Source organism: Neovison vison, chromosome 13, assembly GCF_020171115.1.
Source record: "Neovison vison isolate M4711 chromosome 13, ASM_NN_V1, whole genome shotgun sequence".
NCBI lineage: Eukaryota > Metazoa > Chordata > Mammalia > Carnivora > Mustelidae > Neogale > Neogale vison.
The window spans coordinates 11,893,746-12,014,919 of record NC_058103.1 but is presented as its reverse complement, the minus strand read 5'-3'; the positions used below and the strand labels follow the sequence as shown (position 1 = coordinate 12,014,919).

General features: G+C 49.4%; 1 protein-coding gene across 3 annotated transcripts; it reads left to right on the top strand.

Moving 5' to 3' along the window:
* Nucleotides 1-9,816: 9,816 nt before the first annotated feature.
* On the top strand, nt 9,817-83,210 carry MAP3K9 (mitogen-activated protein kinase kinase kinase 9). Of its 3 annotated transcripts, XM_044232021.1 has the most exons (12): nt 9,817-10,432; nt 17,445-17,858; nt 51,823-52,003; nt 61,837-61,985; nt 62,892-63,067; nt 66,431-66,671; nt 68,072-68,194; nt 69,574-69,727; nt 72,240-72,308; nt 73,721-73,833; nt 74,769-75,572; nt 76,906-83,210. In XM_044232021.1, exons 1-12 carry the CDS (start codon nt 10,030-10,032, stop codon nt 77,388-77,390), a joined length of 3,312 nt encoding a protein of 1,103 aa, XP_044087956.1. In that variant the 5' UTR covers nt 9,817-10,029; the 3' UTR covers nt 77,391-83,210. The 3 variants fall into 3 exon arrangements, with proteins under 3 accessions (XP_044087956.1, XP_044087958.1, XP_044087959.1); XM_044232023.1 differs by lacking the exon at nt 72,240-72,308; XM_044232024.1 differs by lacking the exon at nt 9,817-10,432 and having other exon boundaries at nt 17,637-17,858; nt 69,547-69,727; nt 76,906-83,209.
* The last annotated feature ends 37,964 nt before the right edge of the window (nt 83,211-121,174 follow it).

Sequence of the window (121,174 nt, the reverse complement as noted above, 5' to 3'; positions counted from 1 at the left end):
GACTCAAACCCAGGCAGTCTGGCTTCAGAATCTCCCCGTTTAATCAGTGCACCAGGTCAGAGGCACTGTCTTTGTGTAGCGAGTGAGGGCATGTGGATCGGTTCCTAAACTACTGCCCGGTACTCAGTAAGCGCTCAGACCCTCTGCCATCCCTTGTTCTTGTCCCCCAGAGAGGACATGATGCAAAAGAAGGAATGTCAATTCCACCAGGGACAGAGATATTGTGAGGCGTGTCGAGTGCAGGAAATAAAATAATCAAGAGATCACACAGCTGCAAGCAATTGCACCTGTCCCGGGCATCAACAAAATCCAAGGAAGCGAAGAAGGGAAGTCCTCAGACGGGGGTCTCCTCTACCCCTGGTAAGACAGGAAGCCCAGGGCAGTTTCCCTGATGTTCCACAGGCCTGGCGGGCCGCCCTCTGGGGCTCCCACCGACCTCACGCGGGCTCCATCCCATAATCCAGGAAACACGCAGTCGTCCTCCTGAACGCCTCACCAGTGCCGGGGGGACTCATGTCTCATGTCTGTGAGCAAAAGGTTAACAGCTTTCCACTGTGTAAGGCAGAGCCGCTTTAAAAGGGCTCTTTGGGTAGAGAAATTGGGAAAGCCCAAGGCTAAAACAGGAAGTATTTTATCACTGGGGCCTGGCTGTTTTCTAGTCATTAGGGTGTTCTTAGTCACTTGACGGAGGCGATGTTTTCACTGAGTGTTCCTATTTAATGGGCCTTGGCTGAACTCCAGACCTACACGGTCAACCGCGGGCCCGACCTCTCCACTGTGGTGAGGACTAGTGAGCTCACACTTCAACAGGTCTAACGGAGACGCCCCCTAGTCTCCAGGAATGGTAACACTCATGCCCCAAACCTTGGCGTCCGCCTCCTCTCCTCTCTTTCATACTCCTGGTCCCTGAGCAAATCTCGTTGCTCTACCCATGAAATAGATTTTTTTCTAAAACTAGGGCCACATTGTGCCATACCCAGGGTCACCTCCCTTGTCCAACCTGCTGTTATCTCTTGCTGGGGTCACCGAAGAGACTTCCGGGTTAACACGTGGAACTGGAAGCAGCTTTGTGGCAAGCGAGGGTCGGAAGAGTGCCTGAATATTTGGGTTCAAGGCCCCGGGTTGACAACACTTGTCTGGGTCTCTTTCCACAGCAAATAGAAAGAGCTCCACCCAGTGGCCACTAAGGGTACTCTCGGCACTTCGAGCGTAAAATTTGCCTCCATACCCTTCACCACCACAGGGCGGCGCAGTTGTCTACCACCGTCTCTAAGAGGGCGTTGCCATGCCCATCCCGACGGGAACAGCCCGCCTGCTGGGCGCTGTATTTCTCCTGCACACCTGTGAGAGCTGCTCATTCATCACCTCTCTCTGGTTTGTTTCAATAATAAATAACGAAAACCATTAAGTTGATTTTCTTTTTCAGAGAAGAAGAAATTTCAGCGAAATCTTTGTCACCAGCGTTATTTAAAGACCAAGCTGAAAAGCTGGAAAACGAAGTCAATGCCAGTGTCAGGTGAGGCCCAGCTCTATACTACATTAGTTCTTTTTCTTTCTTTCTTTTCTTTTTTTTAAGATTTATTTATTTATTTATCTGACAGACTGAGATACTGAGATCACAAGTAGGCAGAGAGGCAGGCAGGGGTGGGGCGGGGGGGGGGTGGGGGAGGAAGCAGGCTCCCTGATGAGCAGAGAGCCTGACTCGGGGCTCGATCCCAGGACCCTGAGACCATGACCTGAGCCGAAGGCAGAGCCACCATGCGCCCCACTACATTAGTTCTAAAAGTAAGTAGCTGCGTATTTGCTTGCATATAACCAAGAACGTCCCCTCTAGGAGGTAGGGAGGCTGGGGAGAAACTGGATTATTTATCTCAGAACCTTTTTGTTTGCTGAAACAGCCATTAAAGACTCCTCCTTATAAATAATAAATAATATAATAAAACAGACTGTGAACTGTTCGTGGCACACAATAAGCCCTAAATTTATAGCAGTCATTAATATCATTGCGTTCGAGTTCTGCCACCTCTCCCATGAACAATAACGCTTTGGCTTGAAAATTACTTTCCATTACAACAAATAAAAATGACTTTGTGATTCTTTATTCTGGTTACAAACTGCCCATGTTCCACCACTCAGTGCAGAAGTAACGGAAAAGGCTTTGATATGCCCCAAATGTACCCGCACACACACGTTTGTGGTCACATTGTATTGGTGAAAAACAAAATTCAACTGAGTAAATTTTGATGATCTATTGCCTTTACCAGCGATTCACGAATTGGGCCACATCCCAGTTAGCAGACAGAAAGAAGCTCTGGGGAGCTATACAAAATGAAGGACTCTTGCAGGCAGAAGAGCAGGAACAGGGAAGTTAATTGGGCAAGGAGTGAACTGGTTACGGCAAGATCACTCTCCTTTAGGGCATGGCCGGGGTCTATCCGGCAGGTGACCTCACTAGCCCTGACGAGGTGATTCCTGAGTGACCCGGTTAAGACTCCATTTCTGCGAGAGTCTGAAACTGTAAATAAATCTCAATTTGGTGACATGGGGTTTAGCATAAGTGCCTCCATTTGGGGCCTGTTGTGTTGTTTTTAACAGTATAAAGGCTTTTTTCCCATTAATTTTTCATTTATCATTATACTAAGCACATTACCACATCATCATTAATCATCGTTGATCATAATGCACTTCTTTGATTACAAATGAGTACATTCTAGTGGTAGAAAATACTGAAGCATACAGGACAAAGATAAAGAAGAAATCATTCCTAATCCCATCATCCAGACTGAGATAATTGTTCACATTTTGATATCTTTCTTTCAATAATATTCATGCAAATATATTTTCCATAAAATCAGGAATATATTACATATAAGATTCTTTCTCTTGATTAACTTATTTTAAAATTATTTTTAGATTACAATAATTTTCCTGTCTTTTTTTAATTTTATGTGATCATTTTTTCCTGTCATTATATGTTCTTCAAAACCCCAGTCACAGGGATGATTTTGCTCATTAATTTCTTTCTTGTTTTGATTGTTTGGGGCCCTTGACTAAAATACTTAAGTGGCGGGCACCTGGATGGCTCAGTTGGCTCAGGTCATGATCTCCAGGTCCTGGGATCTAGCACCATGTTGGGCTCCCCACCCAGCTCACTCAGGGAGAAGTCTGCTTCTCCCTCGGCACCCCCCCAATAAATAAACAAATATTTTTAAAAAATGCTTAAGTGGAATCCTTGCAGAGCCATGGCATGGTCATAAGAGGTGTAATTTCACGAGGGCTGTCCCATGGGCTAGGCCTGCACTAGGCTGAATGGAGCAGAATTCTGCTTGACCTTCATTCCTTGAGTCAAGGCTCTGCTCATTGTTAACACGCAACTTGCTCTCCAGACACATGACATCCTATTTTTTAATTTTTTTAAAGATTTTATGTATTTATTTGACAGAGATCACAAGTAGGCAGAGAGGCAGGCAGAGAGAAGTGGGGCAGGGGGGAAGCAGGCTCCTTGCTGAGCAGAGAGCCCAATGCAGGGCTCCATCCCAGGACCCTGGGATCATGACCTGAACCAAAGGCCGAGGCTTTAAACCACTGAGCCACGCAGGCACCCCCACACGACATTCTAAACAGCTGCCTTACTTAGTAGAGTTGGCTTCTGCTTCGAGGTTTCATAGCAGAAAGGAGGAAAATTTCTTACCATGTTTCAATGTTTCAAGCCCCATTAACTCTCAGAAGATAGGAATTTAAATACTATAGGTTAAGATAAGAACATTCACTATTGAGTATGCATGAGGTCCTGCTGGGAATTGTCCTTACTTCATTTGATCTCACATCCAACTCCTTTTACACAACAAGGGATGAAACAGAGGCTCAGAGAAATGAAACCCTTTGTCTACAGTCCCCGGTTGATCCAGGATGGGAACCCAAGTGTTTGGCTCTGAAACTTCTGTTCCAGCAGCCCCATCACACACCTTCCCAAAGCATTTCCTGAAGATCATATTTAGTGCAGATGGAGTTTATGAGGCAGGAACGAGTCTCCTCAGATGGTGAGAGGTGAGGGGGGTAGCTTGGTTCAGAAAACCTCCATGTCTGCCTGCGGGATTTTTGGGCCAAAGTACTAATCTATAACTCAAGAGTCCCCCTGGGGTGCCTGGGTGCCTCAGTCAGTTGAGTATCTGCCTTCAGGTCATGATCTCGGGGTCCTGGGATGGAGCCTCCAATCAGGCTCCCTGCTCAGTGGGGAGTCTGCTTCCTCCTCTGCCTCTGGTCCTGGCTTGTGCTCTCTTGCTCATCCTCTATTTCTCTCTCTCAAAAAAAAAAAAAAAAGTTCCCTTTATCTGCAGGGGATATGTTTCAGGACCCCCATGGAGGCCTGAAACCACAGATAGTACTGAATCCTCTGTATATTGTGTTTTTCCTACACATGCATACCTGTGATAACGTTTACTTTATACATTAGGCAGTAAGATGAACAGTAATAATGTAACAATTATAACAAGATACTGTAATAAAAGTCACATGAACGAGCACTCTCACTTTCTCTTTCAACGTACGTGACTTAAGGGAACTCGCCCTTCTGCCGCGAGTTGAGACGACAGCCAGCCTCTGCGGGAGACAGGCTGCGCGGGACGGAGAATGAGACGCGCGCTGACCTCCCCAGGGCACGTCATCCGGAGGACCGCCTGCATCTCTTGGCCATGGGCAGCCAACGCTGCAGAAAGCAGCACCGGACATGGGGGCGGTTACTCCTGTATTTCCCAGAAGAACCGAGGGGAGCACGACGTTCACTTACCAAGGCCTATGTTAGGCTCAAGCAGAAATGACGGAAACCACTCTTTGGTAGACTCTGTGCTGAGCACATACTAGACATCGGATCCTGTAATCATTCCAGGAGGCCAGGAGGACACGTATTAGTATCCCCAGCTTCCTAAAGAGGGTCTGGGACACCAGGGGTTTGCCCTGCGTAAAGGCCATCAGCGAGTAAGGATTTTGTCCAGGGTTCAGAGTTCCAGGGTTCCAGACCTAACCAACGGTCTGCTTCTTTTCCCTTCTCCTTGCTTCATTAAGTCAATGTAATGATTTTCGTTATTTGTTATTGAAACAAACCAGAGAGAGGTGATGAATGAGCAGCTCTCACAGGTGTGCAGGAGAAATACAGCGCCCAGCAGGCGGGATGGGCATGGCAACGCCCTCTTAGAGACGGTGGTAGACAACTGCGCCGCCGTGTGGTGGTGAGGGGTATGGAAGCGAATTTTACGCTCGAAGTGCCGAGAGTACCCTTAGTGGCCACTGGGTGGAGCTCTTTCTATTTGCTGTGGAAACAGAAGCAGACAAGTGTCGTCAACCCTAGGTCTCCATCCTAACTCCCTTCTTGTCTGCCTTGCCTCCTCCTTTTTCTCTTCTTCTTTCTCCCTCCCTTCTGTCTTCTAGAGAGAAAGACCACAGTGGACCTCCCGGTCCTCCCGGTCAAGAAGCCTCTGCAGCTTTCTAGGGTGTGATGAAGGCTGTTTCTGACACTGACGAGCCCCGGAAAGAAGCAAGTGAATGCGTTGACTATGTAGCGGGTGCTAAGCTGCACGCGGGGAGCTTCTGGATGACTTGCGTCATGGAACCCTACAAACCTCTAGGAAAAGGAGTTTCGACTGCTGTGCCTATTTAAGCAATGAGGAAACAGGCTTAAACAGGCACCTTGCCAAAGTTGCACACTTTCTTTTTTTTAAAGATTTATTTATTTTAGAGAGAGAGCGTGAACAAGAGGGGCAGAGGGAGAGAGAGAGAGTCTCAGGCAAACTCTGCACTGAGCAGGGAGCCCCCACACACAGGGCTCGATCTTATGACCCTGAGATCATGACCCGAGCTGGACCCAGGAATTGGACACTCAGCCAACAATGCCAGCCAGACACCCCCAAAGTCTGTCTTAATGAACAGAGCCAGGATAAATCATGATCTGGTATAAAAGTGTAGTGTGCAGCTGTACCGCTGATGCCAGACTTTACAGTGTGGTAGACAAAAGGGCCTTTTTTGGGTGATATTTGTCAACCACTGGCCAAGAACTCAACCGTGGTAAAATCTTGGTAATTCCCTCTGACTTTCAAAGTCTTTTGCTACTGGCCCTTCTTTTATTTAGTCTATAAATGACTCCCTTCCTACACTCTCTCCTCTTTGCAGGCTGGTACTCCTGTCACCGCTATCACATTAATTTCCATGTGCACGCTTTCTAGTCTCCACTCCGTGAGTGACATCCGTCCTTCAATGCCCAGTGTAAGCACCTCTCTATGCATCTCTCATCTCCTCTGGTCCTAGGTGACAGAGATACTTCATTACCCCACAGCCCTGTGCAAAAGTTTTCAGTGATGACCTTTTATCTGCTAAACAAAAGCCAGGCGTCTTAGCTTGGTATTCAAGTTTACCTCTCCGTCACAAACGTGTACCAAGAGCAAGTCATGTGCTAGGCACTCTCTGGGTGCTGGGAGAATTGTAGAGAACCAGACAGACAGGTTTCTACCCTTATGGTGAACAAACTGGGCATTAAATAATTACAAATAATCAACTCAACAATTATTAGCATGATTCAAGCAATTACGAGGCCCTCTAGAATCTGGTCTCAACCTACGTTCAGTTCCTCCTCGTCCTTTCTTCCATTCAGACGAGCCTACTCATTCCCACCCACCTCTATGGCTGTGCACACGCTCTCCCTTTTTCCCTTCAGGCAGATTCTTCCCTCCTCCACCCCCTAAGCCCTTAAGGGCCAGCTTTGGTTCTGCCTCTTCCATGAAACCCTGTTAGACAACTTTTGCCCAAAGGATCTTCCCTCATTTGAATCCCTAGTGCTTATCCATCAGACAAACATTTACTGAATGACTTCTTGAAATGTTTAATGACTCTCCAGGAAGTCCTAAACACATGCTATGGTCTTAAAGATTTATGTTGTATGAGGAGTTAGACTTTCCCTACTGAGAGGGATCGAGGATTTTTTCCCTCTTCTTCTCTGGGTGGGAAAGGAGTGGAGATCAGAAAAGCTACAGTGAGGGGCGCTTGGGTGGTTCAATCAGTTAAGTGTCTGCTTTTGGCTCAGGTCATGATTCCAGGATAGTAGGATTGAGTCCCACTCTGGCTCCCGGCTCAGCAGAGAGCCTGCTTCTCCCTCTCCCTCTGCCTGCCTCTCTCCCTACTTGTGCTCTTTCCCATTCTCTCTCTGTCAAATAAATAAATAAAATCTTAAAAAAAAAAAAAAAGAAGAGAAAAGCTACAGTGAACCATAGGAAATTACTAATAAGCAAAGTGACAATAAAAATGGCCTAATTACTCATAATCCTATTACTTTAAAGAGATCTACCACTGACAACTTTCTACCTTCCTACTTTTTTGTTTCTGTTTCTATTTCTGTGTGTGTGTTTAGGAGAAGTTCCTTTTTCTTCCTAATTAAAATTTTATCAAGAAAATCTTTTTTCACGGGGTGCTTGGATGGCTCAGTAGGTGAAGCGTCTGCCTTTGGCTCAGATCATGATTTCAGGGGCCTGGGATTGAGCCCTGTGTTGAGCTCCCTGCTCAGTGGGGGATGGGTCTGCTTCTCCCTTTCCTCCCTCTGCCCCTCCTGCTGGTAGTGCTCTCTCTTTCTCAAAAAACAAAACAAAACAAAACCAAACCAACCAACCAAACAAACAAACAAAAAAACCACCAAAACCAAAAAACCTTAAAAAGAAAAGAAAATCTTATTATTTTTTTATGGTCTCTTTTAAAATGGAGTAACTCTACCCCCACCTACCTGCTCTTCTGCTTAGGGGCGGATTGGATGAAACCTAGAGAATTTACTTAAAGACTCATCCATAACTTTTCCAGCTCACTGATCCTGTGTACAATAAGAATCTGACCATTAGTTTTAGGGCATTTACTCAGAAGTCTTCTCGAAACCTACATTGGATGTTCTCCAGAGCAGTACTCTTACCTACTCCAAAGGTGTGGGATGCCTCGGGACACCAGACTTTTATGCAAACCACGCAAGGTGGAGCCTACAAGAACTCGGATCCTCCAGTCTGCACCCCTCACATAAAGGGGGAGCAGAATGAACTACAGGGCTAAAGTCATGCCCAAGATCAGGCAGCTGGTGGGGGCAGGGCCGAAGATGCCAGCCCCGATTATTTTTACAAATTGACGGTCCCCAGTTTGTCTAACGATCGACCTCAAACTAAAATTAAACAGAAAATACTCAGGGAAGCCCTAACTCTTGCTAACCAAATCGTGTTTGTTCCTACCACTGAAGGGGAAAAGGCAACACAGTTTGGTAGAGACTGGGTTAGATCCCCCAGCCCTGACCTGCTGTGAATAGGTCAGAAAACTTTCTCCTTGGAAATTTACATTACTATGACAGGATTAAAACAAAGAAGAAATATTAGGGCCCACTTATCTCATTCTTTTTTTAAAAAAAATATTTCGTTTATACTTGAGAGAGAGAGAGAGAGAGAGAGAGCAGACCGCCGGGAGCAGGGAGCCCAAAGTGGGGCTCCATTCCAGGACCAGGGGATCAGGCCGTGAGTCTGAGGCAGACACTTGGCCGACTGAGCCACCCAGGCGCCCCGTCATTCGTTCTTAATGTTTGAGAAACGAGGATAACAAAAGGATGTAGAAAAGATTGGCGCTTCATCATGAACTGTAGCGTTGGCTTGTAAGTACACGGCATCTTGGTTCTTATCTGATTTCTGGAGGTCACCACGGTCCGAGCAGCAATTCACCCAAGCAAAAGAAACTCACAGTTGTAGGAAAACTGGGTCTGTTCTGGGAGACCAAGCCCTCTTCACGGACAGCTTTTAAGCTGAGCTTTCCGGCCTCAGTTTGAAGTCCCAGTAACGCGGTCTCGGGTTCTCTCCGAGTTCTGGAAAGGGACGGTATTGGATCTCCTTTCACAGGAAGCCAGCAACGAGGGAGCTGTGTGAAAGGGCGAGTGCTTCTGAAGAACAGTCCCATGGGCCCAAGGAGGGCCTTACGGAGATGAAAAGTTTCCTGGGTGGGAGTGGGGCCGGGAGTGGAAGCGGATCCACCTGGTTGTACGGGGGCAGAGGGCCACCCAAGAGCGGGAAGAAGCCAACTGTAAGAGGGAGCCGCAGAAGAGAGGGCGCAGCTCCCTTCTCCTCCGCTCACTCTCAGAGGCTCACCTCGGGATCAAGAGCACAGGTGCTGCCCAACGGGCCCCTGCGCTACCAGAGCAAACAAAGGGCGCGGCCTCCCCCAGCCTTTTCGGTCCGAAAGGAGGCTCGGCCTTACCTTCGAGGACCCACCCATCCCCTCTCGGGCGCCCATCCAATGGGGCCGCAGCCTCCTCCTGCCAGGAGGTGCTGAACTCTCGCAGGAAATGGACAGGTACCACCGACCAATGGTTGGAGCTGCCGCGGGCCAATGGGAGAGGGAAATGGGTCGACCTGGGGTTGAGAGGGGGAGCCCGCAAGAGGGGGCGGGGCCCGGGGGCCAGACACGTAGGCGCAGGGGGTGGAGAGGGGCGGGTCGGTGGCTGGCGGGGCAGCCCCAGCCGCGGAGATAGGAACCTGCGGACGGCCGGCAGCGGCCAATGGGAGGGCGGGTTGGCGTTGGGGGGGGTGGGCCAGGCGCCGGGAGGCCCCGCCCCTTCGGGTCCGCAGGGCTGGGGCGGAGCCAGGCCCGCGTCAGGTGGTCCCGGGCGTGCCGGCGGCGCTGGGGGCGGGGCGCGGCGCGGAGAGGGGAGCGGCGGCCGGCGGGCGGCGGCGGGCTCGGGCTGCGCGAGCAGGTACCCGCGGCGGAGGTGGCCAGGCAGCCCCCGGGGGGCGAGCACGAAGGCGGGGGCCCCGGCCCGCCGCGCCCCCATGCCGCGGTGAGCGCTCCCGCTCGGCGCACTTGTCGCCGCGCCAGCCCCAGCGAGCCGGCTCTCCCCGCCCCGCCAGCCCGGGCCCTACCTGCGGCCGCCGTCGGGGGAGGGGGGTCCCCCAGCTCTGCGGAGCCGCATGAACAATAGGCGGCGGCGGCTCCTGCGGGCGGCGGCAGCCCCGCACCCTATGGATCGGCCGCTCCATGGAGCCCTCCAGAGCGCTTCTCGGCTGCCTGGCGAGCGCCGCCGCTGCCGCCCCGCCGGGGGAGGATGGAGCGGGGGCCGGGGCCGAGGAGGAGGAGGAAGAGGAGGAGGAGGCGGCGGCGGTGGCCCCGGGGGAGCTGGGTTCCGATGCACCGCTGCCCTACTGGACGGCGGTGTTCGAGTACGAGGCGGCCGGCGAGGACGAGCTGACCCTGCGGCTGGGCGACGTGGTGGAGGTGCTGTCCAAGGACTCGCAGGTGTCCGGCGACGAGGGCTGGTGGACCGGGCAGCTGAACCAGCGGGTGGGCATCTTCCCCAGCAACTACGTGACCCCGCGCAGCGCCTTCTCCAGTCGTTGCCAGCACGGCGGCGAGGACCCCAGTTGCTACCCGCCCATTCAGTGTAAGGCGAAGGCGGGGCCGCCGAGCCGGGCGGGGAAGGGGGAGCTGGAGGACTGGGGGGGGGGGTCGCAGAGCGGGTGGGGAACGATTGCCCGGGGGGTGGGTGTGTGCGCGCGCGCTCGGGCTGCAGGGGCTGCTTTGGTGGGTGCTATGGGTGCGATAGAGACGCCGCAGGCCTTGCCAGGAACCTCAGGCGCTTGGGCTTCTTAACCTTCATCTGACCACCTCAGCTGCTTTCCACATCCTGGAGCCCCAGCACGAGAGTCTCCCCATGTCGCACTCCCGGTTTCCCCAAATCTGGAAGGGTTTCAGGCCAGCTGGTAGTTTCTGTCATAACCTTAGTCCCCAAATCAGGGACCTTCCCGACCTCTTCTACGGCCTGTCCCCGCCCCTTCAAGGCATTTGCTTTGAAGCGGATGGGGGTGTCTCCCGCAGGGCTGGCTGGGCTGGCTCTCAAGTCCCGGAAGCCCGTGCGAACTCAAGGCTGAAGTGTCTTTGAAATGTCGTGTTGATTTCTCGGATCGCAGTCTTGTATCTCAGAAGTTGTACCTTTAGGAGTCTCAGTGAATGATGTGCTGAGCAGGGTGGAGTGTGTGAAGAAGCCGGTGGTGATGGGTGGAGAAATGATTGGAGAGGGAAAAGTATGTCCTTCCCCCGGGAGAGCTCAGGAGCGCAAGGTACAGTGGCTAAATCCCAGTCCCTTGACACCCAAGCTGTTCAGATACAACATTTTCTCCTTTCTTCTCACCCTAGATCCTTGCCTATATTTGGTATTTGCCAAATCTCAAGGGGACCATGCCCACGGGTCCCTCCCAGGGCCTTTCTTCCAGTGTCCTGGTTTTCACCAATTTCCCAGGAGCCCCCTGCTCCACACCCTGCAATGATATTTCCTTTGTTTTTTTTCAAAGCAGTCAAATTGCCATTGGAATCCCTGAATCAGTTCTGCTAGGTGGTTTTAGGAGATGTAAATATCTTCTCGTGCAGTTGTCACTTATATTTGATTATTCCCACAATTTCTTCCCTGCTAAAAAGTATTGTTAATACGTATTTATTATTGTTTACTCAATATTTTGTCTACTTTGCATTTTAGTTAATTAAAGAAAATCGTTACCAAGCACCAACTTTTAGGCATTTAGTTTTTAAATTTCATCTGTAACATTTATCTTTCGGTCCTGTAACTTACTTTCACCTGGACAGTTGTGTTACTTTATTTAAGATGTTTTCTTTAAATACCATCACTTAATAAGAAAAGCATAACCTCTTTCCTTATATTTCTATTCTCCTTCTTTATTGGTGTTTTGACCATCAAATTGGTGTTCAAATCCTTAGTTCCCTTTGTTTCTGTCTCCCTCACATTCAGTGTAAAACTTCCTGTTTCTACATCTTGACCTTTACAATGCCTGGAGGGAACAAATGATTTTAAATGGTTTCTGGGTGTTAATTCTTTTTGGCTCTAGTACTGGGAAGATGAAAACCAAGGGTCCTAGTGTATGATATGGTGCTGAACTTGGTTACATACTGAAAGAAATACTGGAAGAATGGTATGGCATATTAGACACAGTGCAGTTTTTTTATGCATAAGTCAAAGGTTTGAGGTTCTTTATGGGTTACATTTTGTGATTTTTTTTTTTTTTTTGTGCAGCTAATGTCAGAGTGGGAGAGGTGTGTGAGGCTTATGAGCAGGAACTCTGTTTCTTCCATCTCTGTGCCCCCAGCTATCAGAGCAGTCGGTGTGAATATGACTTGGGCTGGAAAAACTCACCTGCAGAATACCAGCCGTGGCCAGGGTGTGCTACGTTAGCAACTCCTTCTCCCTTGGGTACCCAGGACTTAATCTTTATTGTCACAAAAGTTACCTTCGATAGGCTAGATTCCTGATTCTAGAACTCAGATAAGAAAGTAGGAAGTACTTTGTGCTTGTGAAAAGAATTGACTTGCACATGACAGGCGAAGGCCCTGGTAAGTTATTTTATGTAGTCTCATCAGAAGTTCGGAACTTGACTGGAATTAATTCTTGATAATTCAGAAAATTTAATTCCATTCAAAAATCAATTCGAGTGCCTGGCAAAAGATAGATACTGGATTAAATTCCAGGAGATAGGGGAGCCTAGGTGGTTGAGTTGATGGAACATGCAACTCTTGAGCTCAGGATCATGAGTTTGAGCCCTGCCATGGGGTACAGAGATTATTTAAATAAATAAAACTTAAAAAAAAACCCAGGAGATAAAGAAATGATAAGATAAGGGGGTGCTTATAAGTCACACCTGAGGGGGATTGGTGATATAAATACACCATGTTGGCACAATGCTTTGATAAAGATGAACTCGGGAAATTGCTAACAGATGCTCTGATGGGTGTCCTATGTCCACCATTTCAGTTAGTGTCACTCGGAAAATAAAGTGATTGACAACCTTGTCTCCAGAGACTTGGAATGAAATTGAGCCACTGACAGCTTTTCCCCAGTTACCCTTTTGAACTTCTCTTCTGGGGCATGAATTGTGACATTAGATTATGAATAGCAGACTGTCAGTTAAGTAAGAATGTTTTAGTTTTAAATAATGCTTTTCAAATTGAAAATTTTGTTTCAAACTTTACTCAAAATAGAAGAGGGGGAAATTACTAAATTTTGTGACAAATTGGAAATATAATAGGTATTTAGAAATCATCTGATATTTATATAGTGCCTTTATGCCCTCTCGCGTGGATAATGAAAGCTTAGCTCTCCATGGGGCTGACAAATATAAATAACGTAGGAGCTCACTCATCTTCTTTTTTTAGTGAAAGAGGGAAAATGTACAGTTCCAAATTTATCATCTTGGGACATATACAGTCCTGGGTATTAAAAAAAAAGTTTCTGTTACAGGAGAATTGTGTCTGTTTTCAAGCAGGGCATAAATTAAGATTATTACTAATTAACTTTTTTTTTCTTGCATCCACTGCAAATCTAAGGATATATTTTCAGGTGTACTTGGGATTTTAAAAAAATTTATTTATTTGACAGAGGTCATAAGTAGGCAGAAAGGCAGGCAGAGAGAGAGAGTGGAGGAAGCAGGCTCCCTGTTGAGCAGAGAGCCCAGTGTAGGGCTCAATCCCAGGACCCGGGGATCCTAACCTGAGCAGAAGGCAGAGGCTTTAACCCACTGAGCCATCCAGGTGCCCCTGTACTTGGGATTTTTAAATGAGTGAGGTATGTGCCATTCACTTATCCAAAACCTACCGGGATGTGCCTATGTGTCTAGTTTTCAAGAATACAGCTGAGAGAGAATAACATCTTGACTGCCAAAATGAAAGAAGTAAGGTTTCGTTCCTGATATTCCTGGAAATATCCATCCACAGAAACTGAAACATGTGCTGAATGTGACTTGACCTGATTCTTACTTAAAACCAGGTCTTGACTGCAGTGGGAAAGGAGAGCCCCACATTCTCTTAGCTGCAGCTCAAGGTCTAGTTCCTACCCAAAGGGACTTCTTCACAAGGAAGGGAAAATAAAGTACCTTCCCCCAGGCCCTGCTCATCTGTCTTCTATCCACTTGCAAGCTGTGTTCTATGCCTTTCTTGAAGGCCGGTCATAATATTTCCTTAACTAGTTAGCAAGAACCTGAGAGGTTGATTTCTACCTCGAGAGAGTTTATTGCTGTCCCTTCCCCGCAGAGGTTTTCTGTCTTCTCTGAAATGCCATCAAAGGAGCTGTCCCTTCAGCACCCAAGTTCCCAATCACTTCTTTTAAATCCTTATACATTTAAAAATTTTAACAAGTCTTGTGTGTTCACAACTATGCTTCAGACCAGAGGAAAAGAGGAAAGGTAGAAGAGAAAATACAACAGTTAATTCCGTTAAAGAAAAATCGGATATTCAGTTGAGGAAATGAGATGTGTGAATGGAAACTTGTTAAAGAGACAGATATCTTTTCATCAGTGTAAAAGCTGTTAGAAAAAATGAATGTTCCTTCCCTTCATGACCAAGGAGATGCCTAACATAGTTTACATATTTCTCCAAGAGGGTTTCTTATCACTCCTTAGTATACACATTGTTTTTTAAATTCATATAGACAAGATAAGAATTAGTAATCAGGATTCATTTTAGAACCCAGATGCACTGAAGCTATTTTAAGCAGAGGAAATTTTAAGCACAGGAAATTGGGTGCTTACAGAATTGTTGGAAGGGCAGGGAGAAGGGGCTTTTAGCTGGACCTGTGAGAACGACTCCCAGAACACTGCAGACCTAGCCCACCCAGGAAGCTACTACTTCTCTAATTGGAAACATACAGGATCAGGAGTTGACGTTGAAACTGTCGATTTGAAGAGCACCCTGTTGTAGTTGCTGTCCAGCTTAGGCAACCACTTGGCCTTGCAGGTTTCCTTTCTACATCTGCCCAGAGCTAGTGATTGGACACTGACATGCAGGAAAACCCCACTTCTCCAAAGTCATGCTTGGCTGGAGAAGCGGCAAGAAGATGGTGTCCATCTCACTTCTGCCTTCCCTCTCTTGAGCATCTAATTGGCAGAAGCAGACCTGTAGCAGTCAGAGAGTCTGGGAAATGTAGTTCCTAGCTTTCTGGCCTTTGTGCTGCATGATACTAGAGGATTTTAGAGTGGATTTGATGGTGAGTCTGCAGGACCAGCTGTAACATTTATTTTTTAAGAGGAGTGGCAGATGAGGTAAAAGCTTGAACAATTAGAACTTTGGGGGTCAAGATGGGCTAGACTTTTTGTATTCTTTTGTGCATACTGCCACTTGCATTGTAAAAGACTAATGAATATTAGTCCTGGACAGGATGGACATACTCTAATTAAGAAAGAATAGAGTTTTGAGCACCGCCAGCATGTGAGTGGTAGTTGGAGATATCCTGGAGCTGGCTGCGGAAGGAAGAGAACAGCCAGCAGTGGGCACGTCCTCTTTTGGTTTTGCCAAAAGTTCAGAAATATATCTTTGTTTTCTTTTTTTTTTTTTTTTTTTTTTAGCAAGCTGACTATATTCTTTCTGTTTCAGGAGGTCCAGTGCATTTAAAAAAAAAAAGTTCAGATCTGAGTTTGGTTTATTTCCTACTGAGATAGATCCCCCCCCCCCCCGCCTTTTACTTGACTGCCGCTTACCTGCTGAATGTTCAGCAGGGTGAGTACAATGACGAGTAAAGCAGGCAGAGTCTACCCTTGTGGATCACGCAATCTCGCAGGACAGCAGGCACTGAACAGGTTATTAAACCTTGTTGGGTCTTGCCAAACAGACTGTTATGGACATGTTTGATGGGGGCCTGACCTCATTTAGGCGGGGGTTAGGAAAAGTTCCTCTAGGAGATTTTGTTTCAGCTGAGACCTGAGGGTTGGGTATGAGTCAGCCAGGTAAAGACAAAGAGACTGAGAAGACAGAGCACAGGGTTTTCACAAGAGAAACCTAACATAGCACTTTATTCCTATAGCAACGCCTTATCTAGCCTGAGTTTTCTAATCACTGGTGGCCATTGTGATCTGGCCATGGATCCCTTTCCAAATGGTGCTGAAGATGTAATCAGGTTCGTCCTCTTAGGTTCATCCTCTGCATTGGAAAGGAGATGAGTGGTTGGGTGTGGTACTTGGGGACATCAGGGATGGAGCTATGACGCAGGTGACTTCTGCAGTGAGATGTCCCCTGGGAGGCTCCTCTCTGCACGTCTTAGTCACCAGCTCCTGGTAGAACCATGTTTGGAAAATATCCTCCCAATTTATTTCCCACCCTCCGTCTTTCCTGCTGCTCGTGTTTGCACCCTGTGCCTGCATGCCTGCCTTATTTCAGTGGCTCCTTAGTGGTTCCTCTTGCAGAAGGCTCCCTTGCCTCCAGATTAGATGCCCTATGGCTGCCACAATTAATGTCCTCTCTAAGTCACAGTCTACTAGCGCTCCCCTACTTAAAAATGCACGAGTTCTGGGGAGGCTGGGTGGCTCATTGGGTTAAGCCTCTGCCTTCGGCTCAGGTCATGGTCTCAGGGTCCTGGGATCGAGCCCCACATTGGGCTCCCTGCTCAGCAGGGAACATGCTTCCTTCCCCCTCTCTCTCCCTGCTTGCTGCTCTGCCTGCTTGTGATCTCTCTCTCTCTCTCTGTCAAATAAATAAATAAAATCTTAAAAAGAATACATGAGTCCTGTCATTCACAGTGTGAAGTTTAAGCCACTCAGAATGACTCTAAACCATTTCACAACCTAGCTGACCCCAACAAGACCTTGAGCCTCATCTCCTATCCCGGTACATATAATCCAGCCACACTGCGCTCCTTGAACTTCTTAATATGTGATATATTCTCATACCTCTTGTTCTTGCTCATGACCTTCCCTTTGCCTGGATTGTCTTTCTCCATCCTGATCTTTGCTTCCTGATGAGAGCCCTCCCACTCATTTGTCTTTTTTTTAAGATTTTATTTTTAAGTAATCTCTACACCCAACATGGCGCTGAAACTCACAACCCCGAAATCCAAAGTTGCACGCTCTACCAACGAGCCAGCCAGGCACCCTCCCTCCCACTCATTCTTTAGGACACATTCCCTGTGTTGACTTCCCTGAGAATCCCTTCCCACTCACCCTCTTAATCCTGTCCTGCAGTGGGAGTTGGTGGTTTCCTAATCTGGTCATACGGCTCTGAAGGCTCTTTTCACACTGTGGTTTTGTTGTTGTGTGTCTGGCTTGTCACTGGACTGTGTGCTTTTCACCATCGAGTACACAGAAAAACGAAGAAGTCTCCCAAAAATGATCTCCCTCTATGTTACCTTGTATTAAAATGGTTTGTCATGGTATGACATTCTGCATGATGTCCCAAGTAGAAATTATCACATGAATAGTTATTGAATGCCCACTATGTGCTAGTCATTAAGATTAATGTAACAGAAAGTAGGTTAGCCACATTTCTTGCCTTGATGGAGCTTACCTTATAGAGGGGAGACAAAAAAGCCAAGGGAGTATAACTTGCTATGTTTACCCGTAGGTAAATGGGTGATTCTGTGGTGTTTTCAGAATGTTTTTGACTTCTTTTTTTCTTCTCTTTCTCAGTGTTAGAGATTGATTTTGCGGAGCTAACCCTGGAAGAGATTATTGGCATCGGGGGCTTTGGGAAGGTCTATCGTGCTTTCTGGATAGGGGATGAGGTTGCCGTGAAAGCAGCTCGCCATGACCCCGATGAGGACATCAGCCAGACTATAGAGAATGTTCGCCAAGAGGCCAAGCTCTTCGCCATGCTGAAGCATCCCAACATCATTGCCCTTAGGGGGGTGTGTCTGAAGGAACCCAACCTCTGCTTGGTCATGGAGTTTGCACGTGGAGGGCCTTTGAATAGAGTGTTATCTGGGAAAAGGATTCCCCCAGACATCCTGGTGAACTGGGCTGTGCAGATTGCCAGAGGGATGAACTACTTACATGATGAGGCAATTGTCCCCATCATCCACCGCGACCTTAAGTCCAGTAACAGTGAGTATGAAGTGATGGGACCGGAGGGCTCACGAGTACTTCTCTACTCAGTCAGTGGCTTCGGTGGGAGTGGATTCCGAAGGAATCTCAGTGGGCAGTGAAACAGGGAAACTCCTTACGTAAAACCATTCCATCCTTGAGCTGAGATGTAGGGATGAAATGAGTGCCAGGGAAAATTGGTTTAGAAAGAGAAGAATGAGGCAGCTGAGGGGTTTGGAATAATCCTAAGCTCATATTCGCAGGCAGGGGTGGCAGTGTGTAATTCTGATGCACTGTGCAGTGTATATCCACACATATGTAGATAGATAGATACGTAGATTTTTCCACTTTAGGGAAGCATGCCTGTCATCACAGAAGGGCTTTCCGTCTTTGGTGGAACACCAGGTAACTACAACGCCTCTTTGCATTCTGCCTGACCACCCCAGCTTGAGGTACCCCCAGAGAAGGGTCTATAAGGAAGAAAGGGGCGTGTCGTCTAAGCTGTGGGGCCGATTCGGGTGACAAAGTGCCCTGGGAGAGTATGACCTGGCTGGTAGTATTGTGGACTCCTGATAGCCTACGGGTCTTATTAATTAATAGTTGTAACTACTTAGTTTTTAATAGCAGGGAACTGAGAAGTAACTGTTTATTAAACATCCAAGATCCATAAACTGGATTGTAAAGCAAGTGTCAGACATAATAACATGGTGAGTTGGTAGAAACCAGTCTCTTTCCTTGGAGGAATCTGCAGGCGCTGGGACTCCGCTGCTTTTGTGTTGCAATTTGTGTCCTCTGTCGCCTGAACTGTGTGATCGAAAGGATGACATTTGTTAAATAGCAAATGCTTAAAATCGTTTCAAGCACGATTTTAAGAGAGAGGAGGGCGTTCAGGTTTGGCGGGGTGGGTGGTGTGGGTCCCGGAACTTCACTGTCTGTCTCCTTCCGCATTGAGCCCAGAATTCCTTCAGATTTTATTTTGTTCTGAGAGGTTCCAGATGTGGTTTATTTTCTGTTGATACTGCTATGAACATTTACTTTTAAAAATACATTGTTGTTCTTGTTTTGCTGTTGGTTTTTTCTTGGACAGTTGTAATTATTTTTATTTTATTATTCCTTAAGATTTTATTTTTTTTATTATTAGTATATAATGTAGTGTTTGTTTCAGGGGAAAAATACATTTTAAAATTATTTAAGTAGATGTTTGTACAAAAATTGGGCAGTGTAGATAAAAAAGAGAAGGGTAACCAGTAATGTTTTCCTTCAGGGAGTATAACTATTACATTTGGCATATCCGCCCGTGTGTTCTGTGTGCGTGACTTAAAAAATCGTTTTGGAAATGTTATGCTCGTTTTTACCCACCCGTTGGGAGAGTCACAACTTCACTGTGTTTCGGAGACCCGGGGATGCTGGCCTGTTTCCCTTGGGTTTTTTTGTTTGTTTGTTCAAGATTTTATTTATTTGAGAGAGAGAGAGAGAGAGAGAGAGAGCAGGTGGGCACGTGTGGGGAGGGGAGGAAGAAGACGGCTCCGCAACGAGCAGAGAGCGCGATGGGAGGCTCCATCCCAGGATCCTGGGATCAGGACCTGAGCCGAAGGCAGACGCCCAACTGACTGAGCCACCCAGGCGCCCCCTCTTGGTTTTTATTAGGGTTCGGGTGAGTTGGATTTGGTCGCTGTCATGTGAGGACAGAATTCTAGGAATCATATGTGTTCACTGATCCACTAGCGAAAAGAGTATGTTTACAGGCGGGTTGTCTTTGTGGAAAAAAGAAAGTAGTTGGTGACGAACATCTAACTGTTACAAAAGGCTCCGTGGAAAGGTGACTAAAGAGCTCTACTATCCTGGTCGCCTGCTTTAAAAACTCACGTGCTGTCACTGGCCGTGGGACACGTACAGCATCCTGTGTTGACATACAATCCTCAGGAAGGTCAGATTTGACTGCACATAACCTAAAGACCAAAATTATAGTGGCTAAAACAAGGTGTATGTTCAGTTGTCTTTGAAAAGTCGTCTGCAGGGCTTCGGGCTTCCCAGTGTCATCAGGGATCTGGGCTCCTCTTGTTCAGTCCAGTCCCAGTGCGTGGCTCGTGTCCTCAGGCTTGCCTTGTGGTCTTCGATGGCAGCGGAAATGCCAGTTATTTGGTCCAAGTAACAAGACCTGAAGGAGGAGGAAAAGCAGAAGCACAGAAAAAGGTATTCGTGGAGCTGAGTTGGCTCCTGTTGTCCTCCCAAAAGTCCACCAAAATACATCTGCTTGCAGTCATTGGCCAGAACGTAATCACAGAGTCGCGGCTGGCGCAGGGGAGGCTGGGAGGTGCAGGACTCTAATCTGGGTGGCGTGAGCCCAGCTGATCATCAGGGGCTATTACCGAGGAAGAGGAAGAGCAGGGCGGGTGGGGGCAGCAACTGGCAGTCTTCCCATGGGATCTTCATGTGGGACGTGCATTGGGAAGAACTGTTCATTTCAGATGTTTAGCATCATTTGGCCAAGCAAGGTTAGCCAGGCCTTGGGGCATGTGGCTCAGACCCCTGATTTAACTAATGGCTTCTACTCCTTTGCCACATTGCATTCATTAGCCCAAACATCACTTCTTAAAACTACTTGCAGAAAGCCCTGGAATAATGGATTAGTGTCTCTGCTCTGTTAACTGGGAAAAGCCAGCTACTTGATATTGTTAGCAAAGGTGTCCACAAAAGATGGTCTTAGTGGAAACATTGTCCTTTTGGGGCTTAGATGGGTGGATTTCAGGATTTTGGCTTAAAGGCATTTGGCAGAATAAGAGTTCAATCGCAGTCATTAGAAGCTAAATTAGTGTAAAAACAAGGTCGTATGAAAAAGCTTTGGAAAAGGAAAAGCCTTGCCCAAGGTGGAGGTTGTGTTATTACTTTTATTTTATTATTAAATAACTTCTTTCCTCCTCTTAGAGAACATAGAAGAACAGAGAGGTAAAAGCAGTGTGTTTCTGCAGTTTTTGTGTTTATGGATACTTCTTTTTACCCAGAATATTGCACGGGAAGTCCTAGTAACTGTGCTGCTTGTAGCGTGCCTTCGAGCCCCCAGACCCGTCCACATGTTGTGACTTGTTACGTAAATAAATCGTCTTCGACCGCAAGATATTTGAAGGTCGCACAGATTCCACTGCTTAGATATACTCTGTTAACGAAACCAAACCCCATATGATAATAATAATAATAATAGTAATAATAATAATAATAATATACAACTGATTCTTATGAACTGCTCTCTTTATGTTAGGCACGAAGCATTTCACGGCCCTTCTCTTAAATTCCCGTAGCAGCCCTGCCGAGTAAAGACTGTGAGTGTGTTTATTTTACAAAGGAGGAAACTGAGGCTCAGAAGGTGTCAGCCATTTCTCCAAAGTCTCCCCGCCAGTCCTGAGGGCGGACTTCGCGGCCCGGTCTGACCCCTCCGCCTGTGCTCCCAGTCACCAGGCCGGTGGCAGCACCCAGCTGCTGGGCGGCCGGGGCGTTCACGGCTTTATTTCCCGTGGCCCATAGCACTTTGGTTTTATAGGATTGGGAATAGCATTATCCCTCTCACAGAGCCCCAGAATCCACATTTCCTTAAGGTCTGATCGACTCACTCTTGTTTCATGGCTGCAGCGCAGAGGTGAGTGGGGGAACTCCCCGTGGTTGGGACTGGCGGCACCTGCCCTCTTTGGTGTGGGCATCAGTTGAAACTGACATGAGGTCTTTGCTGCCTTGACTCCCTCTTCCTCTAGAGGCACTGCCCCCGCATGCCGGGCTGGTTTCCTCTTTCCTGTGGAATACCCTCTGTGCCTCCCAGCCACGAGGCCCTCAGCACCGTCCCCCTCATAGCAGGAATAATCTGGCTTTCAGGGGTGCTCTTGCCTCAGCCCCTGCCTGTCTAAACCCTACCCGCGTTCCTGTGCTTGGCGTGTACCCGGCGGTTCCCTCCCGACAGCCTGGCACCGTGGTCAGTGCTGAGCAGTCATCTCAGGCTGGGCACACGCTGCCTGAGAGCATGTAGGAGAACAGTCGGGGGACAAGGGACTAGAGCCGCTCGGCTAGGGGTCCGACCCCAGGTATCTTCTGGGGTCGGGGTCGGTGTGTTTGCGCAGCCGCTGGGGGGAAGCTGTAGGGCTTGGGAGGAGTGATGGGGAAGCGAGTGTGCGCTCTGTCGTTGGAAAGATGGGTGGGCGGTGGAAAGATGGAACAAAGCACGTCTGCCTGCCGCAGCCTGCCAGCCGCATCCCCCTGGCCGCCTCTTATTGGCCAGGATTTCGGGAGCATCCCTGAGGCCTCCAAATAGGTTCTGTGTCGTTAACTACCAGGGGCACGAGTGAATGGGCGAATGAGCCAACACAGGATCCCTTCAACTGGTCTGCTCACGGGGTCGCCAAGTGTGCAGCTCCCCCTTCTCTCTTCGGAGGATGTCCTGTGTCCTCCGGGACTTTTGAGCATGTGCCTTTTCATCCGCTATAACCTCCAGACCCTTGTCCCAGTCCTAATGTCCGAGTTCGCCAACGTTTCAGGTGCCGAGGCTGGTATTGTCACAGTGTATTTGTTACCAACCTCCAAGGCCTCTGCCCTCTTTTTTCTCTGCACCCTTCCTGGATGCCAGCCCCAAATAACTCCCTGGCAGCGTGTCCCTTGCAGCCAGCCAGAGGGCTGCCAGGTGCTGCGGGAGCAGACCAAGCCCTGCTGCCTGCGTCCGCTGCCATCGTTCCATCCAGCCTCGGCGCCCCGTGTTCCCTCCTTGTGAGTTCCCTGCTGCGGCCCTCGGTCTCCCTTCGTGGGCTTGTTTGATTGGCGGCTCCTCTTGGCAGCTAGGGGCTGAGTAGTGCCCTGCCTCCAGTTTCTGCGCTCACTTGTGCTTTGTGCCCTTTTCACAAGATAAAGAAGCAGAAGCCTTGCTTTCTTGGAAGTGGAAGGAGGGCACAGCTTCCATCGTGCCCTTGACCTCAGGCTGGCTGTAACGTTCCAAGCCCTGGATGATACCTGGACGGGCACTGGCCACAGACCCTGACTGTGTTTGCTGGGGAGGGTTTCTCCGGGCTGAGAGTGTGCTGTGGAACGCTGTGACCCACTGGGTCCCACTTGCTGGTGTCCTTCCTCCGGGATCCTGAGGTCAAGCAGATTTCCTACGTGCAGGAATGAATGAATGGAAGAAGCACCTAGAGCTCGGGGATCCTGGCCAAGAGCAATGCGGCAGGAAGGACTTGCCTAGAAAAGCTTGAGGAGTCGCCGTCACAGCAGTTTTTCCTATAGGAGAATTAAGGAAACTGTAAAACATTCCCAGGATGGAACCGGGAAGGAGCAAAGTACTGGCCAGAGAACCCAATTCCTAGTCCTTCGTAAGAGTTACTTAAGTGGCTTTTTATGTCCCATGAAGCCATCCCCAAACGAGACACTTCCAACAGTTCCTGGCTTAGATACTGCCAGATCTCTCTGCCCATTTTCCGTCCCACTTCTGGGCTTTGTGGTTCTTTGTTTGCTACAGGTTCCTTCCTTCGAAGTTGGAGAGGGATGGACACGTCTTAAGGATTTTTCCTGGCAAAAGCATACAAGTGCTTAACAAATTGGATCATTTTGGTTGTAGGAGGCAATACCTAAGGTTAGCCAGCAGCCACTGGGCATATACCAGACGATTCTGTTCAGTTGATGGGTAGCATTCTGCATGAACACAGACGCATGTTCTGCAAGTCAAATAAGGACATAAGTAAATAAAGCTGAAATGAAGCAAACCATCGAACCTGGTGAGGCCTGGCAGTCTGACCTGGAGGTCCAGTCGCAGCTCCCAGTTCATTAATGTTGCTGGCCAACCTCGCTTTTCCCTTTTCCCTTGGGCGTGGCCATCTCCCGCACAAAGATGGTTCTCCTTTGTGTGTTAGTTTGACTGCGTGGTGTTGAGGATCTGATAGTAAGCGATACCAGACACCTGCTGTGCCCTTCACGAGCTCCCTGTGGGGTCGCAGGCAACGACCTAAGTCAGGACTATGGTGCACGCTGTGGAGGGAAGATGTTGGTACCACAAGAATGACAATAAGAGAATGACAATAAAGGGGCCTGCCTGAGAATTTCCTGAGGGAGCAAAGGAGTTAATGCGGGGCCATGAGGGTAGGTGGGGCTCAGGGGCCACCGAGAAGGATCAGGAAGGACATTGGTCTCTTTGTGGCAGATTTGCCATCCTTTCCCCAAGCTTGCTCTGGAGTGCCTTCCTTCATCTCTGGGAGCTCGGGGGTGGGCGTGGGGGTAGAGGGGCTTCTCTGCGGCTTACTCAGGTGTGGAGGAGGTGGCTTGGGGCCCTGGGCCACAGTCCGGCACCTGTAAAGTCCATGTTGCAGTTGTAGCAGGAGATGAAGGATCTTGGGAAATATTCTGGACCCTGAGCCGTTATCTTGGGGAAAACAGCCTCAGTGCGGGGGCAGGTTCAGGGCCAGGAGGACATTTAAGGTGTGTGGGCTCTGATTCCAGATGATGCCTTAGTGTCTTCCCCTTTGTTTGTTTTCTCTGATTTGAGCCCCTTTTGCCGTGAAGGTTGGATCGCGATGTCTTCTCTCCTCCACATGTCTCCCCGGGCACACTTGGTAACAACTAAGCAGTGACATCCTCCTCCTTCTGCAGCCGGTCTGTGGCTCCGTCATTGCTCAGGGTCACGGTCTGTGCTTCAGGATCTCTAAGGAGACAAGAGCCCGCCTGTCTCTCCTTTCCTCCTTATCTCTTGGAAGCATTTCAGTTCCTAACTTGGTATTCTACTTCATTCCCGCGAGCTAGCTCAGGGCTGCTTGTGGGGAGAGAAAGTGAGACACAAGGTGATGGTGTGGGCAGTCTTGTTAATCCAGAAAAAATGTGGCTTCGTCTCCAGGTCGCCCATCTCCTCACCTCGGAATCCCCTTCCCTGTAGAGCCAGCAGCTCCCCGTAGAGCCATGCTTGTCCCTCTTATTAGGAAAGGCTGCTAACATGGCACCATTGAACCCCTTGGCATCTGTGCAGAATGTGTGCATGTTCGTTTTGGGGACAGGGTTGTTACTCTGACTAACGAAGACTCGGAGAAGGTTGTGCATCAACACTGTTACAGAGAACTTCTAAAACCGGTCGTCTGGGTGACCGGAGACTTGGTGGCATAGAACACCAGCCCACCTGCCACCCGTGGCTCCGCCGGGCCGGGTTGCCTTGGGCACATCTTGTACTCACTGATACGCGGACCCCTCGCGTGTGACGTGAAAGGTTTGAATGAGGGGGTCCCTTCCAGGGGCGCTTCCAGGACTGACGTTATGCACATGCGTGTGTTTGGGAGAAGGTGGCGACTACGTGGTCTGTCTGTGCATCAGGCCATCACATGCCCAGGTTCCCCGCTTTCTGGCTTCTGGTTGCAGGGGCTGAAGCTCCCAGTGAGGGAGCATTCTCTGAGAGGTGTAGGGAGAAGACAGTTGACAGGAGCTCCCGGGTGCACCCCTTCCCCTTGGCTGCCCAGGGCACAACAGATGGCCTCGCAGAGAGAAGATGCTCGGGTCACGTGAATCAGGAGGGAGAGTCACAGTAAACCAAGGGCAGCCTTCATCCTGGAGACGGGACACAGTCAAAGGCCACCTCTGCCCTTGGGGCTGAACGCGGGGCATGCCAAGGGCTCAGAGCTTTGCTCTAGCCGTCCCCCCCACTTAGGGCTTTTTCAGGTGGGATGGGGACCACTTAGGTGTTTGTGTGCCCCAGTCCCCCTGCCCAGCAGAGCCGCAGGAAGACCGTGCGGGCACCGGGCTGTGACAGCGAGGTCTAGGATGAGACACATTAAAGCCGAGGCTTGCTCATCCCCGGGATTTGTGCTGTCTGCAGGATACATGGACGTTCTGATCTGAGAAGAAGGCATTTCCCCTGAAGCTTGGCTTTGGGAATCCTGAGCCCTGACATTGAGCGTGTGGCTAGCCTCTGGGGGTTCCAGAATCCTTGTCTGTAAAACGTGGACAGTACAGGAGTGGGGTCTGAAGACGGTATGAAACCGTCGTGCCACGTGTCCCACGGGGACCACAGTCACGACTGGCGCCGCACTTCTTTCCTCTTTCCAAGGAGTAGGAGAAACTTCTCGCTCTTCCTTGGTATTTTAGGTGTATACAGGATATAGTTGGGTTTCCCTTTTTAAAGTAGCATGAGAGGGGCATCTGGGTGGCTCAGTGGGTTAAAGCCTCTGCCTTCGGCTCGGGTCGTGATCCCGGGGTTCTCAGGGCTCTCTGCTCGCCGGGGAGCCTGCTTCCCCCCCCCCCCCCCGCTTGCTGCTCTGCCTACTTGTGCTCTCTCTCTGTGTCAAATAAATAAATAAAAATCTTAAAAAAAAAAAAAAAAAAAAAGGTAGTATGAGGATTTTAGGCGGCCCTGAGCTGCCCTTTGCCCAGTTGGCCGGAGGTAGCTTTACCTCTCCTGCTGAACCCAGGCAGATTTATGTCAGCCAAAGCCACAGAGGGGGGTTGATAGCCCTCAGCCCCTTCCAACTGTATCTGGGTTTCTTGGGGGTCTATAGCTCCCAACCCCTTCCAACTGTGTCTGGGCTTCTTATGGAAAAGGCCAGCGTTTCTCGCTCCTGCTGGACCTGTGTTAACTCACAGTGCTCGGCCCCCTGAGAAATGCTGCCTTGTTTGTTACGGCCTTTGGCCTGATTGAATGGGACAGCTGGCCAGTTTTATGGCTCTGCCGGCCTCTCAGCTGACAATTAAAATGCTTTTGCCCCAGGAGGAAGGCAGTGTATTTCTCCTTTCTCTGCTGCACCAGTCTACGGCCAAGGTCAAAGGGAATGCCTTTTCCACTCCCGCTCCTGGCTTCCCCAAACCCACTTAGCATTCTTGTTGCACAGTCTTTTCTACGACTTCTCAGGGTGAGCCAAAGAGATTCTATGTCGAGTTTTGTGGTCCTCCTTTGGCAGGATGGGGGAGCATGGCTGCCCCTTTTCCATCTCCACGCAGCAGCTTTATTGCTGTAGCTGTTCAGATCTGGCTGGGCACAGCACCGAGTAGGTACTCAGGAAGTGCTGGTGGGTTTGGTCATCATGAGTTCCAGCACCGTCCCTCTTCCCATGCATTAACCTCTGCCCGCAACCCAAGGCAATATCTAAACAGTGCCCGAACTCTCCTTTAGAGCCCGCATTTAGGATGTGAACCCTCTCTCTCATTGGAGATGGGCCCATGTGAGCTCTGGGCGAGATGTGCCTTGTGTCTTGGCTCTATTGCTTGCTAGCTGGGACCTTGCGCAAACGACAGACTCTTTGTGCTTTTGTTTTTGTTAATGTTAAATGGGAATAATTATAATTCCACCCACCTCATTTTATAGGGTAGAGGGGAGGATTCAGTGAAATAATCTAGATGACGCTCTCAGCCCTGCCTGGCACATGGTAAGTGCTTGGTATGTTGATCATAATTCCAGAGGCTGCATTTTCCCCTCAGCCTTTAGATCCATAATTTGTGATCTTGTACTTTCGAGTATAAATCATCTTGTGCTTGCATTCTCAGGGTCTTAGTCCTGTTCTCTCCGATTGTGCTGTAGGTACTTAAAATTGAAAGTGCGATGTATACATGATATACGTAAGGTGTATAACATACATATAACATGTATACATAAGGTGAGAAGAGTTCGATGTTGAACTACAAAGGAAAGTTGCTCTCCTTTACCCTAAACCCTGAATTGACGTCTTAGAAGCAAGTGAAATTAAGATATGGGGTTCTGTTCTGTTTTGGTTTTTTTTTTTGTCCCCTTAGATAATTTTTATTCTGTAAAAACACAGAAATCCCAGTAGAATTCTGGACAACAGAATTTGTTATCTTCCCTCTTCTGCTCCCTGCCTCCCTCTCCCATAAATCACGTGCAGTATAGGACTTCGCATGTAGCATTCCCAATGTTTGGCAGCAATTCTCTGTTTCTATGAAATCTTGCCTTTTCTTCTTTTTCTTCTTCTTCTTCTTTTTTTTTTCTTTCCCTTTATAGAGAGAGCAGGAGGAGGGACAGAGGGAGAGGGAAAGTGAGAATCTTAAGCAGGCTCCACACTCTGGGCAGAGCCTGACATGGGGCTTGATCTCACAACCTGAGATCATGACCTGAGCTGAAATCAAGAGTCAGATGCTTAACCCACTGAACCACCCAGGCACCCTGAAATCTTGCATTTTCTATCCCTAGTCCCTTTCTGGATGGACTTAAACTCCTCTACTGAACAAACTGGAAGGTGTTCCTTGGACCTCAGATAGTCAGAAGCCTAATATCTGCGTCTGGCATTTTGCCAGCTGGGGAGGCTCTGACTCTACCAAGCATACCCATGGGGCCGTGGGACCCTGGAACTGGCTGCTCTTGTAATCCAGACCCGTTTCTGCAGATCCCCGTGACTGCTTGCCGCCAGATATGCCCGATAAGGCAACGTAACAGGAAAAAGTATCAGTGAAAAAAGAAGAAGTTATCCCAGATTGCATAGCGCAGATGCGACTGCTTTTCCCGTCTACGCGATTTGCCTATTCCTGTCTGCGTACCTCGTCTTCTCCTGCCAGTTCAGTCCATCTGGATACATTTTATTTTTGTTTGTTTCTGCATTCTGGTAACCTTCAGAATCCAAGAAGGAGGAGAAAAAGATTGTAGTTGGGGGAAACAACAGTAATCTTCAGTTTCCAGTTCCAGAACTCCCTTTTGTGTTTGTGGGTAAGGTTAGCGCTTAAAGGAACCTTAGAGCCGTGACCACGAGACGTTGAGTGATTTGCCAGAAGTCGGGCTGTTGGGATGCCCGGTCTCGTGACAGCGTCCTGCCATTCAGGCGCCCCCAGCCCTGACAGTGGGGACCTGTTAACTCCGTCGCGTTTCCCAGCTGGGGCCCTAGGACTGTGGACGACAGCGGAGTGAGGATCTCCATATCCCCCGCGGAGTCAGGGATGCCTGGCTCACGGCCCCTGAGGTCACGGCTGAGCAGCCAAGGCTGGGTCTTGTCGTTTCTTCCCTGGGGTGTCTAGAAGAGACGGAGGGTTCAGGCTCTGCCAGGTGTCCAGTTCCCGGGAAGAAGAAACCGTAGAGACGCCCTCCCCCTCCCCCCAGCTGTACCGAGAGTTAATTGACATGTACAGTCTGTGAGTTTAAGGTATATGATTTGATTCATGTACACGTTACAAGATGATTACCACAGCAGGCTTAGTCAACATCCGTCACCTCACATAGTTAACACTTTTTGGTGCTGGGAGAACATTTAAGATTTATTCTTCTTGGCAGTTTTTAAGTCTATAATACAGGATTGGGTTTTCCTAAAGATTTTATTTTATTTTAATTATTTTTAAAAAATTTTATTTATTTATGTGAGAGAGATAGAAAGTGGGGGTCGGGGGTGAGGGACAGAGGGAGAAGAAGCAGGCTCCCTGCTGAGCAGGGAGTCCGAGGTGGGGCTCGATCCCAGGATTCTGGGATCATGACGTGAGCCAAAGGCCAATGCTTAATGACTGAGCCACCCAGGAACCCTTAACATTTTATTTTTAGGTAATCTCTGCAGCCAACACGGAGCTTGAACTTACACCCCCAAGATCAAGAGTCGCAGCCAGCCAGGCACCCAGTACGGTGTTGTTCACTGTAGTTAGTCACCGTATTGTATGTTAGGCCCCCCAGAACTCACTCATCTTTTAATGGGAAGTTTGTTACTCTTTGGCCAGCATCTCTCCATTTCCCCTGCCCTTCAACCCCTAGCAACACCATTCTGCCATTTCTGTGTTTGCCTCTTTTGGCTTCCGCATGTAAGTGAGATCACACTGTATGTGTCTTTCTGAATCTGACTTATCCCACTTGGCATAATGTCCTCAAGGTCCATCCATGTTGTCATAAATGGCAGGATTTCCTTCTTTTTTAGGACTCATACTTCATTATATGTGTATATACAACACGACTTTATCTATTCGTCCATAGATGGACGCTTGGATTGTTACTGTATCTTGGTTATTGCGAACAAGGCTGCGTTGAACTTGGGGATGCAGATATATCTTGGAGATAGGATTTCATTTCATTTGCATGTATAACCAGAAGTGGGATTGCTGAATCATATGGTAATTCTACTTTAAATTTTTCTTTTAAAGATTTTATTTATTTATTTGACAGAGACACAGCGAGAGAGGGAACACAGGCAGGGGGAGAGGGAGAGGGAGAAGCAGGCTCTCTGGTGAGCAGGGAGCCTGAAGTGGAGCTTGATCCCATGCTCACTAACACGTTATCTCCTACTTTTTGGTAATCACTGTCCTAGCAGATGGGAGGTGATAGCTCATTGTGCTTTTGATTTGCATCTCCCTGATGATTAGTGATATTGAGCATCTTTTTATGTGTCTGTTCGGCATTTGTTTGTCTTCTTTGGAAAAGAAGGTCCTCTTCCCATTTTTTAATCAGATTGAAAAACATTTTTATTTCCTAAGTAGTTAGCGCCTCGTTCTCTGTGCGTAGGGATAGGAATCCCGTGGTGTATCAGGAACCATCTCTCTGTCATTGTCAGTTCTCCTCTCTCCCTCAAACTCAGAAAATTAATCATAAATTATTGTCTTTCCCAAGTGCATGGCAGTTTGTGACAAGGAAGGGTGACCCATCCAGTCCCACGGATGGTAATGAAAAATCAACTTAAATGTTTCCAAAAGAAGATGACTTAAGATTATTAGTGACATTATCTGATTTTTCCCCTTAGCTTATTACTCATGGTGACAGCAATATATGGCTTTCCATTTTCTCTCCCCCAGGATTCCTAGAGATGGGATGAGGAATAATCTTATTTTGTGCTTGGTGCTATAGAATTGTATTTGGAGCAGTATTTATCTAAGCCGTTGCAGGCAGAGGTGGCGGGAGCCCCACTGTACCGGAGAGGAAGCTGAGTCTCAGAGAGGTTTAATGCGTTGCCTGAGAAAACACAGCTTTAGAAATTAGTGGGTCCTAAAGTCAAGTCCATGTTCTCCAGCATTTGTTACTGGTCTTCTCTGTTTTTTAGGAGCAGAGTGTAGTAGGAGACTCTATTCTAGCACCTTGTTCTGTGGGATGACCCTGTGACTAATAGAGACAACCCTGGCTTTTGAAACCTGGTCTCGAGGCTTTGTGGGCCGGATCATCCCCAAATCTGGAATCGCAGGGACGGGATCCTTCGCTGTTCCAACCCAGGGGCCTGGCTGTTCTCAAATGCACAGGAGCTGAAGGCTACTGTCTCGTTTCCTCTCGCCCCAGGGCCCCTCCAACAGCACAATGTGAATCTTAGCCATCATTCTGTAGCTTCAGCCTTGCCTCTTGTTAGTGTTCCTTGGGAACTAGACCATGCTTGTATACAGCTGTCCAAAAATTGGCCTGTGACAGAAGTTTCCACATTATTTGACTCTTATTTTTGCTTATGTTGATATTGTGGTTTTGCTTTTGTTTAAACAAGGGAAATATGAATAGATTTCAGGTAAATTCACAGATGCTTATTTATGGAATTAAAGTTTTTTAAGTTTTCGTTTAGAGAGAGAGAGAGAGAGAGAGAGAGAGCGTGAGTAGGGAGGGGGCAGAGGGAGAGGAGAGAGAATCTCAAGCCGACTCTGCACCTTGTGTGCAGCCCGACGCAGGGCTCAATCCCATGACCTGAGATCATGACCTGAGCAGAAACCGAGAGTCGGACGTCCAACGGACGGAGCTGTCCAGGCACCCCCATGGAATTTAAAAATTCTTAACCAGGAAAGTAATGTAAACATTCAGAAAGGGTTTGCACAGATTTGTTAATATCCAAGCCCCGTGGGGTTTATTCGGATGTCATGACTCTCAATTGCCTGGCCTCTTGGGGGTGAGCAGGCCCTCCAGGGGTGTTGCCTCTGCAGCCTTGTTTGTAACCAGATGGACTAGGTCGGACCAGCGTGGTAATTGCACTGCCCCCTCCCCCAATGGAAAACGGCTGGGCACGCTAGGAGTGCCCACTTCTATGTTTAGATTAAAGTCACGACGGAGAAACTTGACTTTCCATCCTAAATCCCTTAGTGCTCCAAGTCGAATCGATGGCTTATGGAACAGCCCCCAGACCACGATGATGAAGCTTCCCAGCTGTTCCCTTGTCCCGCCTTTCGAAGAGAATTTTGACTTTGCTGCCACCAGGATTTTTGAGGTGTGGTGACAGGAGGAAAGCAGAGGGGACAGGAGAGGAATCATGCAAATTCATGCTGACAGAAATGTTTTTCGGAAAGGCATTTTCAGCAGGAAATTCACGAGTTTCTTTTTTTTTTTTTTTTTTTTAAAGATTTTATTTATTTATTTGAGAGAGAGAGACAGTGAGAGAGAGCATGAGCGAGGAGAAGGTCAGAGAGCGAAGCAGACTCCCCATGGAGCTGGGAGCCCGATGTGGGACTCGATCCCGGGACTCCAGGATCACGCCCTGAGCCGAAGGCAGTCGTCCAACCAACTGCGCCACCCAGGCGTCCCAATTCACAAGTTTCTTTACGTGAGGTCAACAAACAGAAGAGAAATGGGGCATTTGCAGAAGTTTCTGTGGAGCACATGAGCCCTCTGGTGTCTGGCAAAATAAGTAGAAAGTCCAGCTAATTTTGACTGACTTTCAGATGCTGCCAGTACCCCCCACCCCCGCCATTGGATACATTTCTGCCCTGCGATCTTTACATGTAAGGCTGGCTTTGTGTGCAAGGTTCTAGGTCATATGGACGATGAATGTGGCCAATTTTGGGCTCCTCATAAGCTTTTTTGGTGCTTGATTTGATATGTAGTATATTGGAGGAGAGTCTGGGAATGGGAAGGTCACTGATAGTAACCTTGTAGGAAGAGTATGAATGTCCCTCCTCAGGAAGAGGGACATATTCTAAGACCTTTCCCCACTGGAAGGTTTCCTGAGGGCAGGAAAGAAGGCATTTGAGCATTTTTCCAGCAGTTTCTGGGTGTGCCCATTATGCCTGCCTGTTTTAGTTTTGAAATGTTGGTGAGGTCTGGTGCCAAGAAAGAATTCTTGAGACTTCTTTGGTGCGAAAGGGGTGGTTTTATTAAAGCATGGGATGGGACCCAGGGGCAGAAAAAGCCGCTGCACTGGGGTTGGGAGGAGTGGCAGATTGTGTACTTGGGAGTTGGGGAGGTAAGGAAAAAGGGAGGTGTCCAAAAGGACTTTCATGTGTCCAGGAGGATTTATAGGATACCGGAGGGCGGACTGTTGCCGAATTAAAGTGTTTTTCCTTCTAGTAAGGCACTAGCATTAAGACAGTTGGGAGCTTTCTGGAGGAGTGTTATACTGCCTGTCCCAGGTCCTTGTCGATGGGCTGCAGGTCATTAAGAAACTTAATCTTGTTTACTCTCCCTTCTGCCTCTGGTTCCCACATCACTCATGGACGGGAGAGTGCTGGGAGGGCTCCAGGAAATCGAGTTAGGGCTCTCTGAAAGCCAGGCTATTGGTCAGAACGCTTTTCCCCTGTCAATCACTCAGTCACGGGTACCCCGGATGGACACTCATGTCGTGCAGGACTGTGACCTGTATCAGTTAACCGCTGTTTTTTCCCTTTGTTTTAGGGTGGTCATGGGTGCCTGAGGAATGTCACTCAGATTCCCCGGCCAGGGCGGGGATGGGTGTGGGGGGTCCCCTGGTGCTTTGTCCTCACTTTGCCTTGTGCTCCCTCATCATAACTTTCCAGGGAGCAGGGAAGGGAGCAGCCGCAGACGGGTGGATCACCTTGAGAATCTCTGTGGTTCTGAGTTTGCCTGACCACGGGAAGATCCTCGGCTCTGTGGCAGGGGGTAGGATCTGTAGGGTCATCTTTGGAGGTAGGCCAGGAAGGTACAGGCACAAACCTTGTCTCGCCCATCCCAGCGGGCATGGAGGTGGAAGGAAGGGACTCAGAAAGGCGGCCATAGCACGGACAGGAAGCCCGTGAGTCAGAGCAAAGCTAGTCCTAGCCTGAGGCTTCCTTGAGATTGGCCTCTCCCGACTCTTAGATGGGAGGTTAAGGAGTGACTCATAGGAACCTTTAATGTGTGTTTCTAAGCTTTCCAGGACTATTAAGGACCTGTGGCTCAACATGGCAACTCCATGGTTTTGAGCCTTTGTGGTTGGGCTTCCTTGCCGGCAAGCTGATGGCGATGATTTTCTGTGGTGGGTCGTGCTGCTTCTTCCTCCACCCTGAAATCTTTCCTCCTCTGCGATGCCCGGGGTGAAGCGCGGGCGGTCGAGCCGGGGGTGTTTGCGCTGTGCATGGGTTGGTTAGGACTCTGAACCAGCAGGTCCTCGTGAGACAGTGACGTGCCCGTGATTACGCAGACGCTGTAGGAAATGCAACACATCACTTCAGTGTGTACGTAACGTAGGCATCACTTCCAGCACATTCTTTCCATCCTCCAGAGCCGTACTACGGAAACATGCCCAAACAGCCAGAACAGGGTGATGCCGTCTGGAATCACGTGCCAAGCGTGCATGAGATGGTGTCCAAACAGGGCAGATTTTCTGCCAGGCGTCGATGGAGGAGTTTGGTCTTAAAGAGGGAGTGAGTAGCAGGTTGGTGGGCCACGGGAGGGCGGTGCCCATGTTCAGCCATGGCTAAGTGTTTATCCATGCTTGCCTCTGTTGATGCTGTGCCTCTGTTGCTCGGGTTTGGTTTTGTTTTTTAGAGTTTATTTATTTGAGAGAGAGAAAGAGAGAGAAAGAGAGTGCGTGCCCAAGCAGGGGGAGAGGCAGAGGGAGAGGGAGAAGCAGGCTCCCGGCTGAGCTGAGCCAGCAGCCGGATGCGGAGCTCCATCCTAGGACCCTGGGATCACGGCCAGAGCTGAAGGCAGACTCTTAGCCGACCGAGCCACCTGCATGCCCCTGTCGCTTGGGTTCTCTAGGAATTTCCCACACTGGGACTATTGAACAGGAAAGCCTTGCCCCCAACTATCTGAGTCTTCCATATAGAAACAGCTCTCATCTCCAGTTGGCTGGGGAGCAGAGTGTGGTGGAGTGTTACAGGCTCTGAGTCAGGCAGATCTGGCTTTGGGCAAAGTCCTCAACCTCTGAGCCCATTTCCTCTTCCGTAAAATGAGGATAATCCTAGTATTTACTCATAACATCGTCACGGGCATGAAATGAAATTACGCAAGTAAGCCCTTCGCAAAATGCCTGGTACAAAGTAAATGCCCAGTAAAAGGGAGCTTTTCTTTTTTTAAGAATACCGTTTCCGAGAGCAGCTGCTTCCCTGCTAGCCGCAGACGTAAGAAGACTCACAAGTAGACTCGCAAGTGTGCTACCAGTGGTTTCCATTACTGGTGCTTCAGAGCAAACCGTTCCACTCGAGGACCGTTTCATTATGCTCATGGAGACCAGGCTGGGAATTGGGAAAGGGCTCGGCAGGAGTGGCTTAGTTCCTGCTTCTCAGCTGGGACGACTTGGAGGCTCTGGGGGAGGCCGCAGATGGAGGCAGGAAGTATCAGAAAGGCTCATCACGCCTATGTCTGGTGCCTGGGCCCGGGGGCCGGGAAGGCTAGGGCTGCTGGCGGTGGTGTCCACGTGTAACCCCTCCAAGTGTGGCTGGCTCGGGGCTCGTGGTCTTCTTACATGGTGGCTCAAGGCTTCAGGCACGAATGTTGCCACGAATGCGGCAGAAGCTGCACCATCTTTCCTGATCTGGCTTGGAAGTCGTGCCTTGTCATTCACACGGCGTCCCAGTCCTTACCGTGAGTGTCAGGCCTGCTGAGGGACAGAGGGGACAGAGACCCGCCTCTCAGTGGAAGGGGAGTCCAGATCACGTCAGAGATGATGTGCTGTTTTGAAAACGCAACCTTTCCTGCCTGCCAAGGGAACTCTGGTGGCAGAGCGTGGGGACGCGGGGTTGTGGAGGGCCCGGGCAACAGTAGCACCCCAAGCCCGCGTAAGAAGGAAGAATGACGGTTGGTTGACACGGCCATCAGAGGTGTGATTGCTGCCTGTCTGTGGATTCTTCGGGTCCGGTCGGTAGCCGGTGTTTCTGAGGCACGACAGACACCTGGCAGCCCTTCTCAGGGACGTGAGGCCCTGCCGTGGGACTGGGCAGGGCAGGCCGGCCTTTGTGGAGACGTTCTTCAGTGAGGAGTGGGGACCCAGACGGTCTGCCTCCGCCTTCTGGTTTCCTGGTGGTGACATCTGTGTGTGGACCAGCTCGGGGCGAGAGCCCCAGCCGTGCTGTCTGAGCCTACTCTGCCCAAGATGGCAGTTGCCGTAGGTGCCCAAGTTGAAACAGTCCTATTTTAGGATGTTGGAGAGAGCAAGGTGTCCTGCAAACACACGCTGGGAAGTCTGGCCGGAAAGAAGGCACCGATCTGTCTGTTTTAATCACAAGAAGCTTGGCTGTAGGAGAAGCTTTCCTCAGCAGCAGGAGAGAGGTGGGAAGGGGGTCCCGCATCCAAGGAAAAGATGAAAATGCGGTTGCCGTGGGAAGCCAGGGCCGGTTAAAGGGGTCATTGAAAAACAGCTTGAAGCAGGCTGAGAACTGCGCTGTGTCTCTTGAGACCAGCCACTGTCAGTCTCTAAATACGAGTTTCTGTCCAGTCCCCTACCCTCCAGCGCAACAGAGATCCAGCCGTCATGCTGTAGAATCGCGTCGCAGGCACAGAGGTGGGCCCAGCACGGAGAAGCCTGGTGCTTTGAGGTTTTTCCCGAGTACCGGTGGATGCGTATACATCTTTTCCCTCATTCCCTGTGACACATATTCACGGAAAGCCAACCAGAATTGGGAGTGGCCTGGAACCCTGGACACTGTCCAGGCGTGAACAGAGGCCCCAGGACCACAGTGCTGTTAACTAGCCCATCTGAACACCGTGCTTACAGCCCAGCAGCCTCAGGACTGGCTCTCAGAGCAACGCACTAGCCAGCCCGGGGGAGCCCCTCTAGCTGTGCTGTCCTCTCCGACCTCATGCTCAGCCTGAATCATCCCTGGAGCTCTCTGCTGCATCCCTTGGTGGACGCAGTGCAGTGCTGTGCCCCGGGGTCTTGGGCCTGCCTGCTGTCCCACATGAATGCAAGATGGAGCTGCTTTGGCACCCAGTGTCTGGCCTTAGCATGTCGGGACTGTGGAACCGCGTGTGGTCCAGACGGTGGCGGCTGGTGATGTGTGTTGGTGGCTCTACCTGGAAATGAAGCAACCGTGTTCCCAGGTGGTTAGGGAGAGCTGGAAGGGGATGGGAAGCCTTGGTTCCGGCTGGAAGCCAAGAGTTGGTGGGTGTATGTTGTCACAGAGGTAGGGGGGACAGAACTACTCCCTGAACGCTCATGCCTACCCAAAAGGTTGATGACACACAGGTCCCCAGCTGGAGCGACTGGGTGATGTGAAGTCAGAGAGAGTTCCTAGGACCCCTGACTGCCCCTTCTCCCTGTTCATGTGATCAATCGCTCCTTCTCCCTGCCCCCATCACCCCCAGCCCAATACCGTGGTTCATTCTTCACCACCTCCCCTGGGTGATCGCAGAGGTTACTGCTGTGTCCTTGTCTGTCTGACTGCAGCCACACCACGTCCCTGCTTCGAAGCTGCCGGTCACTCCCAGGTAGATTCCAAGCGTCTCCGCATGGCCTGCACCCCTGCCATCCGGCCCCGGCCCTTCAGGGCTGCTCCGTCGTCTCCCTTTTCCCTTTGTGAAGGTTCTGATACAAGGGACTATTTTCTCTTTCCTCTGGCGTGTCAGGGATTTTTCCCCCTTTGGCCCAAGACCACATTATTCCCTCCTGCTGAGAATGGCCTTCTGATTCTTCCCTGTGTGTTCTCTGACCCCCTCTTCTAATTTTTTCCTCTCTACATCTCCTGTTTCCATAATTCTCCACAGTAGATGGTTAAACAGGATGGGTGTGTGGAGTAGAATAAGGTCTTCATTGAGGGTATGGGAGTGAGGGGCGCCGGGTGGCTCAGCCGGTTAGGCGTCCAGTTCTTGATTTCATCTCCAGTCATGATCTCAGGGTCCTGGGATCCTCATCAGGCTCCACATGCAGCTCGGAGTCTGCTTGAGGATTTCCCTCCCTCTCCCTCTGCCCCTCCCCATGCTTGTGCGCTCTCCCTCCCTCCCTGTCTCTCAAATAAATCAATAAATCTTTAAAAAAATAATAAAGGGGCATGGGAGCAGAAGCTAATCATCCCAGCTTTGCCACTTACTGGCTGTGTAACTCAGAGGAATATCCTCACTTCAGTTGGCTACCGTGTCTTCATCTGTAGGTACCGATGAAACAGTGCCCATTGCTTGAGGTTTTTGATGGGCTTGGCACATGCCGAATGCTTAGCACAGAGCCTGGCGTGTCGTTAGTGCTCCATAAGTATGAGCAGTGGCTACAAGGGTAGACTTACAACCAGAGTGGGGATGTGAGAATGAGGGGTGTTCCGTCCTGTTTTCCCCTGTAGGAGCATCTCTTCATCCATCCCTCCCCCTCCCCCTTTTGCCCGTGTGGGGACCTGTTGGCCTTTTCCAGAAACCAAAGCAGTTGTATCCTTAAGTGGGCAAAGTTAGTAGATTCCCAGGCAGGAATGTTAACAGGGAGGAGTCTTGCTTTCTTGGGTAACAGCCTGGATTCTCTCCTGGTAACACTTCTGATCCTGGATGTTAGCTGTGTTTTAGAGGCTTTGGATCACCCCTTTCCACCCATGGTGTGATGCCTTCCTCCTAGAGAGGAAGGTGGGTGCGACAGTCAGGGTGGGACCTCATGGTCTGTGGGCCGAGCCCAGCATCGTAAGTAAGAGTTGACCTGCTGGGACCCTCCTGTGAAGGGCTGACCCTTGTTCCTCAGAACTCCACCTGGGGTCCTGACCACTTTGAAGAGCATCAGGCTAGTCTCCCAGGGCTGACTTTCTGGCCCCTGGGCTGTGATGGAGCAAAGAGAATCTTCTCTAAACTAACCCTTCCCTCCACCTGGGATATAGAGAATGGTCCCTCCTGGAGTGCACCAGCAGTGAGCGATGTCTCTCTCATGGTTGACTGTGGCTCCCAGTGAACAGGGCAGCTGAGGTACGGAGCTTTTGGAGTAGACCTTGTTCTTTGCGTGTCCGATTTGTGAACCTCGACGTCTCTGGAGGCCCTTCATACTAGCCTGCTAGACACACATTTTAGAACAGGAAAAAGAGGTGTGAATGTGGTGTGGGTGCAGACAGGGATGGACGATTCTGCAGCGAAAGGGATAGGACTGAAGCATTGGACCAAGTGACGGGGCCCTGATGGCGGATGGAAGTTGGAGACAGTCAGTCCAGGGTGTTTCATGAAGGGCCGATGGGAGAGGATTCCCTGAGTCCAAGCAGAGATCCTGGATTAAGATCATCCTGTGCTGGGCTCCACAGAACAGCTGGATTGGACCTTCCTGCTGCTGCTCAGCCCCGAATACACACCTGTTTTGAAGGTGAAGGTCCAATGGAGAGAGCGGGACTTAAGGTCCTGGGATTCCTCCGTTTTCCTAGTGCTTATCCTCATACGTTTGACCATTTAACATGAAGTCTGCTCTCCCCATGACTTCACTGCTGTTCCTTCTGGGGGGTGTGACTCGAAGGTGACCAGTGCTATCCTGGGTTTGCAGAGTCCAGCCTGCCAACTCTAAGCAAAACTCCCCACTAATTCTTTTTTTTTTTTTTTTTTTAAGATTTCATTTATTTATTTGACACAGAGAGAGAGACGGCGAGAAAGGGAACACGAGCTGGGAGAGTGGGAGAGGGAGAAGCAGGCTCCTGCCGAGCAGGGAGACCGATGTGGGCCTTAATCCCAGAATCCTGGGATCATGACCTGAGCTGAAGGCAGAGGCTTTAACCCACTGAGCCACCCAGGCACCCCTAGACAGCATAGTCTTAAGAAAAAAAAAAAAAAAAAAAGTCTGAAAAAAAAAAAAAGAAATCTGGTCAAACTATGTGTTTTTACATACTAATGTTTTACTAAAATATATTCACATATATTAAATTTTGCCTGCTACATCTTTTTTATATATGTATTTTAAAGTGCATGTATAATATCTATTAACAAGCCAAATCATATCACAAGGTTTAGAATATAAAACAAAGGTTTCCTGCTCTATCCTGTCTTACTCCCTGAGTCTTCCTCCTGGCTAGTGATCTTCTTGAGGGGAGGTGCTAGTTTAATTTATATTTGAACACCCTGTACTTAGCATTGTGCATATGGGCTCTCTTAACAGGGGGCTCTTTAAAGAAAAGAAAAAACAGATTTAAGTCAACACTTATTATAGAACATGACATACTCCTTAAAAAACATGCAGCTGAAACGTGTCAAGTTGATTCATTTTATAGACGCTTGGAGAGGCTGTCCAAATCCTTGGCCGCATCGTATGGAGATTTTATTGACTGGGATGTTGCTTTTGGTTTAGATTTTCAATTTTAATATGTCTTTTTGCTCCAAGAAATGTTGTAGTAGTGGAATTGAGCTTTGTATCTGTTAGATTAGGTTAGCTAATGAGAAAAAAGATCCCCAAAATAACAATGACTGAAAGAAGTCTTTTTTTTTTTTTTTTTTTTTTCCTCTTGTATGTCAAAGTCTGGCGGGAGACAGCCCATGATTAGCAGGGTAGCTCCCTTCCACAAGCCCTAGACCCCTTCCCATTCACAGCTCTGCCAACGTTGGGGCAGGATCTTACCCTCGAGGCCCAAGGTGGCGGCTAGGTCTGCAGCCATCACATCTGTGTTCCAGGCAGCACAGTGGAGGGAGGGATGAAGAAGGTCCAAAGGCCGTGAGCTGAGAACTCTTGATACTTCTAAGCTACCGGGTTGTGCTTTGGAACAGGGAGGTTGAAAAACATAGTTAACGTGACATGTGGCCAGGCGCCCCTCCTGCACATGAGGGTTCTGTCACTATGGGATGAGAGGCAAATAACCACAGAAGGGCGACTCTCAGTCTGGGTCACAGCTTTCAGGCCCTTTTCCTATCATTAATCCCTTGTTAGTCCTTCCATGATATGTTGCCAGGATTGCTAACGTAGCAATTCTTTTTTGCTGTGTTTTCAATTTGTTTTCTCTTCCTCATGGAACGCTGCTGACTCTGTCCTTCTGTTTTAACCCTTCCTTGGAGATTTCTCTCCCATCCACTCCTCTGGAGCTGGAGGATTTGAGACGCCGGCCTGGATGTGAGCTGATGGCCGGCAGGTAGACTTTTTCATCAAGGGCAGTAGCCGTCTGCTTTCTGCCTGCCCGCTTCCGGTTGCATCATCGGCATCACTGGCTCCCAGGGGTGGCTGCAGACCTCGAGGGGTGGGGCTGCTGCAAGGTCGTTTTGAATCTAAGTGTGCTGGAAGAGAGTATAAGTATTCGAATGTCTGTTTTTCAAATGTAGATGCTGTCGTGTTGATCAATACAAATTGGATTGAAAGTGGGTCTTTCTCCGTGGGTATTTTAATACGATGGGGTGGTCGGGCACTGACTGGGATTTCATTCAACCCTGGGCTATGTCCTAGCTCTGCCTCTTAGCACCTGTGGACCAGCCTCTGAACAGTGGTTCCACATCTGATAGTGCCTTTCTGGCTTACTGAGAGAATTCCAACTACGGAAATCACTTAGCAAATCACTTAGCCTGGTGCACAGCAAGCCCCGAAGCTCCCAGAAACATTAGCTCTGGTGACGGTTTCCTTCTTAACCCTGAAAGTACATTGACCATCAGAGTAGCATTTGCTTGAAAGCTGGAAGGACCTATTTCAAGAGGTCGGGAATCACTGCTGTAGCTCCTTTGGCGATTCTGATGTCGCCAGCCCTCCGACAGGTTTGGGGAGCACTGTCTGAACAGCTTCGATCAGAGACCTTTGTCGCCAGCCTCCTCGGGGGAGCGGCGTGGAGAGGGAGGCCATCGCGGTTCGGCTGTGCTCCAGCTCTGGGTCACCAGAGGTGGGTCACACAAGGTCACTGTGCTGAGTGCTCTTCGGCTGCGCCCGGAGCGCTTTCACACACGCAGTGGTTTCCTCTGGTTTCCTCTTCCACACCCAGAGAGAGTGATCCTAAGCCCACCCCGTTCTCTCACCCTTACATGGCTCTTCCGACGGGGCCTTCTGGCTGCCTGTGCCGAGTGTTGCCGGGAAGCTCGGCGTGGCTGGCTGTGCCCGTGGAACCCGGTGGAACTCTGCTGACCTTGCCGGGCCGGCTGGAGCCTCGCTGGCTGCGTCTCCGGGCCGTCTCCCGCCTGCACCGCACCTGCTGAGGCGGGGAGTCAGGGAGTCTAGGTGGGGGATCGTTTGCCTTCGTAAGCAAGTCTGATCTCTCCTGTTCCTGCCTGGAGGGACGGAGTGGCAGAGGACCAGGGGCCAGGAGAGGCCAGGAGACGCCGGCTGGCCACGCTCCCCCTGCATGCTAGTGGTCCGTGAGGCAGGCCCTTCCAGGGGGCTCTGCTTTCAGGGAGTTACAGATTCCGAGAAGGTCAGAAGTGGGGAGCAGGGGCCCAGTGCAGGTTGCCCAGTGGTCGAGCTGGAATGAGACATTCTAGGCCTTCAGCTCCTGCTCTTTTCTTTCTGCCTCGTTGCAGCTCAGACATGGTTCCTGCGCAGTGGGAGGGAGGGGACACCGTGGCGGGGAGCTGGTGGCTGCACTGCGCTTTGGCAGGAACGAGCAGGAGCCCCGGTTTTGTGTCACTGGAGAGGTGGAAGAACTAAGCCAAGGAAAGGTCCCTTGCAGGGTGCCCTTGGGTACAGACCATACCAGTTGGCTTCTCCCTCATCCGAGAAAACAAGCAAAACCGAGGCAGGACCCTGGGCTAGGCTGGCAGATTGGACACGGGCATGGACCGCGTCTGCTGGCGTCGGTTCTCAGAATCCCGGGAAACCGCAGGAACTCCCGAGGTGGCAGGAGAGGAGGCCACGGCAGCCTAGTTTGGGAAGGTGGGAAACAGGTAACTAGCCGACCTAGGAAATTGAAGAAGACTTAGGAAATTGTGAAAGATCATTTCAAGCTGACTGTGAGGAAAGCAAAGAACCCGTCAGTCAGTTTATAATCAGAGATGCCTGAAAAGCCCAGCACACGGCAGCAGGAGGCAGCTGGGGCGAAGCAGGGTCCCCGAGTAACCAAGACTGGGCAGCCGTGGTTCGGCATGCCCTGCAGTCCTGTGGGTCTGTCTTCTCCAGTCCTTGCCACCTGACCGCTTCTCCTTTTGGGGTTGGGGGGGTAAACTGTTTCTGGGTGGGGTCTGGGCACAGTGGAGGGTATAGGTGCTTTATAGGAAAAGGAGGGATGAAGTGAGTATCTCCGGGCTGATGCCTGCATTCCAAGATCGCCTTGGCCCTCCTTGTGACGGGCTTCCCAGCACCCTGGTGGCCAGGACTTGCTTTCCCGAGCTGTTTGGAGATATTCTGACCTAGGTTGGCCCGGATCTCCCCACCGTCATGCTCAAGGTTGACAGACTCCTCCTGTGCGCTGGGAGGTTCTAGTCCGCTTTGGGTCCCTCAGACCTCGCCCTGCGTACTTACCATGGAAGGGTCACAAGGAAGGAGAATCCTAACGCGTGCCCGTGTACTCACCAATGTCGACACTGGCCAACTCGTGGGAAATCTTCTTTCTTCTGTCATTTCACTCACTCCCCAGCCTTGATTATTTCGAAGGGAATGTATGAAGGAAAATTCCAATGAAATATGAATCATTTCATACTTTTGGTAAATATTTCAGTAGGTACTTTAAACTATAAGGACTCCTTTTTAAAACCAAAGCACAATTTGGCTCTCAGTCGTGAGCAGACAACCAAGGATTGCTGGGACCCTGAGCAAAATCACCTTAGAGGCCAAAGCACAAACAGGAAAAGCAGCTAAAGCAAAGTGCACTGGGAGAAAACAAAGTAAAAAAGAACCACCAGTGATACACTCAGAAGAAAAGACTGTGCCATGTTACAAAAACAGCTGTTACACAAATACATCAGTGTCAATCCCCCCAAAAAGAAAAAATGCAGAGAAGGAAAAAGAGTAATTAAAACCATGATAGGAAAATGAAAAACCCAAAAGAAGTGTTCGAAGGTAAAGTGATGATACCTCCGAAAGAAGAGGAAAAAAGATAAAAAGATGGGAAAAATAGAGGAGACAAGATCAGGAAATTGAAGGACCGGTCTAGAAAGCCCAATATCTGAATAATGGATTCTATTCTATAGAGAGAGACAACAGAAATATAGGCGAGGAAATTAACAGTAAAATACTTCAAGAAAATTCTCTGTAACTGAAAGACATGATTGTGTAGATTTCAAAGTACTCACTAAGTTCTCATTTCAAGCCACATCCCTCTAAGATTTCAGACCACAGGGGACCAAGAAGAGAGTAGAAATTTCCCAAAGGAAAAAGACGCATCACTTACAGAGTATCAGGAAACAAAATGGCTTGAGACTTTTTAACAGCAGTGTCGAAAGTGAGAAAATGGTGCATAATGTCTTCAGAATTATGAAGGTGAATCTCTTAATCATTTTTATACCAAGTATAGGGATGGAAAAGAGACATTTTCCAACAACAACAAAAAAGAACCTTCCATGCATTCTTTTCTAAGGAGCTACTGGAGAAGGCACACCACCAAAGCAAGAGAAGAAGCCAGCAAAGAGAAAAAGTGGGGTGCGGGACACAGGGACAGGAGAGGAATGAGGGGAAAAGCCCCACAAATTGGGAAAGGGGGTCTCCAGGAGCATGGCTGAGACCTAGAGGTTGGGCAGTTGACATCCGGCAGTGTGACTCAGGGTGTCATGGCCAACTCAGCTGCTGGTGGTGTTCCATTGATTTAACCTGAGGACTCACTGCCTGGGGGAGCCTGGTGCAGATTCTTATCTGCACTTGGCTGTCTTGCTCATGTGCTGATGAAGCTCCTTGCCCCGCTCACTGGATAGATGAGTGTGTGCTTTGCCCAACCCAGGAACCGGAGGTAGGCCAAGGTGAATTCAGAGCAAGGAAATTCGGAGGCGCTCACGCCTGTGTATGTGACCTTATTTGGAAACTGAGTCTTTGTAGATATCAAGTCAGGACGAGGCTGTGTTAGATGAAGACTGGCTCCAATCCAGAGACTGGTTTCTGGATAAGAAGAGGGAAATTTGGATACGAACACACAGAGATGAGAAGGCCATGCGAAGACACAAAGACAGACGTACACAGGCACACAGCCAGATGAAGACGTTGGAGTTAATGCTGCCTTGAGCCAAGGAGCGCCAAGAATTGCTGGCAGCCACTAGCAGCTAGAGAAGGCAGGGAAGGATTCTTCCTTCCCAAAAGCCTTTGAAGGGAGCAGAGCCCTGGCCACACCTTGACTTTAGACTAGAAGTCTAGTCTCCAGAACAGAGAGAGAATAAGTTTCTGTTGTAAGCCACCACGTTTGTGGTAGTCATGTTGTGGCAGCCCCAGAAAACTAGTATGCCTAGCTCCATACATACCTGCCCCTCGCTCTTTCCGAACTAAACAGTAACTTATTTAAGAATGTTTACATAGGTGGTAAAATATAAAAAGAAGGAAAGGAATGAATGACAGAAGTCGGGAAAGGGATGTGATGAGGGAGGGACACAGGGAGCTTCTAAGAGACTGGGTGGGGTACAGGAGTTTTCATCTCCTTTTCTTTAAACCATACACACACTCTTGTATGTGTATATACATTGGACAATAAATTGGGGGAGGGGAAGAGACTCAACCAAGCAGAGCACAACCCTCAAGAGGTAGACCAGTTGCCCAATCTGGGAGAGATGGTGCTGATTCATTCAAACTAAATGAAGGTCTGGGGGACGGGAGTCCTGGCGCCAAGGTGAACGTTTAGCAGATCAGAGCCCCTCGTGCTAATGGAGATGAATAATAAATAAGAAATCTCAAAATGATAAATCATCAACCAAAGCTAAATTTACCATTACGACATATGGGAGTGTCTCCTCAGTTACGCCAAGTCTTGAGTGCCTGGCCTCCAGCTAAATGGTATTAGGTCAGACACCGAGCCCTCTGTGGCCATCCCCATCTGAATTATTTCTGCCTCTAATAACCTAACAGGATCTGGCCTTTCAGATGGTCTGTATGAAATGCACTGAATCCCACAGAAAAGTCACTCCTCTCTCTGTATTCATGCAGGTTCGACATTCACTTTGTCCCAGATTTCCTTTATTCCTTTCAACATTTCTAAGTGTTTCTTTCTAACCGACTGAAGGCCCTAGGCTCACGGTTTGACCCGTGACAAGATCTACGGTTATTTTTGTTTTCATTTTATTTGTACGGGTTAACTGATATTAGAATATTTGTGTTTTTCATTTATAATAATACAAAATTTCTTTTAGTAATTTTAAAAAAATCAGTGTAAAGAAAAATACTAAGTAAGTGGTGTATAGTTGGTTCCTGATCTGGAAATAATTGTGAATTCTGTCCGTGGGTTACGGAGGTTTGGAAGACTGCCTATCTTCCTGATTGTAGCAAAACGTTGGCCCCTGTTGATGTACACTTTGTCTTCACCTAATATTCAGTTTTGTCTTGTATCTTTCCATGTAGTATGTATGGAAGGCCCTTAAGGGCAGAATCAGTCGCTTCTCTTTCCTGCGTCCCCCCCCACCCGACCTGGTGGCAGCTAGATGTTGTAGTCACCAGTGAACCGTGGCTGTGGTGTTCCTCTCTCTTAGTCTCCCTTTCTTGCCTGGTACACGCTGGCTCCCCTTCATGCCTCAGGGATGGATGGCACCGGGGGGGATGTCCACTTCCCCCCTGTTCCGGGCATCCACAGGGTGGTAGTCTGAGAAATGCACAAGTTACTTATTTAGTGAAATAAATGACCAGCAAGGGGTCACTTCTTTCATAGAGTCTGGTTCTGTGCTGGTACCTGGAGGGAGAATAGTATGGATTCCAGAAGACAGAGAATGGGGTTTTTGCCCACGAGGAGTCCTGCCCGTCACCTTTTGGAGGAGATGATGGGACACACCTGCCTGCAGTACTGGGGAATGATTTAAAAGAAGCGCATAGTGTGAAATTGTGTGATAGTGGTTTTGGGTGCTGAAGGAATAATTCAGAAAAAGGGAGTGCGATAAAGACCAGTCTAGGCATCTGGCAGGAATTGAAATAAGCCTGAAAGGCACTAGGATTCCTTTCTGTCCTCTGGGTGGCACAGCACATGAAGAGAGGTCTGGCTTTGGAGCCTGTCTCTGTTCTTCTCTACCGCAGGCAGCTGACTTAACCATTCTGTGTCTGTTTCAGCTTGGGTAAAATTGGGAAAATATCTGTACCTAATTCATAGAGTTGGTTTAAGGATTAACTAAGGCGTTGTATGCAGAGAGCATCGTGCCACTACATAGCAAGGGATCAATAATGGGTAGCTAGCGTTATTAATTTATCAACCTTTCCATTTATTTCTACAGCAAAACATTATTGTTGAGTTACCATTTGTCAGCGACTCCCAGGTTTCCTACCAGTGTCTTCAGTACGTTGGATGCTGAGTCCCCTGGCTTGCACTTACGCACGAGACACTGAATCATCAGAGTAACACTAATAGCTGTGGTGACGGAGTCCCTGTTCGGGTGTCAGGCCCTCTGCTAGGTGCTTCGTTACTACGTTGCCTTTAATCTTTATCCCTGTTTTATAGAAGTGAGAGTAGAAGTGCAGAGTTTATGAAACTTGTCCAGGGTCACATGCAGAGTGTCAAGGCTGGGATTTAAATTATCTGCTTTTGGGGCTTTTTTCTGATCCATACTGACTCTTGTTACTGTTGCCCTATATCCATTACGTCATCCCAAATTGAACTTGGCTTCCTCAAAGGGCTTTGCCTTTCAACTTCAATCAAGGGTGCCACCATTCTGCTTGTCACCCACCTCTGAAAGGCTGGGACCCTCCCCCTTCTCCATCCAACCTCTCTGTCAGGTTAATCAGTAAGACTTTAAGTTCAGATGGACCTTTTCCTCTCTGAGCCCTCCTACCTGGCCAGCCCCCCCACCCCCACACTGACTTAGGCTGGACTTGTTTTCAGCAGTTGTTCCGCTGCCCTACCTGTGAGAGGTGAGCTTTACACAATACTTGGATGGACGTTGTTAGATTTTGATAAAGCATTCTTAAATTTTCTAAGTAAAGCACGATAATTTGTTCTTGCTGTGGCTGTTTGTTGGTGGTAGAAGTTCAGAAGGGTCTAACTTCAAGGGTACGGAAGATAAGCTGCTGTGATTACAACTTTCCTTTCCCCAGGGAAAGTGTACTGGGAGGGAACTACTCCATTCTGTTTCTAAAAGTAAAGTCTTTTTCTTTAACAAACGGGACAATTGGATAGTCATATACCAACCAGTGAGGTTGAACACCCTCTTGTGATACACAAAAATGAACTAAGAATGGATCAGTGACCTCGTTATAAGAGCTGAAACCGTAAAACTAGTAAAAGAAAACATAGAGGCAGATCTTCATGAACTTGGATTTGGCAATGGAATCCTTGATATTTCATCAAAAGCATGACCAACAAAATAAAAAACAGACACAGTGGACTTCATCTAAGTTAAAAGCTTTTGTGCATCCAAGGACATTGTCACGTAAGTGAAAAGACAGCCTACAGAAAGGGGGAAAATATCTGCAAGTCATCTATTTGGTAAGGGTTTAGTGCATGGAATCTATAGAAAGAAGTCTTTTTGAAAAAATTTTATTTATTTATTTGACAGAGAGAGATCACAAGTGGGCAGAGAGGCAGGCAGAGAGAGAAGGGGAAGCAGGCTCCGGGCTGAGCAGAGAGCCTGATGCAGGGCTTGATCCCAGGACCCTGAGACCACGACCTGAGCTGAAGGCAGAGGCTTAACCCACTGAGCCACCCAGGTGCCCCATAGAAAGAAGTCTTATAACTCAAAACAAAAAGACGTTTCTCTTTTTTTCCTGCATTTTAAAGATAACATATAATGTATTATTTGTTTCAGGGGTACAGGTGTGTGATTCATCAGTCTTACACAATTCACAGTGACCACCATAGCGCATACCCTCCCCAATGTCCATAATCGAGCCACTCCATCCCACCCACCCTCCCCCCAGCAACCCTCAGTTTGTCTCCTGAGATTGAGAGCAAAAAGACATTTCTTAAAAAGAGATACACAAATGGCAAACAAGCACATGGATATATGCCCAGCATCATTGGTCAGTAGGGAAATGCAAGTCAAAAAACCCCAGTGAGATACCACTCCACATCCTCTAGGATGGCTGTAATTTTTTAAAAGTAAATAAAAGGGAAAATGGTGTGTTGAGGATGTGGAGAAATTGGAACCCTCACCCACTGCTGGTGGGGATGTAAAATGGGGCGGCTGCTGTGGGAAGCAGCAAACATGGAATTACCATCACAACGTAGTGATTCCACTCCTCGGTGCATATCCCCAAGGACGGAGAACAGGTCCGAAACAAATAGACGGACCTATGTGTGCATAGCGGCGCGTCCTCACAGTAAGTAAGCAAAAAGTGGAAACAGCTCAAATGTCTGTCGTGGACAGATGGATAAACAAATTGTGGTATATGCGTACAAAGGAATATTACTCAACCATAGGAAGGCGTGTCGTGTGGCTACAAGCTCTAATACAGAGGAGCCTGGAGAACATTATGCTACGTGAAATTACCAGATGTGTCACCTGTCACCTGTCCATTTGTATAAAATAGCCAGAATAGGTAAATCCATAGAGATAGCACATTGGTGGCTCGAGGGGCTGGGGAGAGGAGAGAATGGGGAATGATGGCTGCCAGTATGGATTTCCTTCGGCGGGTGATGAAAAATGTTTTGGGACTAGATAGAAATCTAGAGACAGAGCCAGAATGACTAGCTGGCTTCTAACTACAGCCTCTCCTCTTTGTTGAGGTCAGAGCCCGAAGACCAGGGATTTCTAACTCCGATGCCGTCAGGGGTCCAGCCTGTGGGGACACTTGTTTGAGGTCGCTGGATTTAAGGCAGCAGAGAGCAGTGGGGACTGGGCAGGACCTACGCTGATTCTTGCCCCATCTCCAACCTGCCGTCCGTCCGTCTTAAGCCATCCGACATTCTCTTCATCACGCCATTCATCGCCTAAAAATCCACTTCCTGTAGCAGAACCTAGATGTCTTTGCTCCCCAGCCTAGAATCTGTGACGCTTAGCAGGTTCCGTATGTACCAGGAAACTGTTACCCTCCTCCCACTCACCCCGTCCCAGCACCTGGAGTTGGGGGTGGGGGTGGGGCGGCTGTTACAGGATCAGACCCCACTGGCTGGGTGAGCGGATGGGCTCACTCTGAATCTTTGGTTTCAGGGCGGCTTAGAAATGGTCCGTGGCTGGGGGCTGCCTCATATAGGGAGTGGTGAGTTTCTTTAGTGCCACTGGCCCAGGAGTTTGAGTGCATATTTGTCTGTTACCTCTGCCGGCAGAGATGGGAAAAGGGGCACAGAAGAATCTGGAAAGAGTTTTGTTATTTGATGAGATGGAGAACGTGTTTTTTTTTTTTTTTTAAATTAGAGGTGTGGATCCGTTCAGCTCAGAGTGGGGAGGAGTGTGTCCAGGGGCTCAGAGAGGGTGCGGAGGAAGGACACCGAGCCCATTAGATCAGGGAGGGGCTGGCACGGTTTTCTCTGTGTTTCCAGTGCTGTAGCTCCTCATCATCCCTCTCCACGGCTGGTTTTTTGAGAAGCACGTAGGACACAGAGACCTGTGGCCCACATCCTTCCAATACGTAACGGTTCAGTGGACAGGCTGGGGGCAGGAAGAGAAAATGACAGCATGTGGCTGACGGGAGGGACCTGCCTGATGGCCTTGCCCGCAGAGTCACCTCCGAGCCCCTCCTTGGTACCCAGAGTACCACCGCCACGGACCCTTTCTTTAGATAGTGAAAGAGTCTGAGCTGTCAGAGAATCTTAAATTGCAAAGACCTGTCAGAGAGGTAGAGTTAGAGCCTTCTTAAGAGCCCCTCAGGGGGAGTCCGTGGAGAACCAACCAACCCAGGAAGGGTCACCCCGCCCGAGTAGGGCTCAGAACTCACGTTTTCATTGTTTACCTAGACAGAGTGGCTGGAGGAACTGAGTCAACCTTTTTTTAGTTGTTATTCTCTCTTCGATGGATTCCTTTCCCCACTCTCTTCACTTGGGCTTGAACAGCAGGGCTGGGGAGAGGCTCCTTCCTTCTCTGAAATCCTGCGTAGAAAGCTCTGAATTCTGGGCCTTTCAGCGTCTGGCCCACAGGAGGCTGGGCTCACGCGGCGCCTTCAGAGCTATCCTGCTTGTGGACATGAAGTTCTGGCTTCCACGCGGCCGCTGCCCTCTTGGAGTTCCTTGACTTAGCTTCTAGGACGTCAGTCAATTAGCGCTTTTGCTTTTTTTAGGAAGATTGGCCCCTGCAAGGGGGGCACATATCCCTGGAACCCCCTGGAGGTGGCTACCTCAGCTACCGTCCTAGGAGAGCCAAGATGGCTCCGCACAGGGGTGCTTTGGTGTTAGAAGCCGGGGGACAGGCCCAGAGTGTAACTGGTTGGGCGCATTAGTTCTTTCTTCCTGGGTCATATCCACAGAAAGCTTTGTGGGTGTAAACATGTGTGTGCCCTTTGACTTCTGTGACTTGTCAGCCAGTTTTCAGTGCCTGGGGTTGAGTTCCCAGGTCAAAGGGAAGCCTCTGTGCCCCAAGACATGTTTTCTTACGGGCTTAAAGAACTTGTAGAGGTTCATGGAAACTGCCCAGACACCGTCTGAAACCTTGGAAATCCACCATGCACCGCCATTCCTTGTAGTCTGAGAGTGGTTATGGCCCGGGGTGCCCAGGCAGACGGGAAGCCCAAGTACGCTCTCCTCAGAAGGGTCGGCTGTGACCTCGTGGCTCCTTCCGGAGGGTGTGAATGGGCTGTACGCCATGAGGGTAAAAAAGGGCTTTTGTGTCCGACTGCCTGCGTTTCAGTCCTGGCTTATTAGTTGGGATCTCAGTTTCCTCATCTTGTGGAAAGGATATGGCAGTGGTACCTACCTCATAAGGTTGTTGTGAGTTAAAGGTAATGCCTATAAAACACTTGGCACAAAAATGGATGCATTGTAGGGGCGTCTTACCAAAAATGGTGGCTCATACCATCAGGCTAGGGTAGCTGCCCAGGGAGCCTGGAGGGGAGGACAAGAGTCTGGCCGGAGGGCTCTGTATTCGCTGGTTTTCCTGTGATTGATGCAGACTTTCTGGTTTCTTCCATGTCTTTTTCTCACCCAGTATTGATCCTCCAGAAGGTGGAGAATGGAGACCTGAGCAACAAGATTCTGAAGATCACTGACTTCGGCCTGGCTCGAGAGTGGCACCGAACCACAAAGATGAGCGCAGCGGGGACGTATGCTTGGATGGCGCCTGAAGTCATTCGCGCCTCCATGTTTTCCAAAGGCAGTGACGTGTGGAGGTAAGATCCAGAGGCTCAGGGTCCGTGCTCCCCAGGTTTATTCTGGGTGCACACACATTTTAGGACTTGGAGAACTGAGGATGCGTAGACTCTTAGGCACCCCAGATAGGTCTAAGTGACCCCTTCCAAGCAATCTCCAGGAATTCACAGGTTGCCATGGGACCATTTCTAATGCCTTCACCTACCCAAAGTCCCTTTAGTGCTGTGGCAGGTACCACCTCTTGGTGATTGCTCTGTAGGAAAGACCGGTAGATCCGAGGGTCAGGGCGTACGCCCATCTCTGATGGTAGGGTGGTGAGTGCACCCGCTCATTCCTGGGAACCTTCCCCAGGGTCATCCTGGCTTCCTTAGCCCCTGTGACTGTGTACTGCCGGACCTGTCCCCACTGCAGGCTCTTCCGCTAATGCGTTTTCTTTGTGTGATCTCTTTTATTTTGGTGGGTTGGAAATTTCTAGTTGTCTGGTTAACCTTTTAGCTGGGGCTCTCTCGGTTGAACAGTGATACAGAAATGGGAGAAGATGGGTCTCAGCCAATTACCCAGAACTGCAGACTTACAGATTAGACCAACCCCCGCGCGCCCAGTAAATATCAGCCAATAGGTCATAAGGACACATGGCTCAAAAAAAATCTTAAAAATTGTCCTTAAAAACAAACAAACAAATAAATATTTTATATATGGATCTTGTCCTTGCTGATGGGAAGGTGAGCTTCTACAGAGTATGCGTCCTCACAGCTATGAGACAGTAGCATCAGCACAGTACACCAAAAGGAAGGACTATAGGTGATCATGTACTTAGTCCATGAATTTGTTTCTTCCCGATGAGTAGTAAAGTGAGCTTGTGTGTGTGTATGATGAATATGTGTATTATTTTTTTAAAGATTTTATTTATCTGAGAGAGAGAGGGAGGGAGAAAGCATGCACGAGAAGGGAGCAGAGGGGAGGGAAAGGAAGGGGGTGAAAATCCCAAGCAGACTCTGCGCTGAGCACGGAGCCCGAGACGGGGCTCAGTCTCACGACCCTGAGATCATGGCCTGAGCCAAAATAGAGAGTCGAATGTTTAACTGACTGAGCCCCCCGGGCGCCCTGAGTATGTGTATTTTAAATAACAGCTTTATTGAAATTGTATACACATATGACAGAGTTCACCCTCGAAAATGTGTAAATCAATGCTTTTTAGTAAATTTACCGAATTTGTTCCAATGACCATTGTCTAATTGCTAGGGCCACTGTAACAAATTACCACAGACCTGGTGGCTTTAAACCATAGACATTTGTAGTCTGGAGGCCAGAAGTCTGAAATCAGTATGAGCAGGGCTCCACTCCCTCTAGAGACTTTAGGGGAGATTCTGTTCCACATAAGGATTCTGGATATTAGGACATGGACCTACCATTTTAGGGCTGTCATTCCAACCACTACAACTGCTACCTGTTTCTGCAATATTTTTATCAGAAACCCAGTGCCTATTAGTAAAGGTCTATTGACATCCTTTACCGATTTTAAAATTGGGCGATTTGTCTTATTTTTAAGTTGAAAGAGTTATTTATATATCCTTAACACGTCCCTTATCAGGTACATGGTCTGCAAATATTTTCTCCCTTTCTGTGGGTCTCTTTCTTTTTGTTTTCTTGATGGTGTTCTTTGAAACACGAACATTTTTAATTTTGATGAGGTCCAATTTATCTGCTTTTTCCTCTGGTTGCTTGTGCTTTTGGTGCAAGGTTATGAATATTTGTACCTATGCTATCTTCTAAGAGTTATAAAACTTAGCTTTTACATTTAGGTCTCTGTTCTGTTTTGAGTTAATTTTTATATGTGATGTGAGGTAAGGGATTTAACTTCATTCTTTTGCCTGTGACCATAGTAGTCCCTCCTTATGAGTAATTTTGCTTTTTTATGGTTTCATTTATTCATGGTCACCTGTGGTCTGGAAGGTCAGATCTGTCATCAGTATACCTAATGCTGTATCACAAAGCCTACGTCATTCACCTCACTTCATCTTAATCACGTCAGCTTTTTATCATCTCACTTCACTGCAAGAAGAAGGGTGAGGGCACCTGGGTGGCTCAGTCAGTTAAGCGCCTGTGTCTGGCTCAGGTCATGATCCAGGAGTCCTGGGATTGAGTCCCACATCAGGCTCCCTGCTTTAGTGAGGAATCTGCTTTTTCCTCTGCATTTCACCCTGCTTGTGCTCTCTCTGTCACTCTCCAGTAAGTAAATAAAATCTTTGGAAAAAAAAAAAAGGCAAAACAAGAAGAAGGGTGAATATAGAACAATAAGATTTTGAGAGAGAGAGCGTATTTATATAACTTTTATTATAGTATATTATTATAATTACTCCCTTTTATTAGTAGTTTTTGTTCATTTCTTACTATGTTTAATTTACAAATTAAACTTTATCATAGGTATGTATGTATGTATAGGAAAAAAATATATAGGGTTCTCTGCTACCTGCTGCTTCAGGCATCCAGTGAGGGTTTTGAAATGTATCTCCCATGGATAAGCGGGGACTCCTGTATCTAGTCTCATTTGTTGAAAAGGCCGTTCTCCTAATTAAATTGTCACCCTTGTCAAAGAGTAATTTGCCATAAATGTAAGGGTCTTTTCTGGACTCAGTTATACTCCACTGGTTTATGTATCTATCCTTATGCCAGTACCGTTGTTCTAATTACTGTAGCTTTGTATTAAGTTCTGAAATTACAATGTAGAGAGTCCTCCAACTTTGTCATTGTTCTTCAAGATGATTTTGGCCGTTCTGGGTGCTTTGTAGGTCCAAATGAATTTTAGGAGCATTTTGTTAATTTCTCCAAAATAGGCAGCTGAGATTTTGATAGGGATTGTGTTAAATCTGTAGATCATTTTGGGGGGTATTGCCATCTTAACAACAGTAAGTCTTCCAATTCATGAACATGGGATATCTTCCTGTTTATGTGGGCCTTTTCCAGTTTCTTTTAGTGATGTTTTATAGCTTTTGTATACTACGTCTTATTTTCCCACATATTCATTACAGGGTGAAGTAACTATTATGAAGAAAAGAGTTTTCTTTCCTTAAAGTATCTGACCAGATTTCATTAGGTTGAACTGGGTTGGGATATTCCAGTATTTTCGACCTACAAAAACAGCAACTTCATAGACTTCAATCTAACACTTTCATTACTTGTCTATAGGCTGATGAGAATAATTAATAATTTAATTAATCTCAGCTATTATTATGAAGAGATCTATAGATGCACTTGAGGTAGAAATGTCTTTCTTTTCTAAAGAGTCCAGACTGTAGGTTAGCTGTGCCCATGAGAGCATTCAGAAACCCAGGTTCCTGAGTCCCCTGGGTGACTCAGTCTGTTCAGCATCCAACTCTTGGTTTTGGCTCGGGTCATGTCATCAGGGTTGTGAGATTGAGCCTTTGTCAAGCTCTGCACTGAGCATGGAATCTAGTTGAGATTCTCTCTCTTCCTCTCTCTTTGCCTGTCCCCTGCTTGTGCTCAGTCTCGTTCCTTAAAAAAAGGAAAAGAAACCCAGGTTCTTTCTGGGTCCCTCAGTGTATTTTCTTGTCTGAACGGTTACACATGAGTGACTTACTTCAGCGTTTATATTCTGCAGAAATAGAGAAAGAGCTTATTCACTGCAAGCAGCTTGGCTTTAAGTTGGAGACAGCCCGGAAGTTGTGCACATCTCTTCTGTACACACCCCATTGCGGGCTCTTGGTTACGTGGGCACACCTGGCTCCCAGGGAGGGAGGCAAACAGGATAACTGTGTGTCCAGCTAAAACTCTTATTAAGGAAGAAGGGGAGAATGGATCTGGGGGAGAGTCAGCCATTTGCCACACTCAGCTTCCAGGCTGCCGCATTTCCTGCAAGCAACGATGTATGGGAACCGATAGATGGGCCTTTAATCCCACCTTCCTTGAGCCTACTTACCTAAGTGGCTCCAAATGATCTTGTACCTTTAGCAGAGGAAGTCTTGTGCCCGTTGCTGTAGGTACAACATGCATACACTGGTAACGATATTTACCACCTATACAAATGCTTACGAGCTAAATGCTGTGCCTCTTTAATAATCTCACAAGAAGTGAGATTATCCCAAAGAATGAGACTATCCCAAAGAAGTGAGACTATCCCAAAGTAGAGGATATTATTTCTTTTTTACAGATGAGGTGACAGAGGCTGAGATCATTTAAGGGACTTTTTAGCCAGGTGGTAGAAGCAAAGCTATGATTAGAACTAGATACGTCTCTGGGTACCTGGGTGGCTGAGTCAGTTAAGCGTCTGCCTTCGACTCAAGTCATGATCCCAGGGTCCTGGGATGGAGCCTCACATCAGGCTCTGGACTCAGAGGGAGTCTGCTTCTCCCTCTCCCTCTGCTGTTCCCCCTGCTTGTGTTCTCTCACTCTCTGTCTAATAAATAAATAAAATCTTAAAAAAAAAAAAAAAGAGCTAGATATGTTCTTAAACTTGGTGCTTGTAGCCCTGCTGCCATCCATATCCTCTTGTTCCTGTACTTTGGGGCGGCTCCTCCAGATGACTGGCCCGCCATGCCTGGCGCCCAGCAGGATGTCCCAGAGCGGGCCCAAGCATGCCTAGGAAGTTGGACAAACCTCATTCCCAAATGGACTTATAACCCATTTACTCATTTAGGAATCGTTTGTTGAATACTAACTTTGTGCCAGGTACTTGGCTGAGCCTGTATCTGTCCCCCACCCCTCCTGGAACTCCCTGGGGTCTGGGGCCTTTCGGCCTCTGCTTTTGCTAGGCGCCCAAGGCCAGCTGAGTCTTCGTGCTTGTCAAGCATGTGGTTCCCTGGGCCTCTTCCACATGCTGTGACGGAGGCTATGTGGGTAGCGGCCCAGGTCCTCAGCTTCACGCGTTTCCTCATCTGCTTGGACTCAGACGCCTCAGGAAGGGTAGTGGACAAGAACTTTCCCTCTGGTTGTGCTGTGCAGGGAGCACAGTGGTTGGTGGTCTCCGTCTGTGGGATGAAGCGGAGGCATTTTAAGTTTTTAAAATTGCAGAAGTAAAATATGTTCGTATGTTCACCATCGAAGAAAATTAGAAAATGTGGATTAAAAAAAAAGGGAAAAAGAAATCACCCATTACCCACTTCTAAAGATAACCTCTATTAATATTTTGGTGCCTTGATTTCTGTTTACATTTTTATCTGCCCATCCCTTAAAATGGGATCATTCTGTTTCATAAACTGCTTTTGGAATACAATATAGTATGAGCATATTACCATATCAGTAAGTATATATATGTGTCAATATATTCATGTATATGTTAATAAATCATCATTTTGAACGAGGTCTAGTTAACAAGAATAGTTTTATGTTACTTTACAATTTACAGAGTGCTTTCTCATGTGGTTGTTCAACTAACTTTGCCCAAGATATTGTTTTTTTTTTTAAAGATTTTATTTATTTATTTGACAGAGAGAGATCACAAGTAGGCAGAAAGGCAGGCAGAGAGAGAGAGAGAGGAGGAAGCAGGCTCCCTGCTGAGCAGAGAGCCCGATGTGGGACTCAATCCCAGGACCCCGAGATCATGACCTGAGCCGAAGGCAGCGGCCCAACCCACTGAGCCACCCAGGCGCCCCTTTTTTTTTAAAGATTTTATTTATTTATTTGACAGACGGAGATCACAAGTAGGCAGAGGGGCAGGCGGGGGCAGGGAGAGGGAAGCAGGCTTCCCACTGAGCAGAGAGCCTGATGTGGGGCTGGATCCCAGGACCCTGAGATGATGACTTGAGCTGAAGGCAGATGCTTAGCCCACTGAGCCACCCAGGTGCCCTGCCCAAGATATTTTTTTAAAGATTGGTTTGTGTATTTGACACAGAGAAAGAGAGAGGGGAGGGGAGGGGAGGGGGGCAGAAGGGAGAGGGAGGGAGAGTCTCCAGCAGACTCCGTGCTGAGCATGGAGCCCGACTTGGGGCTCCATCTCAGGAGCCAGAACCAGGAGTCAGATGCTTAACCAACTGTACGACCCAGGGGCCCCTGTGTGAAAGATTACTGAACAGTGTGGTTTCTGGAATGTGGGGTCACAGCTGATTACCAAGTGCAGAAGCCTGTTTGAGGAACACCTTCTCCTTTCAGGGTGTGTGTCTTAGAGACGAGGTCGGTTAATAAGAAAGCTCATCCCAGTCCAGCTCAGGCGTGGGTTTGCTGTGCCTTCGGCCGGCTGCTGTCCACTCTGATGCTTTTCCTCACTTTGAAAACATGGAGCACCCCTTGCTGACCTGTGACCCCACCAAGTGATGGAAGGGATTTCCATACCCCCGGAGGTGGTTAATTATTGACACGGGGTGCATTCCCCAGGGTTTGGGGCGAGGTTGCAAGGACTCCTGGGAAACCGCTGACAGCACTGTGGGGGCCGGCGGCTCTGCAAGGGGAGGGGCTGGGGCGGAGTTTCAGCTGAGCTGGTACTTCCAGGCTGCTTGGATGTGGTCTTGGAAGGGCCTCTTGACCTTCTGTCAACTCTGGGAGGGCTTCAGTGTAGGTCAGACCTGAGGTAAATCATGTGGACTTGTTCTGGCCCCTCTCCCTGGAGCTCAGACCCCTCCAACGTGTAATTCTTTAGTTCCTTGCTTGGACTGTATTCCTGCCAAAGGAACGCCAAGGCTTCTCTTCTGTTGCCACCTTCGGTTACAGAAATAGAGGAACATTGGCAGAGGAGGACTTACTGTTCACTCATTCCCAGAAAGGCTTCTTGCCTGAATGCTGGTGTCCCTCAGGCTCTTGGCCGACACTGCGGCCTTTCCCTGAATCCCACCCGAGGCTTTCTTGTTTCCGGCCCTTCCCAAGGGGAAACATACAGCGTTCACTAGCCGTACGAAGCTTCTGGAGAAGTAGTGGTTGTGTTATTTATCCCTTGCTGCTATTCTGTGAGGTGGGAAGTGCAGTCTTCATTGCCCAGGTGGGGAGAACTGAGGAACTTCCTTTCCCAGGGCCTCACGGCCATGAGTGGTAAAGCAGACATTGACTCAAGTCTGTCCGAATCTTCTCTGAGCAGCGTTCAACCAGCTCCTCTTAGTTGTGGGGCCTTTCACGTGGAGCAAAACGCAGAAGAACAAAGAAGCCAAGTGAGAGCAGAGTTACCGTCCTTGAAACCGAGAGGGGAGGAGTCCCCGGCTTCTCCCTCTTCCAGGTGGCCTGGGACAGCTCCATGGAAACCGTCCCCGAGCCCGTGCAAGGACAGGAAGAGGACACCTGTTTAGATCTTTGAAATACTCTACTGTCTTTCCAGGTAGTTAGGGCTCCGATGCCCGTCATCTTAGCCTCGATAGAGGAGAGGGGTTCTGGGGGACTTTGGGTTTTAGTTGCCCAGAGTGGAGGCTGGCAGGAATGCCAGGAGCAGACAGCTGGAGGTGCGAGTCACCGTGAGCTCGGAGTCTCGTCGGCAGCGCTGAGGGTTCTCAGAGTCCCTCGGTAGCGGCTGCCCAGCACCACCGCCATCTGGACGAGTCCCCGGAACGGTTTGGCAGGAAGAATAACAGCGCAGTTCTCTGTACCCACGGCTGACTCTCGGGTGCTCAGTGCAGCCCGCAGGCCCGTCCGACCGTGCACTTTCCCCCACACCCACCCCCCAAGCCCTTTACTGTGTGAGCGCCTGCTGTGTCCGCGGCCCTCTGAAGGCAGAGATTAGACTACTGTCCCTGCCCCGGAAGGGCGCATAGGCTGGCACACAGGTAACCGCTGTACACGGCTGCCCACACAAGGGTTAAGTAATACCTGCGAGTGTCAGGGAAGGCTTCCTCGAGTGCCCAGCGTGGCTGCCATCAACCTCAGAGTAAAACCCAGCTCCCCGTCAAGACAAGACCTGCAACCGTCTATCAGGCTTTTTTTTGGTGGTTGAGATACATGAAGAAAGTGGTGGTATTTGGAGGACTCACCGAGGGAAAGCCATTGTCCAAGGAGACTGGCCAGGCCACCTGGCGGGCCGTGTGCAGGGATCTTCTGGGGCAGTGACTGGCCTGCTGCTCTTCTTAGGAGCCAGACCAGGCCATTTGGGATTCTTTGAGGGCAAGACGTGCCCTGTGCATTGCTGACCCCTCTTTCTGGATCTCTGTCTTTCCTTATCTAACAGTCAAGGTTCAGCTGTCTCCTGCCCCCATTCGGGTCTGGCCAGGAGCCCATCTGCTCTTTGTGCACTCATGGTATTTCTCTTGTGACCCATCTCTGTGTTCTAATTGACGTTTTTTCTGTTCCTCTCACTGGTCTCTTTGTGGACAAGGTCTGTATCCAGCATCCTAGTGCCCAGCCTTGACCTTGATGCATAGTAAATCTTTAGTAGATGTGTGAAAGGAATGCATGGTGATGCATCTGAATTTGATCTTGAAAGACAGAGTTTATCAAGCAGAAAAATGGTAGCTGGGGATCTAGAGAGAAGGAACTGAGACTTGGTCCGGGGTCCCTCATGACTTACTTATTCCATGTAGGCCCTAAACTTATCTGAAACTTGCTTTTGTCATCTGCAGAATGGCTACAATATTTATCTTGCAGGTTCATAGTAGAGATTCAAGATGATGTTATAAATGTTGTAGCTCCTCCTACATACAATGTACTATGATGAAATAGGTATTGGGCTTACTTTTTTTTAAATTAAGTAATCTCTGTGCCCAACGTGGGACTCGGAACTCATGACCCTGACATCAAGAGTCATCAGCTCCATCAACTGAGCCATATTTTGCTTTAAAATAACATGACTTTGGGGCACCTGGGTGGCTTAGTCGGTTAAGCATCTGCCTTCGGCTCAGATCATGATCCCAGAGTCCTGGGACCGCACCCCACATCGGGCTTTCTGCTCAGCAGGAGCCTGCTTCTCCCTCTCCCTCTGCCTGCTGCTCCCCCTGCTTGTGCTCTCTCTCTCCCTCACTGTCAGATAAGTAAGTCAAATCTTTTAAAGTAAAATAAAATAACATGACTCTGTTAATTGGAAACTACTGACGAGTATTTTTTTGAAATTTGAGATTTGTGCTGAAAATACAAGGAGAGCCACTGTTCAAACTGTCCATGGCCTTATGGTTGCTTGTCCTGGGAGCATCGCTGTTCCTGGAAGGATGGAACACTACAGGAGTTTTCCTTGTTCAGATTGTGAATTCATAGAATAATGATTCTAAGCTTTGTGCTTCCCATTCTCTGACTCGCAGGACATGTGAAAGGAAAATTCTTCCTGTGGATTTGAAAGGTCGGGAGGAAACTGAGGTCCTCATGGCTGACTCCTTGTTCTGCTCTTCCCGTGTAGGGTGCCCTTGTGTGACTTTCCCCTTCGAATTACACATGGTCTCAGTTAACTGATCGGGGGCAGGAATCTATCCATCTTAGGGGGCATTGAAAAGGATCCGGTGACAGGAGGGAAATCTGTTTGTCGTAGGTGGTCAGCTCTCCACGTTTCTAAAGCTGAAAAAAAATATCTGTGACGAAAGCTAAAGTTTTCTTAAAATAGGAAAAAAATGTGTTCTTGGGATGTGGTCTCTTCTTCCAGAGTATTACGTCAGCAGTAGTAACGACAGAAGAGTATGGCCGACGCGTGCTGATTTAAACCCTCCGAGTGGCTCAGAGACTCTCACGGCCTCCTTGTGAGAATGGAGTTGTTGTTCACACTTTGTAGATGAGGAGTTTGAGGAACAGGACTTTGAAACTAAGTGTGCCCGACTCCAGGGCTTTTGCTTCTAGAAGGCAGGCCCCCTGGTCTCCTGTCTGTGTCCCATTAGTGCATCTGCTCTGCTGGTCTCCCTCCGTGCCAGGGAGAGTGTGGCTAGCTCGGAAAGGCCTCGGTGAGCTCCGTCGGTGAGATCGCATCTGTGGCCGTCTGAGATGGCTTCTGTCTTCTTCCTCTCCTCAGCTATGGGGTGCTGCTTTGGGAGCTCTTGACCGGCGAGGTGCCCTTCCGAGGAATCGACGGCTTAGCTGTGGCTTACGGAGTGGCCATGAACAAGCTCGCCCTGCCCATTCCTTCTACGTGCCCAGAACCTTTTGCCAAACTCATGGAAGGTAAGTGACCGCTGACTGGAGCAAAACTAGAGCAGCGCTTGGGTAGATGTCGGACGATTCGGCCGGGTCCGTCACGGAGAGAGGGGCGGAAGTACAAGTCAGTCAGGGAGGAATCCCTTGGGTGGTTGGAGGAGCCGCTTTCAGATGATGTGGCACCTGCTGCATTGCTGTCACAGGTGTGCCTCTGCCCATCCCCAGGGACTGTAGAACTCCACTTAGTAACTAAAACCCACTACCCAGCACTTCAGTATTTTATTATCTAATACAAAATGAGAAGACATGGCAGCTTCTGTTTTTAAGACCTCCGAGTGTATTACATTTAGAAACGAAGAACATCCGAGACTAGATCTCTAGGAGTCACCTGGTCAAACCCTGTAATTCCCTGAGCGAGAAATCCGAAGCTGAGAGAGACAAAGTGCACTCCGTTAGCTAGCGTGTGAGCCGAGAAGACGTAGCATTCACCCTTCCCGACACCCAGTCCAGGCCTTTCTTTCTTTGCCTCATCATCATCCCAGTGGCGTGGGGAAGGCTGGCTCATTTATTGGTGGGAAACTGAGGTCCGAAGTCCAGTTACCACTGTCAGGACTGGAATTGGGTAGGAAAGTGGTAAGTCCTGGCTGTCGAGCCTTGCGCCAGCAAACCCCTTGGACTTGCTTTTCTGATGCTGAGTCGGCAGGCAGAGTCGGTTGGGGGCAGAACTGCTGCATCTGTTTCCACGTTCACTCTGGTCGTGAGCGTGGGCAGCTTGCTTTCCCCGGCCCTGTGTGTGGTTGCCGAAATCCCCATGTTTCTGTTTCTGGAAGGAAAATTGTGAGACAGTTTCCTGGTAAATAAGGTCACATCATATTCTGTCTTACTCCTGTCTCTGTCCATTGGTGCTTCCTGTCTACTCCGTGTCCCAAACAGACTGCTGGAATCCTGACCCTCATTCACGACCGTCTTTCACAAATATCCTGGACCAGCTAACTACCATAGAGGAGTCTGGCTTCTTTGAAATGCCCAAGGACTCCTTCCACTGCCTGCAGGATGACTGGAAACACGAGATTCAGGAGATGTTTGACCAACTCAGGGCCAAAGAAAAGGTAAATAAAACAAGAAAAAAGGCGCGCATTGAATCAAGTGGGCCTTCCCCACTGGGCCTTCTCCACTGGGGCCTCTGGACCGATTCTGACACAAGCACCTTCCTGCTTAGTTTGAGGTAACAGCACCTGTTTCTTCCCGACGTTACACAGAGAGAGTTCTCCAGGCCTCAGGTGTGTCCTGAAGTGGTAGATATGGTTCCTTTCTTTCTGGGATTTGGCAGAAACCAGTTGGGCGTTGTGAGCCCAAAGTTCTCCACGTGGAGTACCTATTCCACTGTCCAAACCAGAGGAAGAGTGCCACTGGGCAGGCACCAGCAGGAAATCAGAGAGGGTTCTAGAAACCTTTTTTGGTTCCGTAGTGGACTTCCAGAGTGGGGGTTACTTGGAGACAGGGACGCTTCCACACTGAACATAGTCATCAGCACATCCTACCACTGTCTTTGGTATCAGAGTCAGAAACAAAATATGGGCTGAAAATACTATGGTTCTGAAATGATTGGGTGTTTGCATGTTTTTATGAAAAAGGCTAAAGCGTGAACTGACTGAGGAGTTCAGATATTCTTAGCTTACTAGAGATCTGCCATGCGTTTTGGTGGCCATTCCTTACGTGGCTCCTCTCTGGGCCCCCGGTGTCTGAGGAGCAGGGGTGGGGGTGGGGGAGCAAGCGCTTACGTTGCTTCTGCTTGGGCTGGGCTGGATCTAAGGGCTACAGCCAGGGACACGAGCAACAGCCACATGTCTCCTGGCGAATTTCTTTTTTCCCTCCTCGTTGCCCGTTCGGGGCATTTGGGAAGCAACATGATAAGAGGAGCTGAAATTATGTACATCTTTATGGCTTCTCAGTTCTTTCCCTTGAAAGATGTGATGATGGAAGAACCTTTCATCCTTTTTATCCTGCAGTCTTGTGACCCCTACCCCCACCCCCAGCATGTAGGCAGGTGTCACTGTCTTTCTCGTCCAGGGCAAAGGGTCGGTGACTTGTCTGCAGTCACACAGCCAGTAAGCGGGGAAGCAGAATCTTCCTCCTGGGTCATCTGATTCCAAAGCCATCTTCTCTCCAGTATCATTGTTTACCTCAACAAATGACTTAAAAACCAAGATGCCCTTCAATGGACGAATGGATAAGGAAGATGTGGTCCATATATACTATGGAGTATTATGCCTCCATCAGAAAGGACGAATATCCAACTTTTGTAGCAACATGGATGGGACTGGAAGAGATTATGCTGAGTGAAATCAGTCAAGCAGAGAGAGTCAATTATCATATGGTTTCACTCATTTGTGGAGCATAACCAATAGCATGGAGGACAAGGGGCGTTAGAGAGTAGTAGGGAATTTGGGTAAATTGGAAGGGGAGGTGAACCATGAGAGACTATGGACTCTGAAAAACAGTCTGAGGGGTTTGAAGTGGCGGGGGGGTGGGAGGTTGGGGTACCAGGTGGTGAGTATTATAGAGGGCACAGCTTGCATGGAGCACTGGGTGTGGTGAAAAAATAATGAATACTGTTTTTCTGAAAATAAATAAATTGGGAAAAAAAAATCATTTCTGAAGCTCATTTGAAGAGATTAACCTCTTCTTATGCCACATAGCACTTCCCAACCTGGTACTACTTGGCAAGTCAATGAGTGTTCCACAGGGGAATGGACCGAGCTCATGACAGATCTTTTGGGCCCTGGGTAGGGGGAAGGGACCAGCACTGGCTGAGTGATTGAAAAAGGCCATTCCTCTGACCCCTGGGCAGCTCAGTCGGTTAAGCTTCTGACTCTGGCTCCGGTCATGGTTTCAGGAGGACAGAGCCCCACAGGGAGCCGCCCCACTCAGCAGGGAGTCTGCTTGTCCCTCTCCCTGTCCCCCTACTCATGTTCTCTCTCTCTCTCAAATGAGTAAATAGATGAAATCTTAAAAAAAGAAAAAAAGAGGAGGTGCTCCTGTTACTAGTGATGTTCCGAGTAGAAGACCCTCGTGTTGCTGGCTCTTGAGGTTGTCGAATCACTTGATTCATGGTTTTCTTGCTCTCGGTTGGTGAAATTATAAGGGTATCCGCCAGTACGAAAAATGGAAGTTGGTTTTGTCATGGGTAGTTATTAGGAGAAGCCAAACCAATTCTCGTAGCAGCCAGCATTCGTAGAGCACGTACTATGTGCTGTGCTCTGTTGCAAGGCGATTTATAGGAATCCTTATATTGTCTCACATAAGAAGATAATAATTGTCTTATGCAAACAACTGTGATGTCAGTGCAGTTAACTCCATGGTACTTCTAAGGCCCGCGGTAACTCGCCCTGGGCCACGATTCAGGCAGTTTGTTCCAGAGTCCTTGCTCTTAACCATGGTGCCCTGACGCCTGTCCATGGTAAGACTCCTAGTGGGGCAAGTGAGGGTGAGGGATGGATAATGAGCTTTCTCTCCGGGGAGATGCCTCTTAAGTCATTGTGTGCAGTGAGGTGATTGGCATACGAGGAGCCTGATCCCAGATGGGTGCTTCACAAGAAGGAGGACACTCACCATGAGAGGCTGGAGATTTATGGTGCCATTGGCCAGTATTCTGTAAATGTCCTGGTTTCTCATATGAGTCAGCTCATTCCCAGCTTGTCTCAACTTACCGTTTCCAGTATAGCAATGATGGATTTGTCTCTGGACTGGGCTCTGAGTTCCCTCCAAGGAAGGGGCTACAACCCACATCACCCCGTAGATGAGAGCAGGTCCTGCCCATCTAATACAGCAGTGGTACCAGAGCAAGCGCCTGGCAAAGACTGGGAAATGTTTTCTCTTCTCTTTGCTGTCCTGCCACGATCCTTCCAGAGCACAGTGTTTTCCTTCAAGATGAGAGTAGAAACCACATGCCTCCGTGGAGTCACTCACCAACTGAAAGAGGTGCAGAAGACACGCCTCACTGCCTTTTGAGCAATCGCTCTGGAAATACATTTTTATTTGACTACTAGGTGATACCTGGAGGCGGATTCATTTATAGTGGGCACCGTTTAAGTCACATTTAGTTTAAAAACCATCCTTTATAGAATGGGAAAAAATGAAGATACAACCAAGTCTGTAAAATTTAAGTACGTGATAATATTTTCTACCCAAACTCCCATGTTTTTCCAATCATAGGCAATTTTAATCAGTAATCTAGGAACCCTCAGCCCCCGTCTCCAGGGCTACCATGGCTCTGTCCACAGGTGGCCTGGCTGAGCCTGCCCTTCCTGGGCATCCAGCTCCCGGGGCGGTCAGGGATTCCTTTACCAGCCACCTGGGAGACCCGCGCCCTGTCTGGGACCTGGAGTATGGAGGCACCGGCCCTCGAGGGCCCTCGCCCCCCCTCCAACCCGGAGCACCCCCGCTTCTCCGCCATGCTTCCGCCCCTGCAGGAGCTGCGCACCTGGGAGGAGGAGCTGACGCGGGCCGCGCTCCAGCAGAAGACCCAGGAGGAGCTGCTGCGGCGCCGCGAGCAGGAGCTGGCCGAGCGGGAGATCGACATCCTGGAGCGGGAGCTCAACATCATCATCCACCAGCTGTGCCAGGAGAAGCCCCGGGTGAAGAAGCGCAAGGGCAAGTTCCGGAAGAGCCGGCTGAAGCTCAAGGACGGGAACCGCATCAGCCTCCCTTCCGGTCAGTGGCCGGGGCCCTGCGGGGAGCCGGGGACCCAGCTCCTCGAGGCAGGACACTGTGGGTCTCAGAAGTGGGCTGGCCATTCGGGGGACACTGGCCTGCGGCCAAGCTGGCCCACCCCAAGGGAGTTTCTGAGTGTGACTAAACAGACCGAGGGGAGGCCAGACGGGTCGCGGGCACACCTGACCGGCACCGTCCAGCAGCCAGCAGCCTGGTGGCTCCCGTAGAGGACTCAGGGCCCTGCGGAATCACTCCTGTCACGGTTTCTTTGAATAACCAGTTCTCTGGCCGCAGTGGAGAGTAGGATTCACGGGTAGGAATTTGAGTTGCACACAACCTTTCAGAAGCACTTTGGGTGAGGAGAGGTACATCTGTACTATGTTCAGCCTTGGGAAAATGCAAATCAACACAAAACCATGAGTTAGAATCTTTGTGGGTTGTAATGGACCCATGCAGGGAGGCGGTGCTCACCGTGGTTTTGTTGTATTCTACGTCTACAAGGTCCTGGGAAGCAAGCTCAGTAGAGGTGGGAGGAAACCGAGGGAAAATAGCATCAGGGGGACACAGTAGAGGATTGTAAGCCCCGGGATGATGGCTTCAGTGCAAGCACGGGAATTCATCCAGTGCAATCCCGTGGCTGGACTTGTGGGACATGTCTCCTAGTGTTCTCGTTGCACGTTTTCCTGGCCGGCAGCGCCGTCTGTGAGCCCCTCTTGAGCGTGTTGTGTGCAGTGGCTGCTGCTGTGAGCTGGGGAAGCTCAGAGGGAAGCAGTAGTTCCCACCTCCAGGGAGATCGCGTTTAGTCGGGGGACCCCGGTGCAGACCCTCATCTGTTTATTACACCTCTTGATAGCTGAGGACCCTGGGAATTAGAAAACCAGGGCTGTAAGGTTTCCCTTCTTTGTGCCGTACCATAACTGCCTTTGGAAAACACCACAGTTTGGACCATTAGTCCCATCGTGCTCGCTTCCCTAGGTTCCCACCAAGGATGAGTCCTTATTACTCTGCTCTGCCTGCCCTTAGTGAGAAGCTTCTGGCTCCCTGCCTTGGTCCCCAAGAAAAGGGGGCCTGTCCTCGTCGATTGTAAGAAACCGAATTTTAAGTTAGATTTCCTAGACTAATTAGCAAGCCTCACGATCTTAAGAAAACTGCTATAAATCTGTAGTTGCCACACCTACCCGAGCTATAGATGAGCTTGACTTGGAGAGTGAATTTTCCTTCTCACACATTCAGCTTGCTGTCCTGCCATCTTCGGGGAGAAAGCGTTTCCCAGGTGAACAAGTTGCTTCTTAGGAAACCGGGGCCTGTCCCTCCAGCCTGCTGGGAAGTGTCACTTTTCTCGTAGGAACTGGATTATGGAAAATTCTAACACGCACACATGTCTGTCTTTCCCCAAGCAGATTTCCAGCACAAGTTCACGGTTCAGGCCTCCCCCACCATGGATAAAAGGAAGAGTCTCGTCAGCAGCCGCTCCAGTCCTCCCGCGAGCCCCACCGTCATTCCTCGCCTTCGGGCCATCCAGTGTGAGACTGTTTCCCAAATTAGTTGGGGCCAGAACACACCAGGGGCCTCTGTCCCCTGCTCTGTCCAGCCACCGACTGGCCCAGGCTTGCTCCATCCATAACTTCTGCCACCTCTCCTCGGCAATGTGTATATACATGCACATATGTACGCAAACCCTTAGCCCTCCTTCTTGTCTCTCTCCATTAGCTTTATACTGCTACCTCCCCTACTTTTCCTCTTAGAGACTAGCAGAGGGGTTTGTGGGCATTGATGGGATCTTTCGTGAACTACAGAGCAATTCAGAAACTGGCGTGTGCTCTAGGTAGTCTGGGACCTGGCCTGGGCTGGTTGGTACCCTGGCCTGGGGACCTTGTATGCTCTCTGCCGTGTTCAGGGCATCATTGTTTTTTGTTATCTTTCATGCTCCCCAGGGGAAGGGTGTTTTCAAAGTGTAGGTCCTAAGGAAACTGGCCACATACTTCGGGATAGGTCAAGTCTGGACAATTATATTCTTACAGTTTTACAAGATTTACAAAAAATTTTAAAATTTTTACAATTTCCACACACGTGTGTGTGTATGAATGGAGTCGTTTCCCTAACTGAAAGATAGAGATTTCATTTAAAAACAAACAAAAGACAAGCTCTGGCTGGCTCTCCTTGAAAAACCCATTCGTATCTGTGGATTCCCTTTTCTCATGTGGCCACCGTTGGCTGGAAGCAATGGCGACTTCCATATGCTCTGTATTTTACCTCAGTCCCCTCAGCTCCTGTTCTTTTGGTGTCTGGAACCATCTGCTCATTTATGATACAAGCCTAGTCTCTGAGGCATTTGGGTTTGAACTTCTGCTATAAGGCAGTAACGTTAGAAGAACGCTCCTCCTCTCTTACCTGTTACATTTCTCTAGGCCGTTCCGTCCCCTTCTCCTCCGACTCCTGACTTCCTGCTTCACAGCCTTGACCTCCTCATTGTCTTCCCTTCTTACCAAAATTCTTCTCTGCATCTCTGAGTCTTCCCTTTCACCCTTACCTTTTTTTTTTCCTTCCTACCTACCTCCTTCCCTACCTACCCTGACTCCAGTTCCACTGGAACAAAACCAGTCCCGTAAGCCAGATCTGTTTGGAACTCCAGTGTCCGGCTGGCCAGAGCACCAGCTTTGCCTCGGACTTGGGAGAATCGGGGAAGTTTCCCGTGCTGGGTGCTTTGAGAGCACTCGGTGACTGGTGCCTGAGGACTCGAAAGCTCCACTTGGGCACAGAGTTTTTGACTTCTCCCCTGCCACTCCATATGTGTGTGTGTGTGTGTGTGTGTGTGTGTGTCTGTCTGGTGAGGTAGAGGCTAGTTTTGGGGGGACCCTGTCTATCTTTTTTCCAGGTCCCATCCAAATTTTGTTATTCACAGTGACACCAGGTGAAAGCAGCAAAACCTGGGGCCGGAACTCAGTCGTGCTGAGAGAGGAAGGGGAGGAGGAGGAGAAGAGAGCCCCCAAGAAGAAAGGACGGACGTGGGGGCCAAGCACGCTTGGTCAGAAGGAGCTTGCCTCCGGAGATGAAGGGTAAGAACCGGAACGCAGGCGATTCTTTCCCCTTAAAGACGGGTGCTGCCTTTTAGAACTATGGTGTGAAACACTTTCTCACTGTTGTGGGTTTCATTGCTTGCTGAGAAATTACAAGCCTGTGGATCTTTGCGGGTGGTTTTCCAATATCCTCGCTCCCTGGACCTCCCCCAGGAAGGGGCTCAGCCTGCTTCTGTGTATGGTAACTATTTTACGCTTTGCAGGTCCTGTCTTCTCTTTTGCAGCAACTCCGCTGCTTTGTCGCAGCGCCAAAGCAGGTGCAGACCACGGGCGACACGTAACTGAAGGAGCGCGCCTGTGTTCTTTCCGTAAGACTCGCAAACACAGGCGGTGGGTGGGAGTTAGCCCTCCCGTTTGAGTCTGCCGAGCCGTGCTGGCGTCGGCCTCTTACCTTCAAACCCCCGCACAGAGCAAAGAGAAGGAAGGGCAGGGCTTACAGGACCCTCTTGACTTGGAGGCTTATCCCGAAGCAAGGGTGGTCGGAATAACCCAGAGCTGGCAGTCTGTGCGCTCAGATGTAACAGCAAGGCCACCAGAAATTTTTCTTTTTTTAAGATTTTATGTATTTACTTGACACAGAGAGAGAGAGAGCACAAGTAGGCAGAGAGGCAGGCAGAGAGAGAGAGAGGAAGGGAAGCAGGCGCCCTGCTGAGCAGAGAGCCGGATGCAGGGCTTGATCCCAGGACCCTGCGATCATGACCTGAGCCGAAGGCAGAGGCTTTAACCCACCAAGCCACCCAGGTGCCCCCAGAACTTTTTTAAAAAATTTATTTAAATTCAATTAATTAACAGTTTCCGAGGTAGAGTTCAGTGGTTCATCAGTCTCCTGGAACACCCAGTGCCCGTGACATCTCGGGCCCCCAGAACTTCTTTTAAGCCCTACTCCTGGCCACACTGAGCGTGTGAGCAGCCACTCTGGGCAAAGCACGAGACCCGGCTTTGCGTCTTGGACGTGCTGGTCTTCCTGAGCCTCACGGGTTAGGTTCTCTCAGGCCCCGGCTCCTCGGAGGCCGTGCCCCGTGGTGCAGTCCGCAGCGGCTAGTGCACCTGCTGACCCCAGGCCGTCCCAGCCCCTCGTCTCCCAGCTGAGACGAGGATTCAGTAAGTTCCTCTTTGGGACCTGCAGGCAGGATTCGCTGGCTCCCGGGGAGCCTGCGCAAATACAGCTGTGCCGTTGCACGCCTCTTGTGCTGTTTCCATGTCGCCGTTGAAAAATGAGCGTCGTGGTTTATGGTTCTTATTCTTGGTGTTAAAACCTAGAATCCCGTTTCTTGACTTTTCTGAGTGAGAAGAAGCAGCAACCCCCTTCTCCCTTTGCAGTGACTTTTCTGAGCTTGTGCCTGGCTCTGGCCCTGGCTCTGGCCCCGGCTCTGGTATTCCTTTGACTACTAGACCATCTCAGGTCCAACGTCTGTTTTCTGTCAGATCTGAGCTGAAGGCGAAAATGTCAGTTTGGGGCATAAAGGATTGATTCTTTGAAGCCAGGCTTTAGAAATCACTAGATGCCTTGGAATAGAGAAAGGGAAGGGAGGGAAGGAGGGACGGAGGGAGGGAGGGAGGGAACTAAGGCAGGCAGGCAGGAAGGAAAATTTAGGTATGTAAGGCAAACTGCCTAAGCTGAGAGTTCAGTGCCTGAGCCGTCTAGGAATGGTAAATTGTTCTGCTGCAGTTTGTTCTGTAGGGGCAAGAGCTCCACAGTCTGATTGCGCTTGAGCCCTGGGGTCCAGTAGGGTTGTGGTGGGTCTGAGAAACTCAGTCGCCCTGAATCCCTTGATATTTCTGACTTTCGTTTGATTCCTGCCTGACAGGATTTCCCAGGTTGGCTGTGGATCCCAGTAGTTTCTATAGTTCTGTTTCATTTATAGATATGTATATTTTTTTTGTCTTGCTGGTAAATTAACTTTATTTCACATTCCAAAATATTTATTTTGGCATTTCTTCTCCCTTCCATAGATTTGTCCTCAAAACTGTTAAAACAGTTCAAAATATGACTTATCATTGATTCTCAATTCCTAGTCAAGAAATCACCTATATTCCGTTCATTCTCAAGTCAAATGTCGGAAATTTTTGAGAGGCTCTGTATGACAGTATTTCTAATTTTAGTCCCTATCAACGGAAGAAAATATGTAACAGCAAGAAGTTATGTTGAGTTCAGTAATGTGCATCTCCATCCTTTTAAAAAAATAGTATATATCTTATAGGAAACATATGCTTGCTCATGACAGCTTGGGTATGTGGCTTCATGCTGTCTCTGCAGTTACGCTGTGGTGGCTCAGGGACCTTTGCCCCACAGACTGGGAGGTCCTGGGCCTGTGGCAGCTCGAGCGTGGCCACCTCGTTAAGATTCCCGCATGCTGTGGGCTGTGCTGAGCGAGCAAGAGGAGGGCGGCTGGCCACGTGATCGAGTCCAGCCTCGAGGGCTCCCATGGGGGAGAGGCTGAGTTGGATGTACCCACTGTCGCCCACTACTGATTTTCTTTATTCATTGAAGATCCCCTCAGAGACGTGAGAAAGCTAATGGTTTAAGTACCCCATCAGAATCTCCACATTTCCACCTGGGGTGAGTCTCATCTCCACCCTTCCATCAAGTGTGTTCGTACTAGTTCCCCTTCCATTTCCTCCTTCTCACGGCACACCCCGTAGAACCGAGCCTCATTATTGCCAAGGCTGTGCTGACTTTTTTTCCTTTAAAGCAGTACCCCTGTGCACCCTGGGATCTTCCTGTGTTGGTCTGACTCTCCCGTTCCTCCCTTCCCTGACCGCCCCTGTGGTTGGGATTCTTCCGGCACCCTTAGTTATAGGGGGATGACACAAGGCTGTTTGTCATCTTCAGCATTGGCTTTGACTTTGCTAATCCGGATCCCCTTGAACCCAGAAGATAGTAGAAGATTGTCAGTTAGAAGTCCCAGGCTGTGGGTTGAGTAGCATGCTTATCTCTGGCTGTGTATTTTAGTGGAAACCACTGGTGGCTGAGTGTACTTGAACTCATTGGTATTTCTGATAACACTTGAAACAGATCTGAAATGAGGGGAAACGTTGGTCCTTCTCTCTCCCTCGGGATGGACTGGGAGGAGTGGGCTTAATCTGAGTAGCTTTTTCTGATCCTAAAATGAGAGCCACCTCTGATTATTATCCTGGTATTTCCAAGGTAACAATAACCCACAGATTTCCTCAGTCTTCCCTTTTTATTGCTTTTAGAGAAAAGACCAGTGCTTCTGGGCCTCTGATTCCCCCATCATATAAGGGGGCTGGAGAGGTCCCCCCATCAGGGTCCCCCGAGTTACTGGCTTGCAGGTGTGAGCTCCTCACAGGGATCTGAAAGTGAGCTCCTGCCCTTTTCCTCTCCGTTCCCAGACAAACCAGGGGCTCCAGTACAGCATTATGTACTCTGCACATAGGTCTGTCCCAAAGTGCACTGGGTTGGTGCAGCTTTGTTGGCTGGTTTTTGTTTTTTATAAAAGTGTCTGGCTTTGAAAGTTGCCTGAGCATGCCATTTGCCGGGAAGGAGTGGAGAAATGGTCTGAGTGGAGCAGGCTGGCCCCTCTGTGTCCGCCAGCTCCCCGGCCTGGGGCTTGCCTGGCATCGCAGTGTCCCCTGATGTCAGCACTGTGCTGCAGACAGTGTCCCAGAGCGATGGCCTCTTGCGGAAGATGGGCTCGGGCAAGACCCGGGCCAGTGCTGGGCAGTCCGCGTTCTTCTGCCCTCTTGCCAGCCTGCCTGCTAGATCTTTCCCCCGCTCCATAGCAGCATGTGGAGGGGTGGGTTCACGGCCCTGCTTTTCTTTTCCGAGAGCATGTGTACTTCTGTTTGCGATGTGAGGGGACTCGGGGTTTGTTGCCTGTACGCCAAGGCTCGTGGGCTTTGGTGGAATTAATAGGCTCCCAGGGAGAGACATTTGCACAGGCCCGTGGAGGTGAGGGTAGAGTAAGGGAAGTAACCAGTTCTCACCGTTTCCTCGTTTCCTCCCATCAGCCTCAAGTCCCTGGTAGATGGATACAAACAGTGGTCGTCCAGTGCCCCCAACCTGGGGAAGGGCCCGAGGAGTAGCCCAGCGCTGCCAGGGTTCACCAGCCTTATGGAGATGGGTGAGCCCTGCCCTTGTTCTGACCCTCCCTGTGCCCTCAGGGAAATTTTGGTCAAGCTTCTGGGACTGTTTGAGGACCCCTGGTGCCCCTTCATGGGCGTCTCCTCTTTCCCCGACTCCCAGGCCCCACCTCCTTCCCTCTTTGCTCGCTCCACTCCTGTTTCGTTGAACCTTCCCCAGTCACAGTTTCTTCCTCCTGCTGCCCTGGGGCCTGCCTGCGGCCTCCCATCCCAGGGAACCAAGTATAGTCTCCTAGGGCAGTGCAGAGGGTGAGGCCTTGAATCAGGCACTTCCCTTTGCTGGGTCGCTTCCCTTTGTATCTTAATGTGGGGAGTCTGCAAACCAGGAGATGGTGGCGGGGGACACTGTGGTCTTTCTCCAGGGAAGCTTTCCAGTTGCTTGGGTAAGGTCTCCTCCAGGCTGTTGCTCAGACAGCAGGTGCTGTTCTCTCTGAAGACTTCCAAGGTCGTAGTGGGTCAGTTCATACAGTAGATGCACCTTCACCCGTGGAGGGCATTCTGGTCCATTGCAGGACACTGGTCTAAGGACCGGCCTCTAGGCCATCCCAGAAATTCAAGGTCTCTTCCAATTTTAAGGTGCAAAAAAAGGAGGAATGTTTCTGTTCTACCCACTATTCTAGGACACTCACACTGTACCTCTTGTGTTGAGGGTCCCTATGAAAGGAGTAGAAAAGTGGCAGATTACCTCTTCAGAAAACAGGACAGGAGGCTGTGGAATGGAGAGTGATTTCCTCGGGTTGGTCACAGTTGAGCGTGGAGGGCTAAAACCCTGGGGGTCAATGCCGGGTTCCTTAGACTCTTCAATCTTTGCATTCCTGACGCTCCACCAGGAGGCAGGGGTGGGAGAGAAGGACAAGATTCTCTTGCTGCTTCATCTCTGTGTCCTGTGTCCCCTTCCTTCCTCTCGCTGGCACAGAGGATGAGGACAGTGAAGGCCCCAGAAGCGGGGAGAGTCGTCTACAGCATCCACCCAGCCAGTCCTACCTCTGTATCCCATTCCCTCGTGGAGAGGACGGAGAGGGCCCCTCCAGTGATGCAGTCCACGAGGAGCCCACCCCGGTCAATTCGGCCACCAGTACCCCGCAGCTGACGCCCACCAACAGCCTCAAGCGGGGCGGCGGCCACCACCGCCGTTGTGAGGTGGCCCTGCTCGGCTGTGGGGCTGTTCTCGCAGCCACGGGCCTGGGGTTCGACCTGCTGGAAGCCGGCAAGTACCAGCTGCTTCCCCCGGAGGAGCCCGAGCCGCCAGCCCGGGAGGAGAAGAAGAGGCGCGAGGGTCTTTTCCAGAGGGCCAGCCGGCCTCGTCGGAGCACCAGCCCCCCCTCCCGGAAGCTCTTCAAGAAGGAGGAGCCCATGCTGCTGCTGGGAGACCCCTCCGCCTCCCTGACGCTGCTGTCGCTCTCGTCCATCTCCGAGTGCAACTCCACCCGCTCGCTGCTGCGCTCGGACAGCGACGAGATCGTGGTGTACGAGATGCCCGTCAGCCCGGCCGAGGCCCCGCCCCTGAGCCCCTGCACCCGCAACCCCCTGGTCAACGTCCGCGTGGAGCGCTTCAAGCGGGACCCCAACCAGTCCCTGACTCCCACCCACGTCACCGTCACGGCCCCCGCGCAGCCCAGCGGCCACCGGCGGACTCCTTCCGACGGGGCCCTCAAGCCCGCGGCTCTCCTCGCCAGCAGGAGCCCCTCCAGCAATGGGCTGAGCCCCAGCCCGGGAGCAGGTGAGCCCTGCCCTCCTCCTCTTGCCTCTTTCCTGCCTCTGTGCCCCGCCGCCCCGCCAAGAGTGGCCGTATTGGTGTCCTTCCTCCTCTGTCCCGCTCACCAGGACATGCTGCCCTCGGCTGTGTGTGTGGGGGGTGGCCCGGCCGGCTGCCCTCTCTCGTGCGGGAGAGACAGAAAGGTTCTAGGCAGGATCAGACCCGGGGCTCCGGGAGATACTCAGGCCCTGGGTCTTGGAGTGCACCGTGCGGTGCTTGCAGGGTAGGGTGGGGCGGGAGCCTAGCTCTGCTTGTGCCCAGAAGCGGAGATGGAAGTTCCCGGAAGGAATGGCGTGCTGCCCCAGGAGGGCCATCTGGTGCCACGTGGCTGGGCTCCGGCCTGCCTTTACTGCGCTGGTGCAGTCGTGCTCACAGGCAAGCTTCCTCTTGGGCGTCCTGCCCTGCATCAGTCATCCCATACTCGTGGCTGACTCCCCGGAGGTGGAGAGGGATCCCAGGGAACCGCTGGGCCCGGCATGTGCCCGCCTCCTCCGTGTCACACCGAGCCACCTGGCCATCCTAATCTCATGTCGTTCCCACCAGCAGCCCCCGAACCCCTGGGGACCTGAATCTGACTCTGAAACCCCCCTCACCCTGCAGAAGACAACGAGATGGTGACTGAGATTTGAGTGATACTTGAGTGTAAACGACAGTTATTTTCCCTTCCGCTTGCCCCCTCCCCTCTTTAGATTTTATTTTTGCTGTGCAGATGTGTGTCCTCTTTGGGGAGAGACCTTATGCCTCCTCTGTAGAGTTTGGTTACCTTGATTTGTTCCTGCCTCACGTGTTTATTCACCGAATCAACTGAGAATAAGCAGATCTTTCCTTAAGTCAGGGTCAGCGAACTTTCTTGGTAAAGGGCAAGAGAGTAAATTTTTGAGGCTTTGTGGGTCCCGTGGTGTTTGTTGTAACTACTCAACGCTGCTGCTGTAGTGGGAGAGCGAGCAGTAGACGTGGCTGTGTTACACTGAAGCTTTATTTGCCAACAGAGGGTGGTCCGTGGGGCACAGTTCTGCCTTAAGCTCTTTCATTACAGATGTCACCTCCTTATGTCCCATGATTACTGTTCTAATCAGATACAGTGATCACGGCCTTCTGGTTCACTACTGTATCCCCAGTGCCTCCCAGCACACTGCCCGGCAGGTCACTGGTGTTCATTAACTATCTGTTACTCGGGTTAGTCCAAGTGACTAAGGCTATGGCGGCTGTGGGGAGGGAGTGGTGTCTAGCCGGTGTCTAGCCGGCCCAGGAATGTGGTGTTGTCATCTGATGCTTCTCCCTTTGTCTCTTTGACCAGGAATGTTGAAAACCCCCAGCCCCAGCCGAGACCCAGGTGAATTCCCCCGTCTCCCGGACCCCAATGTGGTCTTTCCCCCAACCCCAAGACGCTGGAACACACAGCAGGACTCCACCTTGGAGAGACCCAAGACCCTGGAGTTTCTGCCTCGGCCACGTCCTTCTGCCAACCGGCAACGGCTGGACCCTTGGTGGTTTGTGTCCCCCAGCCACGCCCGTAGCGCCTCCCCAGCCAACAGCTCCAGCACGGAGACGCCCAGCAACCTGGACTCCTGCTTTGCTAGCAGCAGCAGCACTGTGGAGGAACGGCCTGGACTTCCGGCCTTGCTCCCGTTCCAGGCGGGGCCGCTGCCCCCCGCCGAGCGGACGCTTCTGGATCTGGACGCGGAGGGCCAGAGTCAGGACAGCACGGTGCCGCTGTGCAGAGCTGAACTGAACACACACAGGCCTGCCCCTTATGAGATTCAGCAAGAGTTCTGGTCTTAGCGTGAAATGGGCTGGGGGCGGCCAAGGGGGAAGCCGGAGGAGATCAGGGGAGCTGGTTGGCACAGCCCTTTCTCAGAGTTGGACCCCCCTGAAATCCAGCCCTACTTCTTGCACTGATAATGCACTTTGAAGATGGAAGGGGTGGAAGCAGGGCCACTTCAGAGGGTCCCCTGCCCTGTAGGGCCTTTCTACCCACGTCCACTGGAAGGGGCTGTGGCCATCAGCTCTGGCTGTGTAGGGGAGAGAGGGGTGCGTGCATGTCCCCCATCCTCCACAGTCTTCCTCGCCTTTCGGGTGTCCCTGCAGGGTCACTCAGCCAAATCTGTCTGCTGCTCCCTCTCCTGAGTTCCCTGGGTAAGCCCAGAGCCTGTCCTGGAGCCCTCGTATTAGCCCTGAGTTCCCAAACACCAGTATTGGATGTTCTGTGATTGATTTTTGCTCCTCTTCCACATCCTTCCCCAACACCCATGAATCTGCATCTCAGCTGGGGTGAAAGAGGAGCTCTTCCGGGTCCTCAGACCTTATGTGCCAGCCGGAGGACCGAGGGCACGGTGCCCTGGCGTGGGGCACAGGAGTTGCCGGACCTGGCACTGATCTGCCTGTGCTTCCAGGTGCCCCCTCCCTGCATTTATTTGAGCCTCGCAGGGGTGAGGGGACCTGCCTCAATGAGAACTGGGGGGAGGGGGAGGAGTTAGGAAACCCAGAGTTGAGTGGCAGCCAAGAGGGTCACAGAGTCTGTCCTTGTTCCTTTTGGAAACATGCAAATAAGGGCAGAAACCAGCACCGTTGATGGCATCCATCTCCTATTTGGGGTCTGGACGTGGCCAGACCAGTTTCTGCCCCAAACATGCTCATCCCAGGGATCATTTCTTGGGAGACTCACTCACCGGTGCCAGTTCTGAAGCCAGAGACGAAGTTCCTGCGCTTGTCCATTTTGTTGTTTGACCTTTATGTATGACGCCCGCCCGTCCCTTGACCTTTCCTCCCATCCTGGGATCCGTGGACTTTGGGTTGTGTGTGTGGTTGGTAGAGACTTTGTGCCGCTCCAGAAGAGCTTATTGGTGGGGGCAGAGTGGGGCTCCTGGACACTGGGAGCCGGAACTGGGGGGATATCTTCTCAGCCAGGCTGTCCGTTCCGGGATGCCCTTGAAGGAAAACGGAGCCTTAGTGGTACCTTCCGCAAACGGACACGGTGAGGCCATGATGTTTGTAAGGTGCTCAGTGAGCCCCTAATGATTGTGCCCCAAGCTTCGAGCCCCGGGCTCCGCAGGCTGACCACGGTCCCTTGTCCCTGTACACAGGTGGCCCCGACGCTGGGCTCTGGACCCTGCACGGGGTTGGAAGGAGAGCAGAGGCCAACCCCTACTTTCCTGGAGTTCGTTTCCTTGACTTGAATGTTGAGTTGCTTCTAGAGCTTTCTCCTGTGTACCTTCACTTCTCCGCTTACCCTGAGGCCTCCTGTGTCAACTGTGAACAGTTGTCTTGTGCGGGACGCACACATGAACTTGATGGGGAGCAGAGCCTTGGGTCATGCCCCTCTCCCCTCCAGACTCTCCAAACGTTGCTTCACTGTCCTCTCTCACAGAACAGTTCCCTGGAGATGCTGCCGGACAGCCTGTGGGCTTCCTGTGTTTGCTGCCTGGGGGCCAGGAAGTGGGGGGCGCGGGGGAGCAACGAAGCTGGCTCAGGTGATGACTTTGGTCCCTGCTCCGTCTCTCCCTGTAACTGATAAAGTCCCAACCTGGGAATGAAGGAAGGGGTGACCTTAGCTTCCAAATGCCTCCTTGTTTGGTGAGCTCAGTGGCGCTCTGGCCCAAGGGTGCCACCGCATCTCGGGTGGGAGGCGCGCTCGGTGTGTTGCCCCCGGGACTTGTCCTGTGTCATCTCATCTTTGTGCAGCGAAGACTGTGAGGGACCATTTTTGCCCCCATCCCCCCCACCCCTTGGCCAGAAGGGGAAAAAATGTGAAACCTCTCCACAGTTCCAGCCCACCAAGTGACTCCCCTTTGTTCTTGATGGGGAGAGGGCCGCAGGTGGTCTCTTCCTTGCCCTTCCCCGGGACTCTCCATAGCCCCTAAGTCACTAACTAAGTCCTAGGTCACTAACACATTTGTAAACCCTTGGCTCCGCTGAATGGCCCCTCAGTGGGGCGCGGCCTACAGCAAGATCCAAACCCTCTGGCTCTGGGCTGCTCTGCACCCTGAGGCAACTGGCAACTGACCGTTCCCTACTTTTCGTTGTTTCTTGGGGTGCAGCTAACTCCTTTGGGAGTGGTAGCGTGACTGTGGCAGTGCCGGCTGAATGGTGGCCACTTGGCCTTGAGTGAGAGGTGGAACCTGTTTCTGACTCCCCGCCCGGAAGAAAGACGGGACGCCTGGGTCCGCTGAGGGTAGAATTGTACGTGCGAGAGGCAGAAGCAGGTTTAGTCTGAAGCGGCTTCAGGGAGCTCGCCCGGAGACAGAGGAGTTCCTTCTCAGCTCCTCCAAACCCTGTCTCTGATGGGCCCCTGCCTGCTGCACACACACACTCTCTCTCTGTGGGGCGAGGCTCGGTTGTATAAGGATCCTGTGTAGTAATGGGTTTGAGTTGCTTTCTGTCCACCTCGGCTCCCCGGCCTCTGTGGCTGCGGTCAGGAGCAGGCCTCGAAGCTGGGGTCAGCCCCGGCCGTGGCATTAGCCAGCATCTCCCCCTCTCTTTCCTTCTCTTTCCTCAGGAACACTTACCCTCTGCTCTTGGCAGGTGCTCACTACCTACAATGTGGTGATGGGAAGCAGGTCCTGCTCTCTGCTCCTCCTCCCCAGATCCTTCCACGGATTCTAAACAGGATTATCCTCTATTTACCCCCTTGGGGATCCAGGCCGCTGCCAGGGCCTGAGTGGATGTCCCCATTGTCCCCAAGTGTTATTTCTGAGAGGCTCTGGAGGTGGTCTTCACCTCGCCTCCTGTAGTACCCCTGGGTCCGGGGTGATGGTGACGATACCTCACAAGGGTCCACTCGGAATGATGCTAACCTTTCCTCCCGGCCTCTACAAACTTGCATCATTGTCCTCCTGATACACTTCCTGGTACAGAAGAGGAAGCGCTTCAGGAGGAAGACATTGAAGGGAAGAGAAATTGAAAAGCTGCTTGGGCTGGCTGCTGAGTTGGGCACCGAGCTCTTGAGCCCTGAGCGAGGTGTCTCTCTCCCACTTTCTGCTTGGCTCTCTGGCCTTGGGCTTGGTCTTTCGCTCCTCTCACATTCCCTTCCTGTAAAAGCCACTGTTACCCGCTTCTGTGACAAGGCTTTGAGGACACGTATCCCAGCTGGTCAGCGAAGCCCACGGCTCCATGCCGACCATCGGGACGGACTGCCAGCCTCAGCAGTGTGGTTCTCACCACTTCTGCCTCTGAGGGACTTGCCTCCTGTTCCTTTGGTTTCTGGAAGAGTAGTGCTTTGGAGTTGGCTTAGTCTGGGGGCCGTGGTCAGGCGTGTGTTCCTCTGCATTTATGTGGCACCTGGTGTTTGTAAGCGCCCTTTCTACTCCCCCCACTTCACTTGTCCTGCTGGTCCTCACTGTCACCATCTTAGGAAGGAGGACCGAGGAGATGGGGAGGCTGGAGGCAGCGTCAGAATGACAGTTTGGGGTCTCAGATTTTTTTAGGCGTCATTCCCAGAGTCTGCTTGGTTCAGAGACTGAAATCAGACCAGTTCCTGGAAGAAAATTTGTGAGAAGGTCCGCCGGCCCTTAAGATCCATGTCCCGGTGTGAGGCTCTTTACAAAGCCCCTATTCCCTCCGGCCATGGTTGCTCAGGGACACGACAAGACATCCCAAGGGCACCCAGGTGTGGCTTCTGGTCCACGTTCTTGCTCCTCAGTTCCCACAGTGGAGGCCCCCTCCTCCCTCCGTCCCCCTGCAAGCGGGAGACCGCGCCGAGCATTGCTAACTCTTCCAGCACACGTTTCACAAAAGCAGAGAGCAGCGGACTCTGAAGTCCGGACGGCTGTGAAGGGGATGCTTCAGGGAGCCTTGACCTTTTCTCCCATGTTTAATTAAGCCTGTGCTTTTGACTGAGGTAGGCGAGGGCCCCCTCAGGCAGGTGAGAAACACTCCATTGCCTCTTGGAAGGATTTTGGGGAAGAAGCAAATGTTGTCCTTGCTGTAGTGCCAGGCTTTTCCAGAAAGCTCTGCCGGAGTCTGTGGTGCCCTGGGTCAGAGGTGAGAGCAGCCCGTAGCAGGTTGTGGTCTCAGGTGACCGTCGTGGCAGAAGCGGCAGACTAATGCTGACCTGAGCTGTCTCCGTACTAGCTGTGTGGAGTTGCAAAGGTTTCTTCCCCTCTCTGGACCTCCGAGCCCAATCGCGAACTAAGTGGGATGCTACCTTCCCTACCCGAAGCACGATAAAGCCCTTTAACTTCAAAATGTGTGATCCTGGAACCCAGGGTCCAGCACGGATGAGCCTTCCTTTGCTGGATCGCTTCTCTTTGCGGAGAAAATATGTGCATGCGTGTGCGTATGCGTGTGCGTGTGTGATTGTAGGTCAAAACCAGTCGAATCTTGGCAGTTCCCTTTGGTTCAGCATACTAGGCCACCTGCCTCTCTCCTTGGCTTCAGGCCTGGGGATGAGTTCTTCTCAGGCTACTTTTATTACTCGCAACACAATCCCAAAAGCTCTCTTCCTTCAGAGGAATCCTTGCTTTCTTAGGTCAGGAATGCAGATTAGTGAAAATCCACACTAGAAAGGAAAACGCTCTGCTGTGCTGGGAGTCCTCAGTCCCTAGCTCCTCCCTTGCCTGCCTTCACGGGCACTGGCGTTGAAGGCAGGACGCAAAGACCCAAGTCCTGGCTAATGAAGCGAAGTCCCGGGATTTAGGTTCCTAGTTAAGCTGACCCCACTCTGGGCGTCTGGTTTGCTATGCAGGTCCAGGGAGCCTCTCATCAGCCTCTCCGCCTAATGACTAGATCCCATTCGTCACAGTGAGACACCGGCAGCAACTCCCTCCTTTGTTCTTTTCCTGTCTTGGGCCCTGGAAGCACCATGTCCCCCCCAGGCTGCTCAGGGAGCCCTAGGGATAGTCATTCTGAAGGTTGGGCTCCTTCCTTAACTTAGAGCCAGGAGGACTGGCCTTCCTGATTCTTCCTGCCTGGGGCTCCCTGCATTTCCCACCTGTAACCTTGCCCTGGGTCCGCTGCAGTGAGACCAGAGAAAAGCCCTTGTAGTGAGTTCTACGCCCTCGGTCCCCAGCTGTAGCAAAGAAGGGAGGTGACGAACTCGCCCTCTTTCTCCTCTGAGTTTTCTCACTGTCCACCCTAAACACACACAGACCCGCACACTCACCTGCTTGCACACAGGTTTAAACTGAATTTTCTGGAGGATTAAGGAAAGAGGTTGGTGATGGGTGTTACTTGGTTTGCAGAAATGCCTTCTTTGGGACTTTCCTCCCTGTTCGAGCCTTTGAGTCTAGGTGAAAAAAGTGAAAGTTCACATTTGTGTTCGTTTTGTTTCTCTGGAATTAGCTATTCGTTTTCATCCCTAGGCTCCAGTGTCTTGTCCACGCGTCCTGACCCTGTGTCCTTGAATTCCCATTTTGCTTTGGGATTTAAGTTATTGTAATTTGTCAACAATATTTAAGACTAGAAAAGCCCAGAAGGAAACTTACCAGGTTCTTTTCTTTGGCTTTTTTTTTTTTTTTTTCAAGGTACTGTAAGTTGTTAACTAGGGATGCCAAGCAGGCTTGGTTCAATGGCTAAACCTCTTACCGTATTACAGTGTAATGCTGATTCAGCCTGGTCCCACCACCAGAGCACACACAGACTTGAATAAAACTGTTACAACAATGACCTCTGGTTTGCCCTGTACTTTGTAAGCTTATCCCTTCCAACCTCTTTTTAATTAAACAGTATGTCCAGGGAACTGGCTCTTTCTGGGGAATTTCTGTACGTAAAAAAAATAAAAGCTATGTCTATGGTGCAGGAAAAAGGAGGTGGGTGAGGAGGTTCCCTGGTGCCCTTCCCGCACACCCCCCCCCCCGCTGGACTACAGGGGCACTTCCGGCACGTGGCACTGAGATCCGCCCCGCCCAGATGATTCAGTCTGTTCTCACAGCTGACTTTTGCACGGGCCACGGATTTGGACCTTCAGAGCCCCCTGTGCCCTCTCCCAGCCCTATCCCCCTCCCCTCTGATGTTCCTGGTGAAGCAGTAAATGGGGCCAAGAGGAAGTAAATGGGGTGTGTGGCTGTGAGGGGAATCTTGGGTTCTTTGCTGTCTTGATACTCTCAGGGACACTTGGCCAGCTGTGTGCCCTTGGACAAGCCACTTCACCTCTCTGGGCCTCTCATGGAAAAAGCTGATCACCAAGCTGCCTTTGTGCTTTCACTTCCAGGATTACAAACTGGGTGGGGATGAGGGTAAGAGCAGATGGGGGAGGGGCAGCGGCGCACGTGGGGGCTACCGTCCACCGCCTCAGTCCCCTTTTTCGCCATTCAGCTGCACGTGGAAGACGGCCTGTGAAACTTCGATACGGACACTCTCCCGCTTTAATGCTGTGACCTCATATCTCGTGCCTTACAGCTTAGCTCCATCATCTGCAACCCAGGAGGGCTGACGGAGGCGGGGTTCTGTGCTGGATGCTGAGACTGAGAAGAAAGAGGACGTCAAGGGGGGTTTGCCCAGGGCCTACGTCATCTTTGGAAGGCAGATTGAGCAAGGATGAAAAAATGACCAAAGTCCTTGCTGGAGAAGATGCCATGAAAGAGACCAGATGCCCTGTGCAAGGCGTGGAACTCGCTTCATGTCTCTGGAAAGCAGTTTGGCCATGCAGCATTAATTCCATAAGAGGGGCCGAGAAATTGCATTTAGTCATTAACACTAGCTACAGTGTGCCAGTGTGGGTTAAGACTGGACCTATGTTATCTTATTCACAACATCTCAACATCCTTAAGAGCAGACCCCGTTTTATCTCCATTATACATGGAGACAAATGAGGACCAGAGTCAAGTAACACACTCAAGGCCACCCAGCTATCAAATAGGGAAGCTGGGATTTTTTTCCCGAGTCTAGCAACCCCGCTTGCATCACTTTGTGGGGCGCCTGGGTGGCTCTGGTGGTTAAGCGGCTGACTCGTGATTTTGGCTCAGGTCACCATCTCAGGGTCGCGAGATTGAGCCCCCATCGGCTCCCTGCTCAGCGGGGAGTCTGCTTGTCTCCTCCTCTGCTCCTCCCCCTGCTCACTCTCTCTCTTAAATAAATCTTAAAAAAAAAATGTGTTCCTTACTTTTGGAATTTTTAGAATTTTTTTCTTATGGTGAATATATGTTACTTCTACGTGCAGTGGAAGAATGGTGAATTCTGAAGTTTGGGGTATATTCCCAGATACCGGGTTCTCCTGCAGATGTTCCAGAAGTCTAGGCCACTTGCTTCAGGGCTGCTGCCTGACCTGAGTGATAGAGCAAGGTGACTGCAGGCCAGAGCCAGGACCAGGACAAGCTTCCAGGTCCTAATGGAATCTCCCCTGACCCCTCTTCTCATTTCTTCCTCCCAGCTGAGCGATGATGCTGAAACGGTGAGTCACCTGCAAATTGCAAGCGGAATCTAGTGAGGACACATGAACAGAGAAAGTTCTGGAAGGAAATAGCACGGAAGTGTCCTAGAAGGCATAGCTGGTGAGGAATGCCAGGTCCCGGGCCAACACACACGGTGTGCTCTGACATTTGCAACACACGCACACAACACCCCGTGCCGGAGTTGGGCGGGGATTGGGTACAACCACACCCTGTTGACTTGACTGTGGAATGTGCTTCATTCAAGGCTGGGACCCTGTGCTAATCCCCTCCCGGATCCTTGCAGTCCCCACCCAGTCTAGTCTGACCAGCTCAGGCTGGGGAACATGTTTTGGCCTAGGTGGGTGGAGTCGGGGGTTCTCTGCTGCTCAGCCCTGCTCCTCCCCTCAGACACTGGTCACAGGGTGGCCACCCAATCAGGAGAGCCTGTCGCACAGTCTCAAAGGGAGATGCTGGAGGGTCCTTTGTGAGCAAGGGAAAAGGGGACGGTTGGGACAGATCAGCCCAAGGAAATGTGCTCAGGGAACCCAGGTCTGGTCACGTTACACCCCAATATCTGTAGGAAGAGACCCACCTTCTTTAGCACAGCCTTAAGGGCACTCAACGATTTGGTCCCAGACTACCTTCCCAAGCTCCTAGCACAATTTCCCTGCCCACAGCTTCGCCTCATCTAAGACTGTACCCCTCTGGGTTTCCCTAAGATTTGATCTTCCAGCCGAGGCCTCCTGCTGGAGGGACAATTATCTTCTTTCTGAGCAGGGGCTCTGCTACTTCCCCAGGTGTCTAAGCGAACTGTAGCCTGATGAAGTGGTTGGCAAATGAAGGGCTTGAATTTGTGGTGGGAGAATGCCAGGGATCCTTAGGCCAGAGAAGGAGGGAAAGAGAAGAAAGGAAGAGAGACAGGACCCTGCCTTCCGGAAGGCCATGCATTCCCTGGAGAGACGGAACACAGAAGATGCCGGGATGCTCTGATGCAGGTTACCAAGCACAGCAGGACTCCTGTGACAAAGGCAGTTCTGGGGGCCAGGTCAGCGAGCAGCGGCCAGTTAAAGAGACCCCGACTCCCATCTTGTTCTGTGCTTTACCCAACCTGAAAAGAGAAGAGTCATCCTTCGGACACATAATGACCGAGGGCCTACTCAGGCCTGCAATGCAGTGTGACCAGCAAATTCCAGTTCTGTTCGGGCCCAGGCAGGTCAAGGAGGGACGCGCTCTTGAGATGATGGGGATATGGTAGGGGTCAGCGGTGGACGGAGAGGCCTGCCCCGCCTGAGGGCAACCACTTAAAAAAAGAGCGCATGAACACATCCCCTCTGTGCTTTAAACTTCTTGAGAGTGAAAGAACAAGACAGAAAAGAGCTGCTGCCTTTTTAGGAATTCGCAGTGCAGTGGGGAAAATCACAAGAAGGGCACGGGGGTGGGGGGTACTCCGGGATGGGGGGATGGGGGAGAGGGGGGAAGCCATGTCTAAGCTGAGGCCTGAAACGGGAGTAAGACCGACAGAGTCCCTAGGTGGTGATGGCAGCTGGGATCCCAAGGATTATTCCAGCAGCTCTTGTTTTTTGTTTTTAATTAAAATTCAATTAGCCAACATACAGTACTTCATTAGTTTTTGATGTGGTGTTCAATGATTCCTTCGTTGCGTAGAACACCCAGTGCTCATCACGACACATGCCCTTCTTAATGCCCATCACCGGCTCCCCATCCCCCGGCCCCTCTCCCTTCTGGAACCCCGTTTGTTTCCCAGAGTTCCTCATGGTTTGTCTCCCTCTCTGATTTCTTCCCATTCAGTTTTCCCTCCCTTCCCCTGTGGTCCCCCATGCTATTCCTTACGTTCCACAGCTGAGTGAAACCATATGACAGTTGTGTGTCTCTGCTTGTCTTACTTCACTCAGCATAATCCCATCCAGTTCCATCCATGTTGATGCAAAACCTGAGGATTCATCCTTTCTAATGGCTGAGTAATATTCCATTGCACATATGGACCATATCTTCTTTTTTTTTTTTAAAGATTTTATTTACTTATTTGACAGACAGAGATCACAATTAGGCGGAGAGGCAGGCAGAGAGAGAGAGGAGGAAGCAAGCTCCCTGCTGAGCAGAGAGAGGGACGTGGGGCTCAATCCCAGGACCCTGAGATCACAACCTGAGCCGAAGGCAGAGGCCTAACCACTGAGCCACCTAGGTGCCCCAATCTTCTTTATTCATTCATCTGTTGAAGGGCATCTTGGATCTTTCCACTGTTTGGCTATTGTGGACCCTGCTGCTATGAACATCAATGTGCAGGTGCCCCTTCTTTTCACTACATCTGTATCTTTGGGGTAAATACCCAGTAGTGCAATTGCTGGGTCATAGGGCAGCTCTGTTTTTTACTTCTTGAGCAACCTCCGTACTATTTTGCAGAGTGGCTGCACCAGCTTTCATTCCCACCAACAAAACAGGGTCTTGTTTTGCAAAAACCTCAAAAGGGTTTCCCTTTCTCCACATCCTCGCCAGCATGTGTTGTTTCCCGTCTGGTTCATGGAGCAGCCCCTGTAAAGGGGGCTTTCCATCGTCTGCCAGTCCACATTCCTCCCCTCACAGGGCATTCTGTTCTTGTAGCCTTTTCTTTATCGTAAGTGTTGGGCTTAGGTGATCACGAGACCAGAAGCAACACAGGTAAGTTTTAGCACAGGAGGGAGGAGCACTAGGTCCTTCTAGCTGGGATCCCCCGTGCTGTCTAGTCTGCGCTGGAGTGAGGGGGACGGTGAGGGGAATGGTGTGTCTTGAAAGAGGCTCTCTGTGGAGAATCAGGAAAGGGTGCGGGCAGGGGAGAATAGCATATGGGGTGAAGGGTTTGGGGCACGGGGGGTCTTTTTCTTGACCCCATCTCCCAATAAATGATATTAAAGACATGTGATAACAGCCCCTCCTTCCTTCCTCGGGCAGCCCATGTGGGGAGGTAGAGCATTGATCTTCAAAGCGTGCTCCATAGACCCCTGGGGATCTTCAAGGTCAAACCCATTTTCCCAATGATATTAAACTGTTATTTACCCCTTCGCTGTGTTTATGTTGGCACCAGGGGTGCAAAACAGCAGTGCATGCACTCCTGGAACCTGCTCCTATCACGGACGGGGACACCAACCTAGACAGTCCCCACCACGCATGCACAAGAACGGAAATGCCAGTTTCACTGAACAATGTTCTTCATAAAACAGGAAACATTAATTATTTTGCATCTTGATTCAGGAGTCCATCTTTTTAACACCCTGTGGGAAGAAATGTAAAGTTCATGGAAAGCCCTTCTGCGGCAGACGGAAATCCCAGGGTTATCTCGAGGGAAAGCAGGGGTCGGGTTGGATTGCTGCTGAAGGAGCTGCTGTTTTTTCCATAGAATGCTGTTTTTACTCGAAAGACTGATTGTCAAGCAAACTATAGTTATTCGGGCTTGACTGCTTGGCAGATAGTTTCCCGAAAATGAAGAAAGTGGGACTGTTCAGAGAAAACAGGAGATGTTATTTTTCCCAAGTGAAAATTATGATTTTAGGAAACTTGAGTCTGTCATAAGCTTGACAGCTTCCCCACACTTAAAGAAATTTTCTAATGAGATCAGTAGCGATATTAATGAATGTAGGGATTTTTTTTGATGTTCTATAATGTAATGTGTCAACGTTTGGAAGTTCTCCATAACTCATAAACTGATAGTCTCCATATGACAATGAAGTTATAAAATCATGCATCAAAAATCTATTCAAAGTCCAAGATAGACCAATGGAATTTATTTATTTATTTATTTTTAAAGATTGTATTTATTTACTTGACACAGTGAAGAGAGAGAGAGAGAGAGCACAAGCGGGGGAAAGAGCAGAGGGATAGGAAGAAGCAGACTCCCCACTTGAGCAGGGAGTCCATCGATCCCAGGTCCCTGGGATCATGACCAGAGCTAAAGGCAAACGTTTAGCCAACTGAGCCACCCAGGTGCCCCTAGACCAATGGATTTTCACATAGCATCTTACAAAAGTTTATGGATATGATTTCAGATTTCACAATTCAAATAACCTTTAAAAAACCATAACTTGTTGAGTGTTGGTGTAGTAGCAAAAAAGAATGACCACAATTATCTGAAAAAGCTATTAAAACACTCCTTTTTCCAACTATATATCTGTCTGAGACCAGATTTTCTTCATATGTTTCAACCAAAACAAGATATTGCAACAGATTGAATGCAAAAGCAGAGAGAGAGTTTGGCTGTCTTTTATTAAGCCAGACATTAAAGAGATGTGCAAAAATGTGAGTATCAACACTGTTCATAGAATATTTTTGTTTGGGAAAATATGGTTATTTTTCATTAAAATATGTTATTTATGTGAAACATTTAATAAGATAATTATTTTCATCTTAAGATGAGTTAACAAAGCAAAACTTTTTTTCTTGGTTTTAATTTCAAATAAGATAACTACTGTAGGTGTAATGCGCGCACGTAGGCAGGCACTCTTTGGGGTCTGAAAGTAGGAGAGGACTCGAATGCCCACCAGATGGCGCTAATGAGACTAAGGAGAAAGTTGGGGGCAAAGAGAGAAGGAGAGAGGGAAGGAGGGAGAAAAAGATAGAGGGAGGGACGGAGAGATTTAAAGTGGGATCTGCAGTAGTGAGTTTCATTGTATGAGATTTCCCAGTAACACTGATATTTGTAGACTCCGTAGGAAAAAGGCCCAGGACTTCATCAGTGGGTTTTCACAATCTAAATTAGATAGGCAGATTTATGCCAAACCATGAGTTAGAAGTTTTTTGTTTTTTGTTTTTTGTTTTTTTTACGTCCCCTAACAAAAGCCAAGCACATTCCTTGGAGAAGCTCCCTGCAACCCCTGGAAACTAAGCAGATTATACTGAAAGAGCTCAGTCTTTTCCATTTTGTGTTGCTAATAAGATAACATTAATCTCGGGGGTTTAAGAGTGAAGTTTGGGCAGATTCCTTCCAGCAAGGAGCGCTGTGTGGAGGGAGCCTTACAGCCCGCAGCGTCTTCTCATAGTCCCTGAAAGCCCTGAGTGGAGGAGGTAGTTGGGGTGAGGGCGGACAGAAGGTCACCCCGAGGGACTTAAGTGGCCTCTGGTGACAAAATAGTACAGACGTCCGGGCTTTGTGTCAGGAACTATAAATGGGCATTAGGGAAACTTGAAGCCAAATTTATTTTCCTTTCAAGGGCAGTGTGAGATAGCCGACAGAGGACAGAAGCCTCTTCCAGAGTTGAAGTCTTAATGGCAGCGCTCTTTTAAGGGTCCCCAACAAAAGGAGTAGAGCCTAAACCGGGGCGGCTTTCTGAACAGTTGTGTCAGCTGCTAGAGAAGTGGGTGTACTATGGTATCAACTCTCCTTCCCCACGAGGCTGGGGGTTTACATGTATCTTCTGACATTCATTCATTCATTCATTCATTCATGTACTCATTTCCACATCGGTGAACCTGCTCCCTCTGGGTGCTAGGCACCATGCCACGTGCTGGGTCTACAGGAGAGGCTGAAACAGACATGGTTCGTACCCTCAGGAGGATTTGTTTGAAAAAAACAAGTCACAACTGAAGGAATCTTGACAGCCTCATGTCACCACCACCACAGACTTCTTCTTCTTTTTTTTTTTTTTTAAGATTTTATTCATTTATTTAACAGAGAGAGATCACAAGCAGGCAGAGAGAGAGGAGGAAGCAGGCTCCCCGCCGAGCAGAGAGCCCGATGCGGGGCTCGATCCCAGGACTCTGAGATCACAACCTGAGCCGAAGGCAGCGGCCTAACCCACTGAGCCACCCAGGCGCCCCCATAGACTTCTTAAAATGTTTCAAAGTCCACTCAACTTGTTCTCTAGGAAAACTAATTAGTGCAATCCACCAAGCTGGACGGTCGATTTTCCTTGTGAAGATGGAGCTGGGCATTATACGGCTCAGAAAGAATGGGTGGGGTGCTATTTTTTGTTTTAAGATTTTATTTATTTATTTAGAGAGGGAACACATGAGAAGGGGAGGGGCAGAGGGAGAGGCAGACAGAGGATTTCAAGCTGAGCTTGGAGCCCGATGTGGGGCTTGAACTCATGACCCTGAGATCATGACCCGAGCTGAAACCAAGAGTCGAACACTTCACCAACTGGGCCACCCAGGTGCTCCAGTGGGTGCTATTTGAACTTGATTTCCCTTTCTCCTCTGCGCCTTCCTTTCCTTCCTGCCCTTCTTGCCACAAATATTTATTGAGCACCTACTATGTGATGGGTGCTGAGGCAACAAAGTTGAGCAAGCCATGCTCCGTCTCCAACCTGGCGGAGTACATGACGAGTGTGTAAACAAGAATATATTTACAGATTGTAGTGAGCGATGTGAAGGACGGGGGATGGGAATCACCGTAGACAGAGATGGTCAGGGAAGGCCTCTCTACAGAAGTGAATTTAAGCCAAGATTTCTCACTTTTGGCATTACTGACATTTTGGGCCAGACAGCTCCTTGCTGCAGTGACCATCCTACATGCTGTAGAAAGTCTAGCAGGCATGCCTGACCTCTGCACACCGGATGTTGGTTGCACCTCTCACCCCCATTCATGACAACCAGAGAAGTCTCTGGGCATTGTCAAAAGTCCCTTGGGGGCCAAAATTACTCCCAGGCTGAGAACCATTGCTTGAAGCTGAGACCTGAAAGATGAGGAACCCATCAAGAGGGGCTGCCCTGGAGTGCTTTCAGACCATAGGAAAGAGTTTGGATTTTATTCTAAGTGGAAAGAAACCAAGGTCTTCAATCACAGGTGACATAATCCACTTTGAATTTCGAAAAGATCATTCAGGCTGTGGAGTGGAGAAAGGATTGCCTGGAGGACGAGAAAGGTCACAACTGTCAAAGGAGCCTGGAAGGCTTGTCCGCCTGATACCCAGGAAGAGAGGGTCGTCTGGACTGGGGTGATGACCTCGAAGTTGAGAGAGGGAGACAAACATTCACCATCTTTGAGGTGCAACACCCCGGTTGCTGATCGCTGATGTGGAGATTCCAACCCTGAGCATTCCTGTGGAGCTTTCTTTGCTCTGGGAGAAGTGGTAAGCATTTGTAGGGGGGAAGGGGGCAAGGAGAATCCTGCCTGTTACAGCTGCTTCCAACTCTCATAAGAATGTGTCATGGGGGTCGCCTTGGCGGGGGGTGCTTAGTCAGTTAAGCGTCTGCGTTTGGCTCAGGTCATGGTCCCAGGGTCTTGGGATGGAGCCCCACATAGGACTCCCTGTTCAGTGGAAAATCTGCTTCTCCTTCTCCCTCTGCCCCTCCCCACCCCTCACTGGTGTGCAAGCACATGCTCGCTCTCAAGTAAATTAAAAAAAAAAAAAAAAAAAAGAATGTGTAATTGGTGCTAACGTTCTTTTGGGATGATGGGCAAACGTGAGGGCAGTGGGTTTGGGGTTCCTGTCCTCTGTTATTCTGGGGGCTCCATCCCGTAGGCACCAATTTCTGCTCATAAAACTGGAAAGGCAGAAGAAGCAGAGCTGATTTCTAAATGAGAAGTAATCGAGGCTGTTCTTACTCTCAACTTTCAAAGCCAGCGATGATGTAAAAGTCCCTTTCATAGCCACAAAGCAGTCCAGGAATCTTGCATTTCTCCGCTGGGAGAACTGGTAGACCCGGGAGCGGGAAGCGCAGGTTGGAAGCGAGTAAAACTGTTGGTGTGAATGGCACCTGACCAAGGAGGGCCTCTTGGCGGAAGCTGGAGGGTGATGGACTGGCATTAGGGGACAAGGGACCGTTGGGTGACCTGCCTTAGTGTTACCAGGGAAGTGGGAGATCGGTAGGGAGAAATTCTAACAAAATATTAGGAGGCTGTTTGTTCGTTTGTTTTTAATTGCATAGCACGTGGTTGCCAGGATTTTCAATGGTAGTGCTCTAGGCATGTAATTAAGCGAGACGGCTTAGTGGGTACCAACTGGGATACCAAGTAGTTGAGGCAGCTTATGAGAGTGATCTTCTGATATTAAAATGCAGGGGCTGTGTGTGTGTGTGTGTGTGTGTGCCCTATTTGCTGTTTTTCCTTGGGGCTTCCAAGCTCCAGCTGAAAAGGACCAGCCCCTTTACTGTTTTTGGGTTTTGTGGGCGGCCCGTGGGAACCTCCCCATCTAGGTCTCAGTCTGGCCTGCGGCCATGACCCTCAGCTGAAAGGGTTTCTGGACCTGAAACAAAGGTGCAGCCTCTCAGCTCAATCACGAGCCATCCCGCGCATGACCAATGCCCCGCCGTCTCTTCTTCGGCTTTAAAACCACAGCGTTTTAGAGCCAAATGTGAACTTCGCCTTTATCTTCACACCGTATAGATGAGAAATCTGAGGGCCAGAGTGGGGAGCGGACTTGTTCCAGGCTGCTCAGCTGGTGGGCGTGATCAGAACATGAGCAGGACGGAACCCGCACAGGGTCCTCTCGGGGGTGGTCCGGAGGCCCTCTGTGACTCCAGCGCCGTCTCTTGTCCTCGGCCGTGAACTCCCGCCCTCTGACACGTGAGTCCAGTTTTCCGCCTCTCGGTGCCTGGAGCGTGGTGACTCGGCTGCCGGGTCTGACAGAGAAAGGAGAGGAACGGACGAGCCAGGTAACAGAAATGCTTTGTGAAATGGTCCAGTGGTCACTTCTCGTGTCGAGGGAACCACTGCACCTTGGCAAAGGCGACCCTCCCAGTGGGCCGTGAGGGCCTGCAGAGTTTTTGCCCTTCCCCAAGGGGAGCCGTTTCCTCCATTCCTCGGGGCCGGCACAGGCCCCCTCACATAATGAAGACACCCCGTGCTTACCTGGCAATCACCAGGGGGAGGGCCAGCCCTTTCAAGAAGTTCTCTCTGATCCTTTCTAGCAAGTCCCTCAGGCAGAGGAAAGAGGAAGGCACTGCTAAGACTGACGAGAAGTCAGGACCCGGCCAGCCTCCCGGCCTCCCGACCTCCCCGGCCTCCCTTCCCACACTCTGTCCATTTGGACCTTGCTGTTACTGTCGCAGATGGAGGCTTCAAGGGAGTCCCAGTTTTCCGCTCCCCAGGCCAGTGTAGGAGGAGTGTGGCTTGTGCTCCTTATTGGGGCTGGATAGAAGTGAAACGGCCGGGGCTCTTTGGGATGAAAGAGCCTTGGTGCTTTTTGTGTAAGGTGACCGTGTTCCTGGGAGTCTTGGGTGTCCTGACCTCAAATATCCCATCCTACTTTCTTTATTAAGTTCATGGATTTATTGAAACTTATATTCTGATTTGGGGTTCTGAAGATAGAGAGGTTGTTTGGAAATGGAATTCTTCGCCCCCTTCTGGTGTCTGACTTTGAAACCCACAAAGCCCTCTCTGGAAAGAATAGAATCCACCCTGCTTCCTGTGTCCCCGCTCCCAATCCTACCAGCCAGTCCTCAAGGGAGCCTGTGATGGGGCCCAGCAAGGCAGGGTGTGTGCGTGTGTGTGTGAGCATGGGTTTAGAAACCATTTCCATGTTCAAATCCCAGCTCCCAGCACCATGATTTATGGCGTTTTCTAACTGTAGCTCTTACTTCTCTTCCCTGGACTCCTCTGCTTCTGAGCACTACCCGGTGTGTCGCTCTAATACTTGGTGCCTGCCTCAGGGCCTTTGCATTTGTGCTTCCCTTGCCCTGGAATTCTTCTCCCAGAGACCCATATGCCTCTACTCTGCCTTCTTCAAACTTTTGGTCAGTGTCGGGTGGAGGACTTCCACGGCCAACCCCTAATACTGCCGTCCTTCATGCCCTTACCCCGTCTCCTTCTTCCCTTTTATCCTCCATAGCACCTATGACCGCCGAGCGTCGTGTGCACTTTTGTTTATTGTCTATCTTCCCCCAGCCACAACAGAAGCCCCACGAGGGCAGGGATTTTCATCAGCTTTGGTCACTGGGATACGCCCAGCATCTAGAACAGTGTCTGGTCCTTGGCAGGAGCTTAATGACTGCGTGAATACAGAAACCTGAGCAAGTTACCTACCACTGCGTGCCTGTGTCCTCCCTCCCTTGGAAGGAAGGTGTGACGGATTAAATAAGACAAGTGCTGTCGATAAAAATAACAGCCACGCTAGCTTGCGTCTTTCTCAGTGCCCGAGCTCAAATGTTCCAGGTGCTCACTATTACACGTGGATTATTTTATCTAATCCTCTCCCAAGTCCTGTGAGGAATTCTGTTTATCTTCCTTTTACAGAAGAGGATCCTGGGGCTTAGAGAAGTTGTGTCACCTCCCCAGAGCCACACAAGATTCATGTCCACATTTGTCTGAGCCACAAACCAGGACTCAACCGAGCCAACACGGTGCCCAGCTCTATCAGCGCTAATTCTCTTCTCCGAATCACTCAGGGAGTGACACCTGTGTAGTCTGCTCTTCGTGTGTGTGAGTCTGTCTGTGTCTCTGTGTGTGTGTGAACCTTCCACTAAAGGACACACAGTCCCTTCCCCTGAAGCCTGGCATCTCAGAAGTATCTTCTGTCCTCAGGAGACAACGTGTTGCTATTATTATTATTATTATTATTATTATTATTAATGATTGTATTTATTTGTCAGAGAGAGAGCACAAGGAGGCAGAGCGGCAGGCAGAGGCAGAGGGAGAAGTGGGCTCCCCAGTGAGCAAGGAGCCTGACATGGGACTCGATCTCAGGACCCAGGGATCATGAGCCGAGCTGAGGGCAGCCACTTAACCGACTGAGCCACCCAGGCGTCCCTAAGTGGTGCTATTATTTAACAAATACCGGAAGTCCTAGCCTCAGCAATCAGACAATAAAGAAACAGAAAGCGTCCAGATCGGCAAGGTAGAAGTCAGACTTTCACTATTTGCAGATGACATGGTACTCTAGGTAGAAAACCTGAAAAACTTCACCAAAAAAATCATTAGAACTGTTACGCGAGTTCAGTAAAGTTGCAGGATACAAAATCAACATATGGAACTCTGTTGCATATCCTACGTACCAACAATGAAGCAGCAGAAAGAGAAACCAAAGAATCGATCCCATTTGCAATGGGACCCCAAACCATAAGATATCTAGGAATAAGCCTAACCAAAGCCCTAAAGGATCTGTACTCTGAAAACCATATAACATTTATGAAAGAAATTAAGGAAGACACAGAGAAATGGGAAAAAAAACATTCCATGCTCATGGATCGAAAGAACAAACATTTTGAAAATGCTAGGTGTGCCTGGATGGTTCTGTCAGTTAAGTGTCTGCCTTTGGCTCGGGTTGTGATCCTGGGGTCCTGGGACTGGCCCTGTGTTGGGCTCCCTGCTCAGTAAGGAGTCTGCTTCCCCCTCTCCCTGTGCCCTTTACCCCTGCTCATGCTCTCTCTCTCCCTCAGATGAATAAATTAAAAAAAAATTTTAATGTTTATACTACTCAAAGCAATCTACACATTTAATGTGATCCCTGTCAAAACACAGCCAGTGTTTTTCAGAGAGCTAGAACAAACAATCCAAAAATTTGTATGGAACCACAAAGAGGCTGAATAGCCAAAGCAGTCTTAAAAAAGAAAGCAAAGCTGGAGGCATCACAATTCTTGACTTTAAGATATATTACAAAGCTGTAGTCATCAAGACAGAATGGTATTGGCATAAAAACAGACACCTAGACCAATGGAACAGAATAGAAAACCCAGAGATGGACCCACAACTGTAAGGTCAATTAATCACCGACAGAGCAGGGAAGAATTTCCAGTGGAAAAAAGACACTCTATTCAACAAATGGTGTTGGGAAAATTGGGCAGCAACATGCAAGAGAATGAAACTGAACCACTTTTTTAAGCCATACACAAAAATTAATCCAAAATGGATGAAAGACCGAAATGTGAGGCAGAAACCATCAAAATCCTGGAGGAGAACACAGGCAATAACTTTGACATTGGCTGTAGCAACTTCTTACTAGATTCATCTCCTAAGGCAAGGGAAACAAAAGCAAAAATGAACTATTGGGAGTTCACCAAGGTAAAGAGCTTCTACACGGCAAAGAAAACAACCAACAAAACTAAAAGGCAGCCTACAGAGTGGGAGAAGATATTTGCAACTGACATATCTGATAAAGCACTAGTATGCAAAATATATAAAGAACTCATCAAACTCAACACCCAAAAAACAAATAATCCAGTTAAAAAGTGGGCAGAAGAACATGAACAGATAGACGTTTTTCCAAAGAAGACATACAGATGGCTACAGACATATGAAAAGATGCTCAGCATCACTCCTCATTAAGGAAATACAAATCAAAACTATAATGAAATGCAACTCACACCTGTCAGAATGGCTAAGATAACACAGGAAACAACAGATGTTGGTGAGGGTGAAGAGAAAGGGCAACCCTCTTACGCTGTTGGTAGGAATGCAAACTGGCATAGTCACTCTGAAAAACCATATGGAGCTTCCTCAAAAAGTTAAGAATAGAACTACTCTACAATCCAGTAATCACACTACTGGGTATTTACCCACAGAATACAAAAGTACCGATTTGAAGGGATACACACACCCTGATGTTTACAGAAGCATGATCAACAATAGCCAAATTACGGAAAGAGCCCAAATGACCATCAACTGATGAATGGATAAAGAAGATGTGGTCTATATATACCGTGGAATATTACTCAGCCATAAAAAAGAATGAAATCTTGCCATTTGCACCAAAGTGGATGGAGCTAGAGGGTATTATGCTAAGAGAAATAAGTCTGTCAGAGAAAGACAAACACCATATGATTTCACTTATACGTGGAATTTAAGAAACAAAACAAATGAAGATAGGGGGATAAAGAAGAGGGAGGCAAACCAAGAAAGAGACTCTTTTTTTTTTTTTTAAAGATTTTATTTATTTGACAGAGAAAGATCACAAGTAGGCAGAGAGGCAGGCAGAGAGAGAGAGGAGGAAGCAGGCTCCCTGCCGAGCAGAGAGCCCGATGCGGGACTCGATCCCAGGACCCTGAGATCATGACCCGAGCCGAAGGCAGCGGCTTAACCCACTGAGCCACCCAGGCGCCCCAAGAAAGAGACTCTTAACTACCGAGAACAAACAGCATTGCTGGAAGGACATGGGTGGGGGATGGGTTAAATGGGGGATGGGAATTAAGGAGGGCCCTTGTGATGAGTGCCAGGTGTTGTACGTAAGTGATGACTCACTAAATTCTACACCTGAAACTAATATTACACTGTATGTTAACTAACTGGGATTTATTTATTTGTTTGTTTGTTTATTTTTTAAAGATTTTATTTATTTGACAGAGAGAAATCACAAGTAGGCAGAGAGGCAGGCAGAGAGAGAGGGGGAAGCAGGCTCCCCGTTGAGCAGAGAGCCCGATGCGGGGCTCCATCCCAGGACCTGAGCCCAAGGCCGAGGCCTAACCCACTGAGCCACCCAGACGCCCCAACTAACTGGAATTTAAATAAAGATGTGAAACAAAAAAAGAAAAAGGTGTTGTGTTGCATTTACAATGTGATGGTAGGTTTGTTTTCTGGGGGACCTAGATTCTGGCACCGTAATAGCCTTGGACCCAGGGAGGATACCACGGGGTTGTGCGGTGTCTGCATCATCTCAGGGATCCTGCCCCCAGGCTGTAGCCTTGACCTCACTCTGCTTAATAATGCAGTCTATCCGGCTTTGATGACTACCCTCCTTGCCCTTCCCACAGCTCTGGAGCTTGGGTTTCAGGCTGCTGGATTTGAGTGGGAGGACAGAGGAGGCAGCATTTCCAGTGATTTTTCTAAGCACTTCTCTAGGGGCAAGACCAAGAGAAAGGTGAGGAAGATTTGAGAGCTTTCCCACCCAACCAGGGACAGTCACTGCAGTAAACAGACTTCTCTCGCTGGGGTGGTCACAGGGGAGACCTCCCCGGCCCTCTGGAAACTCTGCGGAAGGGCTGGGGGACCGCGTATGTAAGCGGGCATCTGTCCAACAGCCCCTTCCAATTCCTACCGCACTTCCTGCCAAAGAAGTCCCGAACATCCCCTTAATTTGCCAACCCCGAAACTGCCTCACTTCAGTTCCAACTTCTAAGCTAGGAATCTGTCCCCCTCCTTGTGAAATGTGGGTGAAGTGGAGGAAGCTGAGCTAGCCAGTGGCTTGGGTCATTTTTCTCATTTCGTTCATTCATTCATTTATTCAATATTTATGTGATAGACTCTTTGCTAGGGATTCAAAGAGCAAATTAGTCACGTTGTGGCAAACTTAAATTGGGTAACTCGTAATTTGAGGGGCATCTAAGAAAGAGACTATTTTCAACAGTGAGGATAGAGTACAGGAAAGTGAGGGATAGAGGCGTACGTGGTTGCTGGCAACATTAGGAAGAGATGATCAGTCCTGGGCTGCGGGGATAAGAGTAGGAAAATTTCCAAAATCCAGGAAAGAGCCTAGTGGATAGGGCTCTTTGTCAGGAGCTCTGTGACCTTTGATTAACAGACTCATCCAGCTGGTGAATGAACTTCTTCGTCTCCCTCTCTTCTCTCCATTGGCTGAATTCCACTGATGTAGTTGGGATGGGCCAGCCCCTTGGGGCTCACAGCAGAGCAGAGAAGGACAAACACACGTCTAGCACAGAAATCAGACGCAGTCTGTGTCCTCCAGGAGCTTGTGTACTACTAGGAAAGACAGGAATACAAAAGTAGATTACAACATGATAAATGCTTTGATAAGCTATGAACAAAGTACAAGAAGAATTCAGGGGTTAGGATATAGGAAAGATCTCTGCTAGGGAGGGTGTCATGTGTTCGTAGGTTGGAAGGAAATTGGTTCCTGGGAAGGAAGTGTGGAGGAGTTGTTTCTCAAAGGAAGATCAGGTTTCTTGGAGGAAGGAATGTCTACACTGAGACCTGAAATGTGAACAAGAATTAAGGAGGAGAAGAGGAGGAAGTAACAGAGTTGAGGCAGAGTGAGACACGTGTGAAAGCTGAGGCTGGAAGAGTGTAGAACTCTTTGGGAAACTGTGAGTAACGTGATATAATAAAGTAATGTAATATAGTAGTGTTTGGAGGACAGGTGAGGCAGGAGGCTGAACAAAGAAGGGCTCAGTGCATGAAGAATTTTTTTTGCCAGATTAAGGAATTTGGAAGGCCAGTGGTAAGGCCTTAAAAGGTTTTAACTGGGGGGCACCTGGGTGGCTCAGTGGGTTAAGCCTCTGCCTTCAGCTCAGGTCATGATCTCAAGGTCCTGGGATGGAGCCCCACATTGGGCTCTCTGCTCAGCAGGGAGCCTGCTTCCTCCTCTCTCCGCCTGCCTCTCTGCCTGCTATGATCTCTTTCTGTCAAATAAATAAATAAATAAAATCTTTTTTAAAAATTTAAAAAAAGGTTTTAATCGGGGAATGATGTCATGGTTACTTGTTCTAGAAAATCACTTCGGTTGAAGAGAAGAGAGTGTATTAAAGGTAGGAGGATTGGAAAGAAGGTTATTTTTGTGATCTAAGTGAGAGGGGAGAGTGCCCCAAAGTCAACTGGATGTGGTTTGAGGTGTTGGGGTTCGGAGCCAATGGCCAAGAAAGAATTCTTGAGATGTCTCTGAAAAAAGGTAGTTTAGTTAAAGCACAGGGATAGGACCCGCAGACAGGAAGCACAGCATTGGGGTTGTGAGGATGATTATGTAAGATTTTTTATCCTGGGGCGGTGCCTGCGTGGCTCAGTGGGTTAAGCCGCTGCCTTCGGCTCAGGTCATGATATCAGGGTCCTGGGACCGAGTCCCGCATCGGGCTCTTTGCTCAGCAGGGAGCCTGCTTCCCTCTACCTCTCTCTCTCTGCCTGCCTCTCTGTCTACTTGTGATCTCTCTCTGTCAAATAAATAAATAAAATCTTTAAAAAAAAAAAAAAAGATTTTTTATCCTAGGGAAGGGATGGTGATGTTAGGGCTCCAAGAAATTGAATCTATAGGCTTCTGGACATGGCTTTTCTCTTGTAAATCATTAAGACAGTTGCAAACTGAGGGAAACTCATGTCCTACATGACTGTCATCTCTATCAGTTAACCCCTTGTTTTTCCTTTCTTTTGTTCTGGAAGAGCCAAGAATGTCACATATTCCACCTTGACCACTAGGTGTGGTCATGTGACTAGGTTCCAGAATGGGAGTCAGAGTGAGGCCAACAACTTCCCCCTGTGCCGGCATAAGAGAGAGGTGTGTCCTCCCCTGTCCCCTTTCTTTCCTTCTCCCTTGGACATTGACAACCTGTGGCCACCACATTAGCCCTGGATGGCCTTTATTTGACCTGTTATTTGAGAGCTATTCCTGTCTTGTTTAACCTACCATTATTTTATCCCTTACTATGACAAAGAGATATTCTAACGAACACTTACAGTGGAACCTCTGTTTTGTACCATATGCAACGGTAATTACCTTTTGGATGAAGAAATAGAGATTAGGGAAAGGAATAAATATTTACCGAGTGCTTATCATGGGCTAGGTATTGTGTTATCATGGGCTAAGTATGTGTTATGTGTTAGAGTTATTGTATAATTCTTATGATGGCTCTATAAGGTAGGTATTACTAGTCCTTTGTTAATGTGCAGGAAACTAAGGTTCAGAGAAGTTATGTCACTTACCCAGGGGAACACAATGAGTAGGCGACAGAGTCAGAATTTGAATCTGGGTCAGTGGCTCTTAACCAGAGGCAATGTTGTCCCCCAGGAGACATTTGGCTGGAGAAATGTTTTCCTGTCATGAGTGGTGCTGTGGGGTTGGGTAGGGACGTGTCTCCAGCATCTTACAACGCACAAGACCACACCCCCCCCATAAAGAATTCTCTGCCCCAAATGTTAATAGCACCGAGGGTGAGAACCCCTGAAGCGTGTTCTACAAAAGGTTCATGTTCTTTCCATTATACCAGACTGGGGGGCGGGAGTTAAAAAGAGGTTATGAAAAGCTGATAAGGGAGGAGAAGAAAGGCATGGAAGCATTATTTGGGGGACCCAACCCAGAGTGGTAAAGAGATGAGTTGGGGGAACTGATGAAACTGAGAAAACCCGAGCTGGGGGACACGGAAGCCGAGGACACCAGTGGGCCCCACTGACCTGGTCCAGGCGAGGGATAGGCCTCGAGGGACTGGGGTGAGGCTCACAGAGGGAAGATATTCTAAGTGTCCATGCCAGAACCCGCTCACCAGGAGCATCTAGAGAATGGGAGAGGCAGGGGGAAATGAAGACGGGCTGGTCAAGGATGATTCCACTCCTGCCTGCCTTCCCCTCCCCCCTTCCCTCCTTCCCCATCTCACCCACCCCCTTCCTTCTCCTACCCCTCCCCTCCCCGCTTCTCCTTCCTTCCCCATCTCACCTCCTTCCCTCTCTTCTCCCTACAGTCTCCTCCCCCAACTGCCTCTGTTTCTGTCCCTTTTCCTTCCCACTGGCCCCTTTCTCTAGCAGTGTACTCTGTTTTCCCCTGACCCCCCAGTTCTAAGCTGTGGGTCCTAAGCTCCCCCCTCCATCAAGTACGACGCGGAAAGATCTGTATTTCCTCAGCGTATCCCCCTTTGAACCGGCAAGTTCCTGCCGTGACAGGGACAGACTGACGCATCTCAATCTTGCTTCCTTCACCATTTCCTGTTTGCAGGGTGGATTAAAAAATTGGACCAGTGTCTAGGATGGTTATAAGGACAGACACATGGCTCCTGAAAAGACCCCCAAGGGAATTTCTGACATGCCAGAGGAGGAAGGAAATCCTTTGTCTCGTTTTTTTTTTTTTGCTGTTTTCCCGGGAGTGTTTTTCAAAAACAACTGGCCTGCTGACAAGATATTCTGAGGGGCTTGGGATGGCTTTCCTCCTCTTCCTCACCCCTGGCCTGTGCCTGTGCCTGTGCCTGTGCCAGCAAGATGCTGCCTGCTTCAGGGCCAGGGGACCGCCCCGCAGGCCCTGAGCTCTGCTGGCAGAAGCTTTAGTGTCTGCTCTCTGGGTCTGCTTCCCTGGCCTTCTCTTCTCCAGGCCTTCGGGAGCCCTGTGGAGAGGTCACTGGCATCTCTCACTTTTGGAAACCTTGGTCAAGAAGAAGGCTGCCCTGTGCCCTGGCGACCTGAAGGCTTTAGTCACAGGCTCTCAACTCACGGGGTCAAAGAATGAATCTTGTGGACACAAAAGGGCGAGGTGGTAATTTATTGAGCAAAGGTGAGAACAGACAGAAAGCTCTCCAGAGTGAGAGGGATCCTGAGCCAGCGGGTTGCCACTGAGGTCTTTTACGGTCGGGCTTTTATGGAAGCCTGACCAGGGAACTGAGACCTTCTTGACGTCACCAGGAAGAGCACCGTGATTACTTCTTCGAGTATCTCATCTCTGATGTTTAAGACAAGTGAGGTGGTCTGGTTCTAGTCCCTTATCTCTGGTTTCCTTTGCCTGAGCATTTCTGGAATTTTCAGTGAGCCTGATCACGTAGCCACCTACCCATCTCTCTGAACCTGGCCCCATCCGGCCCTTACTCACGTTCAGGCCTTACAGCTAATGTCGGAGGCTGATGGGCCAGGCCAGAATCCGTCATCCAGACAGAGGGGTCAGCACTAGGGGCTCGAGAGAACTGCCGTCTTTAGGTTTGTCCTTTTTTTAATAAAAAAGCAGAAACAAAACAAAACAAAAAACCCACTTTATTTAAGAAACCTTTGATGCAGTTTCTGCCAGCCAAAGCGACAACCACCAGAAAGAAAGAAGATGAGGGGAGACCCAGGGACCGCCCCCCCCCCCCCCCACGAAGCTATTCCCAAGGGCTGGAGGCCAGGGGCTGACCGGGATAGGGCAGGGGTGGTGGGAGAGAGGAAAGACTGGCCACCAAAATGAACAGGCAGAACAAAACATGTACATAGGAAACATCTGACTGAACTGAAGAGGATCCGGGGGAGAAGGGAAGCCCCCATTTTTTTTTCCCCCAAAAATGTCCTAGACCTGGGGAGAGGGTTGGCCTCCTGGGGTGAAGCGAGCAGGCCCTGTCCCACCCCAAACTCCTCTCTCATGGAGGAAGGATGTGCTGGGGGCCAGATGTGTGTGGCTGGGGAAACAGAGAAGAGAGGAGGGGGGAGGAACGCCCCCTCGCTGGAAGCTGTTCTGAGGGCTGGGATGGCTCCGTTCTGACCCTGTTGTTCTCCACCCTGGTTCTGCTGGCAGAAGGGGCTGGGGCTGGGAGGACAGGAAGCCAGGAAAGCAGAAGGAGGGAGAGCAGAGGGGGCGTAGGGGCGAGGAAAGCACACAGCTGAACCGGGAGCAGCCCCGAGAAGCACGGTGGGAGCTGGCCGGGAACCCCCTCCAGCCGGGCCTGGAACCGGGCTCTGCTCCTCACACGCAGCTCTGCGTGCGTCACTCAACTTCTGTTCTGGATCCTTCAGTCCGGAAGTCGGAGCTAAGGGTAGCACCGACCTCAAGGGGTTGCGAGAGCTCAGTAAATGCCGTGGGTAAACACTTCAGAAGGCACCTGGTACCTGAGAAGTTTTATGGAAATTAGGTGTTGCTATCCTTCTGGATACAGGTTGGTGTTCTGTCGCTCAGTAAGAGTTCTGCGTGGAGGACAGGCCCCCCTTCCAGCCATGGCGAGCTGGACTGAGGGCCATCCTGGGGTGAGTGCGCCATGGGAGAGGCCGCGCCAGCACTCACCAGTGCCCAGGATGGGCTGAGTCAAATCTCCTGTTAGCACAGTGGGCCCGAGCCTCCGGCAGGTGTGCAGAAGAGGAGTGGAGGTAGGGACGGCAAGTGGCGGGCTGCCATCATTCCAGGGACCGGCAGGGGGGCGGGATGCGCATCAGGCCAGCGATCAGAGCAGGGAGCCCTTGTCTTTGCAGCTGGGGGACCCAAATGGCTAAAATGGAAATGCTTCCCCAGGAGCCCACTGGGAACGAGTAGGCAGGACCCACTGCATCTGGAGGCCAGTAAAGGCTGTGTAATGGTCACTTCCCCCCCTCCCCCTCCTGCGCCCTTCCTCCCTTGCTCACATTCACGGTCTCTCCTTTCTTCTCCTGGGAGAGGCCCCTCTGATAGCAGCCACCCCTGAGGGGAAATGAGCCATTTGGCAGAATCTGGTGTTTGTTCAAGAAACAGTATCATCACCCAGCAGGAGGGCAGGTGGTGGAGGTCCAGGAGCCCCTTCCCACAGCTCTGGGCTCAAGGGCAGGGCGTCTCTCCAGCGAGGAGCAGCCCCGTGGCACAGGGCTCCCACGCTCATCCTGGAGCGCCCCTCATGGCCCACAGCTGGAGTCACCCGCCCATGGGCCCTCCCTAATCAGGGACCCTGATCCCTTGTTCCCTGTTCTTGGCTCTTTCTTGTGAACTCAGGGCTGGGAACAGGGAAGGGGATTGCAGGGAACAGGAGAAATCAGATTGAACCGTGGGGCTGAGAGACATGATGTTTAGGGCAAAGAAGAAACGTTGCCGCAGAGCAGGGAGCCGGCCTCAGCTTCTCGCCCCCTCTCACCTCCTGCTTTGGGGGGAGCTGACCTGCCTTGCACATGATGAATTGGAAGTGGAGCAAGGAACAATGATCCAACAAAATGGGCTCTCTGCTGGCTCATTAGGAAGAGAAATGACTGGGCCAAAGCTGCCAAGAACTGACTCTTTAAGACTGTTTTTTCTGGCACCTTCCACAGCATTGCCAGGCTAATGGAGGGATCAAGGACATCCGATGCTAGAAGGAATAGGAAAACGGGTGTGGGGGTGCCGCAAGGCAAGCAGACATGTGCGTGCCTGTGTGATGGCAGTGCCCAGTGTCCCAGTGTGGAACCTTGCAGTCTCCCTGACTCGGGACGGGATTCTTATAGGATCTGTACATCCAGACTCCCAAATCACCCAGCCAGATTGCTGGGCGGGCCTGGGGCCCCATGACTCAGCAAGGCGGGAGTCTGTCTGGGCAAGGGGCAAGGCTTACTCTCCTCTGCGGGGATCCTGCCCTGAGGAAGATCTGAGGCCAGTGCCTGTCATGGGGGTCGGGGGTGGGGGGAGGCGGTCCACAGGCTTTTCAATGCTCTCCAGCAACCACCCTGCCCGCCTCCCCCATGTACCCATACAGTCCTTGTGTTTTTCCATCTTAAAAAAAAAAAAAAAATGTTATGCAAAAGCATCTTGAAGCCAAGATCTCCAGCCCCAGGGGTGATGTTCAAGAGTGCCAAACATTAATCATTTCATAGCATGTCAGGGAGGTTCAGGGGTCCAAGGAAGGGGTCTCCCGTGGCTCAGGGCAGCGACATGACCCAGCTCTAAGGAACACACCTTTATCATATTCGGGGTGGTAGCGTAGTGTTCACTTTTTTTTTTTTTTTAACTTTACTATACAAAACATATAACATTAAATTTACCATCTTAACTTTTTTCTTAAGAATACGGGTTCAGTAGTGTGAAGTATATTTCACATTGTTGTATAACAGATCTCTAGAACTTTCTTATCTTGCAAAACTGAAACTCCATACCCACTGAACATAAGATCCCCGTCTCCCTCCCCTCAGCCCTTGGCAACCAATGTTCTGCTTTCTATTTGTGTGTTTTTGGTTACTTTAGATAGTTTATGGGAGTAGAATACGCAGTGTTTGTCTTTTTGTGACTGGCTTATTTTGCCTAGCACAATGTCCTCGAGGCTCAAAGCGCGTTAATATTTTAATCATGTGGATCTGTGCACAGATGTTGGCTGAATGACAGCCCTGCCTCACTCCTACCTCAAACGTGCACCCAACTGCATGGGAGTTCTGGAAGTTACTCATGCCTGAATATTAAAGAAATCCTATTCTGCGCCCCCAAGTCCTTCCTACGGTTCTTTCCCTAGTGTGAGTTTCCAGAGACTCTCAGAGTGTGGGAAGTCTCTCTGCTTCGGCCGGTTTTTTGGTGAAGGCCTCATTTGTCAAAGCTAGCGCGTCTCTTTCTTTTCTCGCTCATTCCCAACTATTTCCTCTTCTGTGCCACACACGGTCTAAATGGAATTCTATTTTTTTTTCTTCACACATATCCTAAACATCCTTATCTTTATGGCTTTGCTCTTCTACTTTCCTTTTTTTTTTTTTTTTTTAGGAGGAAGAGAGAGAGAGAGTAAGGGTACACATGAGGGAGGGGTGGGGGGTGGGAAACCAAGAATCTCAAGGAGGCTCCACGCCCAGCATGGTCTCTACCTCACGACTGTGAGATCACAACGTGAGCCGAAGTCAAGAGTCAGACTCTCAACTGACTGCGTCATCCAGGTGCCCCTATGTATGCATGTATGTATGTATTTAGATTTTATTTATTTGAGAAAGAGAGCATGAGGCAGGGAGAGGCAGAGAGAGAAACAGACTCCCCGCTGAGCAGGGAGCCTGATTCGGGACGCGATCCCAGGACCCTAGGATGGTGACCTGAGCAGAAGGCACAGGCTTCACCACCTGGGCCACCCAGGGGCCCCTCTCTCCACATTCCCCGACCCGGGAGGCCTCTTTCTCTTTTCTCACTGTGTCCAGCTCACACCCACCTGCTGAAGCTGCCCCCATGGCCCCATCTTCATGAAAGGCTCCAGCTATCCCCTCATTCAGAAATGACTTCTCGGGGCACCTGGGTGGCTCAGTGGGTTAAGCTGCTGCCTTCCGCTCAGGTCATGATCTCAGGGTCCTAGGATCGAGTCCCGCAACGGGCTCTCTGCTCAGCAGGGAGCCTGCTTCCCTCTCTCTCTCTCTCTGCCTGCCTCTCTGCCTACTTGTAATCTCTGTCTGTCAAATAAATAAATAAAATCTTAAAAAAAAAAAAAAAGAAATGACTTCTCTCCTCTGTGACACCCTAAAGCTCCTTTTTCTGAAACTTCAGGACGGCACTTACAATCTCACCCTCGTGTGATAGCATTTGCGGACGGTCTGCTGTGTGTCAGGAAATCGTCCATGTTTCCCATCACCGTTTGCTTTTCCATCTTGTCAAAGGGTTACTGCGTTTTCTTCCTTTCTAAGTTGTCATCATAAAGCAAGTGGGATTCAGGATCCGACGGACCTGGGCTTGGACCCAGTTCTGTTAAGGGGGTCAGGCCTTTGGGCAAACGGCTTCACGTCTCTCCCTCCCGGCTTGCATGGGGACAGTAGTTTTTCACGTCGGGTCATTGTAGCGCCTGAAATAATAATGCTCACAACGAACATTTGCCGAATGATTATCATGTGCTGGGCCGTGCTGCTCCAAACCCCTTCATAATTTAAATCCTTATAACAGCGGCGCCTGGGTGGCTCAGTGGATTAAGCCTCTGCCTTCAGCTCAGGTCATGATCCCAGCGTCCTGGGATGAAGCCCCGCATCCGGCTCTCTGCTCAGCAGGGAGCCTGCTTCCCCCTGCACCCCCACCACTCTCTGCCTGCCTCTCTGCCTGCTTGTGATCTCTGTTTGTCCAATAAATAAATAAAATCTTAAAAAAAAAACAAAACCTTATAACAACCCCACGGTGGCGGGGGGGTCGTTTATAGCAGGAAAATCCAAGGCTAAGAAGGTTTAAGCCAGTAAGCGGAAGAGCCAGAAGAACTTGGTCTTCGGGATCTTTACTCCTCACCATTACCACCCCCTGCCCCTCAGAGAGAAGGGCGAGCAGCGCAGATGGGGCAATATCTGTGGGACACTCAGCTCGGCCCCTGTGAGCCTTCGGAAGTGGCAGCTGTGACGCTCACTCCCGTTCCTGCGTTGGGGGCTGGGGACTGTCCGTGCATCTGTTTCCCCGTAGCACCTCCCAGAAGTGACAGATGACATTCAGTTAAGCATTTTCCAGGAATCTGTATTTGCCAGGAACGGTGGGAAATCTCCAGCCCTGGCACTCCCAGCGAATGAGTGATGGACAAAGTATGAGTGAAGGAAGAGAGGGGACACAAACGCTCGAACGCCGGGGCCAAGGCAGCCCGAGCAGCGGGGCCGTCCCTGCCCGTTTGCTGGCTTGGGAAGAGGATTCTGCAGCCCAGTGAGGCCTCGCAGGGCTCTGACATGTGCCCAGTACTCATCAGTGTTTTCATTAATGACTCCAAAGACGGAGAGCAGAGGACGCTAATCACATTGGGGAAGCCTGCGAGGCAAGAAGAAGCTGAGCACTTAGGAGGCCAAAGCTCGAGCTTGCAGACAGTCCTTGACAAATTAGAGAAATAAACAGAGTCAATAAGCAGAGGCCCGGGAGCTGCAGGCTTCAAGTGGCTCCAAGGGAGCAGCGGCTACCTCGAATGGATCTGCCCAGAGAAGCTTTTGACCCACTTTCCTTTGGGCCTCACCTGGCTTGACTGTGTACTCGGGGCAAGTCTAAATGCAGTCGCTTGATGAGGGATTTGGGCCCGGAGGTCTCATAGACAAGATCCCCACTGTAATGCTCAGCGATGCCCCTACTCCTTCCTGGCCTCTGTCTCCCAGCCGCTGGCTTTGCTGGGGCTTCTGGAGTGAAGGACAGGGCTCCCCCTGCTCCCTCAAAGAGCGGAGACTGGACAAGAACATAAAGTTAACCAAGATGCCCCATCCCTACCCACCAAAATGGTGCCGCCCTTCTCTACTTCGCACCCATTCAGATCCCTGAGGGACTTCCTTCCCCATTTGAGGCTGCCCAGGAGGTGACTGTGACCTGAGTTTTCTTTGGGCAAAATGTATCGGGTGTGAAAGGAGGGACAAGGACACAGCGTGACCTGGCAGGGAGTGCCCCTCTGTCTGCCCTGCCCGCCTCTGGGAGGGAGATGGGGTCCGGGTGGTTTTGCAGGTACAGAAGCGTCCAGGCTCTGGAGCTCCGGCGGCACCCTTCTGGAGCCCTGGAGCATCGGGAAAGTTATTTAACTTCTCTGAGTCCCTTTGGTTATGAATAATTGAAAACCAGTTGGTTTGTCTTAATTGAAATGGAGTGCTCAGTTGGAAGACTAGGACAGATTTCCAGAAAACCTGGGCGCTGGTGGAGGAGCCACCGTGGGCCACAGCATGACCTCTCCCTCCTTCTCTGGAGTTGTGACGTTCCAGGCTCCTGTCTCAGCACATCTGATTCTGTCTCTTCCTCTTTCCTCCCCCACTTCCTTCTTCTCCCCTCCCCCTCCTCTTCTTCTTTTCAAGATTTTGTTTTTAAGTAATCTCTACACCCAGCATGGGGCTCGGACTTACCAATCCTGAGCTCAAGAGTCACTGACTGAGACAGCCAGGCACCCCTCCTTCTTCTTTCTTAATTGGCCTTTCTGGTGCACACCCCCATCCCACCTTTAGAGAGACCTGACAGTGAGGACAAGCGTCTCTATGTCCAAATTCCCAAGTCTGGGAAAAGAAACCGGCCCCAGGGGACAGATTTCTCCCCTGGCCCCCCTGGCCTGAGGAGTTGCTGGTGTGTGCTTAGGAACAACATGCCAGGGGGAGCCCATGCTCGTGGGGAGATGGAAGGTTCTCAGAGAAGAGATAAAGTAGGGTTGTGGTCTCTTAGCATCAGTTTTGTCATGTGATAATGGGAATAATGTTGCCGACGTCATAAGGTTGAAGTACTCTGTGTGGAACCCTTAGAGTCATGCTGACACACGGGAAGTTCTGTCACTTGCTGAACAATTGCTCTTATTCAAGGTAAGTTTCTCTGAACTTGGGCGGAGGGTCTCTGAGCGGGGCGGGAAGCTCAGAAGGGATGGGCTGAGGGCGTTGAGTATGGGGAAGGCGTCCCCATTCATCCCTTATTTGGGGAGACAGAGTTGTAGCAAGCCTGGGGATGGGAATATTGGCATGTTCTTGTTTTAGGAAGCCTGACTCCTGATTCCCAGCTGGAGGGCAAGTGAGTGCGACTATGTCAGGGGCTTTAAGCACTCAAACTGTGCTTTCTTCCATTCTTTCATGTAATCAAAGTCCGTTGAACACCTACTGTGTACCAGATACTGTGCTGGTTGCTGGAGGTAGGGCAGTGATCCCTCGTGGTATTTGCCGTCAGTGGGAGAAAAAGGCAATGAGTAAGATAAGTAACTTGAACATGTCATAGGTTATAGGCAAGTGCTAAAGAGAAAAAATAAAATGGGAAAGGGTTTGTGAGACATCAGGCCGGTGGGGTGAGTGTTGACATTTGAAATGGAGGTAGTCAAGGAGGGCTTCACTAAGAGGTGTCTTTTGATTAACCTTGAAAGAAGCTATAGAGCTAGCCATGTTATGAGATGGGGGAAAGGATCCTAGACCGAGGGAGCAGCCAGTGCAAAGGCCCTGAGGTGGGAATCTGCCTGCCACATGAGGGAATGAATCAGAGAGAGGCCAGTATCACTGGAACAGATAGAGAATGGTAGCGATGAAGTCAGAGGATTCCAGGACCAGATCTTCTTGGATCATGTAGTTCATAGTAAGGACTTCAGCTTTTACTCTGAGTGAGAGGGAAGCCATTAGAGGGTTCTAAGCAGAGGAGAATCAAGTTTTTTGTCTTTTTTGGTTTAATTTTTTTTTTTTTAGTATATGTGCTGCCGAAGCGAGCACTGTTTAATTTTTTTTTTTAATATTTTATTTACTTATTTGACAGGCAGAGATCACAAGTAGGCAGAGAGGCAGGCAGAGAGAGAGGAAGAAGCAGGCTCCCCGCTGAGCAGAGAGCCCGATGCAGGGTTTGATCCCAGGACCCTGGGATCATGACCTGAGCTGAAGGCAGAGGCTTTAACCCACTGAGCCACCCAGGCGCCCCGAGAATCAAGTTTTAACAGAGACACTTTGGAATTGACTGAAGAGGTCAAGGACAGAGGTAGCGCGTCTAGTTAAAGTATTGCTAGGGGAGTAGAGTTCATGTCTTAGACCAGAGTGGTCATAACAGGACTGGAAAGAAGTGGTCAGAGTCCATATATATTTTGCAAGTATCACTGACAGGATTTTCCCAGCTTAACTACTGCTTTGTTCTGCCAACAGTGACATAAATTCCAATTCCGGGCCCCAGAACGTCCCTTGGCACATGGGCCTTCTTCCTGCCGGCCAGTCCTTCCAGTGCGTGTCTCCACAGACACGTTCAGCTCCTTTCGAGCTCTGAAGGCCTGTGAAATTCGTGCAGTGCAAGCATTTTGCTATCTGAGATATTTACTTCTCTGGATTTGGCTTCTCCGAGTCCTCATTCTTTTAAGTTTCACTTACTATAAATCAAGAGAGATAAGTGAATGACATTTTTGCAAAACGGCCTGATGACAGAGAGGATGCCTTTGAGCTGGGTGCCAGGCTAAGCCCTGGAAAGCTCATCACCCTCCTGCCAGTGGGCCTCGCTCGGGAGCCTGAGCTAAACATACTCATCTCTGAAGGGAGAAGGAGTGAGTCAGCAGAAATGAGGGGTGAGAGAAGGTGACACCTGCAGAGTTTAGTTTCCACATTCCCACTTGTCTTTATTCTCATGTTTCTCGTGAGTTGTCTTTCGGAAAGCAAACGAAACTTCTCTGAAAGCTCCAGGGCTGGATGCATGACGTCTAGGCAACAGAAGAGCGACTTTCGGTTGCCAAGATGCAGACCCATCCGTTTCTTGGGCATCACGTCCCCTCAGTAGCTCTGCTGGGAGCCATTAGCATAGCAAGAGGGACTGTAGAAAAAGAATTGGAGCTCTCCTCACTTCGATAGGGGTGGGGTGTGAGTCTATGCTCTGTGCAACACGGGGCCTGTCAGGTGTCTTGAAGCCAGCATGGGAGCTATATTCCTTCAAGCCAGTGATGAGAAAACACATATTCCTTTTTTTTTTTTTAAGATTTTATTTATTAATTTTGGTGGTGGGGAGAGGGCAGAGGGAGAGAGAGAATCTCAAACAGACTCCCTGCGGAGCCCGGGACCCAACATGGACTCGATCTCACGACGCTGAGAGAGAGGATGACCTGAGTGGAAATCCAGAGCTGGCCATTCAACCATTCAACCACCCAGCTGCCCCTAGGATAGCTAGTTCTTTGGCCACTGTCTAAACCTTCGTGCATGAGAAACTTTCTTTTGTTTATCTGGCAAGATGATGCTCACCTGGTTAAAAGACTTGGTTCACATACTTATGATGCTCTCATCCCACTTGGTCAGGCTTTTCCTTCTAAATGTCTGTGCTAACACGTTCGTCTGCTCTTTGTTCTTACACATAGGCTCTTACTGGTGAGGCAGCCCTGGTTCCCAACCGAAGAGATAACAGGGAGATGTTTCAGAAGATGATAAGAAGGGAACTGGCTCTTTGTCTGGCCCCTAATTCCTTGGCCCATACCTATGATCCTAAGGCACCCCCAGGTTCCCAGCCCTCACACGTCTCCTTTCTATTCTATCTCATCTAAGATACTTCTACTCAAAGGTAAAAGGCATAAACTCATCCTGGATCCCTCTAGCTGCCTGAAATTTGCTCCAGAGCTGAATTTGCAACTGACTTCTTGCTTGCTTCTCTCTTAGAGGAGCAGCCCAGGTCCCCATAACTCTGATAAGCCAAGGAGTTGGAGAGTGAAGAGCATTTCTTTGTGAACCACACAAAGAAAATGGGTGGAGCTGCCAGGTCACACAGTGGGTTGACAAGTGGCCTCCCCAGCAGAGCTCTAGGTTCGGGTTCCCATTCCTGACAGTGCCCCAGAGATCAGAGGCCGGATTCCGAATGACTATGCAGCAATCCCAGAAGGAGAAACTACATGGGGGCCCAAGTAACCAAAAGGGCTGGTGTGGGGGAGGGGGGAAGGGAAGCTATGCCAACTGGTTCTGCCAAAGTCGGAAGTCATAGATTTCCTCTTTTTTAAGTGGTATCTGGTGGGATTATTATTTTTACTTTTAGAATACTCATTTCAGGAAAAATCAACCTGCACGGCGGCCAGGTGCACAGGGAAGACACTATATATTAAACCTTCTTTGTCCAGCTCTTTCTCTTAGATTTGGACAAAACTCATGAGGATAAACTAGGGTTCTTGCAGGGACATCTCTCTCTGATCCCAGGGGACCTAAACGTGCCCTTTTCCTCCTCAGTGTGTCATCAACGGATATTTATTGAGTAACAACAATATGCAAGCATAGGTCCCCCTGTCCAGAATCCCCTTCCTTCTCCCACTTCCCTTTCCAGCCAAGGCCTGATAAGCAATCATTATCCCTCAGACCTAAGTTCCCTGAGACTTCTCTCCCTTGATTAAAAATGCCTCAAAAAACTCATGCATGTGGGGTCACTAATAAGTGCTTTCAGATCTTTCTCTAAAAGCCACTTTTGAAGTGGAAGGAAAGGAGGTTGGAGAACAAAAGGAGACAGAAGCTCCTGAAGAGAGTAGAGGAGGGGGCTGTAAGGTGGTCCCAAGGAAGGTAGCAGGCAGGCTCAGGAAGGAGAGGCTAGAGGTGTCAGAGATCACTGTAGCCAACTTCTCACATGCCAAAGATGCTCAGTACAGGATGGGATTATTTTGAAGGGAGGAAAATGGAGACTGAAGCAATTTGGAAGTGTGAATTATAAGGGGTGGATTGGGGGTGCCTGTGCAAAAGAAGGACTTCGGGGTTAGCAGAAGGGTTTGGAGGTAGAGGTGGACCGTGGGGTCCTTTCCTGATTCTCAAGACGTTTGGAGAAGTGGGAGTACTCAAAGGTCTCAGTAACACTTAAGAATAAGGTGGTTTATTTGTAAATAATATGTGGCTGGATAAACATATGGTCAGAACGGGTATCTGAACACAGGGTCAACTAGCTGACTCTGCAGACTGGCTGCCTCTGCTCAGGAATCAGACTGTGCTGTTCTCTCCCTACTCAGACCGTGGTCCATGCTCCGGCTGCATAGCTTCTCCTGGAATCTTATTCAAAAGGCAGAATCTGGGGCGCTGCTCCAGACCTACTGAATCAGAATCTGCCTGTTAGCAGGATTCCCAGGTGCTCTGTGGGCCCGTGACAGTGTGAGAAGTACTAGCGTTCCCCATCACCTAGCTCAGTCCCAGGCTGTCCCACGGCAAGCTGTGTGAGCTGCTGGGATTTTAAATCTGTTTGTTCCAGCACAGAGCACCATCATGTGATGCGAAGAACCAGATTCCATTCTAAACTTAAATTAACTGTAAATTAACTTTATACTTTAGTGGGCTCATCTTTAAATAAAGTCTTTGTAGATAGACCAATGGCAAGAGGGAACCACATCACCGATGTGCCTTTGACATATCAAATATTCCCGTCTTGGCTTATAGACTCAAGTTAACATCAGCAATATTCAGTATGAGCTTTTTTTAAAAAAAAAAAAAATCACAAGACGTAATTTCTCTATTAGTGGATTCACTAGACATTCCCTAATGAATAACTTCTATAAATAGTCTTATTTAAAATTCACCTATTGCCACTTGCCAGGGGATACAGGAAATCAATTCAAGCAACCTCCAGCAACCCTGAAGAGAGATCTTGAGGTCTCTGTGCAGTGAATCCCTGAAGGAGCGAAGGCCAGGCTGGCAATCATGGCTCCTTGGACACATCACTGCTCTGTGCCTCAGTTTCTCACCAGCAAAATGATCAAGATGATTGACAAAGAGGTCTCATCAAACAGCTCTCGGCTCCTTCACCTCTTTCTTTTTATGCTTCCTTTTTTGGATCTCAGGACATGATTCAACTAAGACCTCGGGTTCTTTTAACTAGAAGCTGGTACAAGCCCGAGCAAGTGCAGGATGACACCCAGGCCAGGACAGCAGGGCTTAGTGGCTCAAAAGGTAGCTGTGGTCTCGAGGTGGTGGAAGGGAAATGGAGGAAGCAAAGAAATGTTGTCCTCCTACAAGCTCAAGGACAGTTCTCATAATACCTGAGAGCCCTAGGTTGCCCAGGAGTTACATAATCCAGTCCACTAGTGATGAGGTGTTGGTACCTTTCTTACACTGAATTGTGTGCCAAATAGGGATGCTGGTAATGCTTTTTTAATTTCTTCATTACCTTATCATAGAAATTTCTACCATGCCTGATGGTCAGACACCCGAGTGTCTTTATTTCTGCCCCTCGATGTTCTCTAAAGCTTCTCCTAAAAAAAAGCCTTTCTTATGTTTTGTTAATATGTTTATTAACTCAAGCAAATACATGAAATAAGTGCATGGATCAGAAAGGGCCAATTCTGTGTGGGATCAGCGAAGATATCCTGCTACATATTTATAGACTTTTAACACAATTGAGTGATTCCCAAATATCAGTCTCTGAACCAGTAACAGAATTTTAGCTTTTAAAAAATGCCATTTCCTGAACCCCACTATCTGTATTTTTGAAAATGCTGGTGGGGTGATTCGGAGACCCAGAGAGATTTCTGACCCACCTCCACCCATTTATAGTTGGGAATGAGGTAGTGGAAGCGTACCGCAGACTCAGGGCCCTGCAGCCCATGAAGGCAGATCCCGTGTGGGTCAGGCCTCCTTATTCACAGCTCTGTGCTTATCTGTGTTGCCCAGCACACGTGTGTGTCTCATCCTATCATGCTGAATCCAAAGTAAATCAAAAAGTAAAAATGCAAGAAACATTTTGGCAAGGTGAACTTTATTGTGGCAGAATCATGCCCTGGCTGGAAGATGAGAAGAGCCACCATATGTCAATATCCTTCCCAACAGGGCCAGCCCCAACCCTCAGCCTACACTCAGCCTGGACCCAAGGCCTCACTCACTGCTTTCGAGGTGAGGGAGTGAGAGGAGAGATGAAGAGTTCTCTGCCATTTAACAATTATGGCAGATTCTAAATCTGAGAAAATCATTTTCTTTGTGAGCTGGCAGACTCCACTTAGGACTTACCAAACAAACAAAACAAAACACAAAAACAGACCTACCGATAACCTTAGCTCAGGACTCCTGAGGCAACCACGGAAATTTCACTTCATGGCCCTCTAACTCCAGGTGACTGACCAGGCCCTGGGATCGCCTCCCTGGGAGCTCTTATCTTCCCCCTCACCTCAGTGGTCCCAGCTATGCATGTGACCTCAGACCTTCCTCGGCATCTTTGCCCCGTCCCAACACATATGCCACTAGAATGTCCTGTGGCCGCCTCCTTTTTTTTTTTTTTTTTAAAGATTTTATTTACTTGAGACAGAGACAGGGAGAACACAGACGGAGAGGGAGAGGGAGAGGCAGACTCTGAGCGGAGAGCTCCCTGTGGGACTCAATCTCAAGACCCTGAGATCATGACCTGAGGCTAAGGAAGATGCTTAACCAATCCACTCACCCCAGTGCCCCACCTCCCTTTTTTTTTTCCCCCCAACTCCCTCTTTCAATGCATTCCAATGCAGTCCTCCCCACCCACATGAATCATCTCCCCACGCCTCCTGTTGGCCATTGCTCCCACTTTGTGGTCAATCTCCTGAGCTTGAAAATTGAAGGGAGGGATCTAGTTGTGTGCTGCTGCACTCTCCATCTTTGTTCTGGTTTTATGCCAGATTCAGGACAGAGGAATTGTTGTCAAATCTGTACATGGCATGAAATTGGGGAAATCAGCAGATATGGGTGACAGAATCATGACGAAAGCACACATTACAAGCTATAAAGGACAGACGGAAATCAATGTAGTTAAACCGAGTAGGAATAAAACTGCGTGAAGATAAAAATACAATGTCACAATACTATATTATTCCATTTATATGAATTCCAAAAACAAGTTTTTTGTTTTTAAAACTTACCTACAGGGCTAGTGTCAGAATAGCGGTTACCTCCAGGGTTTCAGGAAGGGGACTGTTGGGAATAGGGCACGAGAGAACTTTCTAGGGTGAAGGCAATGTTCTATATTATGATTGTCGTGCTGGTTGCAGGAGTGTATTTATTTTTAGGATATAACAACTGACACTTGAGATCTGTGCATTTTATATACAGAATTATAACTCGATAATAAAAAATTTTATTTTTTTAAATTATTTTTTATTTTTTTAAAAAGATTTTATTTATTTATTTGAGAGAGAGACAGTGAGAGAGAACATGAGTGAGGAGAAGGTCAGAGAGAGAAGCAGACTCCCTGTGGAGCTGGGAGCCTGATGCAGGACTCGATCTCGGGACTCTGGGATCATTACTTGAGCCGAAGGCAGTCGTCCAACCAACTGTGCCACCCAGGCGTCCCGATAATAAAAAATTTTAAATCAGTGGTATAATGAGAAGATGGGGCCCTATGTATACCACTCGCCAGCTGTGAACTGATCTGATAAAAAGCTAGGCACCTTTGCAGTCCAGATGTAGAGAGACAATGAAGGTCCCCTGTTTTCATGCTGGCCAGTATGGTTTTGTGTGTCGCATTTTAAGAGGAACACAGATAGACGGAAAAACAAGGGCTGGTGCTGGACAGCCCGTGAGGGAAGAATAGTTGAAGGAACTGGAACATAGAGGCCAGAAAATAGAAGACGTTAAAAAGAGTCCAGATGGGGGAATGTCCTTTAGGAGAGAAGACCTGGCTGGCCTTGAAGAGGGCCAAAGGCAGGTCCTGGATGGAAACTACTGGAAGACAGGTTCTAGCCCAATATAAGAAGGTGGGTTCCAGGCTTGTTTGGGTGAGGCCCAGCAGCCGATGGCAGCAGGGCTGGGTCTCCGCACTTGTGGGATGGGGCCTGCCTGGGCGGCACGGAGGGGCGCAAGCCTCCGCAGGTGGGGACATCACCTGGCACAACTTCAGTGCGACTGTGGGAACAGTCGTCCACTTCCTTGTCATGCGGCTGATGGACTCGCTCTTCCTGTGGGTGGGCACCACACTGTACCTGCACAACCTGGCCATGGTCATGTGCAACAGCTAGGATTCCATCCCCATGTCTACCTCTTTCTTTGGAGACACTTCTGACGTGACCTCTACTGGCTTTGCACCCCGCTTAGCCAGGAAGACCAATAAACAGGTCTTAATATAGTCTAGATACAAATATCAAATATATGACTGCAAAAGTGGAAGATTCTCTCCCATAGTGTGGGTTGCTTCATGGTGTCCTTTGAAGCACCAACGTTTTTAATTTTAATAGAAAAAAAGTTAGTTTTATCTATTCTGTCTTTAAAAAATTAAAAAAAAATTGTATTTGTGCTTTTTGTTTCACGTCCAAGAAAACATCACCTAACCCCAAATCACAAGGATTTACACCTCCGTTCTCTTCTAAGAGTTAGAAAGTTTTAGCTCATACATTTAGGTATTTAACCCATTTGAGTAAATTTTTTGTGCGTATGATGTAAGGTAGTGGTCAACCTTCATTCTTTGGCATGTGGCTACCCCACTGTCTCAACACCATTGGTTGAAAAGACACTTTCTTCCTCCATTGAAATATCTTAGTATCCTTGAAAATCAATCTGCCATAAAGGTGAGAGCTTGGGGCGCCTGGGTGGCTCACTGGGTTAAAGCCTCTTCCTTTGGCTCAGGTCATGATCCCAGGGTCCTGGGATTGAGCCCCACATCGGGCTCTCTGCTTGGCAGGGAGCCTGCTTCCCCCTCTCTCTCTGCCTGCCTCTCTGCCTACTTGTGATCTCTGTCTGTCAAATAAATAAACAAAATCTTAAAAAAAAAAAGTGAGAGCTTATTCCTGAACTATCGTTTCTGTTCCATTGGTCCATTATTTACCTTTATGCTAACACCACACGGTCTTGATTACCATAGATTTGTAGTAAGTAAGCTTTTGTAATTAGGAATTGAGGGTTCTCCAACTTTGCTCTTCTTTTTTAAGATTGTTTTGGCTATTCTGGGTCCCTTGCATTTCCATACAGCGTTTAAGAATAGTTTGTAAATTTCTGCAAAGAGGTCAATTAGGACATTGATAAAGATTGTGTTGAATCTGTAGATCAGTTTGGGAGGTTAACATCTTAACAATGTCAAATCTTCAATTCAGGGGCGCCTGGGTGGCTCAGTGGGTTAAGCCGCTGCCTTCGGCTCAGGTCATGATCTCAGGGTCCTGGGATCGAGTCCCGTGTCTGGCTCTCTGCTCAGCAGGGAGCCTGCTTCCCTCGCTCTCTCTCTGCCTGCCTCTCCGTCTACTTGTGATTTCTCTCTGTCAAACAAATAAATAAAATCTTTAAAAAAAAAAAATCTTCAATTCATGAACATGGTCTATCTTTCCATATAGTCGTCTTCTTTAATTTCTTTCAACAGTATTTTGTCTTCAGAGTTTAAGCTTTGTACTTCTTTTGCTAAATTTATTCCTGAGTATTTTTTTAAATTTAATTTTATTTTTTTCAGTGTCTGAGTGTTTTATTCTTTCTGGTTATTTTCTTAACTTTATTTTTGTTCAGGGTATATTATTAAAAGTAATTTTTCTGCCTTCTTTTACTTTTTTAAATGCAGCTGCTAGAAAACTTAGAATTACTTAGGTGGCTCACATTTCATTTTGCACAGACAGCGCTGCTGTAGAATAAGAGGCTGAGATCAGAGGAAAGGAAAGAACACAGGACAATGGAGTATACCCAGGGCACCCATGACATACGCCTCTGGAGGTACATTTGTGAAATGTGATGTAGAATTTCTGCTTGTTATGGAAGCCACAAGTCTTGAGGAGCTTCTGACTGTAATCACAGACAGCATATGCAGCCTCTCATCCCTGTTCTGCACAGAGGGGATTTAATCAGATACAACCTGTAAGGTCTTCTGTGACTTCTCAGCCCTTGGGCTTACACAGGTGGTAAAAGTGACATTGACTAAGCCCAGACTTGGAACACTGGGAAAAGGGTGAGAAAAGATAGCGTGTGATGACTCTCTCAAATCCTTTCATAGTATATCCAAGAAAAGGAGCAGTAGAGCCTTGCCATTGACCCTGAAGTTCACTCATCTCTCATCTGTTCTGCTCTACTAGCTAATACCCCCTCAGGAAAATCTTCACTGTTCCTAGGATTGGTACAGATGCCTCTTCCATGTATGCCCTTGGCATACACAGATTCAGAGTTGCCTCTTTATTTTTCTTTCTTCTTTACAGACTCAAAGCTTCTCAAGCAAGAAAAATACTTCGTTGACCTTGGAACCACCTATAATGAAGTGAGGGGAATGATCAATACCGAGTGAATGAATGAATGAATGAATGTGTACTCTGTTCCTTCTTTCTCTAGAAGATAATAACTTCACAGCACTACTTTTTTATTTTTATTTTTTTAAAGACAGGTGCTGTGTAAGTGTATTTTGGCTCTGTAGACAGAATATTACATTTGTTGTCAGAAAACTGACCCAATTCCAGTTCTGGCTTTGTTACTGATGAGCTATGTGACCTTGAACACTCACCTTCTCTGGACTTGATCCCTCAGCTATAAGATGAAAGGTTAAACTAGTGAGCTTCCAGGTTCCTCCTGGTCCTAATATGCCGTGAGATGCTGAAAACAGGGCAAACTGGCTTTCAGCTGTAGGCTTGCTTCCAGACAAGCAATTCAAATGAACAGCTGAGATCCCCAACCTTTTGCAGGGGCCTCTGCCTTCTCCCCCTCCTCCCTGTCTTCACAAATATTAATAGCCAAGGGCCTCACTGAGTGTGGTTTTTAATAGAATCCAATTTCAGTCCATTTAGAGTGGGACTTTCCATGCTGACTTGGTAATTTGAACTCTGTCATGCCTGATGGGCTGAATGCACTTTCCCTGTCTG

Coding starts and splice junctions, on each gene's coding strand:
- MAP3K9 (XM_044232021.1), top strand. CDS start 10,030: ATGGAGCCCTCCAGAGCGCTTCTCGGCTGCCTGGCGAGCGCCGCCGCT. Junction 52,004..61,836: donor AAAGGCAGTGACGTGTGGAG/GTAAGATCCAGA, acceptor TCCTCTCCTCAG/CTATGGGGTGCTGCTTTGGG. Junction 75,573..76,905: donor GAGCCCCAGCCCGGGAGCAG/GTGAGCCCTGCC, acceptor CTCTTTGACCAG/GAATGTTGAAAACCCCCAGC.